This window comes from Hemiscyllium ocellatum, chromosome 39 (genome assembly GCF_020745735.1).
Source record: "Hemiscyllium ocellatum isolate sHemOce1 chromosome 39, sHemOce1.pat.X.cur, whole genome shotgun sequence".
Classification (NCBI taxonomy): Eukaryota; Metazoa; Chordata; class Chondrichthyes; order Orectolobiformes; family Hemiscylliidae; genus Hemiscyllium; species Hemiscyllium ocellatum.
The window spans coordinates 30,122,781-30,249,379 of NC_083439.1; the positions used below are offsets into that span (position 1 = coordinate 30,122,781).

The following is a 126,599-nucleotide window of genomic DNA, read 5'->3' on the forward strand; positions in this document are numbered from 1 at the left end:
ATCCTCAGACAATCTCTCCGTGGGTCTCACTGTCAGTCTCCTCAGGTGAGGGTGGGGAGGACCCAGCAGACACCCTCCTGTATCAATGAGCTACGTTTGATGATTACATTGATGGGCCTTCACCATGAGACCTTGTGGAGCTGAATTCAGTCAGGTGACAGCACAGCAGCTCACAGCCACTCCTATTGGTCCAAATGAAATAGGCCCTCCTGGTAATAACTCAATGAGTTCAATCATTGGTGGACATTGTAGAGATTGGGGCTGGTTGATTGGTTCAATGCTGCTGCTTCTGGTCACATTGGTGTCAGGTGAGTGCAGGTTGTGTGTATAAAAGGAGCTGGTTGGGGGTGTGTGGGGATGGTTGAGTTGTTTGTGATCATGGGTGATTTTGTAGTGAGGGGTTTGTTCCCTTTGTTGGTGTTAGTTGGAGCTGTCTGTTGCTCTGAAACATGGCAACAGTTTCTGAGCCAGAGGTTTCCATGGACAATAGTGAGAGCCAGCCCTGTTCCTGAGAGAGTACCTCCTCATGGGGATCCCATTGCTTCCAGTTTCTGAATGTCTGAGGTTGGGAGTGTGTCCCCACTGCAGACTGTGATGGTGCAGTGTGGAGAGCACAACCTGCTGGTCAGGGCCCAGCTGGATTTGTTTGGAACCAGGCACCTGATTAAAGCTGCTGACCTGACCCTGGGGACAGCAGGTTGTCAGCCAACCAGGGTCTACCCTGAGAACCAGACTGTCCTCTTTGACTATGGGCTGCATGAGTGTGGTAGTAGATTGCAGGTAATGGGGGTTGTCTACTCTTGCTGGAAGTTTAGGCTGTCCATGTTTTCCTGGGTGTGGTGATGTTGATATTGAGGAGGACTAGACTTCTAAATTCTCAGATGATTGGCTTACAGAGCGCACTTCCACTCTCTACTACCTGGGAGACCTCATTCACATTGAGGCATCTGTTTCAATGGCCAACCATGTGTCCCTGAAGCTGTACATTGATCGCTGTGTAGCTACACTGAGCCCAGACAAGGACTCCACCCTGAGATACAGCATCGTTGACTACAATGGGTAAGGAGTTCTCTGCTTTCTCCAGCTGCTCCCATCTCAATGGCTTCACTCCATTCACTTCATGGCCCTTTGTCCATCTGCAGTTGCCTCCTGGACAGCAAAGCTGAGGACTCCTTTTCAACCTTTGTGTTGCCGAGAGACGGGCGGAAGCCAGACAAGCTCCAGTTTGACCTGGATGCCTTCCGTTTCTATGGAGATGAGTGATCCTTGGTAAGAGGAAGCTGCTGATGTGCTTCTCCACATTGGGGAGGGAGTCACTAAACACTGACTTGTTCTGACTGTCCCTCAGATGTTCATCACCTGTCACCTGAGAGTTGCTGCAGTGGATCAGGGAGATTCCAGGAACAAAGCTTGTACTTTCCAGAAGCTGGAGCGTATGTAAGTTCCCTCTCCCTGTCCCTCAGGGATGTTGTTGGGAGAGGTGATGCACCATGTGGTTGATGGGCTGTTTCTCTTGTTTAGCTGGACCCCATTGGAGGGGTCAGACAGTGACATTTGTGCCTGTTGCCATGTGGGGAATTGTGGAGGCCTCACTTGGCCCCCTGATCATTCTGGATACTGAGCTGACAAACCTGGCAACTCCTCCCCTGACTGAGGGTGACAGAAGGATTCAGGAGAGGTCTCCAAACGGTGAGTTGGCTTCCTGCTAGTTTCCCTTGTCCCTGTTTTCCCTCAGTAACCATTGGTTTCTCCTTGTTTTGTAGGTGTGGAGTCAGAGCTGGTTGTGATGGTGGTCCTGACTGTGACAGCTGTCTGTCTGATCTCTGCTTCATTGCTGGCCTTCCTCCTGTACAGGAGACACAAGCAAACACCCATCAACTGGTGATTGACAGTCAATAAAGCAGTGATTCATGGTGTCTTCTCTCTTAACCTGGTTTGTTTCTGCATCCTCTTTCATACTATCCCTGGGTTTAGCCTCTCCAATCCACGAACTGCGCTTTGATTGGGTGATGGAAGATTATGGTTTGCTTCTTCCAGGAAGTACAGGGGTTTGATGACATTGGAAGGTGCTTTCCATTCAGATGAAATCACTGTTCACAGAATGTGCTGGAAGAACTGCTCAGATGTGGCAGTGTCTGAGGGAGGAGCAGTGGGGGTTCCTCGTCTGTTCTGATTCTCTTCAGAAGTGTCCATGTGGATTCCTAATGTTCCCGTCTCCTGAGATGCTGCCAGTCCTGTGTTTGTGAATTGTTATCCCCCTAATTTCTGACACCTACAGTATTGGGATATCAAACTGATGGGCATGGAAATGATCATGCCCCTGAACCACAAAGCTGTGTTGGCAAGTCCAGAAGTGTTGTGGTCACTTGACTGAATAGAAACCTAATTTTGAATGTGGATGGCCCTAATGATCTATTCAGAGTTGAATGTCAACTGTGCTCACCCCTCCAGGACAGGGGATGTGGTTGAAGACATCTTACACCACCTCTAACTAACATGGACACTTTTGAACATGTCACTGTCTACTTCCCTTCTTTCCACACCTTCCATATCCTCCTTCACAGTAAACACTGAACTGTTCTCCCTCCTTGTGGGTGTAAAATATGGTAACAATACCATCCAGTAATGGAGGGCATGGTGTGTCATGGTACCAGTGTAGCTGTAGCAGATGAACTCGTTGTTGTACCTGACAGAGGCAGGCAGAGCTGGGGCCATGTAGGTGCCCATAGCTACCCCTTTACTCTGAATTGGTTTCACCAAGCTGTAGAACATTTCTGGACTTCACAGCAATCAACCCCATCACCTTCTGGCTGAACACTCCAACTCCTCCTTCCAGTCTGTCACAGACATGCAAGTCCTGGGCTGCCTCTCCCACCAAATTCTAGCCTCCCAACAACTGGAGGAAGAATACCTCATCTTCCATCTTTTGATCTTGTGGTTGGAGGATTCCAGTGTGGATTTCTCCAGTTCTGATCTTCCTTTCCCACCTTATCCCAGATCCAACCATCTTACTCAGCACTGCCCTCTTTCTCTTGGAAATGTCTATCTTCTTTCTCTCCACTGACCATCACAGACAAATCACCTCCCCCCACCCCCACCCCCCAACTTCAACTAACTATATTGTATTCCCAGATATTTTCCCCAGCCCTACCCATTTATCTCTGCCCCCTTGGAATCCCCTTCCACATTCCTGATGCCAAGCTTATGCTTTAAATGTTGACTCTACTGTTCATCAGATACTGCCTGACCAGCTGTGCTTTCCCAGTACCACATGTTTTGACTCTGATCTACAGCCATCCCCATCTCCCTTGCCCAATGTAGTCAGTTCCCATAAACAACCCTTGACAAAAGGTAAATTCAGAAAACACTCTCTTGCCAATCCAAAAGCAGGAACAGCTCCACGCACTCCCCCCAACCCCCCGCCCAGCCCAGATTTTGTGACTGAAGGAGTGGGGGAAAATAGCTTTCACTGGAAGATCTTAGCAGCACTGCTACATGTTAAAAGTACTGTATTTGAGAACTTGACCACACCCATTCAGACTGATTCTATTGTTTCAATTTAAATAGAAAACCCAAGGCCTGGTTTTCAATAGACAGCTTCCCACCTTTGCCTCAAAGACTCTCTCCAAAAAACTTGGACAAAATATGATTCTTCAAACCATAGCATTGTCAGATGGTGAAGACTCGAAGGAACTTACACTCCGGACTAAAAGCAAAATACTGCACAGGCTGGAAATCTGAAACCACAGAATGCTGGGAAACTCAGGTGGTCTGGCAGCGTCTGTGGTCAGGTATTGCTAACCGTCCAAGTGTCTCAAAACACAAACGTGTACCTGTCTCCCCAGTCACTGCTAAGATTTCTCCTGCATTCTCTTGGGCAGCATGGTGGCACAGTGGTTAGCAATCAGTTTGATTCCAGCCTTGGGTGACTATCTGTGTGCCATTCTCCCTGTCTGGGTGTTTTTTTTTTCCCAAAATCCAAAGATGTGCAGGTTAGATGAAATGGCTATGCTACATTAACCATAGATTTTAGGGATATGTAGGTTAGGGGCATGAGTCAAGGCTAAATGTAGAGTAAGAGAATGGGTCTAGGTGGCTTATTGTTCAGACGGTCAGTATGGACGTGTTGAACTGAATGGCCTGCTTCCACACTGCAGGGATTCTATGTTCATTAAACTCATGATTCCTTGACACTAATGGCTATCACTGAACCATCTGTCTTAGGCTCAGGGTTCTGTCTACAGGTGGGTGGAACAAGTGGCATAATGGTAGTGTTACTGAGACAGGAATTCAGTGAGTCAGGTTAATCATCTGAGGCTGGGGGCTCCAATCTTATTGTAGTCACTAATGGAGTTTTGTGTTCCTTTCATTTTGAAAATATCTAATCTCAGTAATTGTGACTGAGAAACTAATCTTTTATAAAATCTCATCTCATTCACAATTCCCATTAGGGAAGGAAATCCACCCTCTTGACCTGGTCTGGCCTAAATGTGACTCCAGACCCACAGCAATGTCGCTGATTCTGAAATAGCTGAGCAAACCAATCACATCAAGGGCAATTAGGGACAGACAATAAATCCCAGCCATGACAGAGAAGCCACAGGATGTTAATAGTGAGGGATTGAGCAATGGGAATATTATGGTGTGATAGTGAGATTTTCCCTTGTTGCAGACAGTTATTGCCTGAAGTTGTGTGTTCTGAATGTGAATGTTGTTCAGGTCTTGCTGCATTTGAACAGGGACTGTTTCAGTATCTGTGACGTTGTCAATGGGGCTGAACATTGGGCAATCATCAGCAAACATCCCCACTTGTGACATTCTGGTGGAGGGAAGGTCTTTGATGGAGCAGTTGACATGGTTGTGTCTAAGAGAGTACCTTGAGGAACTCTTGCAAAGATATCCTGGGGATGTGGTGATTGAACATTGATAACCAGAACCATCTTTCTTTGTGCTGGGCATGACTCCAAACAACAAAGGTTTTCTAATCCCACCGAATCCAAGTTTCCTTGGGACTCTTTAGTTCAAAGTGCAGTGGGCAGTTAGAGGGTTGGATTTGGGATAAACTGGGGAAGGGTGATCAGAAGTGATAAAATCTACATAGATCCCATGTGGTTGAAGGGTGCCAAAGATGTAAGAAGTTGCTCATCCTCCAGTTGTTGGGAGGCTAGTATTTGGTGGCAGAGGCAGCTGAGGACATGCATGTCCTTGGCCGAAGGGGAGTTGGACTGTTCACCCAGGGGGTTAATTATGTGTCCAAGAGATGTTCTGCAGGTTGGTGAAACCAATTGTCAGAGCAAAGGGTTAACTATGGGCACCTGCGTGGACCCAGCTCCACCTGCCTCTTTGTCACTACATCCTCTGCAGCTACACTGGCACAACTACACATCTTGCCCACCATTACCTGATTGTATTGTTACCATCTTTTGCTCTCAAGGAGGGAAAACAGTTCAGTATTTACTGTGGAGGAGGATATAGGCCAGACCAGGTCAACATGGTAGATTTCTTTCCCTAATGGGAATTGTGAATGAGATAAGATTTTATAAAAGATTAGTTTCACAGTCACTATTACGCAGAGTAGATATTTTCAAACAAAAGATGGATTTTCATGTTCTATCAGCAACTACAATAAAATTTTAACCCCCTAGCCTCCAATGATTAACCCGACTCACTGAATCCCTCCATGACTCCCTCTTCAGGTCCACACCCCCCACCAACCCAACCTCCACCTCCCGCACCTTCCCCTGCAACCGCAAGAAATGCAAAACTTGCGCCCACACCTCCCCCCTTACTTCTCTCCGAGACACCAAAGGGATCCTTCCATATCCACCACAAATTCACCCGCACCTCCACACACCTATTGCATCTGCTGCACCCGATGTGGCCTCCTCTATATTGGGGAGACAGGCCGCCTACTTGCTGAACGTTTCAGAGAATGCCTCTGGAACACCCGGACCAACCAACCCAACCACCCCGTGGCTCAACACTTTAACTCCCCCTCCCTCCCACTCCACCAAGGACATGCAGGTCCTTGGGCTCTTCCATCACCAGACCATAACAACACGACGGTTGGAGGAAGAGCATCTTCCACCTGGGAACCCTCCAACCACAAGGGATGAACTCAGATTTCTCCAGTTTCCTCATTTCCCCTCCCCCCACCTTGTATCAGTCGAATCTCTCGAACTCAGCACTGCCTTCCCAACCTGCAATCTTCTTCCTGACCTCTCCGCCCCCACCCCACTCCTGTCTATCACCCTCACCTTGACCTCCTTCCACCTATCACATCTCCATCGTCCCTCCTCCTTACCTTTTATCGTAGCCTGCTGGACACACTTTCTTCATTCCTGAAGAAGGGCTTATGCCCGAAACGTTGAATTTCCTGTTCCTTGGATGCTGCCTGACCTGCTGCGCTTTTCCAGCAACACATTTTCAGCTCTGCTTTACCACCAATTTGACTCTAATCTGCAGTCCCCACTTTCTCACTGATCCACTGTAGTCAGTTCCCAGCAATGCTCCCTGCACAGAAGAGAAGCTTAAAAAAAATGTCTCTTGCAACTCCGTGAGACAAAATAACACTCCTCCTCCTCTCCCCGCCCCCCCCACCCCCTTAGATTTTATCTGTGACTGGGGTGGGGAAGATGGGTGGAAATTGGTTCCATTTCTAGGCCCGAGCAGCAACTGCTGCACGTTAAAACTACTAATTCATGTTGAGAGCTTGAAGACACTAAGTCAGGCTGCTTCTATTGTTTCAATTTCTTCACAACCCAAGGCCTCAGGCTGTTTATTTCACAGGTTTTTCAACAGACATCTCTCAACCTTTTTGCTTAAAGCCTCTTTTAAAAACTGGGACAAAATATAATTCTTAAAACCAGTGGATTGTCACATGCTGAAGTCTCTAGAAGGAACTTACACTCAGGACTAAAAGCAAAATACTGCACAGGCTGCAAAACTGAAGCAAGCCACAGACTATGCTGGGAAAACTCAGGTAGTTTGGCTGCATCTGTTGACAGACACTCCTAACCTTTCAAGAGTCACATCCGTCATAAACCATGAACTGTCATTCCCGAGACTCTATTAAGATATTTCCGACACTGTCTTGGGCAGCAATGGTGCCACAGTGGTTAGCACTGCTCCTTCACAGCACCAGGGACCTGGGTTTGATCCTTGGGCAATTACCTCCGTGGAGTTCTCCCTGTCTCTGTGGGTTTCCTCCCACAATCCAAATATGTACAGGTTAGGTGAGCTGGCTATGGTAAATTGACCATAACTTTTCGGGATGTGGAGGTTAGATGGAGCGTCAGTGGTCAATGCAAAGTAATGGTCTGGGTGGCTTGCCTTTCAGAGGGTCAGTGTGGACTTGTTGGGCTGAATGCCCTGTTTCCACAGTGTATGGATTCTATGTTAATTAACCTCCTGATTCCTTGACACTAATGGCTACCACTGAGCCATCTGTCTTAGGTTCAGGCTTCTGTCTACAGGTGGGTGGGACAAGTGGCATAATGGTAGTGTTACTGAGACAGGAATTCAGTGAGTCGGGTTAATCATCTGAGGCTGGAGGCTTAAAATTTTATTGTAGTTGCTGATAGAACATGAAAATCCATCTTTTGTTTGAAAATATCTACTCTGGGTAATAGTGACTGTGAAACTAATCTTTTATAAAATCTTATCTCATTCACAATTCCCATTAGGGAAAGAAATCTACCATGTTGACCTGGTCTGGCCTATATCCTCCTCCACAGTAAATACTGAACTGTTTTCCCTCCTTGTGAGAGCAAAAGATGGTAACAATACAATCAGGTAATGGTGGGCAAGATGTGTAATTGTGCCAGTGTTGCTGCAGAGGATGTAGTGACAAAGAGGCAGGTGGAGCTGGGGCCATGCAGGTGCCCATAGTTAACCCTTTGCTCCGACAATTGGTTTCACCAACCTGCAGAACATCTCTTGGACACATAACTAACCCTCTGGGTGAACAGTCCAACTCCCCTTCGGCCAAGGACATGCATGTCCTCAGCTGCCTCTGCCACCAAATACTAGCCTCCCAACAACTGGAGGATGAGCAACTTCTTACATCTTTGGCACCCTTCAACTACATGGGATCTATGTAGATTTTATCACTTCTGATCACCCTTCCCCAGTTTATCCCAGATCCAACCCTCTAACTGCCCACTGCACTTTCTGAACTAAAGAGTCCCAAGGAAAATTGGATTCGGTGGGATTAGAAAACCTTTGTTGTTTGGAGTCATGCCCAGCACAAAGAAAGATGGTTCTGCTTATCAATATTCAATCACCACATTCCCAGGACATCTCTGCCAGAGTTCCTCAACGTACTCTCTTAGACACAACCATGTCAACTGCTCCAAAGACCTTCCCTCCATCAGAATGTCACAAGTGGGGATGTTTGCTGATGATTGCCCAGTGTTCAGCCCCATTGACAACGTCACAGATACTGAAACAGTCCCTGTTCAAATGCAGCAAGACCTGAACAACATTCACATTCAGAACACTGTCTGCAACAAGGGAAAATTTCACTGTCACACCATGACAGTCTCCATGACATTCCCATTGCTCAATCCCTCACCATTAACATCCTGTGGCTTCTCCATCTCGGCTGGGATTTGTTGCCTGTCCCTAATTGCCCTGAATTTGATTGGTTTGCTCAGCTATTTCAGAATCAGTGACATTGCTGTGAGTCTGGAGTCACATTTAGGCCAGACCAGGTCAAGATGGTAGATTTCCTTCATAATGGGAAATGTGAATGAGATGAGATTTTATAAAAGATTACTTTCACAGTCACAATTACTAAAATTAGATATTTTCAAAATAAAGAGGAACACAAAAATCCATCAGTGACTACAATAAGATTTGACCCCCCCAGCCTCAGATGATTAACCTGACTCACTGAATTCCTGTCTCAGTAACTTTACCATTATGCCACTTGTTCCACCTATCTGTAGACAGAAGCCTGAGCCGAAGACAGATGGCTCAGTGATAGCCATTAGTGTCAAGGAATCATGAGTTTAATGAACATAGAATCCCTGCAGTGTGGAAACAGGCCATTCAGTTCAACACGTCCATACTGACCCTCTGAACAATAAGCCACCTAAACCCATTCTCTTACTCTACATTTAGCCTTGACTCATGCCCCTAATCTACATATCCCTAAAATCTATGGTTAATTTAGCATAGCCATTTCATCTAACCTGCACATCTTTGGATTGTGGGGAAAAAAAACACCCAGACAGGGAGAATGGCACACAGATAGTCGCCCAAGGCTGGAATCAAACTGATTGCTAACCACTGTGCCACTATACTGCCCAAGAGAATGCGGGAGAAATCTTAGCAGTGACTGGGGAGACAGGTTCACATTTGTGTTTTGAGACACTTGGACGGTTAGCAGTACCTGACCACAGATGCTGCCAGACCACCTGAGTTTCCCAGCATTCTGTGGTTTCAGATTTCCAGCCTGTGCATTATTTTGCTTTTAGTCCTGAGTGTAAGTTCCTTCCAGAATCTTCACCATCTGACAATGCTATGGTTTGAAGAATCATTTTGTCCCAGTTTTTTTGAAGAGAGTCTTTGAGGCAAAGGTGGCAGCGATCTGTCGAAAACCCGTAAACAGACAATGAGGTCTTGGATTTTCTATTTAAATTGAAACAATAGAATCAGTCTGAATGGGTGTGGTCAAGCTCTCAGATTCAGTACTTTTAACGTGTAGCAGTACTGCTAAGGTCTTCCCGTGAAAGCTATTTTCCCCCACTCCTTCAGTCACAAAATCTGGGCTGGGGGGGCTGTTCCTGCTTTTGGATTGGCAAGAGTGGTTTCTGAATTTCCCTTGACAAAAGGGTAATGTTTATGAGAACTGACTACATTGGGCAAGGGAGAGGGGGATGGCTGCAGATCAGAGTCAAAACATGTGGTACTGGAAAAGCACAGCTGGTCAGGCAGTATCTGATGACCAGGAGAGTCAACATTTCAAGCATAAGCTTGGCATCAGGAATGTGGGAGGTTCCAAGGGGGCAGAGAGATAAATGGGAAGGGGGTGGGGAAAGTATCTGAGAATACAATATAGTTAGCTGAAGGTGGGGGGTGGGGGACAGTGGCAGTGATGTTCAGTGGAGAAGTAGAGGAAAAAAAGATAGACATTTCCAAGAGAAAGAGGGCAGTGCTGAGTAAGATGGTTGGATCTGGGATAAGGTGGGAAAGAAGAGCAGAACTGGTGAAATCCACACTGGAATCCTCCATCCACAAGATCAAAAGATGGAAGATGAGGTATTCTTCCTCCAGTTGTTGGGAGGCTAGAATTTGGTGGGAGAGGCAGCCCAGGACTTGCATGCCCTTGGCAGAGTGGAAGGGGGAGTTGGAGTGTTCAGCCAGAAGGTGGTGGGGTTGATTGCTGTGAAGTCCAGAAATGTTCTACAGTTTGGTGAAACCAATTCAGAGTAAAGGGGTAGCTATGGGCACCTACATGACCCCAGCTCTGCCTGCCTCTGTCAGGTACAACAAAGTTCATTTTCTACAGGTACACTGGTACCATGACACATCGTGCCCTCCATTACTGGATGGTATTGTTACCATATTTTCCTCCCACAAGGAGGGAGAACAGTTCAGTGTTTGCTACGGAGGAGGATATGGAAGGTGTGGAAAGAAGGGAAGTAGATAGTGACATGTTCAAGAGTGTCCATATTAGTTAAATGGAGGTGGTGTTAGATGTCTTCAACTACATCCCCTGTCCTGGAGGGGTGAACACAGTTCACATTCACTGAATAGATCATTAGGATCATCTACATTCAAAATTAGGTTTCTATTCAGTTAAGTGACCACAACCCTTCTGGACTTGCCAGCACAGCTTTGTGGTTCAGGGGCATGATAATTTCCAGCCCATCAGTTGGATATCCCAATTATGTAGGTGTCAGAAATCAGGGATAACAATTCACAAACAGCAGTACTGGCAGCATCTCAGGAGAGGGGAACATTGGGAATCTACATGGGCACTTCTGAAGAGAATCAGAACAGATGAGGAACTACAACTGCTCCTCCCTCAGGCACTGCTACATCTGAGCAGTTCCTCCAGCACATTCTGCAAACAGTGATTTCATCTGAATGGAAAGCACCTTTCAATGTCATCATCAAACCCCTGTACTTCCTGGAAGGAGCAAACAATAATCTTCCATAACCCAATCAATCATTCAGAAAGCTCAGTTCATGGATTAGAGGGGCTAAACCCAGGGATAGTTTAAAAAGAGGGGATGCAGAAACAAACCAGGTTAAGAGAGAAGACACCATGAATCACTGCTTTATTGACTATTTCAATCACCAGTTGATGGGTGTTTGCTTGTGTCTCCTGTACAGGAGGAAGGCCAGCAATGAAGCAGAGATCAGACAGACAGCTGTCACAGTCAGGACCACCATCACAACCAGCTCCGGCTCCACACCTACAAAACAAGGAGAAACCAATGGTTACTGAGGGAAAACAGGGACAGAAAGGGAAACTAACAGGCAGCAAACTCACCGCTTGGAGACCTCTCCTGAATCCTTCCATCACCTTCAGTCAGTGGCTGTGTTGCCAGGTTGGTCAGCTCAGTATCCAGAATGATCAGGGGACCAAGTGAGGCCTCCCCCTCCCACTTCAATCCAGCTTCACTCTCTGCAACAAACATACCAGTCAGGGAAAGGGGAGGGGGATAAGTGAGGAGAGATCCAACATCTAGAGGGTGAATGTCCTACCAGCTTCAGTGCCAAGGTCTCTCCTTCCTCTGAAAGGGATCAGGATCTCCCTGGTGCTCCCACAATTCCCCACATGGCAACAGGCACAAATGTCACTGTCTGACCCCTCCAATGGCCTCCAGCTAAACAAGAGAAACAGCCCATCAACCACATGGTGCATCACCTCTCCCAACAACAACATCCCTGAAGGACAAGGAGAAGGAACTTACATACACTCCAGCTTCTGGAAAGTACAAGCTTTGTTCCTGGAATCTCCTTGATCCACTGCAGCAACTCTCAGGTGACAGGTGATGAACATCTGAGGGACACAGTCAGAACAAGTCAGTGTTTAGTGACTCCCTCCCCAATGTGGAGAAGCATATCAGCAGCTTCCTCTTACCAAGGATCGCTCATCTCCATAGAAACGAAAGGCATCCAGGTCAAACTGGAGCTTGTCCGGCTTCCGCCCATCTCTGGGCAACACAAAGGTTGAAAAGGAGTCCTCAGCTTTGCTGTCCAGGAGGCAACTGCAGATGGACAAAGGGCCATGAAGTGAATGGAGTGAAGCCATTGAGATGGGAGCAGCTGGAGAAAGCAGAGAGCTCCTTACCCATTGTAGTCAATGATGCTGTATCTCGGTGTGGAGTCCTTGTCTGGGCTCAGTGTAGCTACACAGCGATCAATGTACAGCTTCAGGGGCACATGGTTGGCCATTGAAACAGATGCCTCAATGTGAATGAGGTCTCCCAGGTAGTAGACAGTGGAAGTGCACTCTGTAAGCCAATCACCTGAAGTACAGCAAGACAAGGGTTGGAGCCAATGGGTACAACTCAGATAGACACCAGGAGATCCCTCCCCAGCCACCCATCACATACCATTCGTTAGATGCAGAGAGAATGACAGATGCCCTTCTCCAGACCTGGTGGAGCTGAATGGGATCCAGGTGGGCTTGATGGGATTGCTGCTCACATTGCCCTTCCTGGGGGAAGGAGACAGGCAGCCATTTTAGGACAGTGTTAGACAACAGCAGCAGGGGAATCATATTCACAATTGAGTAAAGATTCTCACCTCAAATACCGACATTCAATGGGAACAACAGCTCCATTTGTTCTCACAATGACAGATCCAGGATAGTTTGGGATGTAGGTCAGGTGGGTGGTGTAGATCAGGAAATCTCCAGTCATCTGAAAGACACCAGGTTTAGGAATGAGGGGCTGATCTGAAATGAAAAGGATCTACACAGGGTTCACAATGAAATCTTCACATTGGGACAATTCTTTAGGGCATGTGACAGTTTCAGGGCCAGGAGACAGCTTTCCCACCCCCAGAGCTGGAGGGACCACTAGAGGGCAGTAGGTCACAGGTCAGGGGTTAGTCACTTACGATCAATTTAACAAGGTGTGACATCATTTTAGAGGTCAGGATAGGAATTCCTGATCCAAACATGGGGGAGGGGAGAAGATTGTGGTGTTGGTGTCTCAGGCAGAATTAGAGATAAATATTGAGGGAACAGGTAGATGGTGATTATTATCACAGAAGAGGCTGCAGGGATCTTTTAGCCATCATCTCCCAGTGTTATCATGAAACTTTCAGATTATGAGCAGAATGTGGAGAGATTAATAGCAATGGGAGGCAATATACAGAGGGCACAAGATGGAAAGAGTGAAAACAATAATTAACCAGAAAGAAAAATTAACAGTTCGAACTACAGGCCAAATTCATATTGAATAAATATACATTCTACAGAACAGTGTGGGTAATCAGAGGCTGCTAAACCACTGAGAATAGGAGCACAAGGCTAGAGATGGAGAACAGTTCAGGTACAGTAATAATCCAAGATAGGAGCATGACTTCTAAATTGTCAGACTTAGTCCTCCTCAATAATCAACATCACTACATTCAGGAAAATCTGGACAGCCCAAGCTTCCAGCAAGTGTAGACAACCCCCATTACCTGCAATCTACTACCACACTCATGCAGCCCATAGTCAAAGAGGACAGTCTGGTTCTCAGGGTAGACCCTGGTTGGCTGACAACCTGCTGTCCCCAGGGTCAGGTCAGCAGCTTTAATCAGGTGCCCAGTTCCAAATAAATCCAGCTGGGCCCTGACCAGCAGGTTGTGCTCTCCACACTGCACCATCACAGTCTGCAGTGGGGACACATTCCCAACCTCAGACATTCAGAAACTGGAACCAATGTGATCCCCATGAGGAGGTACTCTCTCAGGAACAGGACTGGCTCTCACTATTGTCCATGGAAACCTCTGGCTCAGAAACTGTTGCCATGTTTCAGAGCAACAGACACCTCCAACTAACACCAACAAAGGGAACAAACCCCTCACTACAAAATCACCCATGATCACAAACAACTCAACCATCCCCACACACCCCCAACCAGCTCCTTTTACACACACAACCTGCACTCACCTGACACCAATGTGACCAGAAGCAGCAACATTGAACTAATCAACCAGCCCCAATCTCTACAATGTCCACCAATGACTGAACTCATCGCGTTATTACCAGGAGGGCTTATTTCATTTGGACCAATTGGAGTGGCTGTGAGCTGCAGTGCTGTCACCTGACTGAATTCAGCTCCACAAGGTCTCATGGTGAAGGCCCCATCAATGTAATCATCAAACATAGCTCATTAATCCAGGAGGGTGTCTGCTGGGTCCTGCCCACCCTCACCTGAGGGGACTGACAGTGAGACCGACAGAGAGATTGTCTGAGGATGGGGTTTGGGCAGAACAAAGGGATTGACCTTATATTACACCTCCCCCTGGAAGTGTTTGATGGAGGCAATATGGAAGAAGCTTTATTCTGTATCTAAACTTGTCATGTCCCTGTCAGGGGAATGTTTGATCGGGACAATGCAGGGAGAGCTTTACTGTGATGTTCCTTTTAATTCATAGAGTCGTGGCCGTTTTACTCTGTACTTCACCGCGTGCTGTCTGTGTCCTGGGAACCTTTGATGGGGGCAGCTTTCCTTCCAGTTTTCAAGAATAGAAGAAGCTTTAGCTTCAATTGGAAAGAGTAGAATCTATTACTCCATTTCTAACTCAGTGAGGTCCCTGGATTGAAAGTGTTTGATGTAGACAGTGTAGCTGTACATTTAGTTTAAAAGTGTAGAGACAGCTTTCTGTTCAGTGAAAATGAGCAGAGGAAGCTCATGTATCGAGTCCCACACTGACCTTGCTGTGGCAGAGTTTGTTGGGGGATGGTGTTGAGGGAGAAAGTGAGGATTGCAGATTCTGGAGATCACAGTCAAAGTGTATGGTCCCTGAAAAGTACAGCAGGTCATGCAGCATCTGAGGAGCAGGAGAGTCAATGTTTCGGCTGTAAGCCCTTCATCAGGATTATAGGTTGGGAAAGGGGGCTGAGAGATAAATAGAAGGTTAGAGGTTGGGGAGGAAGATAGCTGGGATGGTGATAGATGAAGGTGCAGGGTGTTGAGATAATTTTACATTCATTCTAAAAGGGACGCTGGGGCAGCACGGGCGCCCAGTGGTTAGCACTGCTGCCTCACAGCACCAGGGACATGGGTTCGATTCCAGTCTCGGGCGACCCTCTGTGTGGAGTTTGCACATTCTCCTTGTGTCTGTGTGGGATTACTCTTGGAGCTCCTGTCTCCTCCCACTGTTCAAAGATGTATAGGTTAGGTGGGTTAGCCATAGGAAAGTACCGTCAGTAGGTTCGGTACATTAGACAGGGAATATGCAGAGTAATAGGGTAAGGGAATGGGTTTGGCTGGGTTACTCTTCAAAGGGTCAGCATGGACTTGTTGGGCCAAATGGTCTGTTTCCAAACTAGGGATTCTATGATTATGTGTATAACTCCCTACGGCCTGATCAGCTGTACCCTGGAACTCTGTGGGAAGCTCAGGGAGTGATTGCTGGGCCTCTTGCTGAGAAATTTGTATCATCAACATTTGCAGGTGAGGTATCGGAAGACTGGAGGTTGGCTAATGTGTTGTCACTATTTAGGAAAGGTGGTCAGGAAAAGCCAGGGAACTACAGACTAGTGAGCTTGGCATCGGTGGTGGGCAAGTTATCGGAGGGATTCCTGAGGGATAGGATTTACATGTATTTGGTAAGCCAAAGACTGATTAGGGATAGTCAGCATGGCTTTGTGGGAGAGAAATCATTTCTCATAAAATTGATTGACTTTTTTGAAGAAGTAATGCAAAGGATTGATGAGAGCAATGTGGTGGATGTGATCTGTATGGACTTCATCAAGGCATTCAACAAAGTGCCTCATGGGTGACTGGTTAGCAAGGTTAGATCTCATAGAATACAGGGATGTGGATACAGAACTGGCTGGAAGGTAGAAGACACAGGGTCGTGGTGGAGGATTGTTTTTCAGAGTGGAGGCCTGTGACCGTTGGTGTGCCAATGATTTGGGTGTGAACATGGGAGGTTTGGTTAGTAAGTTTGCAGACGACTCCAAAATTGGAGGTGTAGTTGTCAGCGAAGGAGGTTACCATGATCTCATGTGATTGGATCATGTCGATTTCACCAGTTTCCTTATTTCCCCTCCTCCCAACCCCAGCCCCTCCCATTTACCTCTCTGCCCCCTTTAGGGACCCACTCATTCCTGATGAAGAGCTTGTGTTTGAAATGTTGTCTCTCTTGTTCCTCAGATGCTGCCTGACCGGCTGTGCTTTGACAGCACCACACTGCCCAACTCTGATCTGCAGTCCTCACTTTCTCCCAACTGGGCACGTGCACCGAGAAATTGCAAATGGAATTCAACGTAGATAAGTATGAGGTGTTACATTTTGGAAAGTCAAATCTAAATTGGAGTATCATGATGAATGGTTGGGCCTTAAGGAGTGTAGTGGAACAGAGGGACCTTGAAGTTCAGGTGTATGGTTTTCTGAAAGTGGAGTCACAGGCAGACAGGACAGTGAAGGCGGCTATGGGCACACTGGCCTTCATCAGTCAGGGCACGGAGTACAGATGTTGGGGAGTGATGTTGCAGGTGTACAGAATGTTGTTGAGGCTGCACTTGGAGTATTGTGTTCAGTTTTGGTCACCTTGCTACAGGAAAGATGCTATTAAACAGGATAGAGTGCAGAAGGAATTTACAAGGATGTTGCCAGGACTCAGGGTCTGAGTTGGAGGGAGAGGTCGGACATGGACTTTTTTCTTTGGAGCAAAGGAGAGTGGGGTTGGGGAGGTGGGGGAGGGGTGGGTGGTGTTGATGGTGTATTCTTATGGAAGTGTATCAGATTATGAAAGGCATGGATGCGGTGAATGCACTCAGTCTTTTTCTCAGTGTGGAGGTGTTAAGGACTAGAGGACATCAGTTTAAGGTTAGTGGGGAAAGAATGAAAGGGAACCTAAGGGGCAATGATGTCACACAGTGTTGGTGGGGGGGGTGGGGAGTACGCATATGGAATAAGAAGCCAGCAGAAATGGTTGAGGCAGGTACATAAACAACGTTCAAAAGTGCATTTAGATAAATACATGGCCATGTGAACCTTCCTCAGGGATGCGTAAGTTGGATGCGTTAGTGAGGGGGCATGTAGAGTAGAGTAATAGGGGAGGGGAATGAGTCTGCGTGGGTTATCTTTCAGAAGGTCAGTGTGGACTTGTTGGGCCAAATAGTCTGTTTCCATTCTGTAGGGATAGTAAGATTCTGGATAAAGGTGGATAAATCGATCGTTCACACGTTTGCAGATGACACCAAAAATTGGAGGTGTAGTTGTCAATGAAGGAGGTTACCATGATCCCATGAGATTGGAATGTCAATTTCACCAGTTTCCTTATTTCCCCTCATCCCAGCACCAGAACCTCCCATTAATCTTGGGGTCTCCCCTCATTAATGATGAGGAGCTTGTTCTTGAAATGTTGTCTGTCTTGTTCCTCAAATGCTGCCTGACCAGCTGTATTTTTACAGCATCACACTTTCCGACTCTGATCTCCAGCATCTGCAGTCCTCACTTTCTCCCACCTGAGCACGTGCATAGAAAAATTGCAAATGGAGTTCAATGTAGGTCAGTATGAGGTGTTAGTTTGGAATGTCACATCAAGGTAGGATTTTCATGGTGAATGGTTGGGTCTTAAGGAGTGTAGTGGGACAGAGGGACCTTGAAGTTCAGGTGGATGGTTCTCTGAAAGTGGATTCACAGGTAGACAGGGCAGTGAAGGCAGCTTTTGGCACACTGGCCTTCATCAGTCAGGGCACTGAGTACAGATGTTGGGAAGTGATGTTGCAGGTGTACAGAATGTTGTTGAGGCTGCACTTGGAGTATTGTGTTCAGTTTTGGTCACCTTGCTACAGGAAAGATGCTATTAAACAGGATAGAGTGCAGAAGGAATTTACAAGGATGTTGCCAGGACTCAGGGTCTGAGTTGGATGGAGAGGTTGGATAAGCTTTGCTCAGAAGAAAAAAAGTCAAAGGAGACTTGGGGAGGGCGGGGTTGGGTAGTGTGTGGAGGGATGGTGGATTCTTATGGAAGTGTATCAGATCATGAAAGGCATGGATAGGATGAATGTGCTCAGTCTTTTTCCCCAGGATTGAGGAGTCAAGGCCGAGAGGGCACCAGTTTCAGGTTAGAGGGGAAAGAATGAAAAGGAGCATGAGGGGCAAAGATTTCACACAGAGGGAGGTCCGCATATAGAATAAGAAGCCAGCAGATGTGGTTGAAGCAGGTACAGAAACAACGTTCAAAATGCATTTGGACAAATTCATGGATAGGAAAGGATTAGGAGGCTGTAGGCCCTGTCCAGGGAAATGGGGTTAGTGTGGATGGACATTTTCATTGACATGGAACAATTTGCCAAGGGGAGGTGGTTACACAAATTTCCCTACCCTTGATGATGGAGGAGCCCAGTGCATAGGATAAGGCTAAACATTTGCAATAAGATTTGAGACCCCAGCTGCAGATGATTAACCTGACTCACTGAATTCCTGTCTCAGTAACATACCATTATGCCACTTGTCCCACCCACCTGTAGACAGACACCTGAGCTTAAGACAGATGGCTCAGTGATAGCCATTAGTGTCAAGGATTTAAGGGTTTAATTAACAGAATCCCTGCAGTGTGGAAACTGGCCATTCAGTCCAACAATTCCACACTAACTCTGGAAAAAAAAAGCCACCTAGACCCATTCTCTTACTCCACCTTTACCCCTGACTAATGTCCCTAACCTACACATCCCTCAAATCTATGGTTAAGTTAGCATAGCCATTTCATCTAACCTGCACATCTTTGGATTGTGGGGAAAAAACCCACAGACAGACAGGGAGAATTCCACACGATAGTCACCCAAGGCTGGAAACAAACTGATTGCTAACCACTGTGCCACAATGCTGCTCAAGAGAATGCGGGAGTAATCTGAGCAGTGACTGGGGAGACAGGTACACATTTGTATCGAGAGAGACTCTTGGAAGGTTAGCAGGACCTGACCACAGACACTGCCAGACCACCTGAGTTTTCCCAGCATTGTGGTTTCAGATTTCCAGCCTCTGCATTATTTTGGTTTTAGTCCTGAGTGTAAGTTCCTTCCAGAGTCTTCAGCAGCTGACAATGCTATGGTTTGAAGAATCACTTCGTCCCAGTTTTTTTGGAGTCTGAGGCAAAGGTGGGAGCTGTCTGTCGATAACCAGTAAACAGACAATGAGGTCTTGGATTTTCTATTTAAATTAAAACAATAGAATCAGTCTGAATGGGTGTGGTCAAGCTCTCAGAATCAGTACTTTTAACATTCAGCAGTACTGCTAAGGTCTTCCAGTGAAAGCTATTTTCCCCTCACTCCTTCAGTCAAAATCTAGGCTGGGGGGCTGTTTCTGCTTTTGGATTTGCTAGTGGTTTCTGAATTTACCTTTTGCCAACGGGTTGTTTATGGGAACTGACTACATTGGACAAGGGAGAGGGGGATGGCTGCAGATCAGAGTCAAAACATGTGGTACTGGAAAAGCACAGCTGGTCAGGCAGTATCTGATGACCAGGAGAGTCAACATTTCAAGCATAAGCTTGGCATCAGGAATGTGGGAGGTTCCAAGGGGGCAGAGAGATAAATGGGAAGGGGGTGGGGAAAGTATCTGAGAATACAATATAGTTAGCTGAAGGTGGGGGGTGGGGGACAGTGGCAGTGATGTTCAGTGGAGAAGTAGAGGAAAAAAAGATAGACATTTCCAAGAGAAAGAGGGCAGTGCTGAGTAAGATGGTTGGATCTGGGATAAGGTGGGAAAGAAGAGCAGAACTGGTGAAATCCACACTGGAATCCTCCATCCACAAGATCAAAAGATGGAAGATGAGGTATTCTTCCTCCAGTTGTTGGGAGGCTAGAATTTGGTGGGAGAGGCAGCCCAGGACTTGCATGCCCTTGGCAGAGTGGAAGGGGGAGTTGGAGTGTTCAGCCAGAAGGTGGTGGGGTGGATTGCTGTGAAGTCCAGAAAATGTTCTGGAGGTTGGTGAAACCAATTCAGAGTAAAGGGGTAGCTATGGGCACCAACATGACCACAGCTCTGCCTGTCTCTTGATCAGATACAACAACAAGTTCATCCACTGCAGCTACACTGGTACCATGACACATCGTGCCCTCCATTACTGGATGGAATTGTTACCATCTTTCCCTCCCACAAAGAGCGAGAACAGTTCAGTGTTTACTATGAAGGAGGATAGGGAAGGTGTGGAAAGAAGGGAAATAGATAGTGACATGTGGACACTTTTGAACATTAGTTAAATGGAGGTGGTGTTAGAGGTCTTCAACCACATCCCCTGTCCTGGAGGGGAGAGCACAGTTCACATTCAACTCTGAATAGACCATTAGGGCCACATTCAAAATTAGGTTTCTATTCAATTAAGTGACCACAACCCTCTGGACTTGCCAGCATAGCTTTGTGGTTCAGGGGCATGATAATTTCCAGCCCATCAGTTTGATATCCCAATATTGTACATATTAGAAAATTAGAGGGATAACAATTCACAAAAACAGCAGGACTGGCAGCATCTCAGGAGACGGGAACATTGGGAATCCACATGGACACTTCTGAAGAGAATCAGAACAGACAAGGAACCCCAACTGCTCCTCCCTCAGACACTGCCACATCTGAGCAGTTCCTCCAGCACATTCTGTGAACAGTGATTTCATTTGAATGGAAAGCACCTTTCAATGTCATCAAACCCCTGTACTTCCTGGAATAAGCAAACCATAATCTTCCACAACCCAATCATTCAGAAAGCTCAGTTCATGGACTAGAGAGGCTAAACCCAGGCAGAGTTTAAAAAAAAAGAGGATGCAGAAACAAACCAGGTTAAGAGAGAAGACACCATGAATCACTGCTTTATTGACTATTGCAATCACCAGTTGATGGGTGTTTGCTTGTGTCTCCTGTACAGGCGGAAGGCCAGCAATGAAGCAGAGATCAGACAGACAGCTGTCACAGTCAGGACCACCATCACAACCAGCTCTGACTCCACACCTACAAAACAAGGAGAAACCAGTTGTTACTGAGGGAAAACAGGGACAGAAAGGGAAACTAGCAGGCAGCCAACTCACCGCTTGGAGACCTCTCCTGAATCCTTCCATCACCCTCAGTGAGGGGCTGCATTGCCAGGTTGGTAAGCTCAGTATCCAGAATGATCAGGGGACCAAGTGACGCCTCCCCCTCACACTCCAATCCAGCTTCACTCTCTGCAACAAACATACCAGTCAGGGAAAGGGGAGGGGGGTAAGTGAGGAGAGATCCAACATCTAGAGGGTGAATGTCCTACCAGCTTCAGGGCCAAGGTCTCTCCTTCCTCTGAAAGGGATCAGGATCTCCCTTGTGCTCCCACAATTCCCCACATGGCAACAGGCACAAATGTCACTGTCTGACCCCTCCAATGGGCTCCAGCTAAATGAGAGAAACAGCCCATCAACCACATGGTGCATCACCTCTCCCAACAACAACATCCCTGAGGGACAGGGAGAGGGAACTTACATACGCTCCAGCTTCTGGAAAGTACAAGCTTTGTTCCTGGAATCTCCCTGATCTGCTGCAGCAACTCTCAGGTGGCAGGTGATGAATATCTGAGGGACACAGTCAGAACAAGTCAGTGTTTAGTGACTCCCTCCCCAATGTGGAGAAGCACATCAGCAGCTTCCTCTTACCAAGGAACGCTCATCTCCATAGAAACGGAAGGCATCCAGGTCAAACTGGAGCTTGTCCGGCTTCCGCCCGTCTCTGGGCAACACAAAGGTTGAAAAGGAGTCCTCAGCTTTGCTGTCCAGGAGACAACTGCAGATGGACAAAGGGCCATGAAGTGAATGGAGTGAAGCCATTGAGATGGGAGCAGCTGGAGAAAGCAGAGAGTTCCTTACCCATTGTAGTCAATGATGCTGTATCTCGGGGTGGAGTCCTTGTCTGGGCTCAGTGTAGCTACACAGCGATCAATGTACAGCTTCAGGGACACATGGTTGGCCATTGAAACAGATGCCTCAATGTGAATGAGGTCTCCCAGGAAGTAGACAGTGGAAGTGCGCTCTGTAAGCCAGTCACCTGAAGTACAGCAAGACAAGGGTTGGAGCCAATGGGTACAACTCAGACACCAGGAGATCCCTCCCCAGTCACCCATCACATACCATTCATTAGACGGAGAGAATGACAAATGCCCTTCTCCAGACCTGGTGGAGCTGAATGGGATCCAGGTGGGCTTGATGGGATTGCTGCTCACATTGCCCTTCCTGGGGAAAGGTGACAAGCATCCATTTTAGGACAGTGTTAGACAACAGCAGCAAGGGATCATACTGACAATCGAGTCAAGATTCTCACCTGAAATACCAACATTCAATGGGAACAGCAGCTCCATTTGTTCTCACAAATGACAGATCCAGGATAGTTCGGGATGTGGGTCAGGTGGGTGGTTTAGATCAGGAAATCTCCAGTCATCTGAAAGACACCAGGTTTAGGAATGAGGGGCTGATCTGAAATGAGAAGGATCTACACAGGGTTCACAATGACACTGTCACATTGGGACAATTCTTTAGGGCATGTGACAGTTTCAGGGCCAGGAGACTGCTTTCCCACCCCCAGAGCTGGAGGGACCACTAGAGGGCAGTAGGTCACAGGTCAGGGGTTAGTCATTTAGGATCAATTTAACAAGGTGTGACATCATTTTAGAGGTCCAGATGGGAATTCCTGATCCAAACATTGGAGAGGGTGGGTGGGTGGAGGAAAATGAAGGTGGCATTGGTGTCTCAGGCAGAATTAGAGATAAATATTGAAGGAACAGGTAGATGGTGATTATTATTACAGAAGAGGCAGCAGGGATCTTTTGGCCATCATCTCCCGATGTTATCGTGAAACTTTCAGATTGTGAGCAGAGATTATGAGCAGAATACATGGAGAGATTAATAGCAATGGGAGGCAAATATCTAGAGTGCACGAGATGGAAAGAGTGAAAAAAATAATTAACCAGAAAGAAAATCAACAGTTTGAACTACAGGCCAAATTCATATTGAATAAATATACATTCTAACAGAACAGTGTGTAATCAGAGGCTTCTAAACCAGTGAGAATATGAGCACAAGGCTAGAGATAGAGAACAGTTCAGGTACAGTAATAATCCAAGATAGGAACTTAGTCTGACAATTTAGAGGTCTAGTCCTCCTCAATATCAACATCACTACATTCAGGAAAACTTGGACAGCCCAAGCTTCCAGCAAGTGTAGACAACCCTCATTACCTGCAGTCTACTACCACACTCATGCAGCATATAGTCAAAGAGGACAGTCTGATTCTCAGGGTAGACCCTGGTTGGCTGACAACCTGCTGTCCCCAGGGTCAGGTCAGCAGCTTTAATCAGGTGCCCGGTTCCAAATAAATCCAGCTGGGCCCTGACCAGCAGGTTGTGCTCTCCACACTGCACCACAGTCTGCAGTGGGGACACATTCCCAACCTCAGACATTCAGAAACTGGAACCAACGGGATCCCCATGAGGAGGCACTCTCTCAGGAACAGGGCTGGCTCTCACTATTGTCCATGGAAACCTCTGGCTCAGAAACTGTTGCCATGTTTCAGAGCAACAGACACCTCCAACTAACACCAACAAAGGGAACAAACCCCTCACTACAAAATCACCCATGATCACAAACAACTCAACCATCTCTCCACACACCCCCAACCAGCTCCTTTTATACACAAAACCTGCACTCACCTGACACCAATGTGACCAGAAGCAGCAACATTGAACTAATCAACCAGCCCCAATCTCTACAATGTCCACCAATGACTGAACTCATCGCGTTATTACCAGGAGGGCCTATTTCATTTGGACCAATTGGAGTGGCTGTGAGCTGCTGTGCTGTCACCTGACTGAATTCAGCTCCACAAGGTCTCATGGTGAAGGCCCCATCAATACAATCATCAAACATAGCTCATTGATACAGGAGGGTGTCTGCTGGGTCCTGCCAACCCTCACCCAAAGAGACTGACAGTGAGACCCATGGAGGGATTGTCTGAGGATGGGGTTTGGGCAGAACAAAGGGATTGACCTTATATTACACCTCCCCCTAGAAGTGTTTGATAGAGGCAATATGGACGAAGCTTTATTCTGAATCTAAACTTGACATGTCCCTGTCAGGGGAATGTTTGATTGGGACAATGCAGGGAGAGCTTTACTGTGATGTTCCTTTTAATTCATAGAGTCGTGGCAGTTTTACTCTGTATTTCACCGTGTGCTGTCTGTGTCCTGGGAACCTTTGATGGGGACAGCTTTCCTTCCAGTTTTCAAGAATAGAAGAAGCTTTAGTTTCAATTGGAAAGAGTAGAATCTATTACTCCATTTCTAACTCAGTGAGGTCCCTGGATTGAAAGAGTTTGATGTAGACAGTATAGCTGTACATTTAGTTTAAAAGTGTAGAGACAGCTTTCTGTTCAGTGAAAATGAGCAGAGGAAGCTCATGTATCGAGTCCCACGTTGACCTTGCTCTGGCAGAGTTTGTTGGAGGATGATGTTGAGGGAGAAAGTGAGGATTGCAGATTCTAGAGATCACAGTCAAAGTGTATGGTCCCTGAAATGTACAGCAGGTCATGCAGCATCTGAGGAGCAGGAGAGTCACTGTTTCAGGTATAAGTACTTCATCAGGATTGTGTGTTGGGAAAGGGGGCTGAGAGATAAAAAGAAGGTTAGAGGTTGGGGAGGAAGATAGCTGGGATGGTGATAGGTAGATGAAGGTGCAGGGTGTTGAGATAATTTTACATTCATTCTAAAAGGGACGATGGGGCAGCACGGTGACACAGTGGTTAGCACTGCTGCCTCACAGCACCAGGGACATGGGTTCGATTCCAGTCTCGGGCGACACTCTGTGTGGAGTTTGCACATTCTCGTTGTGTCTGTGTAGGATTACTCTTGGAGCTCCTGTCTCCTCCCACTGTTCAAAGATGTGCAGGTTAGGTGGGTTAGCCCTGGGAAAGTACCGTCAGTGGTCAGGGATATGTAGGTTTGGTACATTAGACAGGGAATATGCAGAGTAATAGGGTAAGGGAATGGGTTTGGCTGGGTTACTCTTCAAAGGGTCAGCATGGACTTGTTGGGCCAAATGGCCTGTTTCCAAACTAGGGATTCTATGATTATGTGTATAACTCCCTACGGCCTGATCAGGTGTACCCTGGAACTCTGTGGGAAGCTCGGGGAGTGATTGCTGGGCCTCTTGCTGAGAAATTTGTATCATCAACATTTGTAGGTGAGGTACCGGAAGATGGAGGTTGGCTAATGTGTTGCCACTATTTAGGAAAGGTGGTCAGGAAAAGCCAGGGAACTACAGACTAGTGAGCTTGGCATCAGTGGTGGGCAAGTTATAGGAGGGATTCCTGAAGGATAGGATTTACATGTATTTGGTAAGCCAACGACTGATTAGGGATAGTCAGAATGGCTTTGTGGGAGAGAAATCATTTTTCATAAAATTGTTTGACTTTTTTGAAGAAGTAATGCAGAGGATTGATGAGAGCAGTGTGGTGGATGTGATCTGTATGGACTTCAGCAAGGCATTCAACAAAGTGCCTCATGGGTGACGGATTAGCAAGGTTAGATCTCATAGTATACAGGGATGTGGATACAGAACTGGCTGGAAGGTAGAAGACACAGGGTCGTGGTGGAGGATTGTTTTTCCAGAGTGGAGGCCTGTGACCGTTGGTGTGCCATAAGGATCGGTGCTTTTTGTCATTTGTATAAATGATTTGGATGTGAACATGGGAGGTATCATTAGTAAGTTTGCAGATGACACCAAAATTGGAGGTGTAGTTGTCAGCGAAGGAGGTTACCATGATCTCATGTGATTGGATCATGTCGATTTCACCAGTTTCCTTATTTCCCCTCCTCCCAACCACAGCCCCTCCCATTTACCTCTCTGCCCCCTTTAGGGACCCACCCATTCCTGGTGAAGGGCTTGTGTTTGAAATGTTGTCTCTCTTGTTCCTCAGATGCTGCCTGACCGGCTGTGCTTTGACAGCACCACACTTCCCAACTCTGATCTCCAGCCCTCACTTTCTCCCAACTGGGCACGTGCCCCGAGAAATTGCAAATGGAGTTCAACATAGATAAGTATGAGGTGTTACATTTTGGAAAGTCAAATCTAAGTTGGAGTATCATGATGAATGGTAGGGCCTTAAGGAGTGTAGTCGAACAGAGGGACCTTGAAGTTCAGGTGTATGGTTTTCTGGAAGTGGAGTCACAGGTAGACAGGGCAGTGAAGAAGGCTATGGGCACACTGGCCTTCATCAGTCAGGGCACTGAGTACAGATGTTGGGAAGTGATGTTGCAGGTGTACAGAATGTTGTTGAGGCTGCACTTGGAGTATTGTGTTCAGTTTTGGTCACCTTGCTACAGGAAAGATGCTATTAAACAGGATAGAGTGCAGAAGGAATTTACAAGGATGTTGCCAGGACTCAGGGTCTGAGTTGGAGGGAAAGGTTGGATAAGCTTTGACGTTTTTCCTTCAGAGCAAAGGAGACTTGAGGAGGGCAGGGTTGGGTAGTGTGTGGAGGGATGGTGGACTCTTATGGAAGTGTATCAGATCATGGAAGGCATGGATGGGATGAATGTGCTCAGTCTTTTTCCCCAGGATTGAGGAGTCAAGGCCGAGAGGGCACCAGTTTCAGGTTAGAGGGGAAAGAATGAAAAGGAACGTGAGGGGCAAAGATTTCATGCAGAGGGAGGGCAGCAGATGGAATAAGAAGCCAGCAGATGTTTCTGTACCTGCTTCAACCACAACATTCAAACTGCATTTGGACAAATTCATGGATAGGAGAGGATTAGAAGGCTGTGGGCCATGTACAGGGAAATGGGGTTAGTGTGGATGGACATTTTCATTGACATGGAACAATTTGCCAAGGGGGAGGAGGTTACACAAATTTCCCTACCCTTAATGATGGAGGAGCCCAGCGCATAGGATAAGGCTAAACATTTGCAATAAGATTTGAGACCCCAGCTGCAGATGATTAACCTGACTCACTGAATTCCTGTCTCAGTAACACTACCATTATGCCACTTGTTCCACCCACCTGTAGACAGAAGCCTGAGCCTAAGACAGATGGCTCAGTGATAGCCATTAGTGTCAAGGATTTAAGGGTTTAATTAACAGAATCCCTGCAGTGTGGAAACTGGCCATTCAGTCCAACAATTCCACACTAACTCTGAAAAAAAAAAAGCCACCTAGACCCATTTTCTTACTCCACCTTTACCCCTGACTAATGTCCCTAACCTACACATCCCTCAAATCTATGGTTAAGTTAGCATAGCCATTTCATCTAACCTGCACATCTTTGGATTGTGGGGAAAAACCCCACACACAGACAGGGAGAATTCCACACGATAGTCACCCAAGGCTGGAAACAAACTGATTGCTAACCACTGTGCCACCATGCTGCCCAAGAGAATGCGGGAGTAATCTGAGCAGTGACTGGGGAGACAGGTACACGTTTGTATCGAGAGAGACTCTTGGAAGGTTAGCAGTACCTGACAACTGACGCTGCCAGACCACCAGAGTTTCCCAGCATTCTGTGGTTTCAGATTTCCAGCCTGTGCAGTATTTTGCTTTTAGTCCTGAGTGTAAGTTCCTTCCAGAGTCTTCACCATCTGACAATGCTATGGTTTGAAGAATCATATTTTGTCCCAGTTTTTTTTTGAGAGTCTTTGAGGCAAAGGTGGGAGCTGTCTGTCGATAACCAGTATACAGACAATGAGGTCTTGGATTTTCTATTTAAAACAATAGAATCAGTCTGAATGGGTGTGGTCAAGCTCTCAGAATCAGTACTTTTAACATTCAGCAGTACTGCTAAGGTCTTCCAGTGAAAGCTATTTTCCCCTCACTCCTTCAGTCACAAAATCTAGGCGGGGGGGGGGGGGGGTGGGGTGGGGAAAGCTGTTCCTGCTTTTGGATTTGCTACAGTGGTTTCTGAATTTGCCTTTTGCCAACGGGTTGTTTATGGGAACTGACTACATTGGACAAGGGAGAGGGGGATGGCTGCAGATCAGAGAAAAAACATGTGGTACTGGAAAAGCACAGCTGGTCAGGCAGTATCTGATGAACAGGAGAGTCAACATTTCAAGCATAAGCTTGGCATCAGGAATGTGGGAGGTTCCAAGGGGGCAGAGAGATAAATAGGTAGGGGGTGGGGAAAGTATCTGAATACAATATAGTTAGCTGAAGGGGGGGGGGTGGGAGGAGGAGAAGGAGGGGGAGAGCAGTGGCAGTGATATTCAGTGGAGAAGTAGAGGGATACAGCAGATAGACATTTCAAACAGAAAGAGGGCAGTGCTGAGTAAGATGGTCGGATCTGGGATAAGGTGGGAAAGGAAGATCAGAACTGGAGAAATCCACACTGGAATTTTTCATCCACAAGATCAAAAGATGGGAGATGAGGTGTTCTTCCTCCAGTTGTTGGGAGGTTAGAATTTGGTGGTAGAGGCAGCCCAGGACTTGCATGCCCTTGGCAGAGTGGAAGGGGGAATTGGAGTGTTCAGCCAGAAGGTGGTGGGATTGATTGCTGTGAAGTCCAGAAATGTTCTACAGCTTGGTGAAACCAATTCAGAGTAAAGGGGTAGCTATGGGCACCAACATGACCACAGCTCTGCCTGCCTCTTTGTCAGGTACAACAAAGTTCACTTTCTACAGCTACACTGGTACCATGACACACCATGCCCTCCATTACTGGATGGTATTGTTACCATCTTTTCCTCCCACAAAGAGCGAGAACAGTTCAGTGTTTACTATGGAGGAGGATAGGGAAGGTGTGGAAAGAAGGGAAGTACCTAGTGACATGTGGACACTTTTGAACATTAGTTAAATGGAGGTGGTGTTAGATGTCTTCAAGCACATCCCTTGTCCTGGAGGGGTGAGCACAGTTCACATTCAACGCTGAATAGATCATTAGCGCCATCCACATTCAAAATTAGGTTTCTATTCAATTAAGTGACCACAACCCTTCTGGACTTGCCAGCATAGCTTTGTGGTTCAGGGGCATGATAATTTCCAGCCCATCAGTTTGATATCCCAATATTGTAGATATTAGAAATTAGAGGGATAACAATTCACAAAAACAGCAGGACTGGCAGTATCTCAGGAGATGGGAACATTGGGAATCTACATGGACACTTCTGAAGAGAATCAGAACAGACAAGGAACCAAACTGCTCCTCCCTCAGACACTGCCACATCTGAGCAGTTCCTCCAGCACATTCTGTAAACAGTGATTTCATCTGAATGGAAAGCACCTTTCAATGTCATCATCAAACCCCTGTACTTCCTGGAAGGAGCAAACAATAATCTTCCATAACCCAATCAATCAATCATTCAGAAAGCTCAGTTCATGGATTAGAAAGGCTAAACCCAGGCATAGTTTAAAAAGAGAGGATGCAGAAACAAACCAGGTCAAGAGAGAAGACACCATGAATCACTGCTTTATTGACTATTGCAATCACCAGTTGATGGGTGTTTGCTCGTGTCTCCTGTACAGGAGGAAGGCCAGCAATGAAGCAGAGATCAGACAGACAGCTGTCACAGTCAGGACCACCATCACAACCAGCTCTGACTACACACCTACAAAACAAGGAGAAACCAATGGTTACTGAGGGAAAACAGGGACAGAAAGGGAAACTAACAGGCAGCAAACTCACCGCTTGGAGACCTCTCCTGAATCCTTCCATCACCCTCAGTCAGGGGCTGCGTTGCCAGGTTGGTCAGCTCAGTATCCAGAATGATCAGGGGACCAAGTGAGGCCTCCCCCTCACACTCCAATCCAGCTTCACTCTCCGCAAAAAAAACATACCAGTCAGGGAAGGGGGAGGGGGGGGGGGTAAGTGAGGAGAGATCCAACATCTAGAGGGTCAATGACCTACCAGCTTCAGTGCCAAGGTCTCTCCTTCCTCTGAAAGGGATCAGGATCTCCCTTGTGCTCCCACAATTCCCCACATGGCAACAGGCACAAATGTCACTGTCTGACCCCTCCAATGGCCTCCAGCTAAACAAGAGAAACAGCCCATCAACCACATGGTGCATCACCTCTCCCAACAACAACATCCCTGAGGGACAGGGAGAGGGAACTTACATATGCTCCAGCTTCTGGAAAGTACAAGCTTTGTTCCTGGAATCTCCCTGATCTGCTGGAGCAACTCTCAGGTGGCAGGTGATGAATATCTGAGGGACACAGTCAGAACAAGTCAGTGTTTAGTGACTCCCTCCCCAATGTGGAGAAGCACATCAGCAGCTTCCTCTTACCAAGGAACGCTCATCTCCATAGAAACGGAAGGCATCCAGGTCAAACTGGAGCTTGTCCGGCTCCCGCCCGTCTCTCGGCAACACAAAGGTTGAAAAGGAGTCCTCAGCTTTGCTGTCCAGGAGGCAACTGCAGATGGACAAAGGGCCATGAAGTGAATGGAGTGAAGCCATTGAGATGGGAGCAGCTGGAGAAAGCAGAGAGCTCCTTACCCATTGTAGTCAATGATGCTGTATCTCAGGGTGGAGTCCTTGTCTGGGCTCAGTGTAGCTACACAGCGATCAATGTACAGCTTCAGGGGCACATGGTTGGCCATTGAAACAGATGCCTCAATGTGAATGAGGTCTCCCAGGTAGTAGACAGTGGAAGTGCGCTCTGTAAGCCAGTCACCTGAAGTACAGCAAGGCAAGGGTTGGAGCCAATGGGTACAACACCCAGAGATCCCTCCCCAGCCACCCATCACATACCATTCATTAGACGCAGAGAGAATGACAGATGCCCTTCTCCAGACCTGGTGGAGCTGAATGGGATCCATGTGGGCTTGATGGGATTGCTGCTAACATTGCCCATCCTGGGGGAAGGAGACAGCACAGCCATTTTAGGCTAGTGTTAGACAACAGCAGCAGGGGATCATACTGACAATCGAGTAAAGATTCTCACCTCAAATACCGACATTCAATGGGAACAACAGCTCCATTTGTTCTCACAATGACAGATCCAGGATAGTTTGGGATGTAGGTCAGGTGGATGGTGTAGATCAGGAAATCTCCAGTCATCTGAAAGACACCAGGTTTAGGAATGAGGGGCTGATCTGAAGTGAGAAGGATCACACAGGGTTCACAATGACACTGTCACATTGGGACAATTCTTTAGGGCAAGTGACAGTTTCAGGGCCAGGAGACTGCTTTCCCACCCCCAGAGCTGGAGGGACCACTAGAGGACAGTAGGTCACAGGTCAGGGGTTAGTCATTTAGGATCAATTTAACAAGGTGTGACATCATTTTAGAGGTCAGGATGGGAATTCCTGATCCAAACATTGGGGGAAAGAAGGTGGTGTTGGTGTCTCAGGCAGAATTAGAGATAAATATTGAGGGAACAGGTAGATGCTGATTATTATCACAGAAGAGGCTGCCAGGATCTTTTAGCCATCATCTCCCAATGTTATCATGAAACTTTCAGATTGTGAGCAGAGATTATGAGCAGAATATGTGGAGAGATTAATAGCAATGGGAGGCAATATACAGAGTGCACGAGATGGAAAGAGTGAAAACAATAATTAACTAGAAAGAAAAATCAACAGTTTGAACTACAGGCCAAATTCATATTGAATAAATATACATTCTAACAGAACTGTGTGTGTAATCAGAGGCTTCTAAACCAATGAGAATAGGAGCACAAGGCTAGAGATGGAGAACAGTTCAGGTACAGAAAAAAATCCAAGATAGGAGCATGACTTCTAAATTGTCAGACTTAGTCCTCCTCAATATCAACATCACTACATTCAGGAAAACCTGGACAGCCCAAGCTTCCAGCAAGTGTAGACAACCCCCATTACCTGCAATCTACTACCACACTCATGCAGCCCATAGTCAAAGAGGACAATCTGGTTCTCAGGGTAGACCCTGGTTGGCTGACAACCTGCTGTCCCCAGGGTCAGGTCAGCAGCTTTAATCTGGTGCCCAGTTCCAAAGAAATCCAGCTGGGCCCTGACCAGCAGGTTGTGCTCTCCACACTGCACCATCACAGTCTGCAGTGGGGACAAACTCCCAACCTCAGACATTTGGAAACTGGAACCAATAGGACCCCCATGAGGATGTACTCTCTCAGGTACAGGGCTGGCTCTCACTATTGTCCATGGAAACCTCTGGCTCAGAAACTGTTGCCATGTTTCAGAGCAACAAACAGCTCCAACTAACACCAACAAAGGGAACAAACCCCTCACTACAAAATCACCCATGATCACAAACAACTCAACCATCCCCACACACCCCCAACCAGCTCCTTTTATACACACAACCTGCACTCACCTGACACCAATGTGACCAGAAGCAGCAACATTGAACTAATCAACCAGCCCCAATCTCTACAATGTCCACCAATGACTGAACTCATCGAGTTATTACCAGGAGGGCCTATTTCATTTGGACCAATTGGAGTGGCTGTGAGCTGCTGTGCTGTCACCTGACTGAATTCAGCTCCACAAGGTCTCATGGTGAAGGCCCCATCAATACAATCATCAAACATAGCTCATTAATCCAGGAGGGTGTCTGCTGGGTCCTGCCCATCCTCACCTGAGGAGACTGACAGTGAGACCCACGGAGAGATTGTCTGAGGATGGGGTTTGGGCAGAACAAACCTTATACTGCACCTCCCCCTGGAAGTGTTTGATGGAGGCAATATGGAAGAAGCTTTATTCTGAATCTAAACTTGTCATGTCCCTGTCACGGGAATATTTGATCGGGACAATGCAGGGAGAGCTTTACTGTGATGTTCCTTTTAATTCATAGAGTCGTGGTAGTTTTACTCTGTATTTCACCGTGGTGCTGTCTCTGTCCTGGGAACCTTTGATGGGGACAGCTTTCCTTCCAGTTTTCAAGAATAGAGGAAACTTTAGCTTCAATTGGAAAGAATAGAATCTATTACTCCATTTCTAACTCAGTGATGTTCCTGGATTAAAAGTGTTTGATGTAGACAGTATAGCTGTACATTTAGTTTAAAAGTGCAGAGACAGCTTTCTGTTCAGTGAAAATGAGCAGAGGAAGCTCATGTATCGAGTCCCACGTTGACTTTGCTCTGGCGGAGTTTGTTGGGGGATGGTGTTGAGGGAGAAAGTGAGGATTGCAGATTTTGGAGATCACAGTCAAAGTGTATGGTCTCTGAAAAGTACAGCAGGTCATGCAGCATCTGAGGAGCAGGAGAGTCACTGTTTCAGGTGTAAGCCCTTCATCAGGATTATAGGTTGGGAAAGGGCACTGAGAGATAAATAGAAGGTTAGAGATTGGGGAGGAAGATAGCTGGGATGGTGATAGGTAGATGAAGGTGCAGGGTGTTGAGAGAATTTTACATTCATTCTAAAAGGGACGATGGGGCAGCACGGTGGCACAGTGGTTAGCACTGCTACCTCACAGCACCAGGGACATGGGTTCGATTCCAGTCTCGGGCGACATTCTGTGTGGAGTTTGCACATTCTCCTTGTGTCTGTGTGGGATTACTCTGGGAGCTCTGGTTTCCTCCCACTGTTCAAAGATGTGCAGGTTAGGTGGGTTAGCCATGGGAAAGTACTGTCAGTGGTCAGGGATATGTAGGTTCGGTACATTAGACAGGGAATATGCAGAGTAATAGGGTAAGGGAATGGGTTTGGCTGGGTTACTCTTCAAAGGGTCAGCGTGGACTTGTTGGGCCAAATGGCCTGTTTCCAAACTAGGGATTCTATGATTATGTGTATAACTCCCTACAAAGTTTGTGCGAAGATTTGTAGCTCGGGTGCTTGGTGTAGTGGTTCTGTTTGCCGAGCTGGAAGTTTTTGTTGCAAACGTTTCGTCCCCTGGCTAGGAGACATCATCAATGCTCTGGAGCCTCCTGCGAAGCGCTTCTTTGATGTTTCTTCAGGCATTTATAGTGGTCTGTCCTTGCCGCTTCCGGGTGTCAGTTTCAGCTGTCCGCTGTAGTGATTGGTACATTGGGTCCAGGTCGATGTGTCTGTTGATGGAGTTTGTGGATGAATGCCATGCCTCTAGGAATTCCCTGGCTGTTCTCTGTCTGGCTTGCCCTATGATAGTAGTGTTTTCCCAGTCGAATTCATGTTCCTGGTTGTCTGAGTGTGTGGCTACTAGAGATAGCTGGTCGTGTCGTTTCGTGATCAGCTATCCCTAGTAGCCACACACTCAGACAACAAGCAACATGAATTCGACTGGGAAAACACTACTAACATAGGGCAAGCCAGACAGAGAACAGCCAGGGAATTCCTAGAGGCATGGCATTCATCCACAAACTCCATCAACAGACACATCGACCTGGACCCAATGTACCAATCACTACAGCGGACAGCTGAAACTGACACCCGGAAGTGGCAAGGACAGACCACTATAAATGCCTGAAGAAACATCAAAGAAGTGCTTCGCAGGAGGCTCCAGAGCATTGATGATGTCTCCTAGCCAGGGGACGAAACGTTTGCAACAAAAACTTCCAGCTCGGCGAACAGAACCACTACAATAACTCCCTACGACCTGATCAGGTGTACCCTGGAATTCTGTGGGAAGCTTGGGGAGTGATTGCTGGGCCTCTTGCTGAGAAATTTGTATCATCAACATTTGCAGGTGAGGTACCGGAAGACTGGAGGTTGGCTAATGTGTTGTCACTATTTAGGAAAGGTGGTCAGGAAAAGCCAGGGAACTACAGACTAGTCAGCTTGGCATCGGTGGTGGGCAAGTTATAGGAGGGATTCCTGAGGGATAGGATTTACATGTATTTGGTAAGCCAAAGACTGATTAGGGATAGTCAGCATGGCTTTGTGGGAGAGAAATCATTTCTCATAAAATTGATTGACTTTTTTGAAGAAGTAATGCAGAGGATTGATGAGAGCAGTGTGGTGGATGTGATCTGTATGGACTTCAGCAAGGCATTCAACAAAGTGCCTCATGGGTGACTGGTTAGCAAGGTTAGATCTCATAGAATACAGGGATGTGGATACAGAACTGGCTGGAAGGTAGAAGACACAGGGTCGTGGTGGAGGATTGTTTTTCAGAGTGGAGGCCTGTGACTGTTGGTGTGCCATAAGGATCGGTGCTTTTTGTCATTTGTATAAATGATTTGGGTGTGAACATGGGAGGTTTCGTTAGTAAGTTTGCAGATGACACCAAAATTGGAGGTGTAGTTGTCAGTGAAGGAGGTTACCATGATCTCATGTGATTGGATCATGTCGATTTCACCAGTTTCCTTATTTGCCCTCCTCCCAACCACAGCCCCTCCCATTTACCTCTCTGCCCCCTTTAGGGACCCACCCATTCCTGGTGAAGGGCTTGTGTTTGAAATGTTGTCTCTCTTGTTCCTCAGATGCTGCCTGACCGGCTGTGCTTTGACAGCACCACACTGCCCAACTCTGATCTCCAGCCCTCACTTTCTCCCAACTGGGCACGTGCACCGAGAAATTGCAAATGGAGTTCAACGTAGACAAGTATGAGGTGTTACATTTTGGAAAGTCAAATCTAAGTTGGAGTTTCACGATGAATGGTAGGGCCTTAAGGAGTGTAGTGGAACAGAGGGACCTTGAAGTTCAGGTGTATGGTTCTCTGAAAGTGGAGTCACAGGCAGATAGGGCAGTGAAGAAGGCTATGGGCACACTGGCCTTCATCAGTCAGGGCACGGAGTACAGACGTTGGGAAGTGATGTTGCAGGTGTACAGAATGTTGTTGAGGCTGCACTTGGAGTATTGTGTTCAGTTTTGGTCACCTTGCTACAGGAAAGATGCTATTAAACAGGATAGAGTGCAGAAGGAATTTCCAAGGATGTTGCCAGGACTCAGGGTCTGAGTTGGAGGGAGAGGTTGGACATGGACTTTTTTCTTTGGAGCAAAGGAGAGTGGGGTTGGGGCGGGTGGTGTTGATGGTGTATTCTTATGGAAGTGTATCAGATTATGAAAGGCATGGATGCGGTGAATGCACTCAGTCTTTTTCTCAGTGTGGAGGTGTTAAGGACTAGAGGACATCAGTTTAAGGTTCGTGGGGAAAGAATGAAAGGGAACCTAAGGGGCAATGATTTCACACAGAGCTGGGGGGCGGGGCGGCGGAGTACGCATATGGAATAAGAAGCCAGCAGAAATGGATGAGGCAGGTACATAAACAACGTTCAAAAGTGCATTTAGATAAATACATGGCCATGCGAACCTTCCTCAGGGATGTGTAAGTTAGATGCGTTAGTGAGGGGGCATGTAGAGTAATAGGGGAGGGGAATGAGTCTGGGTGGGTTATCTTTTGGAAAGTCAGTGTGGACTTGTTGGGCCAAATAGTCTGTTTCCATTCTGTAGGGATAGTATGATTCTGGATAAAGGTGGATAAATCCTTCATTCATACTTTTGCAGATGACACCAAAAATTGGAAGTGTAGTTGTCAATGAAGGAGGTTACCATGATCCCATGAGATGGGAATGTCAATTTCAACAGTTTCCTTATTTCCCCTCATCCCAGCACCAGAACCTCCTATTAATCTTGGGGTCTCCCCTCATTAATGATGAAGAGCTTGTTCTTGAAATGTTGTCTATCTTGTTCCTCAACTGCTGCCTGACCAGCTGTATTTTTACAGCATCACACTTTCTGACTCTGATCTCCAGTCCTCACTTTCTCCCACCTGAGCACGTGCATAGAAAAATTGCAAATGGAGTTCAATGTAAGTCAGTATGAGGTGTTAGTTTGGAAAGTCACGTCAAGGTAGGATTTTCATGGTGAATGGTTGGGTCTTAAGGAGTGTAGTGGAACAGAGGGACCTTGAAGTTCAGGTGGATGGTTCTCTGAACGTGGATTCACAGGTAGACAGGGCAGTGAAGGCAGCTTTTAGCACACTGGCCTTCATCAGTCAGGACACTGAGTACAGACATTGGGAAGTGATGTTGCAGGTGTACAGAATGTTGTTGAGGCTGCACTTGGAGTATTGCGTTCAGTTTTGGTCACCTTGCTACAGGAAAGATGCTATTAAACTGGATAGAGTGCAGAAGGAATTTACAAGGATGTTGCCAGGACTCAGGGTCTGAGTTGGAGGGAGAGGTTGGATAAGCTTTGACATTTTTCTTCAGAGCAAAGGAGACTTGGGGAGGGCGGGGTTGGGTAGTGTGTGGAGGGATGGTGGATTCTTATGGAAGTGTATCAGATCATGAAAGGCATGGATGGGGTAAACGTGCTCAGTCTTTTTCCCAGGGTTGAGGAGTCAAGGCCGAGAGGGCACCAGTTTCAGGTTAGAGGGGAAAGAATGAAAAGGAACATGAGGGGCAATGATTTCACACAGACGGAGGTCAGTAGATGGAATAAGAAGCCAGCAGATGTGGTTGAAGCAGGTACAGAAACAACGTTCAAAATGCATTTGGACAAATTCATGGATAGGAAAGGATTAGGAGGCTGTAGGCCCTGTCCAGGGAAATGGGGTTAGTGTGGATGGACATTTTCATTGACATGGAACAATTTGCCAAGGGGAGGAGGTTACACAAATTTCCCTACCCTTAATGATGGAGGAGCCCAGCGCATAGGATAAGGCTAAACATTTGCAATAAGATTTGAGCCCCCAGCCGCAGATGATTAACCTGACTCACTGAATTCCTGTCTCAGTAACATACCATTATGCCACTTGTCCCACCCACCTGTAGACAGACACCTGAGATAGCCATTAGTGTCAAGGAATTAAGAGTTTAATTAACATAGAATCCCTGCAGTGTGGAAACTGGCCATTCAGTCCAACAATTCCACACTAACTGAAAAAAAAGCCACCTAGACCCATTCTCTTACTCCACCTTTACCCCTGACTAATGTCCCTAACCTACACATCCCTCAAATCTATGGTTAATTTAGCATAGCCATTTCATCTAACCTGCACATCTTTGGATTGTGGGGAAAAACCCCACACACAGACAGGGAGAATTCCACACGATAGTCACCCAAGGCTGGAAACAAGCCGATTGCTAACCACTGTGCCACAATGCTGCCCAAGAGAATGCGGGAGAAATCTGAGCAGTGACTGGGGAGACAGGTTCACATTTTTAATCGAGAGAGACTCTTGGAAGGTTAGCAGGACCTGACCACAGACACTGCCAGACCACCTGAGTTTTCCCAGCATTCTGTGGTTTCAGATTTCCAACCTCTGCATTATTTTGCTTTTAGTCCTGAGTGTAAGTTCCTTCCAGAGTCTTCAGCAGCTGACAATGGTTTGAAGAATCTTTTTTTTTGGAGAGTCTTTGAGGCAAAGGTGGGAGCTGTCTGTCGATAACCAGTAAACAGACAATGAGGTCTTGGATTTTCTATTTAAATTGAAACAATAGAATCAGTCTGAATGGGTGTGGTCAAGCTCTCAGCTTCAGTACTTTTAATGTGTAGCAGTACTGCTAAGGTCTTCCAGTGAAAGCTATTTTCCCCCCACTCCTTCAGTCACCAAATCTAGGCTGCGGGGGCTGTTCCTGCTTTTGGATTTGCTACAGTGGTTTCTGAATTTACCTTTTGCCAACGGGTTGTTTATGGGAACTGACTACATTGGACAAGGGAGAGGGGGATGGCTGCAGATCAGAGTCAAAACATGTGGTACTGGAAAAGCACAGCTGGTCAGGCAGTATCTGATGACCAGGAGAGTCAACATTTCAAGCATAAGCTTGGCATCAGGAATGTGGGAGGTTCCAAGGGGGCAGAGAGATAAATGGGAAAGGGGGTGGGGAAAGTATCTGAGAATACAAGATAGTTAGTTGAAGGTGAGGGGGGGTGGCAGCTGTGATGGTCATTGTGGAGAAGTAGATGGGAAAGAAGGTAGACATGTTGGACAGTTGAAAGAGAGAGAGCAGTGCTGAATAAGATGGTTGGAAAGGAAGTTCAGAACTTGAAATCCAGATTGGAAACCTCTATCAACAAGATCAAAAGATGGGAGATGAGGTGTTCTTCCTCCAGTTGTTGGGAGGCTAGAATTTGGTGGAAGAGGCAGCCCAGGAATTGCATGCCCTTGGCAGAGTGGAAGGGGGAATTGGAGTGTTCAGCCAGAAGGTGGTGGGGTTGATTGCTGTGAAGTCCAGAAATGTTCTACACGTTGGTGAAACCAATTCAGAGTAAAGGGGTAGCTATGGGCACTGACATGACCCCAGCTCTGCCTGTCTGTCAGGTACAACAACGAGTTCATCTGCTGCAGCTACACTGGTACCATGACACAGCTTGCCCTCCATTACTGGATGGTATTGTTACCATCTTTTACTCCCACAAGGAGGGAGAACAGTTCAGTGTTTACTATGGAGGAGGATATGGAAGGTGTGGAAAGAAGGGAAGTAGATGACGACATGTTCAAAAGTGTCCACATTAGTTAAATGGAGGTGGTGTACGATGTCTTCAACCACATCCCCTGTCCTGGGGAGTGAGCACAGTTTACATTCAACTGAGTAGATCATTAAGGTTATCAATATTCAAAATTAGGTTTCTATTCAGTCAAGTGACCACAACCCTTCTGGACTTGCCAGCATAGCTTTGTGGTTCAGGGGCATGATAATTTCCAGCCCATCAGTTTGATATCCCAATATTGTAGATATTAGAAATTAGAGGGATAACAATTCACAAAAACAGCAGGACTGGCAGCATCTCAGGGGATGGAAAGATTGGGAATCCACATGGACACTTCTGAAGAGAATCAGAGCAGAAGAGGAACCCCAACTGCTCCTCCCTCAGACACTGCCACATCTGAGCAGTTCCTCCAGCACATTCTGTGAACAGTGATTTCATCTGAATGGAAAGCCCGTTCTAATGTCAAACCCCTGTACTTCCTGGAAGGAGCAAACAATACTTCCATCACCCAATCAGAAAGTGCAGTTTGTGGATTGGAGAGGCTAAACCCAGGGATAGTATGAAAGAGGATGCAGAAACAAACCAGCTCCAGACAGAAGACACCATGAATCACTGCTTTATTGACTATTTCAATCACCAGTTGATGGGTGTTTGCTTGTGTCTCCTGTACAGGAGGAAGGCCAGCAATGATGCAGAGATCAGACAGACAGCTGTCACAGTCAGGACCACCATCACAACCAGCTCTGACTCCACACCTACAAAACAAGGAGAAACCAATGGTTACTGAGGGAAAACAGGGACAGAAAGGGAAACCAGCAGGCAGCCAACTCACCGCTTGGAGACCTCTCCTGCATCCTTCCGTCACCCTCAGTCAGGGGAGCAGTTGCCAGGTTGATCAGCTGAGTATCCAGAATGATCAGGGGACCAAGTGAGGCCTCCTCCTCCCACTCCAATCCAGCTTCACTCTCTGCAAGATCAAACATCCCAGTCAGGGAAGGGTGTGGGGTGGTGAGGAGGTAAGGGAGGGGAGATCTGACAGTGTCAGCGACCTACCTGCTTCAGTGCCAAGGTCTCTCCTTCCTCTGAAAGGGATCAGGATCTCCCTTGTGCTCCCACAATTCCCCACATGGCAACAGGCACAAATGTCACTGTCTGACCCCTCCAATGGCCTCCAGCTAAACAAGAGAAACAGCCCATCAACCACATGGTGCATCACCTCTCCCAACAACAACATCTGAGGGACAGGGAGAGGGAACTTACATATGCTCCAGCTTCTGGAAAGTACAAGCTTTGTTCCTGGAATCTCCCTGATCCACTGCAGCAACTCTCAGGTGACAGGTGATGAATATCTGAGGGACATAGTCAGAACAAGTCAGTGTTTAGTGACTCCCTCCCCAATGTGGAGAAGCACATCAGCAGCTTCCTCTTACCAAGGATCGCTCATCTCCATAGAAACGGAAGGCATCCAAGTCAAACTGGAGCTTGTCCGGCTCCCGCCCATCTCTGGGCAACACAAAGGTTGAAAAGGAGTCCTCAGCTTTGCTGTCCAGGAGGCAACTGCAGATGGACAAAGGGCCATGAAGTGAATGGAGTGAAGCCATTGAGATGGGAGCAGCTGGAGAAAGCAGAGAACTCCTTACCCATTGTAGTCAATGATGCTGTATCTCAGGGTGGAGTCCTTGTCTGGGCTCAGTGTAGCTACACAGCGATCAATGTACAGCTTCAGGGACACATGGTTGGCCATTGAAACAGATGCCTCAATGTGAATGAGGTCTCCCAGGTAGTAGACAGTGGAAGTGCGCTCTGTAAGCCAATCATCTGAAGTACAGCAAGACAAGGGTTGGAGCAAGTGGGTACAACTCCCACAGAGCCACCAGGAGATCCCTCCCCAGCCACCCATCACATACCATTCATTAGACGCAGAGAGAATGACAAATGCCCTTCTCCAGACCTGGTGGAGCTAAATGGGATCCAGGTGGGCTTGATGGGATTACTGCTCACATTGCCCTTCCTGGGGGAAAAGGAGACAGCACAGCCATTTTAGGCTAGTGTTAGACAACAGCAGCAGGGGATCATACTGACAATCAATTAAAGATTCTCACCTGAAATACCGACATTCAATGGGAACAACAGCTCCATTTGTTCTCACAATGACAGATCCAGGATAGTTTGGGATGTGGGTCAGGTGGGTGGTGTAGATCAGGAAATCTCCAGTCATCTGGAAGACACCAGGGTAAGGAATGAGGGGCTGATCTGAAATGAGAAGGATCTACACAGGGTTCACAATGACACTGTCACATTGGGACAATTCTTTAGCAAGTGACAGTTTCAGGGCCAGGAAACTGCTTTCCCACCCCCCCAGAGCTCAAGGGACCACTACTAGAGAGCTCTAGGTCACAGGTCAGGGGTTAGTCATTTAGGATCAATTTAACAAGGTGTGACATCATTGTAGATGTCAAGATGGGAATTCCTGATCCAAACATTGGGTGAAAAAAGGTGGTGTTGGTGTCTCAGGCAGAATTAGAGATAGGTATTGATGGAACAGTGATATGGTGATTGTTATCACAGGGAAGAGGCTGCAGGGATCTTTTGGCCATCATCTCCCAATGTTATCATGAAATTTTCAGATTGTGAGCAAAGATTACAAGCAGAATATGTGGAGAGATTAATAGCAATGTGAGGCAATATACAGAGTGCACAAGATGGGAAAAGTAGAGAAAACAATAATTAACCAGAATGAAATCAAAACAGTTTAAGCTACAGGACAAATTCATATTGACAAAGTGTTCTGTTAGAATATACACTGGTTTCGAGGCTGCTGATTACATAATGAGAATAGGAGCACAAGGCTAGAGATGGAGAACAGTTCAGGTACAATACAACCCAAGATAGGAACTTAGTCTGACAATTTGAGAATTTAGAAGTCTAGTCCTCCTCAATATCAACATCACCACATCCAGGAAAACCTGGACAGCCCAAGCTTCCCGCAAGTGTAGACAACCCCCATTACCTGCAATCTACTACCACACTCATGCAGCCCATAGTCAAAGAGGACAGTCTGGTTCTCAGGGTAGACCCTGGTTGAGGGACAACCTGCTGTCCCCAATGTCAGGTCAGCAGCTTTAATCAGGTGCCCAGTTCCAAATAAATCCAGCTGGGCCCTCACTAGCAGGTTGTGCTCTCCACACTGCACCATCACAGTCTGCAGTGGGGACACATTCCCAACCTCAGACATTCGGAAACTGGAAGCAGTAGGACCCTCATGAGGAGGCACTCTCTCAGGAACAGGGCTGGCTCTCACTATTGTCCATGGAAACCTCTGGCTCAGAAACTGTTGCCATGTGTCAGAGCAACAAACAGCTCCAACTAACACCAACAAAGGGAACAAACCCCTCACTACAAAATCACCCATGATCACAAACAACTCAACCATCCCCACACACCCCCAACCAGCTCCTTTTATACACACAACCTGCACTCACCTGACACCAATGTGACCAGAAGCAGCAACATTGAACCAATCAACCAGCCCCAATCTCTACAATGTCCACCAATGACTGAACCCATCGAGTTATTACCAGGCGGGCCTATTTCATTTGGACCAATAGGAGTGACTGTGAGCTGCTGTGCTGTCACCTGACTGAATTCAGCTCCACAAGGTCTCATGGTGAAGGCCCCATCAATACACTCATCAAACATAGCTCATTAATCCAGGAGGGTGTCTGCTGGGTCCTGCCAACCCTCACCCAAAGAGACTGACAGTGAGACCCACGGAGAGATTGTCTGAGGATGGGGTTTGGTCAGAACAAATGGATTGACCTTATATTACACCTCCCCCGGAAGTGTTTGATGGAGGCAATATGGAAGAAGCTTTATTCTGTATCTAAACTTGTCATGTCCCTGTCAGGGGAATGTTTGATCGGGACAATGCAGGGAGAGCTTTACTGTGATGTTCCTTTTAATTCATAGAGTCGTGGCAGTTTTACTCTGTATTTCACCGTGTGCTGTCTCTGTCCTGGGAACCTTTGATGGGGACAGCTTTCCTTCCAATTTTCAAGAATAGAAGTAGCTTTAGCTTCAATTGGAAAGAGTAGAATCTATTACTCCATTTCTAACTCATTGATGTCCCTGGATTAAAAGTGTTTGATGTAGACAGTGTAGCTGTACATTTAGTTTAAAAGTGTAGAGACAGCTTTCTGTTCAGCGAAAATGAGCAGAGGAAGCTCATGTATCGAGTCCCACACTGACCTTGCTGTGGCAGAGTTTGTTGGGCGATGGTGTTGAGGGAGAAAATGAGGATTGCAGATTCTGGAGATCACAGTCAAAGTGTATGGTCCCTGAAAAGTACAGCAGGTCATGCAGCATCTGAGGAGCAGGAGAGTCAATGTTTCAGGTATAAGTACTTCATCAGGATCATGGGTTGGGAAAGGGGGCTGAGAGATAAATAGAAGGTTAGAGGTTGGGGAGGAAGATAGCTGGGATGGTGATAGGTAGATGCAGGCGCATTTTACATTTATTCTAAAAGGCACGATGGGGCAGCATGGTGGCACAGTGGTTAGCACTGCTGCCTCACAGCACCAGGGACATGGGTTCGATTCCAGTCTCGGGCGACACTCTGTGTGGAGTTTGCACATTCTCATTATGTCTGTGTGGAATTACTCTAGGTGCTCTGGTTTCCAAAGATGTGCAGGTTAGGTGGATAAGCCATGGTAAATTACTGTTAGTGTTCAGGGCTGTATAAGATAAGTGCATTAGTCAGGGAACATGTAGAGTAATAGGGTAAGGCAATGGTTTTGGCTGGGTTACTCTTCAAAAGGTCAGTGTGGACATGTTGGGTCAAATGGCCTGTTTCCACACTGTAGGGATTCGATGATTCAACATAAATGTGTATAAATCCCTACGACCTGACCAGGTGTACCCTGGAACTCTGTGGAAAGCTCAGGAAGTGATTGCTGGGCCTCTTGCTGAGAAATTTTTATCATCGACGTTTGAGGTATTGGAAGACTGGAGTTTGGCTAATGTGTTGTCACGATTTAGGAAAGGTGGTCAGGAAAAGCCAGGGAACTACAGACTAGTGAGCTTGGCATCGGTGGTGGTCAAGTTATAGAAGGGAATCCTGAGGGACAGGATTTACATGTATTTGGTAAGCCAAAGACTGATTAGGAGTAGTCAGCATGGCTTTGTGGGAGAGAAATCATTTCTCAGAAACATGATTGACTTTGTTGAAGAAGTAACACAGAGGATTGATGAGAGCAGTGTGGTGGATGTGATCTGTATGGACATCGGCAAGGCATTCAACAAAGTTCCTCATGGGTGACTGGTTAGCAATGTTACATCTCATAGTATACAGGGATGTGGATACAGAACTGGCTGGAAGGTAAAAGACATAGGGTAGCGGTGGAGGATTGTTTTTCAGAGTGGAGGCCTGTGACCAGTGGTGTGCCATAGGATCGGTGCTTTTTGTCATTTGTATAAATGATTTGGATGTGAACATGGGAGGTATCATTAGTAAGTTTGCAGATGACACCAAAATTGGAGGTGTAGTTGTCAGCGAAGGAGGTTACCATGATCCATGTGATTGGAATGTCGATTTCACCAGTTTCCTTATTTCCTGTCTTCCCAGCCCCACCCCATCCTAATTATATCTCAGCCCCCTTGGGGGCACCCACTCATTCCTGATGAAGAGCTTGTGCTTGAAACGATGTCTGTCTTGTTCCTCAGATGCTGCCTGATTGACTGTACCTTTACAGCATCACACTTTCCGACTCTGATCTCCAGCATCTACAGTCCTCACTTTCTCCCAACTGAGCACGTGCACCGAGAAATTGCAAATGGAGTTCAATGTAGATCAGTATGAGGTGTTACAGTTTGGAAAGTCACATCAAGGTAGGAGTTTCATGATGAATGATTGGGCCTTAAGGAGTGTAGTGGGACAGAGGGACCTTGAAGTTCAGGTGGATGGTTCTCTGAAAGTGGAGTCACAGGTAGACAGGACAGTGAAGGAGGCTATGGGCACACTGGCCTTCATCAGTCAGGGCACAGAGTACAGACGTTGGGAAGTGATGTTGCAGGTGTACAGAATGTTGTTGAGGCTGCACTTGGAGTATTGTGTTCAGTTTTGGTCACCTTGCTATTGGAAAGATGCTATTAAACAGGATAGAGTGCAGAAGGAATTTCCAAGGATGTTGCCAGGACTCAGGGTCTGAGTAGGAGGGAGAGGTTGCACAAGCTCGGACTTTTTTCTTTGGAGCAAAGGAGACACAGGGGAGGGGGAGGGGGAGGGGGAGGGGTGGGGTGGAGGGGTAGATGGTGAATTCTTATGGAAGTGTACAAGATCATGAAAGGCATGGATGGGGTGAATGTACTCTCTTTTTCCCAGTTTGGAGGATTCAAGGACTAGAGGACTTCAGTTTAAGGTTAGAGGGGAAAGAATGAAAGGGAGCCTGAGGGAGAATGATTTCACACAGTTGGGGAGAGGGGAGATGCAATTGGAAGAAGAAGCCAGAAGAGGTGATTGAGGCAGGTACATAAACAACATTCAAAAATGCATTTAGACAAAAACAAGGATAAAAAAGGATTAGAAGGCCGTGTACAAGGAAATGGATGGACATTGTGGTCGGCATGGACCAGTTTGGGCTGAAGGGCCTCTGTGTGCTGTAGGAGTCTGAATTTAAAAATAGCCAAGAGGAGTTAGTTCCACAAATTTCCACACCCTCAATGATGGAGGGAATCCAGCACAAAGGATAAGGCTGAAGCATTTGCAACAATCTGCAGCCAGAAATATCCAAAGGGAAAACCCATTGTAGTCCCCAGAATCACCGATGCCTGTCCTCAGTCAGTACTATTGACTCCACGTGACATCGAGAAACAGCTGCCAATATTGGATACTGTGAAGCCAATGCACCCTGACTAACATTGTGGGAATAAGCTGAAACACCTGTGATCCTGAACGTGCCGTGTCCCTATCCATTCTGTTCCAGTACAGCTACAACTGCAGCATCTACCTGGAAATGGAGATAATTGCCCAATAGTGACCTGTAGCTAAAAAGTGGGACAAATCCAACCTTGCCAATTCCTTCCCCACCAATCCACTCTCAATCACAAGTGAAGTGATGGAAGGTTTTGTCAACAGTGTTATCAAGGCACATGTCCTCGACACTAACCTGGTCACTGATGCTCAGTCTGTGTTCCACCAGGGTTACCCAGCTCCTGATCTCAGTGCAGCTTGGTCCAAATGAGTAAAAGAGCTGAACGTAAAGAGGGGAAGCGATGGTGACTGCTTTAAGACCAAGGCAGAATTTGATTGAACAATTTACCAAAGGGTCCCAAGGAAAATTGAACTCAGTGGGATTGGAAAAACCTCTTTGTTGGTTGGAGTCATGCCCAGCACAAAGAAAGATGGTTCTAGTGATCAATGTTCAGTCACCACATTCCCAGGACATCTCTGCCAGAGTTCCTCAAGGTACTCTCTTAGACACAGTCCATGTCAACTGCTCCGTCACAGACCTTCCCTCCATCAGAATGTCACAAGTGGGGATGTTTGCTCATGATTGCCCAGTGTTCAGCCCCATTGACAACGTCACAGATACTGAAACAGTCCCTGTTCAAATGCAGCAAGACCTAAACAACATTCACATTCAGAACACACAACTGTCAGGCAATGACTGTCTCCAACAAGGAAAAATCTCACTGTCACACCATGACAGTCTCCATGACATTCCCATTGCTCAATCCCTCACAATTAACATCCTGTGGCTTCTCTGTCATGGCTGGGATCTGTTGCCTGTCCCTAATTGCCCTTGATGTGATTGGTTTGCTCAGCTATTTCAGAATCAGCGACATTGCTGTGGGTCTGGAGTCACATTTAGGCCAGACCAGGTCAAGAGGGTAGATTTCCTTCACTAATGGGAATTGTGAATGAGATGAGATTTTATAAAAGATTAGTTTCACGTTCACAATTACTGAGATTAGATATTTGCTAAAAAGATAGAACAGAAAAATCCATCCGCGACTATGAGATATGAGCCCCCAGCCTCAGATGATTAACCCGACTCACTGAATTCGTGTCTCAGTAACATACCATTATACCGCTTGTTCCACCCACCTCTAGACAGAAGCCTGAACCTCAGACAGATGGCTCAGTGATAGACATTAGTGTCAAGGAATCATGAGTTTAATTAACATAGAATCCGTACTCTGTGGCAACAAGCCATTCAGCCCAACAAGTCCATAGTGACCCTCTGAAAAGTAAGCCACCCAGACCCATCCCCTTACTCTACATTTACCCCTGACTAATGCACCTAACCTAATCATCCCTGAACATAATGTTCCATTTAGCATAGCCAGTTAACTTAACCTGCACATAGCATGGAAACAGACCCTTCGGTCCAACCTGTCCATACTGACCAGATATCTGAACCCAAACCAGTCCCACCTGCCAGGACCCAGCCCATAGCCCTCCAAACCCTTCCTATTTGTATACCCATCCAGATGCCTTTTAAAAGTTGCAATTGTACCAGCCTCCACCACTTCCTCTGGCAGCTCATTCCATACACGTACCACCCTCTGCGTGGAACAGTTGTCGCTAGGGTCTCCTTCATATCTTTCCCATCTCACCCTATACCTACGCCCCCTTGTTCTGGACTCCCCCACCCAAGCGAAAAGACTTTGTCTATTTACCCTATCCACACATCTCATGATATTGTAAACCTCTATAAGGTCACCCCTCAGCCTCCAACGGTCCAGGGAAAGCCGCTCCAGCCTGTTCAACCTCTCCCTTTAGCTCAAATCCACCAAACCTGGCAACATCCTTGTAAATCCTTTCTCAACCCTTTCATGTTTCACAACATCTTTGCGATAGGAAAGAGACCAGAATTGCACGCAATATTCCAACAGTGGCCTAACCAATGTCCTGTACAGCTGCAACATGACCTTCCAAATTCTGTACTCAATGCTCTGGCCAATAAAGGAAAGCATACCAAATGCCTTCTTCACTATCCTATCCGCCTATGACTCCAATTTCAAGGAGCTCTGAACCTGGACTCCAAGGTCTCTGTTCAGCAACACTCCCTAGGACCTTAACATTAAGTGTAGAAGTCCTTTTAAAACTTGTTTTGCCAAAATGCAGTACCCCATATTTATCTAAATTAAACTCCAACTGCCACTTCTCAGTCCATTGGCCCATCTGATCAAGATCCCATTGTACTCTGAGGTAACCTTCTTCGATGTCCACTACACCTCCAATTTTGGTGTCATCTGCAAAATTACTAACTATACCTTGTATGCTCACACCCAAATCATTTATATAAATGATGAAAAGTAATGGACCCACCACTGATCCTTGATGCACTCCACTGGTCACAGGCCTCCAGTCTCAAAATCAACCCTCCACCATCACCCTCTGTCTTCTTCCTTTGAGCCAGTTCTGTATCCAAATGGCTAGTTCTCCCTGTATTCTATAAGATCTAACCTTGCTAATCAGTCTCCCATGGGGATACTTGCCGAACGCCTTACTGAAGTCCATCTAGATCTCATCTACCACTCTGCCCTCAATCCTCTTTGTTACTTCTTCAAAAATCTCAATCAAGTTTGAGAGACATGATTTCCCACATACAAAGCCATGTTGACTTTTCCTAATCAGTCGTTGCCTTCCCAAATATATGTACATCCTGTCCCTCAGCATTCCCTTCAACAACTTGCCCACCACCGAGATCAGGCTCACTGGTCTATAGTTCCCTGGCTTGTCCTTACCACCTTTCTTAAACAGTGGCACCACGTTAGCCAAACTCCAGTCTACCAGCACCTCACCTGTGATTATCAAGGTTACAAGGTGACCAGCAATCACTTCCCTGGCTTCCCACAAAATTCTGGGGAATACCTGATCAGGTCCTGGTGATTTACCCACTTTTATGCATTTCAAGACATCCATCACTTCCTCCTCTGTAATGTGGACATTTTTCAATACATGTCACCATCTATTTCCCTAGATTCTTTTCCACAGTAAATACTGATGCAAAATATTTGTTTAGTATCTCCCCCATCTCCTGCGGCTCCACACAAAGGTCGCCTTGCTGTACTTTGAGGGGCCCAGTTCTCTCCTTAGTTACCCTTTTGTCCTTTATGCATTTGAAAAAACCCTTTGGATTCTCCTTTACTCTATTTGCCAAAGCTGTCTCATGTCCCCTTTTTGCCCTCCTGATTTCTCTCAAGTATATTCCTACTTCCTTTATACTCTTTGAAGGATTCATTGATCTATGCTATCTATTCCTGACATATGCTGCCTTCTTTTTCTTAACCAAACTCTCAATTTCTGTAGATATACAGCATTCCCTACACCTCCCAGCCTTTCCTTTCACCCAAACATGAATATATTTTCTCTGGATTCTCATTATCTCATTTCTAAAGGCTTCCCATTTTCCAGCTGTCCCTTCCTCTGCGAAAATCTGCCTCCAATCAGCGTTTGAAAGTTCTTGCTGAAAACTGTCAAAATTGGCCTTTCGTTAATTTAGAACTTCAACTTTTAGATCTGGTCTATCCTTTTCCATCACTATTTTAAATCTAATAGAATTACGGTCGCTGGCCCCAAAATGCTCCCCGTTTCCCAAAAGTAGTCAATTTTTGCAACTTCTCTCGTAGGTTCATCAACATAATGAATCAGCAAATTTTCTTGTACACTCTTCACAAATTCCTCTCCATCTAAACCCTTAGACTGGGACTGCCATAGTGTTATGTTTGGAAAGTTAAAATCCCCTACCATAACCACTCTATTATTCTCACAGATATCCTTACAAATTTGTTTCTCAGTTTCCCCTCTGATGACGAGGGGGTCTACAATACAATACAATGACCATCTCTTTCTTATTTCTCAGTTCAACCCAAACAACTTCCCTGGATGTATTTTCAAGAATACCTTCCCACAGTACAACCACAATGACATCCCTTCTCAAAAACATCACTCCCCCCTCCTCTCTTGCCTTCCTTCCTGACACATTTGTATTTCCCGACTCAGGTGACTGACTGTGTGGAGTTTGCACGTTCTCCCCGTGTCTGCGTGGGTTTCTTCCCGGTGCTCCGGTTTCTAATCTAATCTAAAAAAAACCTTCAAGCTGCCAGTCCTATCCATCACTGAGCCATGTTTCAGTAATTGTGATGGTGTCCCAGTCACATGTTCCTAACCACACCCTGAGTTCATCTCCCTTCCATTTAGGCAGCGTATTGTGGGAGAAAATCCACGTAGATACAGGGAGAGTTCCACACAGATCATCGGCGAATGTTGGGATCGAACCCAGGTCCTTGGTGCGATGACGCAGCAGTGCTAACCACTGCACTACTATGCTGCCAGCGAGAATGCAAGAGAAATCTTAGAGGCTGTGGAAACAGTTCATGTTGGGTGTGACTTTTGAAAGCTTAGCAGGATCTCTCAAATGCTGCCAGACCACCTTGGTTTTTCCCAATATTTTGTGGTATGCTTCAGATGCCCAGCCAGGGCAGTATCTTGGTTTTAGTCCTGACAGTAAGTGCCTTCCAAAGTCTTCAGCATGTGACAGTACTATCATTTTTAGAATTACATTTTGTCCTAGCTTTTTTGAAAGAAACTTGGAGGCAAAGGCAGGGAGCTCTCTATTAGAAACCAGTAACGTAAACAGCTTATGAGGCCTTGGGGTTTAAGAAATTGGAACAATAGAAGCATCCTGAATGGGTGCAATCCAGCCTGCAGAAGTAGAATTACTAGATTTAGCTTTCAGGAGCTGCTGGAGCCTAGAAATTGGAGTTTTTTTTAAAACCTCTTCCCCATTGACAGATAAAAACAGGGCAGGTGGGGGATGGAGGCACAACTCCAATAGCAGGAAGAGTGTAAGAAAGACAATGTGTTGTCTGAGTTTACCGTTAGTGAAGATGGGGGAGGGGGTTTATTGGATATGACTATTGGGCCAGGGAGAAAGTGAGAATGCAGAACCAAAACACATGGTGCTGGAAAAGCACAGACAGTCAGGCAGCATCCAAGGAACAGACAACATCTATGGGGAATGTGGGAGAAGGCTCCAAGGCAGTTGATAGATATGTGGAAGGGAGTGGGTCTGGGTGAAAGGCAGCTAGGAATACAACAGGGAGATGAAGGCCGGGACAGCTGGTGATAGGTGGGAAGGGAGGTAGAGATGTTGGACTGTGCTGAGTTAGAAAGTTGGATCTGGGATGGGGAGCAAGACCAGAACTGGTAAAGTCCACATTGATCTCATCAGGTTGGAGGGTCCTAAAGGTGGAAGATGATATGTTCTTCTTCTAGTTGCAGGTGGCTAGAACTTTGTGGCCAAAACAGCCCAGGACTTGCATGTTCTTAGAGGGTGAAGGGGGGGAAGTTTGAGAGTGCAGTCACAGGGTGGTGGGGTGATTGGTGACCAAGAGGTATTCCACAAGTTGGTGGAACTGTCAGAGCAAAGGGATAGCCATTCACACCTGCATGGAGCTGACATGTGCAGCTGCACTGGCACCATTACACATTTGTTCCTTCATTAGATGGAGTAGTGAACCAGTACCAGCTTGTGCTTCCAGGAGGGTGAACAGTTCAGTGTTTACCTTGGAGTGCATGGAAGGGGTGGGATGTGGATGATGATGATATCTTGTATAAGCCCAATTAGAGGTTGTGGTTGATGTCTTAAAATACATACCCTTTCTAGAGTGAAGAGTTTAATAACTTCAACTCTTACCAGAAGATTAGGCTATCAATATTCAAAATTACATTTCTATTCATTCAAAATGACCACAACCCTACAGGACTTGCCAGCACAGCTTTGTGGTTCAGGGGCATGATAATTTCCAGTCCATCTGTTTGATATCCCAATACTGTAGAGGTCAGAAATCAGAGGGGGAACAATTCACAAACAGGACTGGCAGCACCTCAGGAGATGGTAACATTGGGAATCCACTTGGGCATTTCTGAAAAGTGTCAGAACAGACTAGAAGCACCAGCAGTTTCTCCCTCAATGCCACAGAGTTGTTACTCCAGCACATTCTGCAAACAGTGATTTAATCAGAATGGAAAGCCCATTTCCAAGGTGGTCATCAATCCCCCTCTACTCACTGGAAGGAGCAAACAATCTTCCATAACCCAATCAATCAGAAAGCCACTTCATGGACTGGAGGGGGTCAACCCAGGGATTGTACCCAAGAATATTTTAAACTAAGAAAGGATGCAGAAACAAACCAGCTCCAGACACCATGAATCACTGCTTTATTGACTAATTCAATCACCAGTTGATGGGTGTTTGCTTGTGTCTCCTGTACAGGAGGAAGGCCAGCAATGAAGCAGAGATCAGACAGACAGCTGTCACAGTCAGGACCACCATCACAACCAGCTCTGACTCCACACCTACAAAACAAGGAGAAACCAATGGTTACTGAGGGAAAACAGGGACAGAAAGGGAAACCAGCAGGCAGCCAACTCACCGCTTGGAGACCTCTCCTGAATCCTTCCGTCACCCTCAGTCAGGGGAGGAGTTGCCAGGTTGGTCAGCTCAGTATCCAGAACGATCAGGGGACCAAGTGAGGCCTCCCCCTCCCACTTCAATCCAGCTTCACTCTCTGCAACAAACATACCAGTCAGGAAGGGGTGGTGGGGGGATAAGTGAGGGGTAATCCAAACATCTAGAGGGTGAATGTCCTACCAGCTTCAGCACCATGGTCTCTCCTTCTTCTGAAAGGGATCAGGATCTCCCTTGTGCTCCCACAATTCCCCACATGGCAACAGGCACAAATGTCACTGTCTGACCCCTCCAATGGCCTCCAGCTAAACAAGAGAAACAGCCCATCAACCACATGGTGCATCACCTCTCCCAACAACAATATCCCTGAGGGAAAGGGAGAGGGAACTTACATACGCTCCAGCTTCTGGAAAGTACAAGCTTTGTTCCTAGAATCTCCCTGATCCACTGCAGCAACTCTCAGGTGACAGGTGATGAATATCTGAGGGACACAGTCAGAACAAGTCAGTGTTTAGTGACTCCCTCCCCAATGTGGAGAAGCACATCAGCAGCTTCCTCTTACCAAGGATCGCTCATCTCCATAGAAACGGAAGGCATCCAAGTCAAACTGGAGCTTGTCCAGATCCCGCCCGTCTCTGGGCAACACAAAGGTTGAAAAGGAGTCCTCAGCTTTGCTGTCCAGGAGGCAACTGCAGATGGACAAAGGGCCATGAAGTGAATGGAGTGAAGCCATTGAGATGGGAGCAGCTGGAGAAAGCAGAGAGCTCCTTACCCATTGTAGTCAATGATGCTGTATCTCGGTGTGGAGTCCTTGTCTGGGCTCAGTGTAGCTACACAGCGATCAATGTACAGCTTCAGGGACACATGGTTGGCCATTGAAACAGATGCCTCAATGTGAATGAGGTCTCCCAGGAAGTAGACAGTGGAAGTGCGCTCTGTAAGCCAATCACCTGAAGTACAGCAAGACAAGGGTTGGAGCAAATGGGTACAACTCCCAGAGAGCCATCAGGAGATCCCTCCCCAGCCACCCATCACATACCATTCATTAGACGCAGAGAGAATGACAGATGCCCTTCTCCAGACCTGGTGGAGCTGAATGGGATCCATGTGGGATTGATGGGATTGCTGCTCACATTGCCCTTCCTGAGGGCAGGAAAAGGAGACAGGGCAGCCATTTTAGAATAGTGTCAGACAACAGCAGCAGGGGATCATACTGACAATCGAGTAAAGATTCTCACCTGATATATCGACATTCAATGGGAACAACAGCTCCATTTGTTCTCACAATGACAGATCCAGGATAGTTTGGGATGTAGGTCAGGTGGGTGGTGTAGATCAGGAAATCTCCAGTCATCTGGAAGACACCAGGGTAAGGAATGAGGGACTGATCTGAAATAAGGATCTACACAGGGTTCACAATGACAACGTCACATTGGGACAATTCTTTAGGGCAAGTAACAGTTTCAGGGCCAGGAGACTGCTTTCCCACCCCGAGCACAAGGGACCACTACTAGAGACCTCTAGGTCACAGGTCAGGGGTTAGTCATTTAGGTTCAGTTTAACAAGGTGTGACATCATTGTAGATGTCAAGATGGGAATTCCTGATCTAAACATTAGGTGAAAAAAAAAGGTGGTATTGGTGTCTCAGGCAGAATTAGAGATCAATATTGAGGGAACAGAGACATGGTGATTGTTATCACAGGGAAGAGGCTGCAGGGATCTTTTGGCCATCATCTCCCGATGTTATCATGAAACTTTCAGATTGTGAGCAGAGATTACAAGTAGAATATGTGGAGAGATTAATAGCAATGTGAGGCAATAATATACAGGGTGCACAAGATAGGAAAAGTAGAGAAAACAATAATTAATCAGAATGAAATCAAAACAGTTTGAACTACAGGCCAAATACATATTGACAAAACGTACATTCTAACAGAACAACGGTTTAGAGGCTTCTGATTACACAATGAGAATAGGAGCACAAGTTTAGAAATGGAAAACAGTTCAGGTACAGTACAATCCAAGATAGGAACTTAGTCTGACAATGAGAATTTAGTCTAGTCCTCCTCAATATCAACATCACCACACCCAGGAAAACCTGGACAGCCCAAGCTTCCCACAAGAGTAGAAAACCTCCATTACCTGCAATCTACTGCCACACTCATGCAGCCCATAGTCAAAGAGGACAGTCTGGTTCTCAGGGTAGACCCTGGTTGGCTGACAACCTGCTGTCCCCAAGGTCAGGTCAGCAGCTTTAATCAGGTGCCCAGTTCCAAATAAATCCAGCTGGGCCCTGACCAGCAGGTTGTGCTCTCCACACTGCACCGTCACAGTCTGCAGTGGGGACACACTCCCAACCTCAGACATTCGGAAACTGGAAGCAATAGGACCCCCATGAGGAGGTACTCTCTCAGGAACAGGACTGGCTCTCACTATTGTCCATGGAAACCTCTGGCTCAGAAACTGTTGCCATGTTTCAGAGCAACAAACAACTCCAACTAACACCAACAAAGGGAACAAACCCCTCACTACAAAATCACCCATGATCACAAACAACTCAACCATCCCCATCCACCCCCAACCAGCTCCTTTTATACACACAACCTGCACTCACCTGACACCAATGTGACCAGAAGCAGCAACATTGAACCAATCAACCAACCCCAATCTCTACAATGTCCACCAATGACTGAACTCATCGAGTTATTACCAGGAGGGCCTATTTCATTTGGACCAATAGGAGTGGCTGTGAGCTGCTGTGCTGTCACCTGACTGAATTCAGCTCCACAAGGTCTCATGGTGAAGGCCCCATCAATACACTCATCAAACATAGCTCATTGATCCAGGAGGGTGTCTGCTGGGTCCTCCCCACCCTCACCTGAGGGGACTGACAGTGAGACCCACGGAGAGATTATCTGAGGATGGGGTTTGGGCAGAACAAAGGGATTGACCTTATATTACACCTCCCCCTGGAAGTGTTTGATGGAGGCAATATGGAAGAAGCTTTATTCTGTATCTAAATTTGTCATGTCCCTGTCAGGGGAATGTTTGATCGGGACAATGCAGGGAGAGCTTTACTTTCACTTTCCTTGGAAAGAGTAGAATCTATTACTCCATTTCTAACCCAGTGAGGTCACTGGATTGAAAGTATTTGATGCAGACAGTGTAGCTGTACATTTAGTTTAAAAGTGTAGAGACAGGTTTCTGTTCAGTGAAAATGAGCAGAGGAAGCTCATGTATCGAGTCCCACGTTGACCTTGCTCTGGTGGAGTTTGTTGGGGGATGGTGTTGAGGGAGAAAGTCAGGATTGCAGATTCTGGAGATCACAGTCAAAGTATATGGTCCCTGAAAAGTACAGCAGGTCATGCAGCATCTGAGGAGCAGGAGAGTCACTGTTTCGGGTATAAGAACTTCATCAGGATTATAGGTTGGGAAAGGGGGCTGAGAGATAAATAGGAGGTTAGAGATTGGGGAGGAAGATAGCTGGGATGATGATAGGTAGATGCAGGCGCAGGGTGTTGAGAGAATTTTACATTCATTCTAAAAGGGACGCTAGGGCAGCACGGGGCACAGTGGTTAGCACTGCTGCCTCACAGTACCAGGGACATGGGTTCGATTCCAGTCTCAGGCGACACTCTGTGTGGAGTTTGCACATTCTCGTTGTGTCTGTGTGGGTTTACTCTGGGTGCTCTGGTTTCCTCCCACTGTCACAAAGATGTGCAGGTTAGGTGGGTTAGCCATGGTAAATTACTGTTAGTGTTCAGGGCTGTATAAGATAAGTGCATTAGTCAGGGAACATGTAGAGTAATAGGGTAAGGGAATGGGTTTGGCTGGGTTACTCTTCAAAAGGTCAGTGTGGACTTATTGGGCCAAATCAATTCCTGATGAAGGGCTTATGCTCGAAACGTCGAATTCTCTATTCCTGAGATGCTGCCTGGCCTGCTGTGCTTTGACCAGCAACACATTTGCAGCTGTGATCTCCAGCATCTGCAGACCTCATTTTTTACTCAAATCTCCACACTGTAGAGATTTGATGATTCAACATAAATGTGGATAAGTCCCTACAGCCTGATCAGGTGTACCCTGGAACTCTGTGGGAAGCTCAGGAAGTAATTGATGGGTCTCTTGCTAAGAAATTTTTATCATCGACGTTTGAGGTACTAGAAGACTGGAGGTTGGCTAATGTGTTGTCACTATTTAGGAAAGGTGGTCAGGAAAAGCCAGGGAACTACAGACTAGTCAGCTTGGCATCGGTAGTGGGCAAGTTATAGGAGGGAATCCTGAGGGACATGAGTTTCATGTATTTGGTAAGCCAAAGACTGATTTGGGATAGTCAGCATAGCTTTGTGGGAGAGAAATCATTTCTCATAAAATTGATTGACTTTTTTGAAGACGTAATACAGAGGATTGATGAGAGCAGTATGGTGGATGTAATCTGTATGGACTTCGGCAAGGCATTCAACAAAGTGCCTCATGAGTGACTGGTTAGCAATGTTACATCTAATAGTATACAGGGATGTGGATACAGAACTGGCTGGAAGGTAAAAGACACAGGGTAGTGGTGGAGGATTGTTTTTCAGAGTGGAGGCCTGTGACCAGTGGTGTGCCATAAGGATCGGTGCTTTTTGTCATTTGTATAAATGATTTGGATGTGAACATGGGAGGTATCATTAGTAAGTTTGCAGATGACACCAAAATTGGAGGTGTAGTTGTCAGCGAAGGAGGTTACCATGATCTCATGTCATTGGATCATGTCGATTTCACCAGTTTCCTTATTTCCCCTCCTCCCAGCCCCACCCCATCCCAATTATATCTCAGCCCGCTTGGGGGCACCCACTCATTCCTGATGAAGAGCTTGCGCTTGAAACGATGTCTCTCTTTTTCCTCAGATGCTGCCTGACTGACTGTACCTTTACAGCATCACACTTTCCGACTCTGATCTCCAGCATCTACAGTCCTCACTTTCTCCCAACTGAGCACGTGCACCGAGAAATTGCAAATGGAGTTCAATGTCGATCAGTATGAGGTGTTACAGTTTGGAAAGTCACATCAAGGTAGGAGTTTCATGATGAATGGTTTGACCTTAAGGAGTGTAGTGGAACAGAGGGACCTTGAAGTTCAGGTGTATGGTTCTCTGAAAGTGGAGTCACAGGTAGACAGGGCAGTGAAGAAGGCTATGGGCACACTGGCCTTCATCAGTCAGGGCACGGAGTACAGACGTTTGGAAGTGATGTTGCAGGTGTACAGAATGTTGTTGAGGCTGCACTTGGAGTATTGTGTTCAATTTTGGTCACCTTGCTACAGGAAAGATGCTATTAAACAGGATAGAGTGCAGAAGGAATTTCCAAGGATGTTGCCAGGACTCAGGGTCTGAGTTGGAGGGAGAGGTCGGACATGCTCGGACTTTTTTCTTTGGAGCAAAGGAAACTCGGGGGAGGGGGAGGGGGAGGGGCGGGGTGGGGGTTAGATGGTGAATTCTTATGGAAGTGTACAAGATCATGAAAGGCATGGATGGGGTGAATGTACTCCGTCTTTTTCCCAGTGTGGAGGATTCAAGGACTAGAGGACTTCAGTTTAAGGTTAGAGGGGAAAGAATGAAAGGGAACCCGAGGGACAATGATTTCACACAGTTGGGGTGGGGGGAGATGCATATGGAAGAAGAAGCCAGAAGAGGTGATTGAGGCAGGTACATAAACAACATTCAAAAATGCATTTAGACAAAAACACGGATAAAAAAGGTTTAGAAGGCCGTGTACAGGGAAATGGATGGACATTGTGGTCGGCATGGACCAGTTTGGGCTGAAGGGCCTCTGTGTGCTGTAGGTGTCTGAATTTAAAAATAGCCAAGAGGAGTTGGTTCCACAAATGTCCCCACCCTCAATGATGGAGGGAACCCAGCACAAAGGATAAGGCTGAAGCATTTGCAACAATCTGCAGCCAGAAATCTCCAAAGGGAAAACCCATTGTAGTCCCCAGAATCACCGATGCCTGTCTTCAGTCAGTACTATTGACTCCACGTGACATCGAGAAACAGCTGTAGATAGTGGATACTGTGAAGCCAATGCACCCTGACTAACATTGTGGGAATAAGGTGAATGAGCTGTGATCCTGAACGGGCCGTGTCCCTATCCATTCTGTTCCAGTACAGCTACAACTGCAGCATCTACCTGGAAATGGAGATAATTGCCCAATAGTGACCTGTAGCTAAAAACTGGGACAAACCCAACCTTGCCAATTCCTTCCCCACCAATCCACTCTCAGTCACAAGTGAAGTGATGGAAGGTTTTGTCAACAGTGTTATCAAGGCACATGTCCTCCACACTAACCTGGTCACTGATGCTCAGTCTGTATTCCACCAGGGCTACCCAGCTCCTGATGTCAGTGCAGCTTGGTCCAAATGAGTAAAAGAGCTGAACGTAAAGAGGGGAAGTGAGGGTGACTGCTTTAAGACCAAGGCAGAATTTGATTGAACAATTTACCAAAGGGTCCCAAGGAAAATTCAACTCAGTGGGATGAGAAAAACCTCTTTGTTGGTAGGAGTCATGCCCAGCACAAAGAAAGATGGTTCTAGTGATCAATATTCAATCACCACATTCCCAGGACATCTTTGCCAGAGTCCCTCAAGGTACTCTCTTAGACACAGTCCATGTCAACTGCTCCATCACAGACCTTCCCTCCATCAGAATGTCAGAAATGGAGATGTTTGCTCATGATTGCCCAATGTTCAGCCCCATTGACAACGTCACAGATACTGAAACAGTCCCTGTTCAAATGCAGCAAGACCTGAACAACATTCACATTCAGAACACACAACTGTCAGGCAATGACTGTCTCCAACAAGGGAAAATCTCACTATCACACCATGACAGTTTCCATGACATTGCCATTGCTCAATCCCTCACAATTAACATCCTGTGGCTTCTCTGTCATGGCTGGGATCTGTTGCCTGTCCCTAATTGCCCTTGATGTGATTGGTTTGCTCAGCTATTTCAGAATCAGCGACATTGCTGTGGGTCTGGAGTCACATTTAGGCCAGACCAGGTCACGAGGGTAGATTTCCTTCACTAATGGGAATTGTGAATGAGATGAGATTTTATAAAAGATTAGTTTCACAGTCACAATAACTGAGATTAGATACTTGCTAAAAAGATAGAACAGAAAAATCCATCCGCGACTACAACGAGATATGAGCCCCCAGCCTCAGATGATTAACCCGACTCACTGAATTCGTGTCTCAGTAACATACCATTATACCGCTTGTTCCACCCACCTCTAGACAGAAGCCTGAACCTCAGACAGATGGCTCAGTGATAGACATTAGTGTCAAGGAATCATGAGTTTAATTAACATAGAATCCGTACTCTGTGGCAACAAGCCATTCAGCCCAACAAGTCCATACTGACCCTCTGAAAAGTAAGCCACCCAGACCCATCCCCTTACTCTACATTTACCCCTGACTAATGCACCTAACCTAATCATCCCTGAACACAATGTTCCATTTAGCATAGCCAGTTAACTTAACCTGCACATAGCATGGAAACTGACCCTTCGGTCCAACTTGTCCAACTTGACCAGATATCCGAATCCAAACCAGTCCCACCTGCCAGCACCCAGCCCATATCCCTCCAAACCCTTCCTATTTGTATACCCATCCAGATGCCTTTTAAAAGTTGCAATTGTACCAGCCTCCACCACTTCCTCTGGCAGCTCGTTCCATACACGTACCACCCTCTGCGTGGAACAGTTGTCGCTAGGGTCTCCTTCATATCTTTCCCATCTCACCCTATACCTACGCCCTCTAGTTCTGGACTCCCCCACCCAAGCGAAAAGACTTTGTCTATTTACCCTATCCACACATCTCATGATATTGTAAACCTCTATAAGGTCACCCCTCAGCCTCCAACGGTCCAGGGAAAGCCGCCCCAGCCTGTTCAACCTCTCCCTATAGCTCAAATCCACCAAACCTGGCAAAATCCTTGTAAATCATTTCTCAACCCTTTCATGTTTCACAACATTTTCTGATAGGAAGGAGACCAGAATTGCATGCAATATTCCAACAGTGGCCTAACCAATGGCCTGTACAGCTGCAACATGACCTTCCAAATTCTGTATTCAATACTCTGGCCAATAAAGGAAAGCATACCAAATGCCTTCTTCACTATCCTATCCACCTATGACTCCAATTTCAAGGAGCTCTGAACCTGGACTCCAAGGTCTCTGTTCAGCAACACTCCCTAGGACCTTACCATTAAGTGTAGAAGTCCTATTAAAACTTGTTTTGCCAAAATGCAGCACCTCATATTTATCTAAATTAAACTCCATCTGCCACTTCTCAGTCCATTGGCCCATCTGATCAAGATCCCATTGTACTCTGAGGTAACCTTCTTCAATGTGCACTATACCTCCAATTTTGGTGTCATCTGCAAAATTACGAACTATACCTTGTATGCTCACACCCAAATCATTTATATAAATGATGAAAAGTAATGGACCCACCACTGATCCTTGATGCACTCCATTGGTCACAGGTCTCCAGTCTCAAAATCAACCCTCCACCATCACCCTCTATCTTCTACCTTTGAGCCAGTTCTGTATCCAAATGGCTAGTTCTCCCTGTATTCTATAAGATCTAACCTTGCTAATCAGTCTCCCATGGGGATACTTGTCGAAGGCCTTACTGAAGTCCATCTAGATCTCATCTACCACTCTGCCCTCATCAATCCTCTTTGTTACTTCTTCAAAAAACTCAATCAAGTTTGTGAGACATGATTTCCCACGTACAAAGCCATGTTGACTTTTCCTAATCAATCGTTGCCTTTCCAAATATATGTACATCCTGTCCCTCAGCATTCCCTTCAACAACTTGCCCACCACCGAGATCAGGCTCACTGGTCTATAGTTCCCTGGCTTGTCCTTACCACCTTTCTTAAACAGTGGCACCACGTTAGCCAAACTCCAGTCTACCAGCACCTCACCTGTGATTATCAAGGTTACAAGGTGACCAGCAATCACTTCCCTAGCTTCCCACAAAATTCTGGGGAATACCTGATCAGGTCCTGGTGATTTACCCACTTTTATGCATTTCAAGACATCCATCACTTCCTCCTCTGTAATGTGGACATTTTTCAATACATGTCACCATCTATTTCCCTAGATTCTTTTCCACAGTAAATACTGATGCAAAATATTTGTTTAGTATCTCCCCCATCTCCTGCGGCTCCACACAAAGGTCGCCTTGCTGTACTTTGAGGGGCCCAGTTCTCTCCTTAGTTACCCTTTTGTCCTTTATGTATTTGTAAAAACCCTTTGGATTCTCCTTTACTCTATTTGCCAAAGCTGTCTCATGTCCCCTTTTTGCCCTCCTGATTTTCCTCTTAACTTTATTCCTACTTCCTTTATACTCTTTGAAGGATTCATTGATCTATCCTGTCTATTCCTGACACATGCCGCCTTCTTTTTCTTAACCAAACTCTCAATTTCTGTAGATATACAGCATTCCCTATACCTCCCAGCCTTTCCTTTCACCCAAACACGAATATATTTTCTCTGGATTCTCATTCTCTCATTTCTAAAGGCTTCCCATTTTCCAGCTGTCCCTTCCCCTGCGAAAATCTGCCTCCAATCAGTGTTTGAAGGTTCTTGCTGAAAACTGTCAAAATTGGCCTTTCGTTAATTTAGAACTTCAACTTTTAGATCTGGTCTATCCTTTTCCATCACTATTTTAAATCTAATAGAATTACGGTCGCTGGCCCCAAAATGCTCCCCGTTTCCCAAAAGTAGTCAATTTTTGCAACTTCTCTCGTAGGTTCATCGACATAATGAATCAGCAAATGTTCTTGTACACACTTCACAAATTCCTCTCCATCTAAACCCTTAGACTGGGACTGCCATAGTGTTATGTTTGGAAAGTTAAAATCCCCTACCATAACCACTCTATTATTCTCACAGATATCCTTACAAATTTGTTTCTCAGTTTCCCTCTGATGACTAGGGGGTCTACAATACAATACAATGACCATCTCTTTCTTATTTCTCAGTTCAACCCAAACAACTTCCCTGGATGTATTTTCAAGAATACCTTCCCACAGTACAACCACAATGACATCCCTTCTCAAAAACATCACTCCCCCCTCCTCTCTTGCCTTCCTTCCTGACACATTTGTATTTCCCGACTCAGGTGACTGACTGTGTGGAGTTTGCACGTTCTCCCCGTGTCTGCGTGGGTTTCTTCCCGGTGCTCCGGTTTCTAATCTAATCTAAAAAAAACCTTCAAGCTGCCAGTCCTATCCATCACTGAGCCATGTTTCAGTAATTGTGATGGTGTCCCAGTCACATGTTCCTAACCACACCCTGAGTTCATCTCCCTTCCATTTAGGCAGCGTATTGTGGGAGAAAATCCACGTAGATACAGGGAGAGTTCCACACAGATCATCGGCGAATGTTGGGATCGAACCCAGGTCCTTGGTGCGATGACGCAGCAGTGCTAACCACTGCACTACTATGCTGCCAGCGAGAATGCAAGAGAAATCTTAGAGTCTGTGGAAACAGTTCATGTTGGGTGTGACTTTTGAAAGCTTAGCAGGATCTCTCAAATGCTGCCAGACCACCTTGGTTTTTCCCAATATTTTGTGGTATGCTTCAGATGCCCAGCCAGGGCAGTATCTTGGTTTTAGTCCTGACAGTAAGTCCCTTCCAGAGTCTTCAGCATGTGACAGTACTGTCATTTTTAGAATTACATTTTGCCCTGGTTTTTTTTGAAAGAAACTTGGAGGCAAAGGCAGGGAGCTCTCTATTAGAAACCAGTAACGTAAACAGCTTATGAGGCCTTGGGGTTTAAGAAATTGGAACAATAGAAGCATCCTGAATGGGTGCAATCCAGCCTGCAGAAGTAGAATTACTAGATTTAGCTTTCAGTAGCTGCTGGAGCCTAGAAATTGGAGTTTTTTTTTTAAAAACCTCCTCCCCATTGACAGATTAAAAACTGGGCAGGTGGGGGAATGGAGGCGCAACTCCAATAGCAGGAAGAGTGTAAGAAAGACAATGTGTTGTCGGAGTTTACCGTTAGTGAAGATGGGGGAAGGGGATTTATTGGATATGACTATTGGGCCAGGGAGAAAGTGAGAACGCAGAACCAAAACACATGGTGCTGGAAAAGCACAGAGTCAGGCAGCATCCAAGGAACAGACAACATCTATGGGGAATGTGGGAGAAGGCTCCAAGGCAGTTGATAGATATGTGGAAGAGAGTGGGGCTGGGCGAAAGGCAGCTAGGAATACAACAGGGAGATGAAGGCCGGGACAGCTGGTTATAGGTGGGAAGGAAGGTAGAGATGTTGGACTGTGCTGAGTTAGAAAGTTGGATCTGGGATGGGGAGCAAGACCAGAACTGGTAAAGTCCACATTGATCTCATCAGGTTGGAGGGTCCTAAAGGTGAAAGATGACATGTTCTTCCTCTAGTTGAAGGTGGCTAGAACGTTGTGGCCAAAACAGCCCAGGACTTGCATGTTCTTAGAGGGTGAAGGGGGAAAAGTTTGAGAGTGCAGCCACAGGGTGGTGGGGTGATTGGTGACCAAGAGGTATTCCACAAGTTGGTGGAACTGTCAGAGCAAAGGGATAGCCATTCACACCTGCATGGAGCTGACATCTGCTGCTGCACTGGCACCATTACACATTTGTTCCTTCATTAGATGGAGTAGTGAACCAGTACCAGCTTGTGCTTCCAGGAGGGTGAACAGTTCAGTGTTTACCTTGGAGTGTATGGAAGGGGATTTTAGATTAGATTACTTACAGTGTGGAAACAGGCCCATCGGCCCAACAAGTCCACACCGACCCGCCGAAGCGCAACCCACCCATACCCCTTACCTAACACTAAGGGCAATTTAGCATAGCCAATTCACCTGACCCGCACTTTTTTGGACTGTGGGAGGAAACCGGAGAACCCGGAGGAAACCCACGCAGACATGGGGAGAACGTGCAAAGTGGATGATGATATCTTGTATAAGCCCAATTAGAGGTTGTGCTTGATGTCTTAAAATACACCCTTTCTAGAGTGAAGAGTTTAATAACTTCAACTCTTACCAGAAGATTAGGCTATCAATATTCAAAATTACATTTCTATTCATTCAAATGACCACAACCCTACAGGACTTGCCAGCAGGCTCAACCCAGGGATTGTACCCAGGAATAGTTTTAAACTAAGAAAGGATGCAGAAACAAACTAGCTCCAGACAGAAGACACCATGAATTAATGCTTTATTGACTATTTCAATCACCAGTTGATGGGTGTTTGCTTGTGTCTCCTGTACAGGAGGAAGGCCAGCAATGAAGCAGAGATCAGACAGACAGCTGTCACAGTCAGGACCACCATCACAACCAGCTTTGACTCCACACCTACAAAACAAGGAGAAACCAATGGTTACTGAGGGAAAACCGGGACGGAAAGGGAAACCAGCAGGCAGCCAACTCACCGCTTGGAGACCTCTCCTGCATCCTTGCATCACCCTCAGTCAGGGGCTGCATTGCCAGGTTGGTCAGCTCAGTATCCAGAATGATCAGGGGACCAAGTGAGGCCTCCCACTCCAATCCAGCTTCACTCTCTGCGAAAAACATAACAGTAAGGGGGAGGGATGGGGGAGGGTAAGTGAGGGGTATTCCGAACATCTAGAGGGTCAATGTCCTACCAGCTTCAGGGCCAAGGTCTCTCCTTCCTCTGAAAGGGATCAGGATCTCCCTTGAGCTCCCACAATTCCCTACATGGCAACAGGCACAAATGTCACTGTCTGACCCCTCCAATGGCCTCCAGCTAAACAAGAGAAACAGCCCATCAACCACATGGTGCATCACCTCTCCCAACAACAACATCCCCGAGGGACAGGGAGAGGGAACTTACATACGCTCCAGCTTCTGGAAAGTACAAGCTTTGTTCCTGGAATCTCCCTGATCCACTGCAGCAACTCTCAGCTGACAGGTGATGAATATCTGAGGGACAGTCAGAACAAGTCAGTGTTGAGTGACTCCCTCCCCAGTGTGGAGAAACCCCATCAGCAGCTTCCTCTTACCAAGGATCGCTCATCTCCATAGAAACGGAAGGCATCCAGGTCAAACTGGAGCTTGTCCGGCTCCCGCCCATCTCTGGGCAACACAAAGGTTGAAAAGGAGTCCTCAGCTTTGCTGTCCAGGAGGCAACTGCAGATGGACAAAGGGCCATGAAGTGAATGGAGTGAAGCCATTGAGATGGGAGCAGCTGGAGAAAGCAGAGAGCTCCTTACCCATTGTAGTCAATGATGCTGTATCTTGGGGTGGAGTCCTTGTCTGGGCTCAGTGTAGCTACACAGCGATCAATGTACAGCTTCAGGGACACATGGTTGGCCAGTGAAACAGATGCCTCAATGTGAATGAGGTCTCCCAGGAAGTAGACAGTGGAAGTGCGCTCTGTAAGCCAATCACCTGAAGTACAGCAAGACAAGGGTTGGAACCAATGGGTACAACTCCCAGAGAGCCATCAGGAGATTCCTCCCCAGTCACCCATCACATACCATTCATTAGACGCAGGGAGAATGACAGATGCCCTTCTCCAGACCTGGTGGAGCTGAATGGGATCCAGGTGGGCTTGATGGGATTGCTGCTCACATTGCCCTTCCTGAGGGCAAGAAAAGGAGACAGGGCAGCCATTTTAGAATAGTGTCAAACAACAGCAGCAGGGGATCATATTGACAATTAAAGATTCTCACCTGAAATACCGACATTCAATGGGAACAACAGCTCCATTTGTTCTCACAATGACAGATCCAGGATAGTTTGGGATGTGGGTCAGGTTGGTGGTGTAGATCAGGAAATCTCCAGTCATCTAGAAGACACCAGTGTAAGGAATGAGGGACTGATCTGAAATGAGAAGGATCTACACAGGGTTAACTATGACACCATCACATTGGGACAATTCTTTAGGGCATGTGACAGTTTCAGGGACAGGAGACTGCTTTCCCACCCCAAGCACAAGGGACCACTACTAGAGAGCTCTAGGTCACAGGTCAGGGGTTAGTGTCATTTAGGATCAATTTAACAAGGTGTGACATCATTGTAGATGTCAAGATGGGAATTCCTGATCCAAACATTGGCTGAATGAAGGTTGTGTTGGTGTCTCAGGCAGAATTAGAGATCAATATTGAGGGAACAGGGACATGGTGATTGTTATCACAGGGAAGAGGCTGCAGGGATTTTTGGCCATCATCTCCCGATGTTATCATGAAATTTTCAGATTGTGAGCAAAGATTTACGAGCAGAATATGTGGAGAGATTAATAGCAATGTGAGGCAATATACAGAGTGCATAAGATGGGAAAAGTAGAGAAAACAATAATTAACCAGAATGAAATCAAAACAGTTTAAGCTACAGGACAAATTCTATTGACAAAATGTACATTCTAACAGAACAATGGTTTAGAGGCTTCTGATTACACAGTGAGAATAGGAGCACAAGGTTAGAAACAGAAAACAGTTCAGGTACAGTACAATCCAAGATAGGAACTTAGGCTGACAACGAGAATTTAGAAGTCTAGTCCTCCTCCATATCAGCATCACCACATCCAGGAAAACCTGGACAGCCCAAGCTTCCAGCAAGAGTAGACAACCCCCATTACCTGCAATCTACTACCACACTCATGTAGCCCATAGTCAAAGAGGACAGTCTGGTTCTCAGGGTAGACCCTGGTTGGCTGACAACCTGCTGTCCCCAGGGTCAGGTCAGTAGCTTTAATCAGGTGCCCAGTTCCAAATAAATCCAGCTGGGCCATGACCAGCAGGTTGTGCTCTCCACACTGCACCATCACAGTCTGCAGTGGGGACACACTCCCAACCTCAGACATTTGGAAACTGGAACCAATGGGATCCCCATGAGGAGGCACTCTCTCAGGAACAGGACTGGCTCTCACTATTGTCCATGGAAACCTCTGGCTCAGAAACTGTTGCCATGTTTCAGAGCAACAAACAGCTCCAACTAACACCAACAAAGGGAACAAACCCCTCACTACAAAATCACCCATAACCCTAAATAACTCAACAATCCCCACACACCCCCAACCAGCTCCTTTTACACACACAACCTACACTCACCTGACACCAATGTGACCAGAAGCAGCAACATTGAACCAATCAACCAGCCCCAATCTCTACAATGTCCACCAATGACTGAACTCATCGAGTTATTACTAGGAGGGCCTATTTCATTTGGACCAATAGGAGTGGCTGTGAGCTGCTGTGCTGTCACCTGACTGAATTCAGCTGCACAAAGTCTCATGGTGAAGGCCGCATGTAGACAATCATCAAATGGAGCTCATTTATCCAGGGGGGTGTCTGCTGGGTCCTCCCCACCCTCTTCCGATGGGACTGATGGTGAGACCCACGGAGAGATTGTTTGAGGATGGGGATTTGGGTAGAACAAAGGGATTGACCTTATATTACACCTCCCCCGGAAAGTGTTTGATGGAGGCAATATGGAAGAAGCTTTATTCTGAATCTAAACTTGTCATGTCCCTGTCTGGGGAATGTTTGATCGGGACAATGCAGCAAGAGCTTTACTGTGATGTTCCTTTTAATTCATAGAGTCGTGGTAGTTTTCCTCTGTATTTCACCGTGTGCTGTCTCTGTCCTGGGAGTCTTTGATGGGGACAGCTTTCCTTCCAGTTTTCAAGAATAGAAGAAGCTTTAGTTTCAATTGGAAAGAGTAAAATCTATTACTCCATTTCTAACTCAGTGAGGTCCCTGGATTGAAAGTGTTTGATGCAGACAGTGTAGCTATACATTTAGTTTAAAAGTGTAGAGACAGCTTTCTGTTCAGTGAAAATGAGCAGAGGAAGCTCATGTATCGAGTCCCATGTTGACCTTGCTCTGGCGGAGTTTGTTGGGGGATGGCGTTGAGAGTGAAAGTGAGGATTGCAGATTCTGGAGATCACAGTCAAAGTGTATGGTCCCTGAAAAGTACAGTAGGTCATGCAGCATCTGAGGAGCAGGAGAGTCAATGTTTCAGGTATAAGTACTTCATCAGGATTATGGGTTGGGAAAGGGGGCTGAGAGATAAATAGAAGGTTAGAGGTTGGGGAGCAAGATAGCTGGGATGGTGATATGTAGATGCAGGTGCAGGGTGTTGAGAGAATTTTACATTCATTCTAAAAGGGACGCTGGGGCAGCACGGTGGCACAGTGGTTAGCACTGCTACCTCACAGCACCAGGGACATGGGTTTGATTCCAGTCTCGGGTGACTCTCTGTGTGGAGTTTGCACATTCTCGTTGTGTCTGTGTGGAATCACTCTTGGAGCTCCAGTCTCCTCCCACTGTTCAAAGATGTATAGGTTAGGTGGGTTAGCCATGGGAAAGTACCGTCAGTGGTCAGGGATGTGTAGGTTTGGTACATTAGTCAGGGAATATGCAAAGTCATAGGGTAAGGGAATGGGTTTGGCTGGGTTACTCTTCAAAGGGTCAGCATGGACTTGATGGGCCAAATGGCCTGTTTCCACACTGTAGTGATTCTATGATTCAACATAAATGTTTATAAATCCCTATGACCTGATCAGGTGTACCTGGAACTCTGTAGGAATCTCTGGGAATGATTGTTGGTCCTCACTAAGAAATTTGTATCATCAACATTTGCAGGTGAGGTACTGGAAGACTGGAGGTTGGCTAATGTGTTGTCACTATTTAGGAAAGGTGGTCAGGAAAAGCCAGGGAACTACAGACTAGTGAGCTTGGCATCGGTGGTGGGCAAGTTATAGGAGGGGATCCTGAGTGACAGGAATTTCATGCATTTGGTAAGCCAAAGTCTGATTTGGGATAGTCAGCATAGCTTTGTGGGAGAGAAATCATTTCTCATAAAATTGATTGACTTTTTTGAAGTAGTAACACAGAGGATTGATGAGAGCAGTGTGGTGGACGTGATCTGTATGGACTTCAGCAAGGCATTCAACAAAGTGCCTCATGGGTGACTGATTAGCAGGTTTAAATCTCATGGAATACAGTTTTGTGGATACAGAACTGGCTGGAAGGTAAAAGACATGGGTAGTAATGGAGGATTGCTTTTCAGAGTAGAGGCCAGTGACCAGTGGTGTGCCATAAGGATCGGAGCTTTTTGTGATTTGTATAAATGATTTGGATATGAACCTAGGAGGTATCGTTAGTAAGTTTGCAGATGACACCAAAATTGGAGGTGTAGTTGTCAGTGAAGGAGGTTACCATGATCTCGTGATTGGATCGTGTCAATTTCACCAGTTTCCTTATTTCCCCTCCTCCCAACCCCAGCCCCTCCCATTTACCTCTCAGCCCCCTTTAGGGTCCCACCCATTCCTGATGAAGAGCTTGTGCTTAAAACATTATCTCCCTTGTTCCTCAGATGCTGCCTGACCGGCTGTGCTTTGACAGCACCACATTGCCCAACTCTGATCTCCAGCCCTCACTTTCTCCCAACTGGGCACGTGCACCGAGAAATTGCAAATGGAGTTCAATGTAGGTCAGTATGAGGTGTTACATTTTGGAAAGTCAAATCTAAGTTGGAGTATCATGATGAATGTTCGGGCCTTAAGGAGTGTAGTGGAACAGAGGGACCTTGAAGTTCAGGTGTGTGGTTCTCTGAAAGTGGAGTCACAGGTAGACAGGGCAGTTAAGGCGGCTATGGGTACACTGGCCTTCATCAGTCAGGGCACTGAGTACAGACATTTGGAAGTGATGTTGCAGGTGTACAGAATGTTGTTGAGGCTGCACTTGGAGTATTGTGTTCAGTTTTGGTCACCTTGCTATAGGAAAGATGCTATTAAACAGGATAGAGTGCAGAAGGAATTTACAAGGATGTTGCCAGGACTCAGGGTCTGAGTAGGAGGGAGAGGTTGGACATGCTCGGACTTTTTTCTTTAGAGCAAAGGAGACTGGGGTAGGGGTGGTGTTGATGGTGTATTCTTATGGAAGTGTATGAGATCATGAAAGGCATGGATGCGGTGAATGCACTCAGTCTTTTTCTCAGCGTGGAGGTGTTAAGGACGAGAGGACATCAGTTTAAGGTTAGTGGGGAAAGAATGAATGGGAACATCAAGTGCAATGATTTCACACCGTGGTGGGGTACGCATATGGAATAAGAAGCCAGCAGAAATGGTTGAGGCAGGTACATAAATAACGTTCAATAGTGCATTTAAAGAAATACATGGATAGGAAAGGATTAGGAGGCTGTGGGCCCTGTACAGGGAAATGGGGTTAGTATGGATGGACATTGTGGTCAGCACAGACCAGTTTGGGCTGAAGGGCCTGTCAGTCTGTTGTAGGTCTCTGAGAATTAAATAATTGCCAAGAGGAGGAGGTTCCACAAATTTCCCCACCCTCATTGATGGAGGAGCCCAGCACAAAGGATAAGGCTGAAGCATTTGCAACAATCTACAGCCAGAAAGATCCAATCCATTCAAGTCCCCAGCATCACCAATACCTGTCTTCAGTCATTACTATTGACTCCATATGACATCAAGACTCAGCTGCAGACTTTGGATCCTGTGAAGCCAAAGCACCCTGACTAACATTGTGGGAATAAGGTGAAAGAGCTGTGATCCTGAACGTGCCGTGTCCCTATCCATTCTGTTCCAGTACAGCTACAACTGCAGCATCTACCTGGAAATGGAGATAATTGTCCAATAGTGACCTGTTGACAAAAAACGTGGGACAAATCCAACCTTGCCAATTCCTTCCCCACCAATCCACTCTCAGTCACAAGTGAAGTGATAGAAGGTTTTGTCAACAGTGTTATCAAGGCACATGTCCTCCACACTAACCTGGTCACTGATGCTCAGTCTGTGTTCCACCAGTTACCCAGCTCCTGATCTCAGTGAGCTTGGTCCAAGTATGACTAAAAGGGCTGAATTAAGAGGGTAAGTGATGGTGACTGCTTTAAGACCAAGGAAGAATTTGACTGAGCAACTTACCAAGGAGTCAGAGGAAAATTGGACCCTGAGATTAGAAAAACCTCTTTGCTGTTTGGAGTCATGCCCAGCACAAAGAAAGATGGTTCTGGTTATCAATGTTCAATCACCACGTTCCCAGGACATCTCTGCAAGACTTCCTCAAGGTACTCTCTTAGATACAACCATGTCAACTGCTCCATCAAAGACCTTCCCTCCATCAGAATGTCAGAAATGGAGATGTTCAGAATGGACAGGGACACAGCACGTTCAGGATCACAGCTCTTCCACCTTATTCCCACAATGTTAGTCAGGGTGCATTGGCTTCACAGTATCCAATATGTGCAGCTGTTTATCGATGTCACGTGAATCAAGAGGACTGATTGAAGACAGGTATTGGTGATGCTGGGGACTGCAATAGATTATCCCTTTGGAGATTTCTGGCTGCAGGTTGTTGCAAATGCTTCAGCCTTATCCTTTGTGCTGGACTGTCCCATCAGTGAGGGTGGGGAAATTGTGGAACCTCCTCCAATTGGCAAATTGGTCCTTGCCTATGAAAATGTCCATCCACACTAACCCCATTTCCCTGGACAGGGCCCACAGCCTTCTAATCCTTTCCTATCCATGAATTTATCCAAATGCATTTTGAACGTTGTTTTTGTACCTGCCACAACCACCTCTTCTATGGCTTCTTATTCCATATGCGGACCTCCCTCTGTGTGAAATCTTTGCTCCTCAATTCCCTTTCATTCTTTCCCCTCTCACCATAAACTGGTGCCCTCTCGGCCTTGACTCCTCAACCCTGGGAAAATGACTGAGTACATTCATCCCATGCATGTCTTTCTTGACCTTTTACATTTCCATAAGATTCCCACCCCCGGCTCCTTTGCTCAAAAGAAAAACATCCGAGCTTGTGCAACCTCTCCCTCCAACTCAGACCCTGAGTCCTGGCAACATCCTTGTAAATTCCTTCTGCACTCTATCCTGTTTAATAGCATCTTTCCAACAGTAAGGTGGCCAAAACTGAACACAATACTCCAAGTGCAGACCTCGTCACCATTCTGTACACCTGCAACATAACTTCACAACATCTCTACTCAATGCCCTGACTGATGAAGGCCAGTGTGCCAAAAGCCTCCTTCACTGCCCTGTCTACCTGTGACTCCACTTTCAGAAAACCATACACCTGAACCTCAAGGTCCCTCTGTTCCACTACACTCCTTAAGGTACAACCATTCATCATGAACCTCCTACCTTGATGTGACTTTCCAAACTGTAACATCTGATACTGATCTACATTGAACTCCATTTGCAATTTCTCGGTGCACGTGCTCAGTTGGGAGAAAGTGAGGACTGCAGATGCTGGAGATCAGAGTCAGAAAGTGTGTTGCTGGAAAAGCGTAGCCAGTCAGGCAGCATCTGAGGAGCAAGAGAGACATCGTTTCAAGCACAAACTCTTCATCAGCAATGAAGGGATGCCCTCAAGATGCCTGAGAGATAAATGAGATGGGTGGGGCTGGGAGGAGGGGAAATGAGGAAACTGGTGAAAGTGCCATGGCCCAATCACATTGGATCATGGTAACATCCTTTGCTTTCTACTACACCTCCAATTTTGGTGTCATCTGCAAACTTACTAACGATACCTCCTACGTTCATATACAAATCATTTACACAAATGATGAAAAGTAGTGGACCCAGCATCGATGCTTATGGCACACCACTGGTCACAGGCCTCCACTCTGAAAAGCAATCCTCCGCCACTACCCTGTGTCTTCTACTTTACAGCCAGTTCTGTATCCAAATCTCTGTATTCTGAGATCTAACCTTGCTAACAAGTCACCCATGAGGAACCTTGTTGAATGCCTTACTGAAGTTCATATTAATCATGTCCACTACTCTGTCCTCATCAATTCTCTTTGTTACTTCTTCAAAAAACTCAATCAAGTTCATGAGACATTATTTCCCACTCACAAAGCCATGTTGACTATCCCTAATCAGTGTTTGGCTTACCAAATACATGTGAATCCTTTCCCTCAGGATTGCCTCCAACAACTTGCCCACCACTGATGTCAGGCTCATCGCTTTATATTCCCTGGCTTTTCCTTAGCACCTTTCATAAATCATGACAACATGTTAGCCAAGCTCCAATCTTCTGGCATCTCACCTGCAACTATCAATGATAGAAATATCTCAGTAAGGGGCCCAGTAATCATTTCCCTAGCTTCCCCGAGGTCGAGGGTACACCTGATTAGCTCCTAGGGATTTATCCACCTTTATCTAGAATCATACAATTCGGCAAACAGAACCACAACAACGAGCACCCGAGCTACAAATCTTCGCAAAAACTTTGAATCATACAATCCCTACAGAATGGAAACAAGCCATTTGGCCCAACAAGTCCACACTGACTTTCCAAAAGATAACCCACCCAGACTCATTCCCCTCCCCTATTACTCTACATGTCCCCTCACTAATGCATCCAACTTACACATCCCTGAGGAAAGTTTGCATGGCCATTCCACCGAACCTGCACATCTTTAGACAGTGGCAGGAACCAGAGCACCCAGAGTAATCCCACACAGACACAAGGAGAACGTGCAAACTCCACACAGAGAGTCACCCGAGACTAGAATCGGACCCATGTCCCTGGTGCTGTGAGGCAGCAGTTCTGCCCCATCTTCTCTTTTAGAATGAATGTAAAATTCTCTGAACACCCCGCACCTGCATCTACCTATCGCCAACCCAGCTGCCTTGCCCCCATCCCCCAAGGCATCTATCTATCGCAATCCTAGCTACCTTGCCCCCCACCCCTAACCTTCTATTTATCTCGAAGCCCCCTTTTCCAATCCACAATGCTAATGAAGAGCTTATACCCAAAACCGACTCCCCTGCACCTCAGATGCTGCATGACCGGCTGTGCTTTTCCAGGGCCATACACTTTGACTGTGATCTCCAGAATCTGCACTCCTCACTTTCTCCCTCAACACCATCCCCCAACAATCTGCACCAGAGCAAAGTCAGTGTGGGACTCGATACATGAGCTTCTTCTGCTCATTTTCACTCAACAGAAAGCTGTCTCTACACTTTTAAACTAAATGTACAGTTACACTGTCTGCATCAAACACTTTCAATCCAGGGACTTCCTTGAGTTAGAAACAGAGTAAAAGATTCTACTCTTTCCAACTGAAATGAAATCTTCCTCTTTTCTTGAAAACTGGAAGGAAAGCTGTCCCCATCAAAGGTTCCCAGGACAGAGACAGCACACGGTGAAATACAGAGTAAAACTGCCTCGCGTCTATGAATTAAAAGGAAAATGAAAGTAAAGCTCTCCCTGCATTGTCCCGATCAAACATTCCCCTGACAGGGACATGACAAGTTTAGATTCAGAATAAAGCTTCTTCCATATTGCCTCCATCAAACACTTCCAGGGGGAAATGTAATAGAAGGTCAATCCCTTTGTTCTGCCCAAACCCCATCCTCAGACAATCTCTCCGTGGGTCTCACTGTCAGTCTCCTTGGGTGAGGATGGAGAGGACCCAGCAGACACCCTCCTGGCTCAATGAGCTACATTTGATGATTGTCTTCATGTGGCCTTCACCATGAGACCTTGTGGAGCTGAATTCAGTCAGGTGACAGCACAGCAGCTCACAGCCACTCCTATTGGTCCAAATGAAATAGGCCCTCCTGGTAATAACTCAATGAGTTCAGTCATTGGTGGACATTGTAGAGATTGGGGCTGGTTGATTGGTTCAATGTTGCTGCTTCTGGTCACATTGGTGTCAGGTGAGTGCAGGTTGTGTGTGTAAAAGGAGCTGGTTGGGGGTGTGTGGGGATGGTTGAGTTGTTTGTGATCATGGGTGATTTTGTAGTAAGGGGTTTGTTCCCATTGTTGGTGTTAGTTGGAGTTTGTTGCTCTGAAACATGGCAACAGTTTCTGAGCCAGAGGTTTCCATGGACAATAGTGAGAGCCAGTCCTGTTCCTGAGAGAATGTCTCCTCATGGGGGTCCCATTGGTTCCAGTTTCTGAATGGCTGTGGTTGGGTGTGTGTCCCCACTGCAGACTGTGATGGTGTAGTGTGGAGAGCACAACCTGCTGGTCACGGCCCAGCTGGATTTATTTGGAACTGGGCACCTGATTAAAGCTGCTGACCTGACCCTGGGGACAGCAGGTTGTCAGCCAACCAGGGTCTACCCTGAGAACCAGACTGTCCTCTTTGACTATGGGCTGCATGAGTGTGGTAGTAGATTGCAGGTAATGGGGGTTGTCTACTCTTGTGGGAAGCTTGGGCTGTAGATCTCTCCTGACTGAGATCATTGGTATTGAGGTTGATTCTCCTGCTTTTTCAAGTTCTTAGTCCAAGTTCCTCTCCTGGATTGTCTGTACTTGAACTGTCCTATCTCTAACCTTGTGTTCCCATTCTTGTTGGTTTAGAATCCCTTGATTACAGGGGTTATTCTGTTACAATGTATATTTTGTCGGTATAAATTGGGTATCATCTGGTGTTTTGATACTAGAACTCTCTCTCCATTTTTAGTTCAGTGACCTTCTACAGTGTGGTTTTTGACGGTGATTCTTTTCTCAATAGTGAGGTCACAGGAACATAACTCATTGCAGCATGACCTGTGGCTAGTTTGAGGGAAAGTAGTTCCATTCCCATGAGACAAATTGACTTGATTCCCTCTCTGTGGGGGCTATTTTATGATTAAATTGACTCTCCTTTGGCCCAACAAGTCCATGCCAAAGCATGACCCACCCAGACCATTTCCCTACATTTACCCCTTCACATAATGCTATGGGCAATTTAGCATAGCCAATTCACCTAACCTGCACTTTATTTGCATTGTGGGAGGAAACCCATGCAGACATGAGAATGGGCAAACTTGCCTGAACCCAGGTCTCTGGTGCTGTGAGGCAACAGTGCTAACCACCATATCCCTGTTCCATCAATTTTTATCTCTAACTCTGCCTACGAGTCCAACACATCTTTTGAAGCAACTTTTGCATCAGGAATTCCCATCCTGATGTTTGGAATGATGTAATACCTTAAGTTGATCCTAAATGACTAACCTGTTGCCTTTGGATACTGGTCCCTCCAGCTCAGGGTGTGGGAAAGCAGTCTCCTGGCCCTGAAACTGTCACATGCCCTAAAGAATTGTCCCAATGTGACGGTGTCATAGTGAACCCTGTGTAGATCCTTATCACTTCAGATCAGCCTCTCATTCCTTAACCTGATGTCTTCCAGATGACTGAAATCTTCCTAATCTACACCACCCACCTGACCCACATCTCAAACTATTCTGGATCTGTCATTGTGAGAACCAATGGTGCTGTCGTTATTTGAGGTGAGAACCTTTACTCAATTGTCAGTATGATCCCCTGCTGCTGTTGTCTGACACTGTCCTAAAATGGCTGCCCTGTCTCCTTCCCCCAGGATGGGCAATGTGAGCAGCAATCCCATCAAGCCCACCTGGATCCCATTCAGCTCTACCAGGGCTGGAGAAGGGCATCTATCATTCTGTGTCTAATGAATGGTATGTGATGGGTGACTGGGGAGGGATCTCCTGGTGGCTCTCTGGGATTGTACCCATTGGCTCCAAACCCTTGTCTTGCTGTACTTCAGGTGACTGGCTTAGAGCGCACTTCCACTGTCTACTCCCTGGGAGACCTCATTCACACTGAGGCATCTGTTTCACTGGCCAACCATGTGTCCCTGAAGCTGTACATTGATCGCTGTGTAGCTACACTGAGCCCAGACGAGGACTCCACCCTGAGATACAGCATCATTGACTACAATGGGTAAGGAGCTCTCTGCTTTCTCCAGCTGCTCCCATCTCAATGGCTTCACTCCATTCACTTCATGGCCCTTTGTCCATCTGCAGTTGCCTCCTGGACAGCAAAGCTGAGGACTCCTTTTCAACCTTTCTCTTGCCGAGAGACGGGCACGAGCTGGACAAACTCCAATTTGACCTGGATGCCTTCTGTTTCTATGGAGATGAGCGATCCTTGGTAAGAGGAAGCTGCTGATGTGCTTCTCCACACTGGGGAGGGAATCACTAAACACTGACTTGTTCTGACTGTGTCCCTCAGATATTCATCACCTGTCACCTGAGAGTTGCTGCAGTGGATCAGGGAGATTCCAGGAACAAAGCTTGTACTTTCCAGATGTTGCAGCATATGTAAGTTCTGCAACAAGATATTGGGGCTCTCCCCTCACCTCCTTCCCCCTGACTGGTATGTTTGTTGTTGCAGAGAGTGGAGGGGGAGGCCTCACTTGGCCCCCTGATCATTCTGGATACTGAGCTGACCAACCTGGCAACACAGCCTCTGACTAAGGGTGACGGAAGGATGCAGAAGTCTCCAAGTGGTGAGTTGGCTGCCTGCTAGTTTCCCTTTCTGTCCCTGTTTTCCCTCAGTAACCATTGGTTTCTCCTTGTTTTGTAGGTGTGGAGTCAGAGCTGGTTGTGATGGTGGTCCTGACTGTGACAGCTGTCTGTCTGATCTCTGCTTCATTGCTGGCCTTCCTCCTGTACAGGAGACACAAGCAAACACCCATCAACTGGTGATTGACATAGTCAATAAAGCAGTGATTCATGGTGTCTTCTGTCTGGAGCTGGTTTGTTTCTGCATCCTTTAGTTTAAAATATTCTTGGGTACAATCCCTGGGTTGAGCCCCTCCAATCCATGAACTGAGTTTCCTGAATTATTGGGTTATGGAAGATATTGTTTGCTACTTCCAAGGATTGATGACCACCTTGGAAAGGTGCTTCCCATTCTGATTAAATCACTGTTTGCAGAATGTGCTGGAGGAACTGCCCAGATGTGGTAGTGTCTGAGGGAGAAACAGTTGATGTTTCTAGTCTGTTCTGATTCTCTTCAGCAATGTCCAGGTAGATTCCCAATGTTACCATCTCCTGAAATGCTGCCAGTCCTGTTGTGAATTGTTATCCCTCAGAATTCTGTCCAGTCTTGCAATTTCTAACTGGGCTGAATGTTATTATGTGCCTACACAAAGCTGTGATGGCAGGTCTTGAAGGGTTATGGTCATTTGACTGAATAGAAATGTAATTTTGAATATTGATGGCACTATTGTTCTGATCAGAGTTGAAGTTGAACCTTTTCACTCTGGAAAGGGTATGTATCGAAGACATCAACCACAACCTCTTAATTGGGCACTTTTTTTCTAAGATGTCACCATCTACATCCCCACTTCCCACCCCTGCCATACTCTCCTCCACAGTAAACACTGGACTGTTCACCCTCCTGGAAGTGCAAGCTGGTAATTATACACTCCTCCATCTAATGGAGGAACAGGCTTGTAATGGTGCCAGTGCAGCTGCAGACAATGACTACTCCTCCCACCTGAGAGGTGGGCATAGCTGTGGTCCATGCAGGTGTCCATGACTACCCCTTTGGTCTGACAGTTCATTTCACCAACTTGCAGAACACCTCTGGGACACCAATCAACTCCACCATCCTGTGGCTGAACACTAACTCTCCCTCCTATTCTATGGACTTGCAAGTCCTGGGCTGCTTCTGTCACAATTCTGGCCACCTCATCTTCCACCTTTAGGTCCTTCCAACCTGATGAGAGCAAGGTGGACTTTACCAGTTCTGATCTCTTTCCCCATCCCAGAACTAACTCAAACTCAGCAAAGTCCTGTTTTGAACTGTCCAACTGCCCAGCCCCACTCCCTCCCATTTATCTGTCAACTGCCTTGGAGCCTTCTCCCACCTACCTGATGCTGAGCTCCTGCTTGAAATGTCAACTCTCCTGTTCCTTGGATGCTGCCTGACTATGCTTTTCCAGCACCATGTGTTTTGGTTCTGCAGTTCTCACTTTCTGCCTGGTCCAATAGTCACATTCAATACCACCCCACCCTGCCCACCACCCCCCCCACCTTGACTAAAGGTAAACTCAGACAACACATCGTCTTTCTTGCAACTCCAACAGCAGGACGAGTGACCCCACCTCAAACACAGATTTTTATCTCACTGAAAGATCTGGAGGGGGTAAAACACTTCCTTCTCAAGGCTCTAGCAGCAACTGCTGCAAGCTAAATCGACTAATTCTAGTTCTGTGGGTTGGATTGCACCCATTCAGGCTCCTTCTATTGTTCCCATTTCTTAAACAAAAATCCCAAAACTTCATAAGCTGTTGACTTCACTGGTTTCTAATAGACCGCTCCCTGCCTTTGCCTCCAAGCTTCTTTTCAAGAAAACCAGGGCAAAATATAATTCTTAAAAGGACAGTACTGTCACATGCTGAAGCCTCTGGAAGGAACTTACCCTCGGGACTAAAAGCAAGATACGGCCCTGGCTGGAAATCTGAAGCAAACCACAAAATACTGGGGGAAACCAAGGTGGTCTGGCAGCATTTGAGGGGAGATCCTGCTAAACTTTCAAAAGCCACACCCAACACAAAACATGAACTGTTTTTCCACAGACTCGAATATTTCTTTTGCATTCTTGCTGGCAGCATAGCAGTGCAGTGGTTAGCACTGCTGCATCATCGCACCAAGGACTTGGGTTCGATCCCAACCTTGGGCGATGATCTGTGTGGAGTTCTCCCGGTACCGGTGTAGATTTCATCCCCCAATATACTGACTAAAGGGAAGGCACATGAACACAGGGTGTGGTTTGAAACATGGGACTGGGATACCATGGCAATTACAGAAACATGCTTCAGCAATGGACAGGACTGACAGCTTAAAGTTTCAGGATACACATGTGACAGGAACAAAGGCAAGAGAGGAGGGGGAGTGATGTTTTTGACAAGGAATATTATTGTAGGTGTACTGTGGGAGGGTATTCTTGGAAATACATCCAGGGAAGTTGTTTGGGTTGAAATGGGAAAGAAGAAAGGGATGATCACCTCATTGAGATTGTATTATAGACTCCCCCCAATAGTCAGAGGGAAATTGAGAAACAAATTTGTAAGGAGATCTCAGTTATCTGTGAGAATAATAGGGTGGTTATGATAGGGGATTTTAACTTTCCAAACATAGACTGGGACTGCCATAGTGTTAAGGGTTTAGATGGAGAGAATTTGTGAAGTGTGTCCAAGAAAATTTGCTGAATCGTTATGTCGATGAACCTACGGGAGAAGTTGCAAAACTTGACTACTCTTGGGAAATAAGGCAGGGCAGTTGACTGAGGTGTCAGTGGGGGAGCATTTTGGGGTCAGCGACTGTAATTCTATTAGATTTAAAATAGTGATGGAAAAGGATAGACCAGATCTAAAAGTTGAAGTTCCAAAATGATGAAAGGCCAATTTTGACAGGATTAGGCAAGAACTTTCAAACGCTGATTGGAGGCAGATGTTCGTAGGTAATGGGACGGCTGGAAAACGGGAACCGTTTAGAAGTGAGATAACAAGAATCCAGAGAAAGTATATTCCTGTCAGGGTGAAAGGAAAGGCTGGGATTTGTAGGGATACTGTCTGACTAAAGAAATTGAGGGTTTGGTGAAGAAAAAGAAGGAAGCATATGTAAGGTATAGACTAAATAGATTGAGTGAGTCCTTAGAAGAGTATAAAAGAGATAGGAATAAAGTTAAGAGAGAAATCAGGAGGGCAAAAAGGGGACATGAGACAGCTTTGACAAATAGAGTAAAGGAGAATCCAAAGGGTTTTTACAAATACATAAAGGACAAAAGGGTAACTAAGGATAGAACTGGAGCCGCAGGAGATGGCGGCGATACTAAACGAATATTTTGCATCAGTATTTAATGTGCAAAAGGACTTCAATGATATAGAATGTAGGGAAATAGATAGTGACATCTATTGAAAAATGTCCATATTACAGAGGAGGAAGTGCTGGATGTCTTGAAATGCATAAAAGTGGATAAATCACGAGGACCTGATCAGGTGTTCCCCAGAACTCGAAGTTATTGCTGGACAACTTGTAACCTCGATCGTCATAGGTGATGTGCCAGTAGACTGGAGTTTGGCTAACGTGGTGCCACTGTTTAACAAGAGTGGTAAGAACGAGAGTCCAGTGAGCCTGACGTTGGTGGTGGGCAAGTTGTTGAAGGGAAAGCTGAGGGACACGATGTACATGTATTTGGAAAGGCAAGGACTGATTAGGAATAGTCAACATGGCTTTGTGGATGGGAAATCATGTCTCACAAACTTGACTTGAGTTTTTTGAAGAAGTAACAAAGAGGATTGATGTGGGACGAGTGGTAGATGAGATCTAGATGGACTTCAGTAAGGCGTTCGAAAAGGTCCCCCATGGGAGACTGATTAGCAAGGTTAGGTCTCATGGAATACAGGGAGAACTAGCCATTTGGATACAGAACTTGCTCAAAGGTAGAAGAAGAGGGCAGTAGTGGAGGGTTGATTATCAGACTGGAGGCCTTGGATCAGTGGACTGCCACAAGAATCGGTGCTGGATCCATTACTTTTTATGATTTATATCAATGATTTGGGTGTGAGCATATGAGGTATAGTTAGTAAGTTTGCAGATGACACCAAAATTGGAGGTGTAGTGGACATCGAAGAAGGTTAGATCAGATTACAATGGGATCTTGATCAGATGGGCCAATGGGCTGAGAAGTGGCAGATGGAGTTTAATTTAGATAAATATGAGGTGCTGCATTTTAGCAAAACAAATTTTAACAGGACTTAAACACTTAATGGTAAGGTCCTAGGGAGTGTTGCTGAACAGAGACCTTGGAGTCCAGGTTCTTAGCTCCTTGAAAGTGGAATCGTAGATGGATAAGATAGTGAAGAAGGCATTTGGTATGCTTTCCTTTATTGGTCAGAGTATTGAGTACAGGGTTTGGAATGTCATGTTGCAGCTGTACAGGACATTGGTTAGACCACTGTTGGAATATTGCGTGCAATTCTGGTCTCCTTCCTATCAGAAAGATGTTGTGAAACTTGAAAGGGTTCATAAAGGATTTACAAGGAAGTTGCCAGGGTTGGAGGATTTGAGCTATACAGAGAGGCTGAATGGGCCCGGGCAGTTTTACCTGGAGCGTTGGAGGCTGAGGGGTGACCACATAGAGGTTTATAAAATCATGAGGGGCATAGATAGGATAAATAGACAAAGTCTTTTCGTTGGGGTGGGGGAGTCCAGAACTAGAGGGTGTAGGTTTAGGGTGAGATGGGAAAGATATGAAGGCGGCCCTAGTGACAACTGTTCCACACAGAGGGTGGTACGTGTATGGAATGAGCTGCCAGAGGAAGTGGTGGAGGCTGGTACAATTGTAACTTTTAAAAGGCATCTGGATGGGTATATGAATAGGAAGGGTTTGGAGGGATATGGGTCGGGTGCTGGCAGGTGGGACTGGATTGGGTTCGGACATCTGGTCAGTATGGACAAGTTGGACCAAAGGTTCTGTTTCCATGCTGTACATCTCTATGACTCTACTTGCAGGTTAAGTCACTGGGTATGCTAAATGGACTTTTGTGTTCAGGGATGATTAGGTTAGGTGCATTAGCCAGGGGTAAATGTAAAGTAAGGGGATGGGTCTGGGTGGCTTACTTCTCAGAGGGTCAGTGTGGACTTGTTGGGCTGAATGGCTTGTTGCCACACTGTAGGGATTCTATGTTAATTAACCTCCTGATTCCTTGACACTAATGGCTATCAATGAGCCATCTGTCTTAGGCTCAGGCTTCTGTCTACAGGTGGGTGGAACAAGTGGCATCATGGTAATGTTTAGATTAGAATGGTGCTGGAAAGGCACAGCAGTTCAGGCAGCGCCCGAGGAGCAGTAAAATCGACGATTTGGGCAAAAGCCCTTCATCCGGAATACAAGAAGAGAGCCTGAAGGGAGGAGGAAAACTTTTTCAAGGCAGGCATCCTTGCAAGAGGATGGTAGTGTTACTGAGACAGGAATTCAGGGTTAATAATCTGAGGCTGGGGGCTCAAATCTCGTTGTAGTCGCTGATGGATTTTTGTGTTCTATCTTTTTAGCAAATATCTAATCTCAGTAATTGTGACTGTGAAACTAATCTTTTATAACAGCCCATCTCGTCACAATTCCCATTAGGGAAGGAAATCTACCATCTTGACCTGGTCTGGCCTAAATGTGACTCCAGACCCACAGCAATGTCGCTGATTCTGAAATAGCTGAGCAAACCAATCAAATCAAGGGCAATTAGGGACAGGCAACAAAGCCCAGCCGAGACAGAGAAGCCACAGGATGTTAATAGTGAGGAATTGAGCAATGGCAATGTCGTGGAGACTGTCATGGTGTGATAGTGAGATTTTCCCTTGTTGGAGACAGTCATTGCCTGACAGTTGTGTGTTCTGAATGTGAATGATGTTCAGATCTTGCTGCATTTGAACAGGGACTGTTTCAGTATCTGTGATGTTGTCAATGGGGCTGAACATTGGGCAATCATGAGCAAACATCCCCACTTGTGACATTCTGATGGAGGGAAGGTCTTTGATGGAGCAGTTGACATGGTTGCATCTAAGAGAGTACCTTGAGGAACTCTGGCAGAGATGTCCTGGGAATGTGGGGATTGAACATTGATAACCAGAACCATGACTCCAACCAACAAAGAGGGTTTTCTAATCCCACTGAGTGCAATTTTCCTTGGGACTCTTTGGTAAATTGTTCAATCAAATTCTGCCTTAGTCTTAAAGCAGTCACCATCACTTCCCCTCTTAATTCAGCTCTCTTGGTCATTTGGACCAAGCTGCACTGAGATCAGGAGCTGGGTAACCCTGGTGGAACACAGACTGAGCATCAGTGACCAGGTTAGTGTGGAGGACATGTGCCTTGATAACACTGTTGACAAAACCTTCCATCACTTCACTTGTGACTGAGAGTGGATTGGTGGGGGAGGAATTGGCAAGGTTGGATTTGTCCCACTTTTTAGCTACAGGTCACTATTGGGCAATTATCTCCATTTCCAGGTAGATGCTGCAGTTGTAGCTGTACTGGAACAGAATGGATAGGGACACGGCAGATTCAGGATCACAGCTCTTTCACCTTATTCCCACAATGTTAGTCAGGGTGAAATGGCTTCACAGTATCCAATATCGGCAGCTGTTTCTCGATGTCACGTGGAGTCAATAGTACTGACTGAGGACAGGCATCGGTGATTCTGGGGACTACAATGGGTTTTCCCTTTGGATATTTCTGGCTGCAGATAGTTGCAAATGCTTCAGCCTTATCCTTTGTGCTGGGATCCCTCCATCATTGAGGGTGGGGAAATTTGTGGAACCAACTCCTCTTGGCTATTTTTAAATTCAGACTCCTACAGCACACAGAGGCCCTTCAGCCCAAACTGGTCCATGCCGACCACAGTGTCCATCCATTTCCGTGTACACGGCCTTCTAATCCTTTTTTATCCGTGTTTTTGTCTAAATGCATTTTTGAATGTTGTTTATGTACCTGCCTCAATCACCTCTTCTGGCTTCTTCCATATGCATCTCCCCCCCCCACCCCAACTGTGTGAAATCATTCTCCCTCAGGTTCCCTTTCATTCTTTCCCTTCTAACCTTAAACTGAAGTCCTCTAGTCCTTGATTCCTCCACACTGGGAAAAAGACGGAGTACATTCACCCCATCCATGCCTTTCATGATCTTGTACACTTCCATAAGAATTCACCATCTACCCCTCCACCCCCCCCCGCCCCTCCCCCTCCCCCTCCCCCGAGTTTCCTTTGCTCCAAAGAAAAAAGTCCAAGCATGTCTGACCTCTCCCTCCTACTCAGACCCTGAGTCCTGGCAACATCCTTGGAAATTCCTTCGGCACTCTATCCTGTTTAATAGCATCTTTCCTGTAGCAAGGTGACCAAAACTGAACACAATACTCCAAGTGCAGCCTCAACAACATTCTGTACACCTGCAACATCACTTCCCAACGTCTGTACTCAGTGCCCTGACTGATGAAGGCCAGTGTGCCCATAGCCTCCTTCACTGCCCAGTCTACCTGTGACTCCACTTTCAGAGAACCATACACCTGAACTTCAAGGTCCCTCTGTTCCACTACACTCCTTAAGGTCCAACCATTCATCATGAAACTCCTACCTTGATGTGACTTTCCAAACTGTAACACCTCATACTGATCGATATTGAACTCCATTTGCAATTTCTCGGTGCACATGCTCAGTTGGGAGAAAGTGAGAACTGTAGATGCTGGAGATCAGAGTCGGAAAGTGTGATGCTGTAAAGGTACAGTCAGTCAGGCAGCATCTGAGGAAAAAGAGAGACATCGTTTCAAGCGCAAACTCTTCATCAGGAATGAGTGGGTGCCCCCAAGGGGGCTGAGATATAATTGGGATGGGGTGGGGCTGGGAGGAGGGGAAATAAGGAAACTGGTGAAATCGACATGATCCAATGACATGAGATCATGGTAACCTCCTTCGCTGACAACTACACCTCCAATTTTGGTGTCATCTGCAAACTTACTAATGATACCTCCCATGTTCACATCCAAATCATTTATACAAATGACAAAAAGCACCGATCCTTATGGCACACCACTGGTCACAGGCCTCCACTCTGAAAAACAATCCTCCACTACTACCCTGTGTCTTTTACCTTCCAGCCAGTTCTGTATCCACATCCCTGTATACTATTAGATGTAACATTGCTAACCAGTCACTCATGAGGCACTTTGTTGAATGCCTTGCCGAAGTCCATACAGATTACATCCACCACACTGCTCTCATCAATCCTCTGTATTACGTCTTCAAAAAAGTCAATCAATTTTATGAGAAATGATTTCTCTCCCACAAAGCTATGCTGACTATCCCTAATCAGTCTTTGGCTTACCAAATACATGAAACTCATGTCCCTCAGGATTCCCTCCTATAACTTGCCCACTATCGATGCCAAGCTGACTAGTCTGTAGTTCCCTGGCTTTTCCTGACCACCTTTCCTAAATAGTGACAACACATTAGCCAACCTCCAGTCTTCTAGTACCTCAAATGTCGATGATAAAAATTTCTTAGCAAGAGGCCCATCAATTACTTCCTGAGCTTTCCACAGAGTTCCAGGGAACCCATTCCCTTACCCTATTACTCTACATGTTCCCTGACTAATGCACTTATCTTATACAGCCCTGAACACTAACAGTAATTTACCAATGCTAACCCACCTAACCTGCACATCTTTGGGACAGTGGGAGGAAACCAGAGCACCCAGAGTAAATCCACACAGACACAACGAGAATGTGCAAACTCCACACAGAGCGTCGCCTGAGACTGGAATCGAACCCATGTCCCTGGTACTGTGAGGCAGCAGTGCTAACCACTGTGCCACCGTGCTGCCCAGCGTCCCTTTTAGAATGAATGTAAAATTCTCTCAACACCCTGCGCCTGCATCTACCTATCACCATCCCAGCTATCTTTCTCCCCAACCTCTAACCTTCTATTTATCTCTCAGCCCCCTTTCCCGACCTATAATCCTGATGAAGTTCTTATACCCGAAACAGTGACTCTCCTGCTCCTCAGATGCTGCATGACCTGCTGTACTTTTCAGGGACCATATACTTTGACTGTGATCTCCAGAATCTGCAATCCTGACTTTCTCCCTCAACACCATCCCCCAACAAACTCCACCAGAGCAAGGTCAGCGTGGGACTCGATACATGAGCTTCCTCTGCTCATTTTCACTGAACAGAAAGCTGTCTCTACACTTTTAAACTAAATGTACAGCTACACTGTCTGCATCAAATACTTTCAATCCAGTGACCTCACTGGGTTAGAAATGGAGTAATAGATTCTACTCTTTACAAGGAAAGTGAAAGTAAAGCTCTCCCTGCATTGTCCCGATCAAACATTCCCCTGACAGGGACATGACAAGTTTAGATACAGAATAAAGCTTCGTCCATATTGCCTCCATCAAACACTTCCAGGGGAAGGTGTAATATAAGGTCAATCCCTTTGTTCTGCCCAAACCCCATCCTCAGACAATCTCTCTGTGGGTCTCACTGTCAGTCCCCTCAGGTGAGGGTGGACAGGACCCAGCAGACACCATCCTGGATCAATGAGCTCCGTTTGATGATTGTCTTCATGCGGCCTTCACCGTGAGACCTTGTGGAGCTGAATTCAGTCAGGTGACAGCACAGCAGCTCACAGCCACTCCTATTGGTCCAAATGAAATAGGCCCTCCTGGTAATAACTCGATGAGTTCAGTCATTGGTGGACATTGTAGAGATTGGGGCTGGTTGATTGGTTCAATGTTGCTGCTTCTGGTCACATTGGTGTCAGGTGAATGCAGGTTGTGTGTATAAAAGGAGTTGGTTGGGGGTGTGTGGGGATGGTTGAGTTGTTTGTGATCATGGGTGATTTTGTAGTGAGGGGTTTGTTCCCTTTCTTGGTGTTAGTTGGAGGTGTCTGCTGCTCTGAAACATGGCAACAGTTTCTGAGCCAGAGGTTTCCATGGACAATAGTGAGAGCCAGTCCTGTTCCTGAGAGAGTACCTCCTTATGAGGGTCCTATTGCTTCCAGTTTCCGAATGTCTGAGGTTGGGAGCGTGGCCCCACTGCAGACTGTGATGGTGCAGTGTGGAGAGCACAACCTGCTGGTCAGGGCCCAGCTGGATTTATTTGGAACTGGGCACCTGATTAAAGCTGCTGACCTGACCCTGGGGACAGCAGGTTGTCAGCCAACCAGGGTCTACCCTGAGAACCAGACTGTCCTCTTTGACTATGGGCTACATGAGTGTGGTAGTAGATTGCAGGTAATGGGGCTTGTCTACTCTTGTGGGAAGCTTGGGCTGTCCAGGTTTTCCTGGATGTGGTGATGTTGATATTGAGGAGGGGCTAGACTAAATTCTCAAATTGTCAGACTAAGTTCCTATCTTGGATTGTACTGTACCTGAACTGTTTTCCATTTCTAACCTTGTGCTCCTATTCTCATTGTGTAATCAGAAGCCTCTAAACCGTTGTTCTGTTAGAATGTACGTTTTGTCAATATGTATTTGGCCTGTAGTTCAAACTGTTTTGATTTCATTCTGGTTAACTATTGTTTTCTCTACTTTTCCTATCTTGTGCACCCTGTATATTATTGCCTCACATTGCTATTAATCTCTCCACATATTCTACTTGTAATCTCTGATCACAATCTGAAAGTTTCATGATAACATCGGGAGATGATGGCCAAAAGATCCCTGCAGCCTCTTCCCTGTGATAACAATCACCATATCACTGTTCCCTCAATATTGATCTCTAATTCTGCCTCAGACACCAACACAACCTTCATTCAGCCAATGTTTGGATCAGGAATTCCCATCTTGACATCTACAATGATGTCACACCTTGTTAAATTGAACCTAAATGACTGACCCCTGACCTGTCTACTAGAGGTCTCTAGTAGTGGTCCCTTGTGCTTGGGGTGGGAAAGCAGTCTCCTGGCCCTGAAACTGTTACTTGCCCTAAAGAATTGTCCCAATGTGACAGTGTCATTGTGAACCCTGTGTAGATCCTTATTTCGGATCAGTCCCTCATTCCTTACCCTGGTGTCTTCCAGATGACTGGAGATTTCCTGATCTACACCACCCACCTGACCTACATCCCAAACTATCCTGGATCTGTCATTGTGAGAACAAATGGAGCTGTTGTTCCCATTGAATGTCAGTATTTCAGGTGAAAATCTTTACTCGATTGTCAGTATGATCCCCTGCTGCTGTTGTTTGACACTATTCTAAAATGGCTGCCCTGTCTCCTTTTCCTGCCCTCAGGAAGGGCAATGTGAGCAGCAATCCCATCAAGCCCACCTGGATCCCATTCAGCTCCACCAGGTCTGGAGAAGGGCATCTGTCATTCTCTCTGCGTCTAATGAATGGTATGTGATGGGTGGCTGGGGAGGGATCTCCTGATGGCTCTCTGGGAGTTGTACCCATTGGTTCCAACCCTTGTCTTGCTGTACTTCAGATGATTGGCTTACAGAGCGCACTTCTACTGTCTACTTCCTGGGAGACCTCATTCACATTGAGGCATCTGTTTCAATGGCCAACCATGTGTCCCTGAAGCTGTACATTGATCGCTGTGTAGCCACACTGAGCCCAGACAAGGACTCCACCCCAAGATACAGCATCATTGACTACAATGGGTAAGGAGCTCTCTGCTTTCTCCAGCTGCTCCCATCTCAATGGCTTCACTCCATTCACTTCATGGCCCTTTGTCCATCTGCAGTTGCCTCCTGGACAGCAAAGCTGAGGACTCCTTTTCAACCTTTGTGTTGCCGAGAGACGGGCGGGAGCCAGACAAGCTCCAGTTTGCCCTGGATGCCTTCCGTTTCTATGGAGATGAGCGTTCCTTGGTAAGAGGAAGCTGCTGATGGGTTTCTCCACATTGGGGAGGGAGTCACTAAACACTGACTTGTTCTGACTGTGTCCATCAGATGTTCATCACCTGTCACCTGAGAGTTGCTGCAGTGGATCAGGGAGATTCCAGGAACAAAGCTTGTACTTTCCAGAAGCTGGAGCGTATGTAAGTTCCCTCTCCCTGCCCCTCAGGGATGTTGTTGTTGGGAGAGGTGATGCACCATGTGGTTGATGGGCTGTTTCTCTTGTTTAGCTGGACCCCATTGGAGGGGTCAGACAGTGACATTTGTGCCTGTTGCCATGTGGGGAATTGTGGGAGCACAAGGGAGATCCTGATCCCTTTCAGAGGAAGGAGAGACCTTGGCGCTGAAGCTGGTAGGACATTCACCCTCTAGATGTTCGGATTACCCCCCCCGCCCCCACCCCCCCGCCCATCCCCACCACCCCTTCCTGACTGGTATGTTTGTTGCAGAGAGTGAAGCTGGATTGAAGTGGGAGGGGGAGGCCTCACTTGGCCCCCTGATCGTTCTGGATACTGAGCTGACCAACCTGGCAACGCAGCCCCTGACTGAAGGTGATGGAAGGATTCAGGAGAGGTCTCCAAGCGGTGAGTTGGCTGCCTGCTGGTTTCCCTTTCTGTCCCTGTTTTCCCTCAGTAACCATTGGTTTCTCCTTGTTTTGTAGGTGTGGAGTCAGAGCTGGTTGTGATGGTGGTCCTGACTGTGACAGCTGTCTGTCTGATCTCTGCTTCATTGCTGGCCTTCCTCCTGTACAGGAGACACAAGCAAACACCCATCAACTGGTGATTGAAATAGTCAATAAAGCAGTGATTCATGGTGTCTGGAGCTGGTTTGTTTCTGCATCCTTTCTTAGTTTAAAATATTCTTGGGTACAATCCCTGGGTTGACCCTCTCCAGTCCATGAAGTGGCTTTCTGATTGATTGGGTTATGGAAGATTATTGTTTGCTCCTTCCAGTGAGTAGAGGGGATTGATGACCACCTTGGAAAGGGGCTTTCCATTCTGATTAAATCACTGTTTGCAGAATGTGCTGGAGTAACAACTCTGTGGCATTGAGGGTGAAACTGCTGGTGCTTCTAGTCTGTTCTGACACTTTTCAGAAATGCCCAAGTGGATTCCCAATGTTACCATCTCCTGAGGTGCTGCCAGTCCTGTTTGTGAATTGTTCCCCCTCTGATTTCTGTCCTCTACAGTATTGGGATATCAAACAGGTGGGCTGGAAATTATCATGCCCCTGAACCACAAAGCTGTGCTGGCAAGTCCTGTAGGGTTGTGGTCATTTGGATGAATAGAAATGTAATTTTGAATAGTGATAGCCTAATCTTCTGGTAAGAGTTGAAGTTATTAAACTCTTCACTCTAGAAAGGGTATGTATTTTAAGACATCAACCACAACCTCTAATTGGGCTTATACAAGATATCATCATCCACTTCCCACCCCTTCCATGCACTCCAAGGTAAACACTGAACTGTTCAGCCTCCTGGAAGCACAAGCTGGTACTGGTTCACTACTCCATCTAATGAAGGAACAAGTGTGTAATGGTGCCAGTGCAGCTGCACATGTCAGGTCCATGCAGGTGTGAATGGCTATCCCTTTGCTCTGACAGTTGTTCCACCAACTTGTGGAATACCTCTGGGTCACCAATCACCCCACCACCCTGTGGCTGCACTCTCAAACTTCCCCCTTCACCCTCTAAGAACATGCAAGTCCTGGGCTGTTTTGGCTGCAAAGTTCTAGCCACCTGCAACTAGAGGAAGAACATATCATCTTCCACCTTTAGCACCCTCCAACCTGATGAGATCAATGTGGACTTTACCAGTTCTGGTCTTGCTCCCCATCCCAGATCCAACTTTATAACTCAGCACAGTCCAACATCTCTACCTTCCTTCCCACCTATCACCAGCTGTCCCGGCCTTCATCTCCCTGTTGTATTCCTAGCTGCCTTTCACCCAGACCCACTTCCTTCCACATATCTATCAACTGCCTTGGAGCCTTTTCCCACATTCCCCATAGATGTTGTGTGTTCCTTGGATGCTGCCTGACTGTCTGTGCTTTTCCAGTACCATGTGGTTTGGTTCTGCATTCTCACTTTCTCCCTGGCCCAATAGTCATATCCAATAAACCCCCTCCCCCATCTTCACTAACGGTAAACTCAGACAACACGTTGTCTTTCTTACACTCTTCCTGCTATTGGAGTTGCGCCTCCATCCCCCACCTGCCCAGTTTTTATTTGTCAATGGGGATGAGGTTTTTAAAAAAAAACTCCCATTTCTAGGCTCCAGCAGCTGCTGAAAGCTAAATCTAGTAATTCTACTTCTGCAGGCTGGATTGCACCCATTCAGGCTGCTTCTATTGTTCCAATTTCTTAAACCCCAAGGCCTCATAAGCTGTTTACGTTACTGGTTTCTAATAGAGAGCTCCCTGCCTTTGCCTCCAAGTTTCTTTCAAAAAAGCTAGGACAAAATGTAATTCTAAAAATGATAGTACTGTCACATGCTGAAGACTCTGGAAGGCACTTACTGTCAGGACTAAAACCAAGATACTGCCCTGGCTGGGCATCTGAAGCATACCACAAAATATTGGGGAAAAACCAAGGTGGTCTGGCAGCATCTGAGAGATCATGCTAAACTTTCAAAAGTCACACCCAACATGAACTGTTTCCACAGCCTCTAAGATTTCTCTTGCATTCTCGCTGGCAGCATAGTAGTGCAGTGGTTAGCACTGCTGCATCATCGCACCAAGGACCTGGGTTCGATCCCAACATTCGCCGACGATCTGTGTGGAACTCTCCCTGTATCTACGTGGATTTTCTCCCACAATATGCTGCCTAAATGGAAGGGAGATGAAGTCGGGGTGTGGTTAGGAACATGTGACTGGGACACCATCACAATTACTGAAACATGGCTCAGTGATGGATAGGACTGGCAGCTTGAAGGTTTTTTTTTAGATTAGATTAGATTAGAAACTGGAGCACCGGGAAGAAACCCACTCAGACACGGGGAGAACGTGCAAACTCCACACAGTCAGTCACCTGAGTCGGGAAATACAAATGTGTCAGGAAGGAAGGCAAGAGAGGAGGGGGGAGTGATGTTTTTGATAAGGGATGTCATTGTGGTTGTACTGTGGGAAGGTATACTTGAAAATACATCCAGGGAAGTTGTCTGGGTTGAACTGAGAAATAAGAAAGAGATGGTCACTTTATTGTATTGTAGACCCCCTAGTCATCAGAGGGAAACTGAGAAACAAATTTGTAAGGATATCTGTGAGAATAATAGAGTGGTTATGGTAGGGGATTTTAACTTTCCAAACATAACACTATGGCAGTCCCAGTCTAAGGGTTCAGATGGAGAGGAATTTGTGAAGTGTGTACAAGAAAATTTGCTGATTCATTATGTCGATGAACCTACGAGAGAAGTTGCAAAAATTGACTACTTTTGGGAAACGGGGAGCATTTTGGGGCCAGCGACCGTAATTCTATTAGATTTAAAATAGTGATGGAAAAGGATAGACCAGATCTAAAAGTTGAAGTTCTAAATTAACGAAAGGCCAATTTTGACAGTTTTCAGCAAGAACCTTCAAACACTGATTGGAGGCAGATTTTCGCAGGGGAAGGGACAGCTTGAAAATGGGAAGCCTTTAGAAATGAGAGAATGAGAATCCAGAGAAAATATATTCGTGTTTGGGTGAAAGGAAAGGCTGGGAGGTATAGGGAATGCTGTATATCTACAGAAATTGAGAGTTTGGTTAAGAAAAAGAAGGCGGCATGTGTCAGGAATAGACAGGATAGATCAATGAATCCTTCAAAGAGTATAAAGGAAGTAGGAATAAAGTTAAGAGGAAAATCAGGAGGGCAAAAAGGGGACATGAGACAGCTTTGGCAAATAGAGTAAAGGAGAATCCAAAGGGTTTTTACAAATACATAAAGGACAAAAGGGTAACTAAGGAGAGAACTGGGCCCCTCAAAGTACAGCAAGGCGACCTTTGTGTGGAGCCGCAGGAGATGGGGGAGATACTAAACAAATATTTTGCATCAGTATTTACTGTGGAAAAGAATCTAGGGAAATAGATGGTGACATGTATTGAAAAATGTCCACATTACAGAGGAGGAAGTGATGGATGTCTTGAAATGCATAAAAGTGGGTAAATCACCAGGACCTGATCAGGTATTCCCCAGAATTTTGTGGGAAGCTAGGGAAGTGATTGCTGGTCACCTTGTAACCTTGATAATCACAGGTGAGGTGCTGGTAGACTGGAGTTTGGCTAATGTGGTGCCACTGTTTAAGAAAGGTGGTAAGGACAAGCCAGGGAACTATAGACCAGTGAGCCTGATCTCGGTGGTGGGCAAGTTGTTGAAGGGAATGCTGAGGGACAGGATGTACATATATTTGGAAAGGCAACGACTGATTAGGAAAAGTCAACATGGCTTTATACGTGGGAAATCATGTCTCACAAACTTGATTGAGTTTTTTGAACAAGTAACAAAGAGGATTGATGAGGGCAGAGTGGTAGATGAGATCTAGATGGACTTCAGTAAGGCCTTCGACAAGTATCCCCATGGGAGACTGATTAGCAAGGTTAGATCTTATAGAATACAGGGAGAACTAGCCATTTGGATACAGAACTGGCTCAAAGGTAGAAGATAGAGGGTGATGGTGGAGGGTTGATTTTGAGACTGGAGACCTGTGACCAATGGAGTGCATCAAGGATCAGTGGTGGGTCCATTACTTTTCATCATTTATATAAATGATTTGGGTGTGAGCATACAAGGTATAGTTCGTAATTTTGCAGATGACACCAAAATTGGAGGTATAGTGCACATTGAAGAAGGTTACCTCAGAGTACAATGGGATCTTGATCAGATGGGCCAATGGACTGAGAAGTGGCAGATGGAGTTTAATTTAGATAAATATGAGGTGCTGCATTTTGGCAAAACAAGTTTTAATAGGACTTCTACACTTAATGGTAAGGTCCTAGGGAGTGTTGCTGAACAGAGACCTTGGAGTCCAGGTTCAGAGCTCCTTGAAATTGGAGTCATAGGTGGATAGGATAGTGAAGAAGGCATTTGGTATGCTTTCCTTTATTGGCCAGAGTATTGAATACAGAATTTGGAAGGTCATGTTGCAGCTGTACAGGCCATTGGTTAGGCCACTGTTGGAATATTGCATGCAATTCTGGTCTCCTTCCTATCAGAAAGATGTTGTGAAACATGAAAGGGTTGAGAAAGGATTTACAAGGATTTTGCCAGGTTTGGTGGATTTGAGCTATAGGGAGAGGTTGAACAGGCTGGGGCGGCTTTCCCTGGACCGTTGGAGGCTGAGGGGTGACCTTATAGAGGTTTACAATATCATGAGATGTGTGGATAGGGTAAATAGACAAAGTCTTTTCGCTTGGGTGGGGGAGTCCAGAACTAGAGGGCGTAGGTATAGGGTGAGATGGGAAAGATATGAAGGAGACCCTAGCGACAACTGTTCCACGCAGAGGGTGGTACGTGTATGGAACGAGCTGCCAGAGGAAGTGGTGGAGGCTGGTACAATTGCAACTTTTAAAAGGCATCTGGATGGGTATACAAATAGGAAGGGTTTGGAGGGATATGGGCTGGGTGCTGGCAGGTGGGACTGGTTTGGATTCGGATATCTGGTCAAGTTGGACAAGTTGGACCGAAGGGTCAGTTTCCATGCTATGTGCAGGTTAAGTTAACTGGCTATGCTAAATGGAACATTGTGTTCAGGGATGATTAGGTTAGGTGCATTAGTCAGGGGTAAATGTAGAGTAAGGGGATGGGTCTGGGTGGCTTACTTTTCAGAGGGTCAGTATGGACTTGTTGGGCTGAATGGCTTGTTGCCACAGAGTACGGATTCTATGTTAATTAAACTCATGATTCCTTGACACTAATGTCTATCACTGAGCCATCTGTCTGAGGTTCAGACTTCTGTCTACAGGTGGGTGGAACAAGCGGTATAATGGTATGTTACTGAGACACGAATTCAGTGAGTCGGGTTAATCATCTGAGGCTGGGGGCTCATATCTCGTTGTAGTCGCGGATGGATTTTTCTGTTCTATCTTTTTAGCAAGTATCTAATCTCAGTTATTGTGACTGTGAAACTAATCTTTTATAAAATCTCATCTCATTCACAATTCCCATTAGTGAAGGAAATCTACCCTCGTGACCTGGTCTGGCCTAAATGTGACTCCAGACCCACAGCAATGTCGCTGATTCTGAAATAGCTGAGCAAACCAATCACATCAAGGGCAATTAGGGACAGGCAACAGATCCCAGCCATGACAGAGAAGCCACAGGATGTTAATTGTGAGGGATTGAGCAATGGCAATGTCATGGAAACTGTCATGGTGTGATAGTGAGATTTTCCCTTGTTGGAGACAGTCATTGCCTGACAGTTGTGTGTTCTGAATGTGAATGTTGTTCAGGTCTTGCTGCATTTGAACAGGGACTGTTTCAGTATCTGTGACGTTGTCAATGGGGCTGAACATTGGGCAATCATGAGCAAACATCTCCATTTCTGACATTCTGATGGAGGGAAGGTCTGTGATGGAGCAGTTGACATGGACTGTGTCTAAGAGAGTACCTTGAGGGACTCTGGCAAAGATGTCCTGGGAATGTGGTGATTGAATATTGATCACTAGAACCATCTTTCTTTGTGCTGGGCATGACTCCTACCAACAAAGAGGTTTTTCTCATCCCACTGAGTTGAATTTTCCTTGGGACCCTTTGGTAAATTGTTCAATCAAATTCTGCCTTGGTCTTAAAGCAGTCACCCTCACTTCCCCTCTTTACGTTCAGCTCTTTTACTCATTTGGACCAAGCTGCACTGACATCAGGAGCTGGGTAGCCCTGGTGGAACACAGACTGAGCATCAGTGACCAGGTTGGTGTGGAGGACATGTGCCTTGATAACACTGTTGACAAAACCTTCCATCACTTCACTTGTGACTGAGAGTGGATTGGTGGGGGAGGAATTGGCAAGGTTGGGTTTGTCCCACTTTTTAGCTACAGGTCACTATTGGGCAATTATCTCCATTTCCAGGTAGATGCTGCAGTTGTAGCTGTACTGGAACAGAATGGATAGGGACACGGCCCATTCAGGATTACAGCTCTTTCACCTTATTCCCACAATGTTAGTCAGGGTGCATTGGCTTCACAGTATCCAATATTGGCAGCTGTTTCTCGATGTCACGTGGAGTCAATAGTACTGACTGAAGACAGGCATCGGTGATTCTGGGGACTACAATGGGTTTTCCCTTTGGATATTTCTGGCTGCAGATAGTTGCAAATGCTTCAGCCTTATCCTTTGTGCTGGGTTCCCTCCATCATTGAGGGTGGGGACATTTGTGGAACCAACTCCTCTTGGCTATTTTTAAATTCAGACACCTACAGCACACAGAGGCCCTTCAGCCCAAACTGGTCCATGCCGACCACAATGTCCATCCATTTCCCTGTACACGGCCTTCTCAACCTTTTTTATGCGTGTTTTTGTCTAAATGCATTTTTGAATGTTGTTTATGTACCTGCCTCAATCACCTCTTCTGGCTTCTTCTTCCATATGCATCTCCCCCCTCCCCAACTGTGTGAAATCATTGTCCCTCGGGTTCCCTTTCATTCTTTCCCCTCTAACCTTAAACTGAAGTCCTCTAGTCCTTGAATCCTCCACACTGGGAAAAAGACGGAGTACATTCACCCCATCCATGCCTTTCATGATCTTGTACACTTCCATAAGAATTCACCATCTAACCCCCACCCCGCCCCTCCCCCTCCCCCTCCCCCGAGTTTCCTTTGCTCCAAAGAAAAAAGTCCGAGCATGTCCGACCTCTCCCTCCAACTCAGACCCTGAGTCCTGGCAACATCCTTGTAAATTCCTTCTGCACTCTATCCTGTTTAATAGCATCTTTCCTGTAGCAAGGTGACCAAAACTGAACACAATACTCCAAGTGCAGCCTCAACAACATTCTGTACACCTGCAACATCACTTCCCAATGTCTGTACTCAGTGCCCTGACTGATGAAGGCCAGTGTGCCCATAGCCTTCTTCACTGCCCTATCTACCTGTGACTCCACTTTCAGAGAACCATACACCTGAACTTCAAGGTCCCTCTGTTCCACTACACTCCTTAAGGTCAAACCATTCATCATGAAACTCCTACCTTGATGTGACTTTCCAAACTGTAACACCTCATACTGATCGACATTGAACTCCATTTGCAATTTCTCGGTGCACGTGCTCAGTTGGGAGAAAGTGAGGACTGTAGATGCTGGAGATCAGAGTCGGAAAGTGTGATGCTGTAAAGGTACAGTCAGTCAGGCAGCATCTGAGGAAAAAGAGAGACATCGTTTCAAGCGCAAGCTCTTCATCAGGAATGAGTGGGTGCCCCCAAGCGGGCTGAGATATAATTGGGATGGGGTGGGGCTGGGAGGAGGGGAAATAAGGAAACTGGTGAAATCGACATGATCCAATGACATGAGATCATGGTAACCTCCTTCGCTGACAACTACACCTCCAATTTTGGTGTCATCTGCAAACTTACTAATGATACCTCCCATGTTCACATCCAAATCATTTATACAAATGACAAAAAGCACCGATCCTTATGGCACACCACTGGTCACAGGCCTCCACTCTGAAAAACAATCCTCCACCACTACCCTGTGTCTTTTACCTTCCAGCCAGTTCTGTATCCACATCCCTGTATACTATTAGATGTAACATTGCTAACCAGTCACTCATGAGGCACTTTGTTGAATGCCTTGCCGAAGTCCATACAGATTACATCCACCATACTGCTCTCATCAATCCTCTGTATTACGTCTTCAAAAAAGTCAATCAATTTTATGAGAAATGATTTCTCTCCCACAAAGCTATGCTGACTATCCCAAATCAGTCTTTGGCTTACCAAATACATGAAACTCATGTCCCTCAGGATTCCCTCCTATAACTTGCCCACTACCGATGCCAAGCTCACTAGTCTGTAGTTCCCTGGCTTTTCCTGACCACCTTTCCTAAATAGTGACAACACATTAGCCAACCTCCAGTCTTCTAGTACCTCAAACGTCGATGATAAAAATTTCTTAGCAAGAGGCCCATCAATTACTTCCTGAGCTTCCCACAGAGTTCCAGGGTACACCTGATCAGGCTGTAGGGACTTATCCACATTTATGTTGAATCATCAAATCTCTACAGTGTGGAGATTTGAGTAAAAAATGAGGTCTGCAGATGCTGGAGATCACAGCTGCAAATGTGTTGCTGGTCAAAGCACAGCAGGCCAGGCAGCATCTCAGGAATAGAGAATTCGACGTTTCGAGCATAAGCCCTTCATCAGGAATTGATTTGGCCCAATAAGTCCACACTGACCTTTTGAAGAGTAACCCAGCCAAACCCATTCCCTTACCCTATTACTCTACATGTTCCCTGACTAATGCACTTATCTTATACAGCCCTGAACACTAACAGTAATTTACCATGGCTAACCCACCTAACCTGCACATCTTTGTGACAGTGGGAGGAAACCAGAGCACCCAGAGTAAACCCACACAGACACAACGAGAATGTGCAAACTCCACACAGAGTGTCGCCTGAGACTGGAATCGAACCCATGTCCCTGGTACTGTGAGGCAGCAGTGCTAACCACTGTGCCCCCGTGCTGCCCTAGCGTCCCTTTTAGAATGAATGTAAAATTCTCTCAACACCCTGCGCCTGCATCTACCTATCATCATCCCAGCTATCTTCCTCCCCAATCTCTAACCTTCTATTTATCTCTCAGCCCCCTTTCCCAACCTATAATCCTGATGAAGTTCTTATACCCGAAACAGTGACTCTCCTGCTCCTCAGATGCTGCATGACCTGCTGTACTTTTCAGGGACCATATACTTTGACTGTGATCTCCAGAATCTGCAATCCTGACTTTCTCCCTCAACACCATCCCCCAACAAACTCCACCAGAGCAAGGTCAGCGTGGGACTCGATACATGGGCTTCCTCTGCTCATTTTCACTGAACAGAAACCTGTCTCTACACTTTTAAACTAAATGTACAGCTACACTGTCTGCATCAAATACTTTCAATCCAGTGACCTCACTGGGTTAGAAATGGAGTAATAGATTCTACTCTTTCCAAGGAAAGTGAAAGTAAAGCTCTCCCTGCATTGTCCCGATCAAACATTCCCCTGACAGGGACATGACAAGTTTAGATACAGAATAAAGCTTCTTCCATATTGCCTCCATCAAACACTTCCAGGGGGAGGTGTAATATAAGGTCAATCCCTTTGTTCTGACCAAACCCCATCCTCAGACAATCTCTCTGTGGGTCTCACTGTCAGTCCCCTCAGGTGAGGGTGGACAGGACCCAGCAGACACCCTCCTGGATCAATGAGCTATGTTTGATGATTGTCTTCATGCGGCCTTCACCATGAGACCTTGTGGAGCTGAATTTAGTCAGGTGACAGCACAGCAGCTCACAGACACTCCTATTGGTCCAAATGAAATAGGCCCTCCTGGTAATAACTCGATGAGTTCAGTCATTGGTGGACGTTTTAGAGATTGGGGCTGGTTGATTAGTTCAATGTTGCTGCTTCTGGTCACATTGGTGTCAGGTGAGTGCAGGTTGTGTGTATAAAAGGAGCTGGTTGGGGGTGTGTGGGGATGGTTGAGTTGTTTGTGATCATGGGTGATTTTGTAGTGAGGGGTTTGTTCCCTTTCTTGGTGTTAGTTGGAGGTGTCTGCTGCTCTGAAACATGGCAACAGTTTCTGAGCCAGAGGTTTCCATGGACAATAGTGAGAGCCAGTCCTGTACCTGAGAGAGTACCTCCTTATGAGGGTCCTATTGCTTCCAGTTTCCGAATGTCTGAGGTTGGGAGTGTGTCCCCACTGCAGACTGTGATGGTGCAGTGTGGAGAGCACAACCTGCTGGTCAGGGCCCAGCTGGATTTATTTGGAACTGGGCACCTGATTAAAGCTGCTGACCTGACCCTGGGGACAGCAGGTTGTCCCTCAACCAGGGTCTACCCTGAGAACCAGACTGTCCTCTTTGACTATGGGCTGCATGAGTGTGGTAGTAGATTGCAGGTAATGGGGGTTGTCTACTCTTGTGGGAAACTTGGGCTGTCCAGGTTTTCCTGGATGTGGTGATGTTGATATTGAGGAGGACTAGACTAAATTCTCATTGTCAGACTAAGTTCCTATCTTGGATTGTACTGTACCTGAACTGTTTTCCATTTCTAACCTTGTGCTCCTATTTTCATTGTGTAATCAGAAGCCTCTAAACCATTGTTCTGTTAGAATGTACATTTTGTCAATATGAACTTGTCCTGTAGCTTAAACTGTTTTGATTTCATTCTGATTAATTGTTTTCTCTACTTTTCCTATCTTGTGCACCCTGTATATTATTGTCTCACATTGCTATTAATCTCTCCACATATTCTGCTTGTAATCTTTACTCACAATCTGAAAGTTTCATGATAACATCGGGAGATGATGGCCAAAGGATCCCTGCAGCCTCTTCCCTGTGATAACAATCACCATGTCCCTGTTCCCTCAATATTGATCTCTAATTCTGCCTGAGACACCAATACCACCTTTCACCCAATGTTTGGATCAGGAATTCCCATCTTGACATCTACAATGATGTCACACCTTGTTAAATTGAACCTAAATGACTAACCCCTGACCTGTGACCTAGAGGTCTCTAGTAGTGGTCCCTTGTGCTCGGGGTGGGAAAGCAGTCTCCTGGCCCTGAAACTGTCACTTGCCCTAAAGAATTGTCCCAATGTGATGTTGTCATTGTGAACCCTGTGTAGATCCTTTATTTCAGATCAGTCCCTCATTCCTTACCCTGGTGTCTTCCAGATGACTGGAGATTTCCTGATCTACACCACCCACCTGACCTACATCCCAAACTATCCTGGATCTGTCATTGTGAGAACAAATGGAGCTGTTGTTCCCATTGAATGTCGATATTTCAGGTGAGAATCTTTACTCGATTGTCAGTATGATCCCCTGCTGCTGTTGTCTGACACTATTCTAAAATGGCTGCCCTGTCTCCTTTTCCTGCCCTCAGGAAGGGCAATGTGAGCAGCAATCCCATCAAGCCCACATGGATCCCATTCAGCTCCACCAGGTCTGGAGAAGGGCATCTGTCATTCTCCCTGCGTCTAATGAATGGTATGTGATGGGTGACTAGGGAGGGATCTCCTAATGGCTCTCTGGGAGTTGTACCCATTGGTTCCAACCCTTGTCTTGCTGTACTTCAGATGATTGGCTTACAGAGCGCACTTCCACTGTCTACTCCCTGGGAGACCTCATTCACATTGAGGCATCTGTTTCACTGGCCAACCATGTGTCCCTGAAGCTGTACATTGATCGCTGTGTAGCTACACTGAGCCCAGACAAGGACTCCACACCAAGATACAGCATCATTGACTACAATGGGTAAGGAGCTCTCTGCTTTCTCCAGCTGCTCCCATCTCAATGGCTTCACTCCATTCACTTCATGGCCCTTTGTCCATCTGCAGTTGCCTCCTGGACAGCAAAGCTGAGGACTCCTTTTCAACCTTTGTGTTGCCGAGAGACGGGCAGGAGCCGGACAAGCTCCAGTTTGACCTGGATGCCTTCCGTTTCTATGGAGATGAGCGATCCTTGGTAAGAGGAAGCTGCTGATGGGTTTCTCCACATTGGGGAGGGAGTCACTAAACACTGACTTGTTCTGTGTCCCTCAGATATTCATCACCTGTCACCTGAGAGTTGCTGCAGTGGATCAAGGAGATTCCAGGAACAAAGCTTGTACTTTCCAGAAGCTGGAGCATATGTAAGTTCCCTCTCTCTGTCCCTCAGGGATGTTGTTGTTGGGAGAGGTGATGCACCATGTGGTTGATGTGCTGTTTCTCTTGTTTAGCTGGACCCCATTGGAGGGGTCAGACAGTGACATTTGTGCCTGTTGCCATGTGGGGAATTGTGGGAGCACAAGGGAGATCCTGATCCCTTTCAGAGAAAGGAGAGACCATGGTGCTGAAGCTGGTAGGACATTCATCCTCTAGATGTTCGGATTACCCCTCACTTTACCCCCCCGCTGCTGCCCATCCCCACCACCCCTTCCTGACTGGTATGTTTGTTGCAGAGAGTGAAGCTGGATTGAAGTGGGAGGGGGAGGCCTCACTTGGCCCCCTGATCATTCTGGATACTGAGCTGACAAACCTGGCAACGCAGCCCCTGACTGAAGGTGACGGAAGGATTCAGGAGAGGTCTCCAAGCGGTGAGTTGTCTGCCTGCTAGTTTTCCTTTCTGTCCCGGTTTTCCCTCAGTAACCATTGGTTTCTCCTTGTTTTGTAGGTGTGGAGTCAGTGCTGGTTGTGATGGTGGTCCTGACTGTGACAGCTGTTTGTCTGATCTCTGCTTCATTGCTGGCCTTCCTCCTGTACAGGAGACACAAGCAAACACCCATCAACTGGTGATTGAAATAGTCAATAAAGCAGTGATTCATGGTGTCTGGAGCTGGTTTGTTTCTGCATCCTTTCTTAGTTTAAAATATTCTTGGGTACAATCCCTGGGTTGACCCTCTCCAGGCCATGAAGTGGCTTTCTGATTGATTGGGTTATGGAAGATTATTGTTTGCTCCTTCCAGTGAGTAGAGGGGATTGATGACCACCTTGGAAAGGGGCTTTCCATTCTGATTAAATCACTGTTTGCAGAATGTGCTGGAGTAACAGCTCTGTGGCATTGAGGGTGAAACTGCTGGTGTTTCTAGTCTGTTCTGACACTTTGGCAATCCACTTGGGCATTTCTGAAATGTTACCATCTCCTGAGGTGCTGCCAGTCCTGTTTGTGAATTGTTCCCCCTCTGATTTCTGACCTCTACAGTATTGGGATATCAAACAGATGGACTGGAAATTATCATACCCCTTAACCACAAAGCTGTGCTGGCAAGTCCTGTAGGGTTGTGGTCATTTGAATGAATAGAAATGTAATTTTGAATATTGATAGCCTAATCTTCTGGTAAGAGTTGAAGTTATTAAACTCTTCACTCTAGAAAGGGTATGTATTTTAAGACATCAACCACAACCTCTAATTGGGCTTATCCAAGATATCATCATCCACATCCCACCCCTTCCATGCACTCCCAGGTAAACACTGAACTGTTCACCCTCATGGAAACACAAGCTGGTACTGGTTCACTACTCCATCTAATGAAGGAACAAGTGTGTAATGGTGCCAGTGCAGCAGCACATGTCAGCTCCATGCAGGTGTGAATGGCTATCCCTTTGCTCTGACAGTTGTTCCACCAACTTGTGGAATACCTCTGGGTCACCAATCACCCCACCACCCTGTGGCTGCACTCTCAAACTTCCCCCTTCACCCTCTAAGAACATGCAAGTCCTGGGCTGTTTTGGCCACCAAGTTCTAGCCACCTGCAACTAGAGGAAGAACATATCATCTTCCACCTTTAGGACCCTCCAACCTGATGAGATCAATGTGGACTTTACCAGTTCTGGTCTTGCTCCCCATCCCAGATCCAACTTTATAACTCAGCACAGTCCAACATCTCTACCTTCCTTCCCACCTATCACCAGCTGTCCTGGCCTTCATCTCCCTGTTGTATTCCTAGCTGCCTTTCACCCAGCCCCACTCCCTTCCACATATCTATCAACTGCCTTGGAGCCTTCTCCCACATTCCCCATAGATGTTGTCTGTTCCTTGGATGCTGCCTGACTGTCTGTGCTTTTCCAGCACCATGTGGTTTGGTTCTGCAGTTCTCACTTTCTCCCTGGCCCAATAGTCATATCCAATAAACCCCCTCCCCATCTTCACTAATGGTAATCTCAGACAACCCAGTCTTTCTTACTCTTCCTGCTATTGGAGTTTTGCCTCCATTCCCCCACCTGCCCAGTTTTTATCTGTCAATGGGGAGGAGGTAAAAAAACTCCCATTTCTAGGCTCCAGCAGCTGCTGAAAGCTAAATCTAGTAATTCTACTTCTGCAGGCTGGATTGCACCCATTCAGGCTGCTTCTATTGTTCCAATTTCTTAAACAAACCCCAAGGCCTCATAAGCTGTTTACGTTACTGGTTTCTAATAGAGAGCTCCCTGCCTTTGCCTCCAAGTATCTTTCAAAAAAAGCTAGGGCAAAATGTAATTCTAAAAATGACAGTACTGTCACATGCTGAAGACTCTGGAAGGGACTCACTGTCGGGGTTAAAACTAAGATGCTGCCCTGGCTGGGAATCTGAAGCAAGCCACAAAATGTTGGGGAAAAAACAAGGTGGTCTGGCAGCATTTGAGAGATCCTGCTAAACTTTCAAAAGTCATACCCAACACAAAACATTAAACTATATTTCCACAGACTCTAAGATTTCTCTTGCATTCTCACCGGGCAGCATAGCAGTGCAGTGGTTAGCACTGCTGCATCATCGCACCAAGGACCTGCGTTCGATCCCAACCTTAGTGTGGAACTATTGCTCTATCTGTGTGGAATTTCTCCCACAATACACTGCCTAAATGGAAGGGAGATGAGCTCAGGGTGCGGTTAGGAACATGTGGCTGGGATACCACACCAATTACAGAAACATGGCTCAGCGATGGATAGGACTGGCAGCTTGAAGTTCCGGGATACAAATGTGTCAGGACGGAAGGCAAGAGAGGAGGGGGAGCGATGTTTTTGATGAGGGATATCATTGCAGCTGGATGGAGGGAGGATATTCTTGGAAATGCATCCAGGGAAGTTGTTTAGGTTGAACTGAGAAATAAGAAAGAGATGGTCACTTCATTGGAATTGTATTATAGACCCCCTAGTCATCAGAGGGAAACTGAGAAACAAATTTGTAAGGAGATCTCAGTTATCTGTGAGAATAATAGAGTGGTTATGGTAAGGGATTTTAATTTTCCAAACATAGACTGGGACTGCCATAATGTTAAGGATTTAGCTGGAGAGGAATTTGTGAAGTGTGTACAAGAAAATTTGCTGATTCATTATGTCGATGAACCTACGAGAGAAGTTGCAAAAATTGACTACTCTTGGGAAATCAGTTGACTGAGGTGTCAGTGGGGGAGCATTTTGGGGCCAGCGACTGTAATTCTATTAGATTTAAAATAGTGATGGAAAAGGATAGAGCAGATCTAAAAGTTGAAGTTCCAAATTGACGAAAGGCCAATTTTGACAGTTTTCAGCAAGAACTTTCAAACACTGATTGGAGGCAGATGTTCGCAGGGGAAGGGACAGCTGGAAAATGGAAAGCCTTTAGAAATAAGATGAGAATCCAGAGAAAATATATTCGTGTTTGAGTGAAAGGAAAGGCTGGGAGGTGTAGGGAATGCTGTATATCTAAAGAAATTGAGGGTTTGGTTAAGAAAAAGAAGGAAGCATATGTCAGGAATAGATAGGGTAGATCAATGAATCCTTCAAAGAGTATAAAGGAAGTAGGAATAAAGTTAAGAGGAAAATCAGCAGGGCAAAAAGGGGACATGAGACAGCTTTGGCAAATAGAGTCAAGGAGAATCCAAAGGGTTTTTACAAATACATAAAGGACAAAAGGGTAACTAAGGAGAGAACTGGGCCCCTCAAAAGAGAGCAAGACGACCTTTGTGTGGAGCCGCAGGAGATGGGGAAGATACTAAACGAATATTTTGCATCAGTATTTACTGTGGAAAAGAATCTAGGGAAATAGGTGGTGACTTCTTGAAAAATGTCCACATTACAGAGGAGGAAGTGCTGCATGTCTTGAAATGCATAAAAGTGGATACATCACCAGGACCTCATCAGGTATTCCCCAGAATTTTGTGGGAAGCCAGGGAAGTGATTGCTAGTCACCTTGTAACCTTGATAGTCACAGGTGAGATGCTGGTAGACTGGAGTTTGGCTAACGTGGTGCCACTGTTTAAGAAAGGTGGTAAGGACAAGCCAGGGAACTATAGACCAGTGAACCTGATCTCGATGGTGGGCAAGTTGTTGAAGAGAATGCTGAGGGACAGGATGTACATATATTTGGAAAGGCAGCGGCTGATTAGGAAAAGTCAGCATGGCTTTGTGCGTGGGAAGTCATGTCTCACAAACTTGATTGAATTTTTTGAACAAGTAACAGAGGATTGATGAGGGCAGAGTGGTAGATGAGATCTAGATGGACTTCAGTAAGGCGTTCGACAAGGTTCCCCATGGGAGACTGATTAACAAGGTTAGATCTTGTGGAATACAAGGAGAACTAGCCATTTGGATACAGAACTGGCTCAAAGGTAGAAGACAGAGGGTGGTGGTGGAGGGTTGATTTTGAGACTGGAGGCCTGTGACCAGTGGAGTGCCACAAGGATCAGTGGTGGGTCCATTACTTTTCATCATTTATATAAATGATTTGGGTGTCAGCATACGAGGTATAGTTAGTAATTTTGCAGATGACACCAAAATTGGAGGTGTAGTGGACATCGAAGAAGGTTACCTCAGAGTACAATGGGATCTTGATCAGATGGGCCAATGGACTGAGAAGTGGCAGATGGAGTTTAATTTAGATAAATATGAGGTACTGCATTTTGGCAAAACAAGTTTTAATAGGACTTCTACACTTAATGGTAAGGTCCTAGGGAGTGTTACTGAACAGAGACCTTGGAGTCCAGGTTCATAGCTCCTTGAAAGTGGAGTCATAGGTGGATAGGATAGTGAAGAAGGTATTTGGTATGCTTTCCTTTATTGGCCAGAGTATTGAGTACAGGAGTTGGGAGGTCATGTTGCAGCTGTACAGGACATTGGTTAGGCCACTGTTGGAATATTGCGTGCAATTCTGGTCTCCTTCCTATCGGAAAGATGTTGTGAAACATGAAAGGGATGAGAAAGGATTTACAAGGATATTGCCAGGTTTGGTGGATTTGAGCTATAGGGAGAGGTTGAACAGACTGGGGCTGTTTTCCCTGGACTGTTGGAGGCTGAGGGGCGACCTTATAGAGGTTTATAATATCATGAGATGCGTGGATAGGGTAAATAGACAAAGTCTTTTCCCTGGGGTGGGGGAGTCCAGAACTAGAGGGTGTAGGTATAGGGTGAGATGGGAAAGATATGAAGGAGACCTTAGCGACAACTGTTCCACACAGAAGGTGGAACGTGTATGGAACGAGCTGCCAGAGGACTTGGTGGAGGCTGGTACAATTGCAACTTTTAAAAAGCATCTGGATGGGTATACAAATAGGAAGGGTTTGGAGGGATATGGGCTGGGAGCTGGCAGGTGATTGGGTTCGGATATTTGGTCGGTATGGACAAGTTGGACTGACGGGTCTGTTTCCATGCTGTACATCTCTATGACTCTATGTGCAGGTTAAGTTAACTGGCTATGCTAAATAGAACATGGTGTTCAGGGATGATTAGGTTAGGTGCATTAGTCAGGAGTAAATGTAGAGTAAGGGGATGGGTCTGGGTGGCTTACTTTTCAGAGGGTCAGTGTGGACTTGTTGGGCTGAATGGCTTGTTGCCACAGAGTACGGATTCTATGTTAATTAAACTCCTGATTCCTTGACACTAATGGCTATCACTGAGCCATCTGTCTGAGGCTCAAGCTTCTGTCTACAGGTGGGTGGAACAAGTGGTATAATGGTATGTTGCTGAGACACGAATTCAGTGAGTTAGGTTAATCATCTGAGGCTGGGGGCTCAAATCTCGTTGTAGTCGCTGATGGATTTTTGTGTTCTATCTTTTTAGCAAATATCTAATCTCAGTAATTGTGAACGTGAAACTAATCTTTTATAACAGCCCATTTCGTTCACAATTCCCATCAGGGAAGGAAATCTACCATCTTGACCTGGTCTGGCCTAAATGTAACTCCAGACCCACAGCAATGTCGCTGATTCTGAAATAGCTGAGCAAACCAATCACATCAAGGGCAATTAGGGACAGGCAACAAATCCCAGCCACGACAGAGAAGCCACAAGATGTTAATAGTGAGGGATTGAGCAATGGCAATGTCATGGAGACTGTCATGATGTGATAGTGAGATTTTCCCTTGTTGCAGACTGTCATTGCCTGACAGTTGTGTGTTCTGAATGTGAATGTTGTTCAGGTCTTGCTGCATTTGAACAGGGACTGTTTCAGTATCTGTGATGTTGTCAATGGGGCTGAACATTGGGCAATCATCAGCAAATATCCTACTTGTGACATTCTGATGGAGGGTAGGTCTGTGATGGAACAGTTGACATGGTTGTGTCTAAGAGTATCTTGAGGAACTCTGGCAGAGATGTCCTGAGAATGTGGTGATTGAACATTGATAACCAGAGCCATCTTTCTTTGTGCTGAGCATGATTCCAACCAACAGAGGTTTTTCTAATCCCACTGAGTTCAATTTTCCTTGGGACTCTTTGGTAAATTGTTCCATCAAATTCTGCCTTGGTCTTAAAGCAGTCACCATCACTTACCTTCTTAATTCAGCTCTTTCACTCATTTGGACCAAGCTGCACTGAGATCAGGAGCTGGGTAATCCTGATGGAACACAGACTGAGCATCAGTGACCAGGTTAGTGTGGAGGACATGTGCCTTGATAATACTGTTGACAAAACCTTCCATCACTTCACTTGTGACTGAGAGTGGATTGGTGGGGAAGGAATTGGCAAGGTTGGATTTATCCCACTTTTTGTCAACAGGTCACTATTGGGCAATTATCTCCATTTCCAGGTAGATGCTGCAGTTGTAGCTGTACTGGAACAGAATGGATAGGGACATGGCACGTTCAGGATTACAGCTCTTTCACCTTATTCCCACAGTGTTAGTCAGGGTGCATTGGCTTCACAGTATCCAATGACTACAGCTGTTTATTGATGTCACATGGAGTCAATAGTACTGACTGAAGACAGGTATCGGTGATTCTGGGGACTTCAATAGATTGTCCCATTGGATCTTTCTGGCTGCAGACTTCTGCAAATGCTTTAGCCTTATCCTATGCGCTGGGCTCCCCTATCATTGAGGGTAGGGAAATTTGTGGAACCTCCTCCCCTTGGCAAATTGTTCCGTGTTGACACAAATGTCCATCCACACTAACCCCATTTCCCTGGACAAGGCCCACAGCTTCCTCATCCTTTCCTATCCACGAATTTGACCAAATGTATTTTGAACTTTGTTTCTGTACCTGCTTCAACCACCTCTGCTGGCTTCTTATTCCATATGTAGACCTCCCTCTGTGTGAAATCTTTGCCCCTCATGTTCCTTTTCATTCTTTCCCCTCTAACCTGAAACTGGTGCCCTCAAGTCCCTGACTTGACTCCTCAACCCTGGGAAAACGACTGAGTACATTCACCCCATCCATGTCTTCGGTAATCTGATACACTTCCATAAGTATCCACCATCCCTCCACACACACTACCTCCATCCCCCAGCTCCTTTGCTCTGAAGAAAGTCAAAGCTTGTCTGACCTCTCCCTTCTACTCAGACCCTGAATCCTGGCAACATCCTTGTAAATTCCTTCTGCACTCTATCCTGTTTAATAGCATCTTTCCTGTAGCAAGGTGACCAAAACTGAACACAATACTCCAAGTGCAGCCTCAACAACATTCTGTACACCTGCAACATCACTTCCCAATGTCTGTACTCAGTGCCCTGACTGCTGAAGGCCAGTGTGCCAAAAGTCACCTTCACTGCCCTGTGTACCTGTGACTCCACTTTCAGAGAACCATACACCTGAACTCCAAGGTCCCTCTGTTCAACTACACTCCTTCAGGCCTGAACATTCATCATGAAACTCCTACCTTGATGTGACTTCCCAATTTGTAACACCTCATACTGATCTACGTTGAACTCCATTTGCAATTTCTCGGTGCATGTGCCCAGTTGGGAGAAAGTGAGGACGGCAGATGCTGGAGATCAGAGTCGGAAAGAGTGGTGCTGTAAAAGCACAGTCGGTTAGGCAGCATCTGAGGAACGAGAGAGATAACATTTCAAGCACAAGCTCTTCATCAGGAATGAGGGGGTGCCCCCAGATAAATGGGAGGGGCTGGTGTTGAGATGAGGGGAAATAAGGAAACTGGTGAAATCGACATTCCAATCACATTGGATCATGGTAACCTCCTTCGCTGACAACTACACCTCCAATTTTGGTGTCATCTGCAAACTTACTAATGGTAACTCCTATGTTCACATCCAAATCATTTATACAAATGACAAAAAGCACTGATCCTTATGGCACACCACTGGCCACAGGCCTCTACTCTGAAAAGCAATCCTCCACCACTACCCTATGTCCTCTACTTTCCAGCCAGTTCTGTATCCACATCCCTGTATTCTATGAGATCTAACCTGGTTAACCAATCATCCATGAGGAACCTTGTTGAATACCTTACCGAAGTCCATACAGATCACGTCCACCACACTGCTCTCATCAATCCTCTGTGTTACTTCTTCAAAAAAGTCAAATAATTTTATGAGAAATGATTTCTCTCCCACAAAGCTATGCCGACTATCCCTAATCAGTCTTTGGCTTACCAAATACATGTAAATTCTATCCCTCAGGATTCCCTCCTACAACTTGCCCACTACTGATGCCAAGCTCACTAGTCTGTAGTTCCCTGGCTTTTCCTGACCACCTTTCCTAAATAGTGACAACACATTAGCCAACGTCCAGTCTTCCGGTAGCTCACCTGCAAATGTTGATGATATAAATTTCTCAGCAAGAGGCCCAACAATCTCTCCCAGAGCTTCCCACAGAGATCCAGGGTAGACCTGATCAGGTCGTAGGGATTTATACACATTTATGTAGAATCAAAGATTCACTACAATGTGGAAACAGGCCATTTGGCCCAACAAGTCCACACTGACCTTCCAAAAGATAACCCACCCAGACTCATTCCCCTCCCCTATTACTCTACATGTCCCCTCACTAATGCATCCAACTTACACATCCCTGAGGAAAGCTCGCATGGCCAATCCACCGAACCTGCACATCTTTAGATAGTGAGAGGAAACTGGAGCACCCAAAGTAATCCCACACAGACACAAGGAGAATGTGCACACTCCGCACAGACAGTCACCCGAGACAGGATGCAACCCGGGTCCCTGGTGCTGTGAGGTAGCAGTGCTAACCACTGTGGCACCATGCTGCTCCATCGTCCCTTTTAGAATGAATGTAAAATTCTCTGAACACCCCGCACCTGCATCTACCTATCACCAACCCAGCTGCCTTGCCCCCATCCCCAAGGCATCTATCTATCACAATCCTAGCTACCTTGCCCCCACCCCTAACCTCCTGTTTATCTCTCAGCCCCCTGTCCCAATCCACAATCCTGATGAATGTCTTATACTCAAAACCAACTCTCCTGCTCCTCAGATGCTGCATGACCTGCTGTGCTTTTCCAGGGTCACACACTTTGACTGTGATCTCCAGAATCTGCACACCTCACTTTCTCCCTCAACACCATCCCCCAACAACTCCGCCAGAGCAAGGTCAGCGTGGGACGCGATACATGAGCTTCCTCTGCTCATTTTCACTGAACAGAAAGATGTTGCCACACATTTAAACTAAACGTATAGCTACACTGTCTACTTCAAACACTTTCAATCCGGGGACATCACGGAGTTAGAAATAGAGTAAAAGATTCTACTCTCTGTAACTGAAACTAAAGCTTCTTCTATTCTTGAAAACTGGAAGGAAAGCTGTACCCATCAAAGGCTCCCAGGACACAGACAGCACGAGGTGAAATACAGAGTAAAACTACCTCTACTCTGTGAATTATAAATAAACTGAAGGTCAAGCTCTCCCTGCATTGTCCCGATCAAACATTCCCCTGACAGGGACATGACAAGTTTAGATACAGAATAAAGCTTCGTCCATATTGCCTCCATCAAACACTTCCAGGGGGAGGTGTAATATAAGGTCAATCCCTTTGTTCTACCCAAACCCCATCCTCAAACAATCTCTCCGTGGGTCTCACTGTCAGTCCCCTTGGGTGAGGGTGGACAGGACCCAGCAGACACCCTCCTGGATCAATGAGCTACGTTTGATGATTGTCTTCATGCGGCCTTCACCATGACACCTTGTGGAGCTGAATTCAGTCAGGTGACAGCACAGCAGCTCCAAATGAAATAGGCCCTCCTCATAATAATTCGATGAGTTCAGTCATTGGTGGACATTGTAGAGGTTGGGGCTGGTTGATTGGTTCAATGCTGCTGCTTCTGGTCACATTGGTGTCAGGTGAGTGCAGGTTGTGTGTATAAAAGGAGTTGGTTGGGGGTGTGTGGGGATGGTTGAGTTGTTTGTGATCATGGGTGATTTTGTAGTGAGGGGTTTGTTCCCTTTGTTGGTGTTAGTTGGAGCTGTTTGTTGCTCTGAAACATGGCAACAGTTTCTGAGCCAGAGGTTTCCATGGACAATAGTGAGAGCCAGCCCTGTTCCTGAGAGAGTACCTCCTCATGGGGATCCCATTGGTTCCAGTTTCCGAATGTCTGAGGTTGGGAATGTGTTCCCACTGCAGACTGTGATGGTGCAGTGTGGAGAGCACAACCTGCTGGTCAGGGCCCAGCTGGATTTATTTGGAAGCAGGCACCTGATTTAAGCTACTGACCTGACCCGACCCGACCCTGGGGACAGCAGATTGTCACCCAACCAGGGTCTACCCTGAGAACCAGACTGTCCTCTTTGACTATGGGCTGCATGAGTGTGGTAGTAGATTGCAGGTAATGGGGCTGTCTACACTTGCTGGAAGCTTGGGCTGTACATGGTTCCTGGCTGAGAGATCATTGATATTGAGAAGGACCTTTTGTCTGCTTTCTCAAATCCTCAGTCCAGGTTCCTGTCCTGGCTTAGACTGTACCTGAACTGTTCTCCATCTCTCGCCTTGTGCTCCCAATTTAATTGGTTTAGAAGCTTCTGATTACAGGGGTTGTTCTGTTACGATGTATGTTTTGTCAGTATGAATTGGGTATTACGTGGGGTGGTATTTTGACACTATGAACTTTCTCCAAATCTGGTTCAGTGATTTTCCACAGTGTGGCTTTCAATAGTGATTCTTTTCTCGATCATGAGGTCACAGGAACATAACTCTCATTGCAGCATAGCCTGGGGCTAGTTTGAGGGAAAGTAGTACCATTCCCATCAGGCAAATTGACTTAACCCTCTCCCAGTGGGGGGGATATTTTATGAATAAACTGACTCCTCTTGTCCTTGAGGAGCTCCACATTTGACCTGTTGGCAAGTCTTTTTATTTAATTCTGGATAATTGTTTTCTCTATTCTTGCTGTGTCTCCTTGCTATTAATCATGCTAGTTATTCTGCTTGCAATCTCTGCACATAATCTGAAGGTTTATTGATAACATTGAGAGTTGATGTCCAAAAATCCCTGCAGCCATGTTCCTGTGACAACAATCACCATGTCCCTGCTCCCTCAATATTTATCTCTAACTGTGCCTGGGAGCCGAACACATCTATCTTTTAACCAACTTTTACATCAGGAATTCCCATCCTGATTACATCACTCCAAATGTCTTAAATTGATCCTAAAAGATTAACCCCTGACCTGTGACTTTTGCCCTTGCATACTGGTCTATCCAGCTCAGGGTGTGGGAAAGCAGTCTCCTGGCCCTGAGCCTGTCACACTCCCTGAAGAATTGTCACAATGGGACGGTGTCATTGTAAACACCGTGTAGATCCTTCTCATTTCAGATCAGCCTTTTATTCCTTAACCTGGTGTCTTCCAGATGACTGGAGATTTCTGGGTCTACACCACCCACCTGACCCAATCCCAAACTATCCTGAATCGGTCATTGTGAGAACCGATGGTGCTGTTGTTCCCATTGAATATCGTTATTTGGGGTGAGAATCTTTACTCGATTGTCAGTATAATCCCTTGCTGCTGTTGTCTGACACTGTCCTAAAATGGCTGCCTGTCTCCTTCCCCCCAATGACTGACTCCACAACTGCTGCTGGCAACACATTCCATGCTCTCCAATTCTCTAAAGAATCCATCTCTGACATCCCCTCTATACTTTCCTCCAACCAGCTTAAAACTATGACCACTTGTGTTAGTCATTTCTGCCCTGGGAAATAGAGTTGTTAGCCAGAGACTATCTATGCCACATTATCTGGTATACCTCAATAAGGTCCCCTCTTCTCCAATGAAAAACATCCAAGCTCAGTCAGTCAACCTCTCCTCATAAGTCAAGCCCTCCAGTCCAGGCAGCATCCTGGTAAACCTCCTCTGAACTCACTCCAAAGCATCCACATCTTTCCTATAATAGGGCAACCAGGACAGGACGCATTATTCAAAGTGTGGTCTAACCAAAGTTCTATAGAGCTGCAACAAGATCTCAACTCAAACTCAATCCCCCTGTTAAGCAAGATGTTTTGGCTTTCATTAACAACCCTGGCCACTTGGGTGGCTATTTTAAGGGATCTATGTACTTGCACCCCAAGATCCCTGTTCCTCCACACTGCCAAGAATCCTATCCTCAATCCTGTACTCTGCTTTCAAATTCGACCTTCCAAAATGCATCACCTCATTTATCCAATTTGAACTCCATCTGCCACCTCTCAGCCCATCTCTGCGTCCTGTCAATGTCTCACTGCAGCCTACAACAGCCCTCTATACTGACAATGACACCTCCAACCTTTGTCATCTGCAAACTTGCTGACCCATCCTTCAATCCCCTCATCCAAGTCATTTTAAAAAATTACAAACAATAGCAGCCCAAGGACAGAGCCCTGTGTAACACCACTCACCACAGACTTCCAGGCAGAATATTTTCCTTCTACTACCACTCGGTGTCTTCTGTTGGCCAGCCAATTCTGTATCCAGACAGCTATGTTCCCCAAATCCCATTCCTTCTGAATGAGCCTACCATGGGGAACCTTATCAAATACCTTACTGAAGTCCATATACACTGCATCCACAGATCGACCCCCTGTGACTTTTCTAGTCAAAGAACTAAGGTTTGTGAGGCATGACCTGCCCCTCAAAAGCTGTGTTGACTGCATTTAATCAAGCCATGCTCTTCCAGATGGTCACTACAAAGTTTCTTTTGTAAAGACAGAAGCAAAAAAACTCATTTAGGGCTTCCCGCATCTCCTCAGACTCCCCACACAGATTCCCTATGCTATCCCTGATCGGCCCTACTCTTTCTTTGACCATTCACTTATTCCTCACATGTGTAAAATGCCTTTGTGTTCTCCCTAATCTGTTCTGCCAAGCTTTTCTTGTGCCCTCTCCTGGCTCTCCTCAGCCCACTTTTAAGCTCCTTCCTCGCCTGCCTGTAATTCTGTAGAGCTGAGCTTCCCCATTAAATATCCTCCCATTTTGCCTAATCCTCTCCTTCTCCATAGCTATGGAGAATGTGAGGCAGTTGTGGTCACTATCACCAAAATGCTCTCCCATCACAATCTCATACCTGTCCCGGCTCGCTTCTGAGCACCAAGTCTAGAAGCGTCTCTCCCCTCGTTGGCCTGTCAACGTACTGAGTTAGGAAACCCTCCTGAACACCTTACAAAAACAGCTCCATTCAAATCTTCAGCTCAAAGGAGATTCCAATCAATATTGGGAAAGTTAAAGTCACCCATTATAACAACCCTACTATGTCCACACTTTTCCAAAATCTGCTGACCTATGCTTTCTTCCATCTCCCTGCTGCTATGGGGGGGGGGGGGGGGGGGGGGCAGGGAAAGAGGGGGCTGTAGTGAACCCCTAAAGAGGTGACTGCTCCCTTGCTGTTCCTAATTTCCACCCATACCAACTCAGTAGGCAGATCTTCCTCAACAATGGAAGCTTCAGTAGCTGCCATACCTGCTATGACATTCCCATTGCTCAATCCCTCACTATTAACATCCTGTGGCTTCTGTCTCGGCTGGGATTTGTTGCCTGTCCCTAGTTGCCCTTTGATTGGTTTGTTCAGCTATTTCAGAATCAGTGACATTGCTGTGGGTCTGGAGTCACATTTAGGCCAGACCAGGTCAAGATGATAGATTTCCTTCCCTGATGGGAAGGGTGAATGAGATGCGATTTTATGAAAGATTAGTTTCACAATTACTGAGATTAGATATTTTCAAAATAAAACACAAATCCATTAGCAATTACAATCAGATTTGAGCCCCCAGCTCACTGAATTCCTGTCTCAGTAACATTACCATGATGCCACTTGTTCCACCCACCTGTAGACATAAGCCTGAGCCTAAGACAGATGGCTCAGTGATAGGCATTAGTGTCAAAGAATCCTCAGTTTAATTCAGTGAATCCCTACAGTGTGGAAACAGGCCATTCAGTCCAACAATTCCATTCTGAAAGGTCAGCCACTCAGACCTTTACACTACATTGAACACTGATGCTCCATCCAACCTCCACATCTCTAATAACTATGGTCAATTTAGCATAGCCAGCTCACCTAACCTGCACATCTTTGGATTGTGGGAGGAAACCCACACAGAACTCCATGTAGATAAATTGCCCAAGGATCAAACCTATGTCCCTGGTGCAGTGACATAGGTACTAACTACTGTGACACCATCCTACCCAAGCGAGTGTAGGAAAAGTCTCTGAAAAGACAGTTCACTGTTTATGATGGATGTGACTCTTGAAAGATGAGCAGTGTCTGTCCACTGATGCAGCCTGACTACCTGAGATTTTCCAGCATACTGTGGTTTCAGATATTGCGCAGTATTTTCCTTTTAGTCCTGAGTGCAAATTCATTCCAGTCTTCAGCATGTGACACTGCTGTGGTTTTAAGAACCACATTTTGTCCTTATGACGAGAGGCTTTGAGGCAAAGGTGGAGAGCAATCTATTGAAAACCAGTAAGAATATACAGCATGAGGTCTTGGGTTATAGAGAAATTGGAACTATAGAAGCAGCCTGAATGGGTGTGGTCAAGCTTCCAGAACCAGAATGCATAGTTTCCCCCTTGCAGCAGTTGCTGCTGGGACCTTGCAATGGAAGCTATTTCCACACATCTCCCCACCCCAGTCACAGATAAAAGCTAAGGTGAGGGGGTACTCTCAGTCAGAGTTGCAAGAGACAATATATTTATAAATTTGCATTTTGTCAAGGGGTCAGTTTCCCAACAATGCCTACAGTGGACCAGTGAGAAAGTGGGGACTGCTGATCAGAGTCAAAGTGTTGGGAAAGCAAAGCCAGTCAGGCAACATCCAAGGGGAACAGTCAACATTTCAAGCAGAAGCTTGACACCAGGGATGTGGGAGGAGGGGTTCCAGGGGATGAGATAAGTGGGACATGGTAGGGCTGGAGGGAAAGGTAACTGGGAATATGATGTGGGTTGTGATGGTGCTAAGTCACTGTGGAGATGTCAAAGATATTTGACAGTTTAGAAAGGGCAGTGCTGAGTTAGAGCATTGGATCTGGGAATAAACTGGGGAAGGGAGTTCAAAAGTGATGAAATCTACATGGATCCCATCAGTTTGGAGGGTACCAAAGATGGAAGATGGTGCTCATCCTCCAGTTGGGTGGATGGAGTTTGATGGCAGTGGCAACTGAGGACATGCATGTCCTTGGCAGAGTGGGAGGGGAGTTGGGGTGTTCACCCACAGGGTGCTGAGGTTAATTATGTGTCCCAGAGATATTCTGCAGGCTGGTGAAACAACCTGTCAGAGCAAAGAGGTAGCCCTGGGCACCTGCATAGGCACCAGCTCTGACTGCCTCTGTTAGGGACAAAGTTAATCTTTTGCAGTGACACTAATACCATTACACATCTTGCCCTCTATTGCATGATGATTATAACAATCTTGTGCACCCCCAAGGAGGGAGAACAGTTCAGTGTTTCCTGTAGGAGGAAATGGAAGGTGTAGAAAGTGGGGAAGTAGATAGGAGGTGGTGTTTGATGTCTAAAACCACGTCCCTGATCCTGGAGGGGTGAGCAGTTTAAATTCAGCTCTGAATAGAACATCAGTTGGAAATCCAAATACTGTAGAGGTCAAAAATCAGAGGGATAACAGTCCACAGACAACAGGACAGCCAGCATCTCAGGAGATGGTAACATTGGGAATCCACATGCACACTAGTGAAGAGAATCAGAACAGACTAGAAACATCAACTGTTTCTCACTCAGACACGGCCACATTTGAGCAGTTCCTCCAGCACATTCTGCTAACAGTGATTTAATCAGAATGGACAGCCCCTTTCCAAGGTGGTCATCAATCCCCTGTACTCAGTGGAAGGAGCAAACAATGTCTTCCATAACCTAATCATTCAGGAAGCTCAATTCATGGACTAAAGAGCTCAACACAGGGATTGTACCCAGGAATATTTTAAAGAAAGGATGCAGAAACAAACCAGCTCCAGACAGAAGAGACCATGAATCACTGCTTTACTGACTATTTCAATCACCAGTTGATGGGTGTTTGCTTGTGTCTCCTGTACAGGAGGAAGGCCAGCAATGAAGCAGAGATCAGACAAACAGCTGTCACAGTCAGGACCACCGTCACAACCAGCTCTGACTCCACACCTACAAAACAAGGAGAAACCAGTTGTTACTGAGGGAAAACAGGGACAGAAAGGGAAACTAGCAGGCAGCCAACTCACCACTTGGAGACCTCTCCTGCATCCTTCCATCACCCTCAGTCAGGGGCTGCGTTGCCATGTTGGTCAGCTCAGTATCCAGAATGATCAGGGGGCCAAGTGAGGCCTCCTCCTCCCACTCCAATCCAGCTTCACTCTCTGAAAGATCAAACTACAGTTAGGGAGGGGGTGGTGAGGAGATGGGGTGAGAGGAGATCCCCAGCATGTAGAGGGCAGTGTCCTACCAGCTTCAGGGCCAAGGTCTCTCCTTCCTCTGAAAGGGATCAGGATCTCCCTTGTGCTCCCACAATTCCCCACATGGCAACAGGCACAAATGTCACTGTCTGACCCCTCCAATGGGCTCCAGCTAGACAAGAGAAACAGCCCATCAACCACATGGTGCATCACCTCTCCCAACAACATCCCTGAGGGACAGGGAGAGGGAACTTACATACGCTCCAGCTTCTGGAAAGTACAAGCTTTGTTCCTGGAATCTCTCTGATCCACTGCAGCAACTCTCAGGTGACAGGTGATGAATATCTGAGGGACACAGAACAAGTCAGTGTTTAGTGACTCCCTCCCCAATGTGGAGAAGCACATCAGCAGCTTCCTCTTACCAAGGAACGCTCATCTCCATAGAAACGGAAGGCATCCAGGTCAAACCGGAGCTTGTCCGACTCCCTCCCATCTCTGGGCAACACAAAGGTTGAAAAGGAGTCCTCAGCTTTGCTGTCCAGGAGGCAACTGCAGATGGACAAAGGGCCATGAAGTGAATGGAGTGAAGCCATTGAGATGGGAGCAGCTGGAGAAAGCAGAGAGCTCCTTACCCATTGTAGTCAATGATGCTGTATCTCGGGGTGGAGTCCTTGTCTGGGCTCAGTGTAGCTACACAGCGATCAATGTACAGCTTCAGGGACACATGGTTGGCCATTGAAACAGATGCCTCAATGTGAATGAGGTCTCCCAGGAAGTAGACAGTGGAAGTGTGCTCTGTAAGCCAATCACCTGAAGTACAGCAAGACAAGGGTTGGAGCCAATGGATACAACTCCCAGAGAGAGCCATCAGGAGATCCCTCCCCAGTCACCCATCACATACCATTCATTAGACGCAGGGAGAATGACAGATGCCCTTCTCCAGACCTGGTGGAGCTGAATGGGATCCAGGTGGGCTTGATGGGATTGCTGCTCACATTGCCCTTCCTGGGGGGGGAAAGGAGACAGGGCAGCCATTTTAGGACAGTGTCAGAAACAGCAGCAAGGGATCATCCTGACAACTGAGTATGAGGTTCTCACCTCAAATAACGACATTCAATGGGAACAACAGCTCCATTGGTTCTCACAATGACAGATCCAGGATAGTTTGGGATGTGGGTCAGGTGGGTGGTGTAGATCAGAAAATCTTCAGTCATCTGAAAGACACCAGTTTAAGGAATGAGACTGATCTGAATTGATAAGGATCTACAGTGTTTACAATGACACCGTCCCATTGTGACAATTCTTCAGGGAGTGCGACAAGCTCAGGGACAGGAGACTGCTTTCCCACACCCTGAGCTGGAGAGACCAGTATTCAAAGGCAACAGGTCAGGGGTTAGTCATTTAGGATCAACTTAACAAGGTATTACATCATTCCAAAATCAGGATGGGAATTCCTGATGCAAGAGTTGCTTCAAAAGATGTGTTGGGCTCCCAGGCAGAGTTAGAGATAAATATTGATGGAACTGGGACAAGGTGGTTAGCACTGCTGCCTCACAGCACCAGAGACCTGGGTTCAGGCAAGTTTGCACACTCATGTCTGCATGGGTTTCCTCCCACAATGCAAATAAAGTGCAGGTTAGGTGAATTGGCTATGCTAAATTGCCAATGTTAGGTGAAGGGGTAGATGTAGGGGAATGGGAATGGGTCTGGGTGGGTCATGTTTCAGCATGGACTTGGGCTGAAGGGCCTGTTTCCACATTAAGTAATCTAATTTAAAAAAGTGGTGATTGTTATCACAGGAACAAGGCTGCAGGGATCTTTGACATCAACTCAATGTTATGAAACCTTCAGATTATGAGCAGAGATAACTAGCAGAAAACCACAAGATTAATAGCAAGGAGACATGAGGAGAGAAAACAATAATTAACCAGAATTAAATAAGTAGTTAACAGGTGAAATGTAGAGCTCCTCAAGGAGGGGGAGTCAACTTATTGATCAAATAGCCCTCAGTGGGAGGGAATCAAGTCAATTTGCCTTATGGGACGAGAACTACATTCCCTTAAACTGGCCACAGGCCATGATGCAATGAGTTGTGTTCCTGTGACCTCACTATTGAGAGAAGAATCACTATCAAAAACCACTGTGGAAGGTCACTGAACCAAATTTGGAGAAAGTTCATAGTATCATAACACCCCCCTCAAACCACCACACGATACCCAATTCACACTGACAATATACATAACAGAACAACCCTGTAATCAGGGGATTCTACACCAATGAGAATGGGAGCACAAGGTTAGAGATAGAGAACAGTTCAGGTACAGACAATCCAGGAGAGGAACTTGGGCTAAGGATTTGAGAAAGCAGGAGAATCATCCTTCTCAGTATCAATGATCTCAGCCAGGAACACAATCTACAGCCCAAGCTTCCAGCAAGTGTAGACAACCCCCATTACCTGCAATCTACTACCACACTTATGCAGCCCATAGTCAAAGAGGACAGTCTGGTTCTCAGGGTCAACCCTGGTTGGCTGACAACCTGCTGTCCCCAGGGTCAGGTCAGCAGCTTTAATCAGGTGCCTGGTTCCAAATAAATCCAGCTGGGTCCTAACCAGCAGGTTGTGCTCTCCACACTGCACCATCACAGTCTGCAGTGGGGACACACTCCCAACCTCAGACATTCGGAAACTGGAACCAATGGGACCCCCATGAGGAGGCACTCTCTCAGGAACAGGACTGGCTCTCACTATTGTCCATGGAAACCTCTGGCTCAGAAACTGTTGCCATGTTTCAGAGCAACAGACAGTTCCAACTAACACCAACAAAGGAAACAAACCCCTCACTACAAAATCACCCATGATCACAAACAACTCAACCATCCCCACACACCCCCAACCAGCTCCTTTTATACACACAACCTGCACTCACCTGACACCAATGTGACCAGAAGCAGCAACATTGAACCAATCAACCAGCCCCAATCTCTACAATTTCCACCAATGATTGAACTCATCGAGTTATTACCAGGAGGGCCTATTTCATTTGGACCAATAGGAGTGTCTGTGAGCTGCTGTGCTGTCACCTGACTGAATTCAGCTCCACAAGGTCTCATGGTGAAGGCCCCATCAATACAATCATCAAACATAGCTCATTGATCCAGGAGGGTGTCTGCTGGGTCCTGCCCACCCTCACCCAAGGAGAATGACAGTGAGACGCACGGAGAGATTGTCTGAGGCTGGTGTTTGGGTAGAATAAAGGGATTGACCTTATAATATACCTCCTCCTGTAAGTGTTTCATGGAGGCAATATGGACGAAGCTTTATTCTGTATCTAAACTTGTCATGTCCCTGTCAGGGGAGTGTTTGATCAGGACAATGTAGGGAGAGCTTTAATTTCACTTTCCTTTTAATTCATAGACTCGAGGCAGTTTTACTCTGTATATCACCGCGTGCTGTCTCTGTCCTGGGAACCTTTGATGGGGACAGCTTTCCTTCCAGTTTTCAGGAATAGAGGAAGATTTCATTTCAGTTGGAAAGAGTAGAATCTTTTACTCTGTTTCTAACCCAGGGAAGTCCCTGGATTGAAAGTGTTTGATATAGACAGTGTAGCTATACATTTAGTTTAAAAGTGTTACGACAGCTTTCTGATCAGTGAAAATGAGCAGAGGAAGTCCCACACTGACCTTGCTCTGGCGGAGTTTGTTGGGGGATGGTGTTGAGGGAGAAAGTGAGGACTGCAGATTCTGGACATCACAGTCAAAGTGTATGGTCCCTGAAAAACACAGCAGGCATTGCAGCATCTGAGGAGCAGAAGAGTCGGTTTTGGGTATAAACCCTTTTTCAGGATTGTGGATTGGGACAGGGGGCTGAGAGGTAAATAGAAGGTATGGGGTGGGGGCAAGGTAGCTAGGATTGCGATAGATGACTTGGGGATAGGTAGATGCAGGTGCAGGGTGTTCAGAGAATTTTACATTCATTCTAAAAGGGAAGATAGGGCAGCACGATGGCACATTGGTTAACACTGCTGCCTCACAGATCCAGGGACATGGGTTCGATTCCAGTCTCGGGTGATTCTCTGTGTGGAGTTTGCAGACTCTCCTTGTGTCTGTGTGGGATTACTCTGGGTGCTCTGGTTTCCTCCCACTGTCTAAAGATGTGCAGGTTTGGTGGATTGGCCATGCAAACTTTCCTCAGGGATGTGTAAGTTTGATGCGTTAGTGAAGGGACATGTAGAGTAAGAGGAGAGGTGAATGAGTCTGGGTGGGTTATCTTTCAGAAGGTCAGTGTGGACTTGTTGGGCCAAATGGCCTGTTTCCATTCTGTAAGGATTGTATGATTCTAGATAAAGGTGGATAAATCCCTAGGAGCTAATCAGGTGTACCATCGACCTCGGGGAAGCTAGGGAAATGATTGCTGGGTCCCTTACTGAGATATTTCTATCATTGATAGATGCAGGTGAGATGCCAGAAGATTGGAGCTTGGCAAACATGTTGTCATGATTTATGAAAGGTGCTAAGGAAAAGCCGGGGAACTATAGACCGATGAGCCTGACATCAGTGGTGGGGCAAGTTGTTGGAGGGAATCCAGAGGGATAGGATTCACGTGTATTTGGTAAGCCAAAGACTGATTAGGGATAGTCAACATGGCTTTGTGAGTGGGAAATCATGTCTCATGAACTTGATTAACTTGATTGAAGTAGTAACAAAGAGGATTGATGAGGGTAGAGTAGTGGACATGATTGATATGAACTTCAGTAAGGCATTCAACAAGGTTCCTCATGGGTGACTGGTTAGCAAGGTTAGATCTCATAGAATACAGAGATTTGGATACAGAACTGGCTGGAAAGTAGAAGACAGAGGGTAGTGGTGGACGATTGCTTTTCAGAGTGGAGGACTGTGACCAGTGGTGTACCATAACGATCGATGCTTTTTGTAATTTGTATCAATGATTTGGATGTGAACATAGGAGATATCGTTATTAAGTTTGCAGATGACACCAAACTTGAAGGTGTAGTAGAAAGCGAAGGAGGTTACCATGATCCATGCGATTGGCCCATGTCGATTTCACCAGTTTCCTCATTTCCCCTCTTCCCAGCCCCACCCTATCCCATTTATCTCTCAGGCATCTTGAGGGCATCCCCTCATTCCTGATGACAAGCTTGTGCTTGATACAATGTCTCTCTTGTTCCTCAGATGCTGTCTGACCGACTGTGCTTTTCCAGCAACACACTTTCTGACTCTGATCTACAGTCCTCACTTTCTCCCAACTCAGTACGTGCACCGAGAAATTGCAAATGGAGTTCAACGTAGATCAGTATGAGGTGTTACATATTGGGAAGTCACATCAAGGTAGGAGTTTCATGATGAATGTTCGGGCCTTAAGGAGTGTAGTGGGACAGAGGGACCTTGAAGTTCAGGTGTATGGTTTTCTGAAAGTGGAGTCACAGGTAGACAGGGCAGTGAAGGAGGCTTTTGACACACTGTCCTTCATCAGTCAGGGCACTGAGTAGAGATGTTGTGAAGTGATGTTGCAGGTGTACAGAACGGTGACGAGGCCTGCACTTGGAGTATTGTGTTCAGTTTTGGTCACCTTACTGTTGGAAAGATGCTATTAAACAGGATAGAGTGCAGAAGGAATTTACAAGGATGTTGCCAGGACTCAGGGTCTGAGTTGGAGGGAGAGGTTGCACAAGCTCGGATGTTTTTCTTTCGAGCAAAGGAGCCGGGGGTGGGAATCTTATGGAAGATTAATAGGTCAAGAAAGACATGCATGGGATGAATGTGCTCAGTCTTTTTCCCAGGATTGAGGAGTCAAGGCCGAGAGGGCACCAGTTTATGGAGAGAGGGGAAAGAATGAAAGGGAATTGAGGGGCAATGATTTCACACAGAGGGAGGTCCGCATATGGAATAAGAAGCCAGCAGAGGTGGTTGTGGCAGGTACATAAACAATGTTCAAATGCATTGAGACAAATTCATGGATAGGAAATGATTAGAAGGCTGTGGGCCCTGTACAGGGAAATGGGGTTAGTGTGGATGGACATTTTCATAGGCAAGGACCAATTTGCCAAGGGGAGGAGGTTCCACAATTTCCCCACCCTCAATGATGGGGGAGTCCAGCACAAAGGATCTCCATAGGGACAAGCTATTGTAGTCCCCAGCATCACTGATACCTGTCTTCAGTCTGTACTATTACCAAGGAGTCCTTGGAAAATTGAACTCAGTTGGATTAAATAAACCTCTTTGCTGGTTGGAATCATATCCAGCACAAAAAGATGGTTCTGGTTATCAAGGTTCAATCACCACATTCCCAGATCATCTCTGCACGAGTTCCTCAAGGTACTCTCAGATACAACCATGTCAACTGCTCCATCAAAGACCTTCCCTCCATCAGAATGTCAGAAGTGGGGATGTTTGCTCATGATTACCCAGTGTTCAGCCCCATTGACAATGTCACAGATACTGAAACAGTCCCTGTTCAAATGCAGCAAGACCTGAACAACATTCACATTCAGAACACACAACTGTCAGGCAATGACTGTCTCCAACAAGGGAAAATCTCACTATCACACCATGACAGTCTCCATGACATTCCCATTGCTCAATCCCTCACTATTAACATCCTGTGGCTTCTGTGTCGTGGCTGGGATTTGTTGCCTGTCCCTAATTGCCCTTGATGTGATTGGTTTGCTCAGCTCTTTCAGAATCAGCGACATTGCTGTGGGTCTGGAGTCACATTTAGGCCAGACCAGGTCAAGGTGGTAGATTTCCTTCCCTGATGGGAATTGTGCACAAGATGGGATTTTATAAAAGATTAGTTTCACATTCACAATTACCAAGAGTAGATATTTCCAAAAAAAAATAAAACACAAAATTCCACCACTGACTACAATCAGATTTGAGCCCTCAGCC

The 126,599-nt window shown here is 46.3% G+C and overlaps 8 protein-coding genes and 1 pseudogene across 8 annotated transcripts; 3 read left to right on the plus strand and 6 right to left on the minus strand.

The window, feature by feature from the left end:
• Positions 1-594: 594 nt before the first annotated feature.
• Positions 595-1,263, plus strand: LOC132834212 (zona pellucida sperm-binding protein 3-like). Its single transcript, XM_060852877.1, has 3 exons — positions 595-766; positions 882-1,059; positions 1,143-1,263. Exons 1-3 carry the CDS (start codon positions 595-597, stop codon positions 1,261-1,263), a joined length of 471 nt encoding a protein of 156 aa, XP_060708860.1.
• Positions 1,264-11,307: 10,044 nt separating this feature from the next.
• Positions 11,308-13,797, minus strand: LOC132834213 (zona pellucida sperm-binding protein 3-like). Its single transcript, XM_060852878.1, has 9 exons — positions 13,654-13,797; positions 12,769-12,884; positions 12,576-12,679; positions 12,311-12,488; positions 12,101-12,227; positions 11,931-12,019; positions 11,722-11,843; positions 11,507-11,641; positions 11,308-11,429 (listed from the first exon to the last, which is right to left on the minus strand). Exons 2-9 carry the CDS (start codon positions 12,882-12,884, stop codon positions 11,308-11,310), a joined length of 993 nt encoding a protein of 330 aa, XP_060708861.1. The 5' UTR covers positions 13,654-13,797.
• Positions 13,798-21,012: 7,215 nt separating this feature from the next.
• LOC132834214 (zona pellucida sperm-binding protein 3-like) lies at positions 21,013-29,837 on the minus strand (annotated as a pseudogene).
• A 172-nt stretch (positions 29,838-30,009) lies between these two features.
• LOC132834215 (uncharacterized) lies at positions 30,010-42,648 on the minus strand. Its single transcript, XM_060852879.1, has 14 exons — positions 42,424-42,648; positions 41,516-41,631; positions 41,321-41,424; positions 41,054-41,231; positions 40,844-40,970; positions 40,674-40,762; positions 39,997-40,168; positions 31,962-32,153; positions 31,067-31,182; positions 30,874-30,977; positions 30,619-30,796; positions 30,409-30,535; positions 30,239-30,327; positions 30,010-30,151 (listed from the first exon to the last, which is right to left on the minus strand). The coding sequence occupies exons 1-14, from the start codon at positions 42,646-42,648 to the stop codon at positions 30,010-30,012; spliced, it is 1,959 nt and encodes a 652-aa protein (XP_060708862.1).
• Positions 42,649-52,657: 10,009 nt separating this feature from the next.
• On the minus strand, positions 52,658-55,258 carry LOC132834216 (zona pellucida sperm-binding protein 3-like). The gene is made up of 9 exons (XM_060852880.1): positions 55,034-55,258; positions 54,130-54,245; positions 53,931-54,034; positions 53,664-53,841; positions 53,454-53,580; positions 53,284-53,372; positions 53,075-53,196; positions 52,857-52,991; positions 52,658-52,779 (listed from the first exon to the last, which is right to left on the minus strand). The coding sequence occupies exons 1-9, from the start codon at positions 55,256-55,258 to the stop codon at positions 52,658-52,660; spliced, it is 1,218 nt and encodes a 405-aa protein (XP_060708863.1).
• A 9,901-nt stretch (positions 55,259-65,159) lies between these two features.
• Positions 65,160-67,751, minus strand: LOC132834217 (zona pellucida sperm-binding protein 3-like). The gene is made up of 9 exons (XM_060852881.1): positions 67,527-67,751; positions 66,622-66,737; positions 66,427-66,530; positions 66,160-66,337; positions 65,950-66,076; positions 65,781-65,869; positions 65,572-65,693; positions 65,359-65,487; positions 65,160-65,281 (listed from the first exon to the last, which is right to left on the minus strand). The coding sequence occupies exons 1-9, from the start codon at positions 67,749-67,751 to the stop codon at positions 65,160-65,162; spliced, it is 1,212 nt and encodes a 403-aa protein (XP_060708864.1).
• A 20,523-nt stretch (positions 67,752-88,274) lies between these two features.
• LOC132834218 (zona pellucida sperm-binding protein 3-like) lies at positions 88,275-90,850 on the plus strand. The gene is made up of 9 exons (XM_060852883.1): positions 88,275-88,460; positions 89,249-89,364; positions 89,460-89,563; positions 89,653-89,830; positions 89,914-90,040; positions 90,122-90,210; positions 90,298-90,419; positions 90,517-90,651; positions 90,729-90,850. The coding sequence occupies exons 1-9, from the start codon at positions 88,275-88,277 to the stop codon at positions 90,848-90,850; spliced, it is 1,179 nt and encodes a 392-aa protein (XP_060708866.1).
• A 10,257-nt stretch (positions 90,851-101,107) lies between these two features.
• LOC132834219 (zona pellucida sperm-binding protein 3-like) lies at positions 101,108-103,512 on the plus strand. Its single transcript, XM_060852884.1, has 9 exons — positions 101,108-101,131; positions 101,912-102,027; positions 102,123-102,226; positions 102,316-102,493; positions 102,577-102,703; positions 102,781-102,869; positions 102,957-103,078; positions 103,179-103,313; positions 103,391-103,512. The coding sequence occupies exons 2-9, from the start codon at positions 101,912-101,914 to the stop codon at positions 103,510-103,512; spliced, it is 993 nt and encodes a 330-aa protein (XP_060708867.1). The 5' UTR covers positions 101,108-101,131.
• A 15,811-nt stretch (positions 103,513-119,323) lies between these two features.
• LOC132834220 (zona pellucida sperm-binding protein 3-like) lies at positions 119,324-122,334 on the minus strand. Its single transcript, XM_060852885.1, has 9 exons — positions 122,149-122,334; positions 120,792-120,907; positions 120,595-120,698; positions 120,326-120,503; positions 120,116-120,242; positions 119,950-120,038; positions 119,744-119,865; positions 119,523-119,657; positions 119,324-119,445 (listed from the first exon to the last, which is right to left on the minus strand). The coding sequence occupies exons 1-9, from the start codon at positions 122,332-122,334 to the stop codon at positions 119,324-119,326; spliced, it is 1,179 nt and encodes a 392-aa protein (XP_060708868.1).
• Between the last annotated feature and the right edge of the window lie 4,265 nt (positions 122,335-126,599).

Excerpts from the sequence above, each read along its gene's own strand:
- LOC132834215 (XM_060852879.1), bottom strand. The coding sequence starts at position 42,648 with ATGTCTGAGGTTGGGAATGTGTCCCCACTGCAGACTGTGATGGTGCAG. Across the intron at positions 40,763-40,843 it reads ATGGAGATGAGCGATCCTTG|ATATTCATCACCTGTCACCT; the intron begins GTAAGAGGAAGC and ends TATGTCCCTCAG. Across the intron at positions 32,154-39,996 it reads GTGTCTTCTGTCTGGAGCTG|ACTGTGATGGTGCAGTGTGG; the intron begins GTTTGTTTCTGC and ends TCCCCACTGCAG.
- LOC132834217 (XM_060852881.1), bottom strand. The coding sequence starts at position 67,751 with ATGTCTGAGGTTGGGAGTGTGTCCCCACTGCAGACTGTGATGGTGCAG. Across the intron at positions 66,531-66,621 it reads ATTGAATGTCGGTATTTCAG|GAAGGGCAATGTGAGCAGCA; the intron begins GTGAGAATCTTT and ends TCTTGCCCTCAG. Across the intron at positions 65,694-65,780 it reads TTCCAGAAGCTGGAGCGTAT|CTGGAGGCCATTGGAGGGGT; the intron begins GTAAGTTCCCTC and ends TCTCTTGTTTAG.
- LOC132834220 (XM_060852885.1), bottom strand. The coding sequence starts at position 122,334 with ATGGTGCAGTGTGGAGAGCACAACCTGCTGGTTAGGACCCAGCTGGAT. Across the intron at positions 120,908-122,148 it reads AGTGTGGTAGTAGATTGCAG|ATGACTGAAGATTTTCTGAT; the intron begins GTAATGGGGGTT and ends GGTGTCTTTCAG. Across the intron at positions 120,699-120,791 it reads ATTGAATGTCGTTATTTGAG|GAAGGGCAATGTGAGCAGCA; the intron begins GTGAGAACCTCA and ends TTCCCCCCCCAG.
- LOC132834213 (XM_060852878.1), bottom strand. The coding sequence starts at position 12,884 with ATGACTGGAGATTTCCTGATCTACACCACCCACCTGACCTACATCCCA. Across the intron at positions 12,228-12,310 it reads AGCATCATTGACTACAATGG|TTGCCTCCTGGACAGCAAAG; the intron begins GTAAGGAGCTCT and ends GTCCATCTGCAG. Across the intron at positions 11,844-11,930 it reads TTCCAGAAGCTGGAGTGTAT|CTGGAGGCCATTGGAGGGGT; the intron begins GTAAGTTCCTTC and ends TCTCTTGTTTAG.
- LOC132834216 (XM_060852880.1), bottom strand. The coding sequence starts at position 55,258 with ATGTCTGAGGTTGGGAGTGTGTCCCCACTGCAGACTGTGACGGTGCAG. Across the intron at positions 54,035-54,129 it reads ATTGAATGTCGATATATCAG|GAAGGGCAATGTGAGCAGCA; the intron begins GTGAGAATCTTT and ends TCCTGCCCTCAG. Across the intron at positions 52,992-53,074 it reads AGACCATGGTGCTGAAGCTG|AGAGTGAAGCTGGATTGAAG; the intron begins GTAGGACATTCA and ends TGTTTGTTGCAG.
- LOC132834218 (XM_060852883.1), top strand. The coding sequence starts at position 88,275 with ATGGTGCAGTGTGGAGAGCACAACCTGCTGGTCAGGGCCCAGCTGGAT. Across the intron at positions 89,365-89,459 it reads ATTGAATGTCAGTATTTCAG|GAAGGGCAATGTGAGCAGCA; the intron begins GTGAAAATCTTT and ends TCCTGCCCTCAG. Across the intron at positions 90,420-90,516 it reads AGACCTTGGCGCTGAAGCTG|AGAGTGAAGCTGGATTGAAG; the intron begins GTAGGACATTCA and ends TGTTTGTTGCAG.
- LOC132834212 (XM_060852877.1), top strand. The coding sequence starts at position 595 with ATGGTGCAGTGTGGAGAGCACAACCTGCTGGTCAGGGCCCAGCTGGAT. Across the intron at positions 767-881 it reads CTATGGGCTGCATGAGTGTG|ATGATTGGCTTACAGAGCGC; the intron begins GTAGTAGATTGC and ends CTAAATTCTCAG. Across the intron at positions 1,060-1,142 it reads AGCATCGTTGACTACAATGG|TTGCCTCCTGGACAGCAAAG; the intron begins GTAAGGAGTTCT and ends GTCCATCTGCAG.
- LOC132834219 (XM_060852884.1), top strand. The coding sequence starts at position 101,912 with ATGACTGGAGATTTCCTGATCTACACCACCCACCTGACCTACATCCCA. Across the intron at positions 102,227-102,315 it reads CTCCCTGCGTCTAATGAATG|ATGATTGGCTTACAGAGCGC; the intron begins GTATGTGATGGG and ends GCTGTACTTCAG. Across the intron at positions 102,704-102,780 it reads ATGGAGATGAGCGATCCTTG|ATATTCATCACCTGTCACCT; the intron begins GTAAGAGGAAGC and ends TGTGTCCCTCAG.